This window comes from Rhamphochromis longiceps, linkage group LG4, assembly GCF_057381845.1.
Source record: "Rhamphochromis longiceps isolate RC_006_pf linkage group LG4, R_longiceps_female_GT1.1, whole genome shotgun sequence".
NCBI classification, from domain to species: domain Eukaryota; kingdom Metazoa; phylum Chordata; class Actinopteri; order Cichliformes; family Cichlidae; genus Rhamphochromis; species Rhamphochromis longiceps.
In genome coordinates, this window is record NC_140560.1 from 35,078,479 (window position 1) to 35,192,931 (window position 114,453).

At 42.6% G+C, this 114,453-nt stretch overlaps 4 protein-coding genes and 1 long non-coding RNA gene across 7 annotated transcripts; all 5 read left to right on the top strand.

Annotated features, from left to right (window-relative positions):
• The first annotated feature begins 10,387 nt into the window (after nucleotides 1-10,387).
• LOC146672202 (uncharacterized) lies at nucleotides 10,388-13,602 on the top strand. 2 transcript variants are annotated; one of them, XM_085404732.1, is made up of 3 exons: nucleotides 10,388-12,704; nucleotides 12,783-12,858; nucleotides 13,264-13,602. In XM_085404732.1, exon 1 carries the CDS (start codon nucleotides 10,395-10,397, stop codon nucleotides 12,489-12,491), a length of 2,097 nt encoding a protein of 698 aa, XP_085260858.1. In that variant the 5' UTR covers nucleotides 10,388-10,394; the 3' UTR covers nucleotides 12,492-12,704; nucleotides 12,783-12,858; nucleotides 13,264-13,602. The 2 variants fall into 2 exon arrangements, with proteins under 2 accessions (XP_085260858.1, XP_085260856.1); XM_085404730.1 differs by having other exon boundaries at nucleotides 10,388-12,858.
• A 4,645-nt stretch (nucleotides 13,603-18,247) lies between these two features.
• Nucleotides 18,248-19,591, top strand: LOC146672203 (uncharacterized). The gene is made up of 3 exons (XR_014911539.1): nucleotides 18,248-18,477; nucleotides 18,555-18,898; nucleotides 19,481-19,591. It is a non-coding gene; the product is annotated as an uncharacterized LOC146672203 (long non-coding RNA).
• A 16,655-nt stretch (nucleotides 19,592-36,246) lies between these two features.
• pirt (phosphoinositide interacting regulator of transient receptor potential channels) lies at nucleotides 36,247-38,305 on the top strand. 2 transcript variants are annotated; one of them, XM_085405303.1, is made up of 2 exons: nucleotides 36,247-36,803; nucleotides 37,294-38,305. In XM_085405303.1, exons 1-2 carry the CDS (start codon nucleotides 36,791-36,793, stop codon nucleotides 37,713-37,715), a joined length of 435 nt encoding a protein of 144 aa, XP_085261429.1. In that variant the 5' UTR covers nucleotides 36,247-36,790; the 3' UTR covers nucleotides 37,716-38,305. The 2 variants fall into 2 exon arrangements, with proteins under 2 accessions (XP_085261429.1, XP_085261430.1); XM_085405304.1 differs by lacking the exon at nucleotides 36,247-36,803 and adding an exon at nucleotides 36,810-37,026.
• Nucleotides 38,306-40,587: 2,282 nt separating this feature from the next.
• tmem238l (transmembrane protein 238 like) lies at nucleotides 40,588-43,692 on the top strand. The gene has a single exon (XM_085404734.1). The coding sequence runs from the start codon at nucleotides 40,685-40,687 to the stop codon at nucleotides 41,162-41,164; it is 480 nt and encodes a 159-aa protein (XP_085260860.1). The 5' UTR covers nucleotides 40,588-40,684; the 3' UTR covers nucleotides 41,165-43,692.
• Nucleotides 43,693-50,173: 6,481 nt separating this feature from the next.
• On the top strand, nucleotides 50,174-68,135 carry foxk2b (forkhead box K2b). The gene is made up of 9 exons (XM_085404733.1): nucleotides 50,174-50,652; nucleotides 60,554-60,748; nucleotides 61,840-61,993; nucleotides 63,030-63,176; nucleotides 63,273-63,466; nucleotides 63,560-63,762; nucleotides 63,872-64,117; nucleotides 65,809-66,009; nucleotides 66,654-68,135. Exons 1-9 carry the CDS (start codon nucleotides 50,372-50,374, stop codon nucleotides 66,854-66,856), a joined length of 1,824 nt encoding a protein of 607 aa, XP_085260859.1. The 5' UTR covers nucleotides 50,174-50,371; the 3' UTR covers nucleotides 66,857-68,135.
• The last annotated feature ends 46,318 nt before the right edge of the window (nucleotides 68,136-114,453 follow it).

The following is a 114,453-nucleotide window of genomic DNA, read 5'->3' on the forward strand; positions in this document are numbered from 1 at the left end:
ATCAAAGAGATATGATCGTTACTATCCCAACTGTCACCTCTATATTAATGCTATATTGTAAGATTGTATCAAAAATATTTGGCAGTGGTTCCACATGTAAAGCATAAATCTTCAAACTACAGAGTGGGAAACAAATGAAAGACTTTGTAAACCCCACTGCTGCTGTGTTTTGTTTTACAGGTTTTATTTCCTGTTACTTTTTTGTTGACTTGTCAGATACATTACCAGAAAATGACACTGCAAGCTCCACCATTCAACTCTGCTATCTTTTTTAATTCACTTTCTGTGGAGCAGCTCCTGGCTGTATACCTGATGATATCACATTTTTGAGTCCTCGCTCTGTGGCTTCTGGCTTTGGGAGAATCATTCACAATCGCATGTATTGATTTGAGTGTAAGAAATTCTTAAATACATGCCTCTCACTGGATTTATGGGTTGCCTGATAAAAGACTGTTGACCTTAACTGGTATGTACTGCAGTAAAAGAGAAACTGTGAAAAAGAGGAGCCTCTTGTGGGAATTGGTGTGATGTGAATTTTCAGCTGTCCTGCAAACCCCTACGAGAAAAATGCTTTAGAAAAAAATTCAGATGTTTTGATGGTAAATGGTAAAAAGATCGCCCCGTTAAGGTCAAACCTCTTTGTGTTCTCTCTATAAGTCTGGGGAGGCTTCAGAACAATTAAAATCTGGCGTGACAGTTCGGAGCAAGCTGCAACAGATTCAGGAGAAAAACAGTACACTCATGAATTATTCAAAACGATTGTCTTTCAAGCGTAAAAAAGTAAAGTCTGCCAAGAATCTTTTTCTACTGACAATGTTTGAGTCAATTACAAAACACAAGTGTGAACGTGCAGAAAGCAGTTGACAGATACAATCAGATATGTACAGTCTGAGAGTGTAACCGCATAATAAACTTGTTCAGCCAAACAATCGTTTTGGGTAAACAATGGTTTGTTTTGAGTCTTCAGACACAGACGAGCTGCTGTAATTATAATCCTGTTCCTTTTCTGAAATGAAGTGAGTAAAAAAAACAAAATCAATGGCTGTCTCAATAGAGAGATGAAAATGAAGGGAAAAAATCTATTGTATCGATGTAATCCGAGGCAGTAAGTGTTCCTCCGTTTGTTTGTCGGATAAGCGCTGAATGAAATCTTTAAAGCTCAAACAGCATGGTTGAAGTGAGACTTTCATCATCCGACAGAAATTTCATCAATAAATTGCATCAACCAAACGTCTAATGGAGCGACTCCTGGCCACAGTGGTCGGCAAACACGTTGACTGTGTTGTCATAATCTCTTCCAACAACGCTGAGATCTGCCGCACACTTTGATGCGCATCCAGATTTATCATGTGTTCATGAATTTATTGGAGCACTAAATGTAGCTCAGTCAGACAGCAGTCGATCTGGATAAGACTTCCTAAAACCCACAGCAGCCATCTGTCTCGGGAAACGTGCGATCCTTCTGAAATAACATTTTATAGATTTATGTCTTTATTGTGAAAAGAAAGGGTTTGCATAAAAACAGACAGACCAGGATAGTTATTTGGTACTAACAAAGACATTTTTGGGTCAATTTAAAGGTATTGAAAAATACAAGATGATGTAAGAAAACAATATATAAGTGCAACAAAGGCAACATTTGCATTCCCTTGTTCGGCTACGTTTGCCACCCTCAGACTGTAAATAAAAGATGAAAAAAGAGCCACTATGACATCACCAGGTTGGTGTTTGTTTTAAGACCATACCTGACCTGAGAAGCCAGTGGATATGGCTCAGTCATACAGTAGCAGCTTGACAGTGAGAAAGTAGGTCTATATCATGGTTTACTTTGCTTGGATGTAATTGTTTATGTTAATGGTACCATAATTTAATAAATGTAAGACACAATCCCAGATACTGAGTCACAGGTAAGGTGTTTACTGAAGTCATTGATCAACTTCATTGATCATTTTCTAGGAGGATTCTATACAAATGGGCTTCTTTTTGCAGCCAAAGATGCTTGCAAGTTTATGACACTTCTGCAATAGCTGCAAACATGTACTGCATACATGAATCAACCCTTTTCACTATTTGGTTGTTAAGTGATGACATATGAGCCCTGCATCCAGGTCAGAACTACTCTGTGTTTAATAAGGTTGTTTTGTTTTTAACATGTTTTCATGCGTTGTATCTTGTTCTGTTCTACAGGGTGGGCCATTTATATGGATACAGCGTAATAACATGGGAATGGTTGGTGATATTAAAGTCTTGTTTGTGGCACATTAGTCTATGTGAGGGGGCAAACTCCTCTAGATGGGTGGTGACCATGGTGGCCATTTAGAAGTCGGCCATCTTGGATACAACTTTTGTTTTTTCAGTAGTAAGAGGGCCATGTGACACATCAAACTTATTGGTAATGTCACAAGAAAAACAATGGTTTCATTTCCTCCTCACTATGAATTTATTTTTCTTTAGTCCGAACGTTATCCCGCATAACAAGAAATGCAAAAATAATCATACTCTCCTCAAACTGACACCATAATGGACCGAGGAGAGCGAGTGGTCTGACTTCATCTAACCCCGTGCCATCTACACCGTAATTAATGAAATCGCCTCACACAGACGCAAAAAGCCGGAGCAGCCCGTCATGCTGATTGCTTGTGAGATATTGCCAGTGGATGCAGCTCATGGTCACACCAACATGTGATTTTACATCACAGAAGATAATTTTAAGTGCATTATGTGAGGTGAACCTTTACCTTGAGAAAAGAATTTTAATACCCAGAAAAGTGTCTCTGAAGTACCGAGGAGTATCTTTGTGGAATTTTATTTTTTCCAAGCTCAGTGTCTTGCTCTGACTCATCCTCACTCTTATTTCTTGGTTTCAAATGACCAGTGTCTGCTATTGTAACCCAGATCATTGGTTGAGTATGGGATTTCTGATTATTTGTGGTCACTGAACGCACCACTGTGCCGTGCGCATAGCCACTCTCTAGTCCAGCTACAGAGTTTTTCCTTCCGTTCATCCGATGAGGCGCATGCTGCTCTCGTGCCCTCTACGAGCTGGAAATTCGGGTACAGTAGACATTTGAGTTGCTGTAAATAGTTTTAAAAACCTTTATATGTGAAGCTAATGATTTAATATGTTGTTAGGAAAAAGTCTTGTAGCGGTTACAAACGTGAAGCGGAGCTGAGTCCGACAGCATTCGCCATTACACGAACTCCTCTGGTGAGTTAGCGTGCAGCTCATGTTCGTATGAAATGTTTTGTGCCTTATTATATTGCAGCGAGGTATCAAATCTACCGCTGTCATGTTGTTAAGAAAGAGGCTAAATATTGTATAACGTGTGTTATTGGCTGACTGTTAGCAAGCTAGCCGTTAAGTGAGCCTAGCTAATGTCCTGAAATGGCGGCCGACACGAGGTCAGTTACAGTGTTATTATGTTATGCCTAAGAGAACAGCATTAATAAGCATTGTTAACAGCATTTATGTTCTGTTATATTTTTATTTTGACAAACCTGTATTATTATAATGGTAAGTCTGTTAAATAAGCCGTTAGTGACATGGACACTGAGTCAGTGGTACTGAGACTTATGAACATTTCAGTTAATTCTTCTGCACACTTGTGTGTAGGCTGGTTTGTTTGCCCTTTTGGTGCCCTGGATCCTACTGGATGAACTGCCTTGTGGAAGTCCTCATCTGATGACTCTGCCGAACCGTCCTGGCAAATAGATGGTCGTTGCTGCTTGCTGGATGCTATTATTGGATGCTACACCGTTCCAACAGAGCGGTAGGAACAATTCAAAGGGCCCCAACGATGCGCTTTATTTTTCCCTGAGCTCAGGTGATTTTCTTTTGGCCAAAGGACCTTAAAGGATACATATTTGTTTTTATTTATTTACCGTACTTTCTGGACCATAAGCCGCTACTTTTTCCCTAGGTTTTGAGCCATGAGGCTTATACAAAGGTGCGGCTATTCTGTGGATTTTTCTTCCACCACTAGGGGGACTCTAACCAGAATTAGAATAAAAAACAAGATAGATGAAAAATCAATGCAAAGAAGAATACACTACTTTTTCTTTAGCAGATAGAACACGCACAACAAATTACCAACTAATTATTTTCAAATCCTCGCCCCTTCATCATGGAAACCACACGAAGAAGTTCGTATGATGCAAGTTTTAAGTTGAAGGCCATCGATCTTGCTATCCAGGAGGGAAACCGCGCTGCTGCACGCAAGCTTAGCGTCAATGAGTCTATGGTGAGACGTTGGAGGCGGCAGCGGGAAGAGCTCATGCAATGCCAAAAGTCGAGAAAAGCTTTCAGAGGACATAAAAGCAGGTGGCCTGAACTTGAAAATGTCCTGGAGGAATGGGTGAACACACTGAGAGCAGGTGGCCGAGGTGTATCCACTGTACAGATCCGACTGAAAGCCAAAACAATCGCCCGCGAAATGAATATTAAAGATTTCAAAGGTGGGCCGTCATGGTGTTTCAGATTTATGAAACGTAAAAACCTGTCCGTCAGGGCACGGACCACTCTCTGTCAGCAACTCCCCCCTGACTATCAGGAAAAAGTTGAAAACTTCCACAAATTCGTTGAAAAAAAGATACAAGAAAACTCCATCGGACCAGACAACATAATCAATATGGATGAAGTACCTTTAACATTTGATCTGCCTCTGACCAGGACCGTTAACAAGACAGGTGCATCATCCGTGTTGTTGAAAACAACAGGCCATGAGAGGACGCACTTCACCTGCGTTCTGGCATGCACGGCATCCGGACAAAAACTTCCACCAATGGTGATTTTTAAGCACATAACTATGCCGAAAGAACAACTCCCGAAAGGCATAGTGGTCAAAGTTAACACCAAAGGGTGGATGATAGAAGGTCTAATGAAGGAATGGTTAACGGAGTGCTATGGGAAGCGCCCGGGAGGATTTTTTCACCGGAAAAAAGCACTGCTTGTTTTGGATAGCATGAGGGCCCACATCACAGATTCTGTGAAAGCAGCGATCAAGAAAACAAACTCCATTCCAGCTGTGATTCCTGGAGGTACAACAAAGTTTTTGCAGCCACTTGACATCAGTGTAAATCGGGCATTTAAAGCTGCACTACGGGTTGAGTGGGAGACTTGGATGACAAGCGGTGAAAAGTCATTCACAAAAACTGGCCGCATGCGAAAAGCATCCTTTTCTGATGTCTGTCAGTGGATCCTAACAGCGTGGAGTGCTGTGAAAGAATCCACCATCACCAATGGGTTCCGAAAGGCTGGACTGCTGCGCGAAGAGAGCGGCGCACCTTCAGAGCCAACTTCACCGGAGGATGACAGTGACACGGAGAGCGAGACTGATGGAGACAGATGTGATGAAGCGCTTCTGAGCCTGTTCAACTCCGACACTGAAGAAGACGACTTCATGGGTTTCAGCGAAGATGATTAAAGTGACATGTGGTTTCAAATACAGGAAAAATGGAGGTAAATAAATAGCGGTTATTTTCTCTTGGTTCTGTTACGTTTTAATCAGCAAAGTTGCTGCCGTGTTAAAAGGCATTGTTCGGAAAGAATCTGTTCAGGTACATACTTGTACATTTGCACTACAAGATTGTTCTGTACATGCAGTAAATATCTATTTTTTCATCATAGATATCTGCGGCTTATAGCTGGGTGCGGCTTGTATATCTTTTTTTTTTAAAATTTTTTAAAAATAGAGCGGATGCGGCTTATATACAGGTGCGCTCTATTGTCCAGAAAGTACGGTATTTTATTTTTCTTATGACACTGAGTGGAAAGACACTACAAAAAAAAGGGGTTTATTATTTAAAATTGTGTCTAATAAATGTGTTTATGTTAAGTAAGTGTGGTGTCCATTGTGTGCTGGAAGCCTTATTGTTCCTGTGGTGGAGCAGCTACTACCAATCTCCTTTACGAAACTAGCTTCTGACAGGATATAGATATTTGGGATACATTTGATTTCTTGTAACCTATTTTTAGAGAAACTGTGATTCTGGGTTAAACATCGGGGTGAAATTGATGACACTGACACCTAGTGAACTGCCCAAGGTCAACAGTCCTGATTTCCACGCATTAAAGGTTTGGCGTAAGTACAGATTGCGTTACAAGTGGCGAGCCAGCCAGGAGATTGGTGAAAAGTAGCACCTTGACTTTCCAGCTCACAACACCTACCTCTTTTCCTTGACCCTATTGTGTTGGACATGGATCTTTGCAGACGTTTTGATGTAGATGGCCAGTGCTCACTTTTTGTGACTGGCGTTGAAGGGATTTACACAGATGATGACATTGCTAGTGTTTTTTCAGTAAATGGTAAAGTTTCTCGGATAGTTCGAATTCCAGATGAATCAAACCAGCCAGAGGGTAGAGTCCTGATACAATATTTGTCCGATCAAGCCATTTCCAAGATCAACCCCCAGATCTTAGGCGACTTGCCGAGCCCCAAGGATCCTGCTATCGGTTGGTCTGTCAAAACCATTCGAGATGTTGCTCAGGAAGAGGTAGGCAAGGAGTTAGCTCGTAGATATTTAGAAGAACTGAAGGCTGTTGGAGATAGTGGTAAAGCAGGTTTCTTGAGTGTTATTCAGAGTGAGGTCAAAGAAGTTCGACATAACTCTGAGATTCCTGACACACGGCCACACACAGCTCAGGATGGTGACACATCCCTCCATGACATTGTAGCTAGTGATCATGATGAACCTAATCACTACACACAGACCCACAATGCACCTGATAGTGCTGTGGTGAACCCTGTTAATATCGACCGCAGTCTCCTTAACCCACCTCAGATTCAAAAAGTTGTCGTTGAGCACGTTATCAGAAATGACTCAACAGCCCCGTGGTCTACACAAACCAGACTGCGCACCTTTTCTGGCCGTGCTCCTAGGCCCAATGGTGAGGTAGACTATGAAACATGGCGCACACAAGTGGACCTTCTTGTCAGTGATTGCTCTCTTAGTGATGTGCAAAAGGTTAGGAATATACTTGAAAGTTTGCTAAGTCCAGCAGCCGATGTTGTTAAGTTGCTTGGTGTGAGCTCACCACCCAGGGCTTATGTTAGGCAGCTCGATTCCGCTTTCAGTGTTGTAGAGGACGGAGAAGAGTTATTTGCAACCTTTCTCAGCTCCAACCAGAATAGCGGAGAAAAGCCCTCAGCATATTTGAACAGACTCCATAGCCTCCTTACTCGAGCTATTTCTAGAGGGGGAGTCTCTGTCGAAAGTTTGAGCGAACACCTACTCAGACAGTTTATTAGAGGCTGCTGGGACCAGAGTCTCATTATAGCTCTCCAACTAGAAAACAAAAAGAACAGTCCACCAACATTCCCAGATCTACTCCTTATGTTGAGGACCGAGGAAGGTCGTAGATCTGCAAAGCTAGACAGGATGAAAAAACATCTGGGTGCTACAAAAGCAGCTGTACATGCCCACTCCATTTTTGATGTACCCTCCTATGATGATGAGCCCGTTCCAACACAGACTGCAAAGCAGAGCGAAGCATCTAAGCTTGAGAGGAGAATGGATGAGCTTTCAAAGCAGGTAGAGAAACTGAGTCAAAGGTCCAAGAATTCTCCTTTTGACAGTGAGCTTAGTGCAGCGTTAAAACAGAGGCAAGAAGAAACTGTTAAACTTGAAAGCAAAATAGATGAGTTGTCTAAACAACTCAGAGAGCTCACTCAGAACCAAAAATGTCCTAAAGAGAATAATAGTGGCAAAGACTTCCTTACGGCAAGAAATAGCAGTGCCAGGAGACCAGTTAAGGTTCCCTCTATGCCAAAAGCATGGTTCTGCTTTAGATGTGGTGAAGATAACCACATTGCCGCTCGATGCCCAAATGAACCCAACCAGGCACTAGTCCGCCAGAAGAATGCTGAGTTAAAGGAAAAGCAAGGAAGGTTCCAAGCCCAACAGGTTACTGAGCCTTTTGCTTTAAACTTGTAGCGGCTCCTGCTGTGGGACGTCCAGGAGCTGAGACCAGCATTAGTCCCGCCTCAAGTGACCAAAGAATTGATGTTCAGAGCAAAATAAAGACCCAGACAACGGTTCAAGATTTCAGTTCCCAATCCCGCTTGCCACCCGGTCTGATAGGTCCTCGTTGTTCAGCTTCTGTTTTGGTTGAGGGTGTGCAATGCAACTCTATCATGGATAGTGGTTCACAAGTCACTACAATCTCCGAATCATTTCACAAGGATAAGCTGGCACATCTCCCCATTCAGCCCATTCAAGCATTGCTTGAGATTGAGGGTGCAGGTGGACAGCACGTTCCCTACCTTGGTTATGTTGAGACCCACATCACTTTTCCTCACAACATTACAGGCAAAGAGGAAGAGTTGGTTGTTTTGGCTCTTGTTGTGCCTGAGTGCCATTTTAACAGCAGAATACCAGTTTTGATTGGTACCAATGCACTGTTAAGACTCCATGATAAGTTATCTGAACGTGACGGTCCAGATTTCCTTCACAGACTGTGTTCCAGAGATGTAGCACTGGTTCTCCAGCACTTGGCTAAACAAATGGATGATTGCCACATACACCCAGTGAGGTTGCATGGGAAAGTACCAGTCACCATCCCTGCCAACCACAAGTGCTGTTTAATGGGCGATGTTAGGCTGAGAAAGAACACTCCTAACGTAAGTTTCGTCCTTGAACCGAATGAACACGACAAGTTACCTGGTGGTTTATTTCTTGAAACTGCTTTGATAGACATCCCTTACAAAGCTAAGAGTAAGGTTCCAGTCGTCTTGCAGAACTTGAGTGGGCATAGTATTGTATTGCAACCAGGAAGTACAGTTGCCCAGGTATGTGTAGCCCAGCACATTTCACCCCTGGTGCCTGTTTCAAATGCTTCTTCTCATGACAAGTTTGATGGCGAGAAGCTTAAGTTTAATCTTTCCATCTCTGAAGAATGGAAAGAGCGCATCACCACCAAGCTCAAGTCTATTTCAGAAGTGTTTGCGGTTGATGATCTGTCTTATGGTCACACCACTGTGGTAAAACACCACATTCGGCTGAACGATGACACGCCGTTTAAGGAACGGTCGAGGCCCATCCATCCAAGTGACAGAGAAGCTGTCAAGCAACACCTCAAAGAACTGCTTAATGCAGGGGTTATTAGGGAGTCAGAGAGCCCCTACGCATCTCCAATAGTAGTTGTGCGTAAAAAGGATGGTTCAATCAGGTTGTGCGTTGATTACCGCAAGTTGAACGCACGGACCATTAGGGATGCTTATGCCCTCCCAAACATTGAGGAGACCTTCACGGCCTTTAGTGGTGCCAAGTGGTTCTCGGTCATGGACCTCAAATCAGGCTATTATCAGGTTGAGATGGCCGAGGAAGATAAAGCTAAAACTGCTTTTGTCTGTCCTCTTGGGTTTTATGAGTTTAATCGCCTGCCTCAGGGCGTTACAAATGCCCCAAGTACGTTTCAACGACTGATGGAGAAGTGTGTTGGGGATTTGAACTTGAGTGAGGTACTTGTGTTTTTGGATGATCTGATTGTGTTTTCAGACACCCTGGAGGAACATGAGGTGAGACTCATGAGGGTGCTGAACCGGTTGAGGGACTTTGGGTTGAAGCTGTCCCCAGAAAAATGTCATTTCTTTAGGCCCTCGGTGAAGTACCTTGGCCATGTGGTTGATGCCCAAGGAGTTCACACAGATCCTGATAAGATCTCAGCTTTGAAAACATGGCCTCGTCCTACAAACAAGAGAGAGTTAAAATGTTTCCTAGGCTTTGCCGGTTATTACCGGAGATTCATTGATGGATACTCAAAGATCGCAAAGCCTTTAAATAGTCTCACGGCTGGTTACTACTCACCCAAGAAGAGGGGTAAAGTGTATCTTGGAGAACATTTCAAACAACCATCAAACATTAACTTACCTTTTGGAGAGGAGTGGACACCTGAATGTGAAAATGCGTTTAAGACTTTGATTGAGAGACTGACATCGGCACCTGTCCTTGCTTTTGCCAACCCACAGCTACCATATGTCCTGCACACTGATGCCAGTCGTGAAGGCTTGGGTGCAGCGCTCTACCAAGAGCAGGACGGGAAGCTGAGAGCTGTGGCTTATGCAAGCAGAGGACTTTCCAAAAGTGAGAGAAACTATCCCACTCACAAGCTTGAATTTCTAGCTTTGAAGTGGGCAGTTTGTGAGAAGTTTAACAGCTACCTTTATGGCGCTAACTTCACCATTGTGACGGATAACAATCCTCTCACGTATGTACTGACATCTGCAAAGTTAGATGCTGCTGGTCATCGCTGGTTAGCTGCGCTGTCTACTTATCAGTTCACCGTTAAGTACAGGGCCCGTCATGCCAATCGCGATGCAGACGGGCTGTCCCGACGACCACAAGCTCCTCCTTTTGAAGATGAGGATTTCATCAAAGAAAGGTAGAGAGTTGATGACATGAAAAACCGTCTTCTAGAGGTGAGCAACGAGATGAGTCACGAGGTGGTATCTGCCTTATGTCAACGCCATCTTGTGGTGTCAAAGATCGAGCACTGTTCAAATCTAGAACAACCTTTGGCTGTAGAGTCTCTTGCTGTTGATCCCTCAACAGTTGCGGATGTATTTGGAGAAGACACATTACCATCTATGACAAGCTTTGACTGGTATAAAGCTCAGAGGGATGACCCGGTTGTCTCACGTGTCATTACCTTCGTTGAAAGAGCTCAAAAGCCCAGCTTCAGAGAAACAAACCTTGAAGTTCCTGATGTTAGGCTCCTTCTCAAGGAGTGGAGAAGACTCGAAATGAGAGATGGAGTATTGTACAGGAAATGGACAAATAGAGACAACACTGTATGGCAGTTAGTCCTACCTGAACAGTTCAGAGGGAAAGCGTTGCGTGGAGTGCATGATGAAGTTGGTCATCTTGGTTTTGAACGAGCACTGCATCTTGCCCGTTCCAGATTCTATTGGCCAATGATGACAAAGTCTGTAGAAGAGAAGTGCAGACAGTGTCCACGCTGTGTCAGGAGGAAAGCAGTGCCTCAGAAGGCAGCGCCTCTTGAAAATATTATAGCAACTTACCCGCTTGAACTCGTCTGTATGGACTATTTGTCAGTTGAGCCAGACAACAGAGACACCCGGAACATATTAGTTATCACTGACCATTTTACGAAGTTTGCTGTGGCAGTGCCAACTAAAGATCAGAAGTCCAGGACCATTGCAAAAGCTCTGTGGGAGAACTTCATAGTTCATTATGGGTTTCCCAGTCGTCTACTCAGTGATCAGGGTAGAGACTTTGAATCTCACACAATCAAAGAGCTATGTGCGTTGATAGGAGCAGACAAAATCCGCACTACACCTTATCATCCTCGCGGAAACCCGGTGGAAAGGTTTAACCGGACGCTTCTTGATATGTTGGGTACGTTGGAAGAGGAAGACAAATCTCACTGGAGGGACTTTGTTAAACCCTTAGTTCATGCGTATAACTGCACGAGGAACGACACAACTGGTTTCTCTCCTTATGAACTGATGTTTGGCAGACAACCCCGACTACCCATTGATTTAGTCTTAGGTATCCAACCTGAAAATGCCAACCATAAGTCTCATTCAGAGTATGTGAACAACCTTCGTCAACGTCTGGAGGAGAGCTACACCCTAGCTGCAAAAAACTCCCAGAAGATCGGAGAAAGGAATAAAGTTAGGTTTGACAAGAGGATTAGAGTGGCCAAGCTCTGTGCAGGTGACAGGGTTTTGGTTAGGAACATGAGTATCAGAGGTAAACACAAAATCTCAGACAGGTGGGAACAGAAAGTACATGTTGTGGTTAAACGAATCAATGATGGCCCTGTCTATGTTGTGGAACCCGAGTTGGGAGACGGACCAAAACGCACCTTACACAGGGATCTCCTTCTACCGTGTGGGTTCTTACCTGTGGAAGAAATGGCAGGGAGCAGATCTCATGGGCCCTCTAAAGGGAAGAAACCAAGGAACAAAGCCGAAAGAGAAGTACAATCTTCTGATAACCCTGATGGTCAGGAAGATGAGGTATACAGTGATGAGGACGAAGTGTATCCAGCTTTTGCGGTTCCAGAAATAATAACCAGAGGTCCTTTTATCCAGACTGAAAGGCAGGTTATCACACCTCAGCTGTCCACTGGGGATGTGCATTCTAGGTTGCCCCGTGCAGAGCCACAAGACGAGTCACACGCACGAGAAACACCCAGTCATGTTTCTGAACCTGAGCCTTTGTTACACTCAGAAAGCAATGAGGTGACCACATCTCCCATTCCATCTGATGAAGGTCCAGGTTGGGTTGTTATTGACATTCCTGAACAAACAGAACCTGTTGAAATGAATCAAGAAAGCAGCGACACTGCTGAGCAGAGTTCAGAGCCAGAGACAGTAGAGTTGCGGCGTTCTGGGAGAGAGAGACGCCAACCTCGTAAACTAACTTATGATGAGTTAGGTGAGCCTTTAATTTTGGCTCTCAGTTCCTTTTTGTCAGAGTTTCGCAATTGTATTCTCTCAGAGCACTTTCCTTCACACACCTGTTAAGTCAAGTGTGCATGCAGAGACTCATGCACTTTAGAGGGGGAGAGTGTAACCCAGATCATTGGTTGAGTATGGGATTTCTGATTATTTGTGGTCGCTGAACGCACCACTGTGCCGTGCGCATAGCCACTCTCTAGTCCAGCTACAGAGTTTTTCCTTCCGTTCATCCGATGAGGCGCATGCTGCTCTCGTGCCCTCTACGAGCTGGAAATTCGGGTACAGTAGACATTTGAGTTGCTGTAAATAGTTTTAAAAACCTTTATATGTGAAGCTAATGATTTAATATGTTGTTAGGAAAAAGTCTTGTAGCGGTTACAAACGTGAAGCGGAGCTGAGTCCGACAGCATTCGCCATTACACGAACTCCTCTGGTGAGTTAGCGTGCAGCTCATGTTCGTATGAAATGTTTTGTGCCTTATTATATTGCAGCGAGGTATCAAATCTACCGCTGTCATGTTGTTAAGAAAGAGGCTAAATATTGTATAACGTGTGTTATTGGCTGACTGTTAGCAAGCTAGCCGTTAAGTGAGCCTAGCTAATGTCCTGAAATGGCGGCCGACACGAGGTCAGTTACAGTGTTATTATGTTATGCCTAAGAGAACAGCATTAATAAGCATTGTTAACAGCATTTATGTTCTGTTATATTTTTATTTTGACAAACCTGTATTATTATAATGGTAAGTCTGTTAAATAAGCCGTTAGTGACATGGACACTGAGTCAGTGGTACTGAGACTTATGAACATTTCAGTTAATTCTTCTGCACACTTGTGTGTAGGCTGGTTTGTTTGCCCTTTTGGTGCCCTGGATCCTACTGGATGAACTGCCTTGTGGAAGTCCTCATCTGATGACTCTGCCGAACCGTCCTGGCAAATAGATGGTCGTTGCTGCTTGCTGGATGCTATTATTGGATGCTACACCGTTCCAACAGAGCGGTAGGAACAATTCAAAGGGCCCCAACGATGCGCTTTATTTTTCCCTGAGCTCAGGTGATTTTCTTTTGGCCAAAGGACCTTAAAGGATACATATTTGTTTTTATTTATTTATTTTATTTTTCTTATGACACTGAGTGGAAAGACACTACAAAAAAAAAGGGGGTTATTATTTAAAATTGTGTCTAATAAATGTGTTTATGTTAAGTAAGTGTGGTGTCCATTGTGTGCTGGAAGCCTTATTGTTCCTGTGGTGGAGCAGCTACTACCAATCTCCTTTACGAAACTAGCTTCTGACAGGATATAGATATTTGGGATACATTTGATTTCTTGTAACCTATTTTTAGAGAAACTGTGATTCTGGGTTAAACATCGGGGTGAAATTGATGACACTGACACCTAGTGAACTGCCCAAGGTCAACAGTCCTGATTTCCACGCATTAAAGGTTTGGCGTAAGTACAGATTGCGTTACACTATGTTCAGACCAGGCAAGCCAGTTATCACCTGCACTTCCCATCTCATGCTTTCCTACCAGCAGGCACCATTGTGAGTCACTGTTGTGAGTCACTGCTGTGAGACTCTCAAACCCACAGATGGACACACTCTAACTCAGCAGCCTTGGATTGAAGCTGGCGAGGGAAGTCCCGGTCCTGGATTAAGATCTGAGACGCCAGATTGAGATGGTCTCCAAGCTTGTTACAGTTCCCGGGATGTAATTGTGATATACGATGTCTCTTACTGACTGTCCTTGATGGTACAAGAAGGAAAGATCATTCAGGTCATTCAAATGTTTTGTTGGTAAACACACAGTAGTGGATGTTTATTTAACTACAATCTACTGTGCCAAAAAATAGACTAATATGCACGGATGAAAAATATGAAGCATGGTTTGTATTGCAAGTAAAATTCACATTTTTGTAAAAGGCATTCAAGCCTGTAGGTACACATTGCACATTTCTAAGTTTATATTGGCATATACTGTGTTGAATCATTTTCTAATTACCAAGCTACAGTAAATGTCTCTTGAAGCTGAAATTGCAGAATCCAAGCAGTGAGGAGGGAAACTTGCTAATTGCTGCTTATTTTCAGAGTCCTGAACTGTTTCCACCGACTAATCTAAAGTCTGAGAGGCCTTAGAGCTCCACGGGGAGTTTCTCCAGGTAACTCAGCGGGATGGCCATATCGACTTCTCAGCACACAACAGAATGCTCCCATTTATCTTGATTAAGCTCGAACATCTGTACGGCCTCGGCCATCAAAGTATCATTGAACATTAGCCTTGGTTAGCCTGCTCAGCATCCACACAAAATCTTGGGGTTCTAAAAAGGGGAAAAAGGGGACATAAAATACTAATCTATACGACTGCAGGATTGTCTCCATGCTCCTGATGGGCATGTGGATCAATATGATTGATTGGTCCCACTGCTCAGAGGGGAATTAGCATTTAAAAGGAACTTCAGCTGCACCTACTGGAGGGTTTCTCCATCAAAGGTGGGACATGACTAAGCTGTGACCTGTGATCTCTGTGCTTCGGGAGAAACTGTACCAAACACTATGCAGCTTTACAGCTCGGTTGCCGTGGAAACCTCTGCATTATGGATTACTGATTGTGAAATCTCAGCCATAAATACAGGCAGGGGTAGTGGCCTTTCTGCACTGCCTTTATCCCTTTGACCCCGGATAGATTGCTCTTATTTCCCGAGGTTCACGAAGCCAAGCCCTCTTGATATCTGAAAATTAGATGTCAGGCTCTCTCCTGTGAAGCAAGAGTCATAACTTTCTGTATATTGGTTTACTTGGTTTGAAACCTTTGCTGAATGCTTTCAACTCAGTTTCAGGGCTGACATCATTAGGGTTTTATTGCTTCCAAAGCGAGGATGACTTCCTGTAATAGACAGTGGTCGGCGACTTCAGAGTCTTCTTATAAGCTGGAGTTTCCCTCTTTTCCTCTCACTTTACTTGCGTCAGAGTGTGTTCAATTTCCACATTTTGTGTAAAATACTAAGAATAATAATTTTCATGCTGCCTGCATTTCTCTCGAGACAGCCTTATGAGTTCAGGGACAGCCTTGGTATTCACAAAAAGGGCATTCACACTCAAAAACCTGATGTGATTTTATTTGACATCTTGGAACATTTGATATTCACAGCACAGGTTCACCTGCTGGCTGCCATGCCCTTTAATTACAGAAACACAAACAGCCAGGTAGCATCACTGTTCCTCCTTTTCACATTTATTTTTTATATAATCAAGAATTTCCTTGACTTTAAAATCTCCTTAACAGTGGATGTCTGGCCACCCGAAACAGGGTTATAAACAGCTTATATAAAATGTCAGAGAAAACCCACAAAACTCTACAGGGTCCTTAAAAGAAAAACAACCATAAACCTTCATGTTTATGCTTTCAGACACTGCTGACACCTATTAATAGCTTACTGTCCAGATCCATCCTCACCGTCCTCAGTTTCTGTCTTCATGGCACTGGACATGGATGGTGCTTGTTCTCTGTCTGCTCCATCTACTCTGGCTGCTATTGTCTTCATCAGTTATTATGCTATAAATAGTTTTAACTACCTCCTGTATCATGCTAATTCTTCCATTCAACTTCTTCCACTCATCCAATTCAGGGTTGCAGGGGGCTGAAACACATCCCAGCTGAGACAGGGTGACGGGCATGGTCGACCCTGAAGAGGTCACCAGGCCGTCACGGGGTTAACACAGAGAAACAGACATCTTTTCACATTCACGTGCAGGTTATAAGACAACGTTTGAATTGAACGTTAAAGTACAAAGTGGTTTCAGGTCTTTTAGTTTTCCTCTGGGCACACAGAGGAAATGCAGCCAGAGCGGGATCAAACCCCTTTCTTGCCCGTGTCTGCTCTACTCCCTGGCCAACAGTAGCAAGGACAAGGACTAGCATTTGAAATGGGTTTCCAAATGGAAACTTTATGCGAAAATGCAATTTTCTGATGATACTGTGATAACATTTGGCATGCACGTCTTCACATACTGAGTGAAAATGCAGGGGAAAAGAATGACATCATTCCCTTGAACATTATCTTCTGTGGCAATAAACGTTTGTGCAGGAAAGTTACAACTGCTGAGGAGCTGGCTTTTGTCCTTTTATTAAAGTTTCTTAACGACACACTATCACTGAGGACAAAGCTGTGAAACACCCTTTTTTCTAAGTCTCAACCTAATTCAAACAAAACTGTGACCTCCATGAGAGTCTTGAGTGTGGCTGTTTTAAGCCCTTTCAACAGCAGGAATATGATTAATATATACTTGAACCTTCTTAAACACTTTTTAGGCGGTATATGTCAGCGGGGCCACCATATAGCCTGTATTAAAGGGTTATTCATCTTAAGTACACTACACAATCTTTTATATAATTGCTGGCCTGGAAGTGCATACAACACAGCTTTTATGTTTGGCAGTTGAGTGTAGGTGCCGGTCTTCCAAACAACACTTCTGATGCTCTTTGATGAAAGTTGTATGGATTCTGAATTGGATAAAAGTCTCAATTGAAACGTAGACACTGCTATTTTTAGAAGGAGAGTTTTATCATCCAGTGGCCTCCTGGGTACAAACAAATATGTTGAAATCAATCTGACCAACATCAAACATAGGACTAGAACAAGGATTTTGGTTTATTTTCAGCAATTTTAACAGTTTCTATGATTTGTTTTTATCAAAAACACTGCAAGCCCTTCCTCCGGTGCCTTTTTTCAAAGTCAAAACGAGACGAATGCATGACTCACCATGGACTCATTCTGAGATAACGTGTTAGAAAATATCAAATTATTCATGTCAAGTGTGAAAATCGCCCTTTGAGCGTATTCTTCTGGCCAGTGTGCTTCACCCACTGAGGCTCACAGTAATATGCAAAGCCACAGTGGCCTGTTAATTTCTCACCTGAAGCATCATATTCATGCGGACTCTCAGTATCAGTGCTGAAAGTGACCTGAGATCTTCAGGTCACGTCTTCTCTTTTAAAGAGGCTATTAGGAATGCCTGTTAATTGATAAACTTTGTCATCTGGTAACTATTTCTCTGCAGGTTTTATTAATCTATAAACCCAGTTCTGAAAATGAGATACTGTGCAAAATGTAAATCAAAAGAGAAAGAATGCAATGATTTGCTAATCCTATAAAGCCACATTTCCCTGACAACAGAACTCATAAGTTTATGAAGCTTCTATACCATTCCATGAAAATATTAGCTTTTCAATTCGATGCCAGAAACACACAAAAAAGTTTGAATGCGGCAAGAAAAAGTCATATTAGGAAAAAGGAACAGCTGGAGGAACATTTTGCAACTAATTATATAACTGGCAACAGCTCAGTAACATGATTGGGTACAAAAAGAGCACCTTAGAGAGGCGGAGTTTATCAGAAGATAGCAGAGTTTCACTAAACTGAAAAAACGGGATCTACAAACAATTTCAGAATAATGTTCGCCAATGAAAAATTGTCAGGACTTTGAATATCTCATCATCTACAGTACCAAATATCATCAATGATTCTGAAAATATGACGCATGACATAACTTTTCACCTTATCACATTCGTTTGAAAGCACATTTGCACCAAAGAGCAAACCCCGCCAGCCTCGTTGAGCTTTCCAAAGACACAAAATTCAATTTAATTTCACAAACTTGCATCAGCAGCTAAACAGTCGTCACCTTGTTTTTAGTGCATAAGAATCTTTGCTGGGACAAAGCATCAGCTAGCCAAACAACTTGTTTGTATGCCCAGACAGCGCTCTCTCTCTAATTGTCACAGTTGGACGGCCCTTTCCGGACGACCCTGCTTGTGTTTATGTTTTCTGTATATGTGTTTGCTTCTCCCTCCCTGGCCCTCGGGGTTGTTTACGGAAGTGCGCGCCGTGGGAGAGGCGTGTCCTGGCGACTGTCGTCATTGGGAGTCCCTCTTCGCTGTTGCCGGCCCACCTGCAGCTGATTACCTGACCAGTGGTTGATAATCATTCCTCCAGGCTAGAAAGGGGTATTTAACCTGGACTCACGGCGACAGTCGACGTGGGATTATTACTCCGAACTGGTATAGTCTGTGCGAGCAGTGTGAGTGTGTTATTCGGCTAGCGTGTGGCTAACGCTGGATTTTCCTTCTTCCTCCAGGAGGGGCGAGCGGAGAAGCGAGTTGGGGAGCACACACACTAAGGGAGTTACTACACGGAACGCACTGGGAGCAAGGGACGAGCACGATTGGAAAATTGCACTTTTGAATGGATTGTTGGACTTGTCTGTTTCACTGTAAATAAACGCACTGTGTTTCTGTGAGCAAGAACCGCGCCTGGGTCCCTCTTTTCCGTGACAGAATAATCCCACCACCATGGACCCAGCGGATTCTGCTTCACGCCAGCTGTCTATCCAAGCGGAGGTTTTGGAGCGACACGAGGAAATGCTGAAGCACGTTTCAAAGGAACAAACCGCGCTTCTGCAAGCCATGACAGAGCTTAAAGGTATGTTGATTTCCTCACCTAATACGGCTCCAACGCAGCCCGCCCCTTCGCTGGAAGCCGCGGCAGCCTGTCCGCTTCCTCCTTCACCTCCACCGCGGCAGCGGGAGTACTCACTCCCCGCACCCGAAAAATTTGACGGCGAGTTGGGGAGGAGCCGGGGTTTTTTGACGCAATGCTCTCTTGTGTTTAGACAGCAACCTTGTGCCTTTGCCTCTGATTCTGCTAAAATCGCTTATTTGGTGCAACTTATGACTGGGCGGGCGCTTCAATGGGCTCAGGCAGTTTTAAATACCCAGCCCTCTGTGTCATATGACGTCTTTCTCAGCAAGTTTCGCTGTGTGTTTGATAAAGGCGCTAGCTCGGATGCTGCAGGTCATCGCATGTTTTCTCTGAAGCAAGGTAGGAGGAGTGTTGCTGACTTTTCCGTGGAGTTCTGGATCCTGGCGGAGGAGTCGGGCTGGGAGGAGAAAGCACTGCGTGGAGCCTTCCTCAACAGCCTTAATGAGAATATTAAGCGTGAGTTAGCAACCAAGGAACTGCCTAAAGCTTTGTCTGCTCTAATCAATATGTGTATTAACTTAGACGACCACATGCGGGAGTTCGGCAGAAGAGCCGGGGATGGTCGGCGGCCTGCTGGGGGCACGGGTACATCTAGGGACCTTCCTACTCTGATGTGGAGAAGTGAGGAGGAGCAACACGGGGATGAAGAGCAACCCATGCAGCTCGGCGGAGCCAAGCTTTCCTCCTCTAGACTGGGGCGCAAACAACGGACTGGTGAGTGCTTTCTTTGTGGAAAAAGAGGACATTTTGTTGACTCCTGCCCAGACCGAGTAAAAGAGTCGGCCCGTCAGTAATTGTGGGGATACTGGCGGGCGCCACAACAAAAGTGTTCCCTCACCTCAGCTGCCCTGCTAAATTAATGTCTCACTCCCTCACTCACTCCTGCTGCGCACTCATTGACTCTGGTTCTGAACAAAATTTCCTAGACGAGGAGTTAGCCAACATCTTAGGCCTGCCCCTACTTCCCCTTCCAGAGGTCCTGAAGGTCTCAGCCTTAAATGGCGGCCATCTAGCCTCCGTCACACATCGCACTCAGGAGGTTACACTCATTATTTCAGGAAATCACTCTGAGAAAATCAGTTTGTTGGTATTCAAAGCCCCCCACACCCCACTGGTACTGGGATTTCCTTGGCTCCAACATCACAACCCCCAAATCGACTGGGCCAAAGGGTGTGTAACTGGCTGGAGCACGCGGTGTCATGAACAATGTTTACTTGCCGCTGTCCCGGACAATCCTGGGACCGCCTCTGCGAAAAGCTCCTCACCCCCCGACCTTTCCTTGGTGCCCGCCGACTACCACGACCTCGGCCAGGTATTCAGCAAAAGTAAGGCGTTGTCTTTGCCTCCACATCGGCCTTACGACTGTGGAATCGACCTACTCCCAGGCGCTCCCCTGCCAGCAAGTCTGCTCTACAGTCTGTCTAAACCGGAACGTGAGGCCATGGAATGCTACATAACGGAGTCTCTGGTCGCAGGTATTATTCGCCCATCTACTTCGCCTTTAGCAGCAGGATTCTTCTTTGTAAAGAAGAAAGATAAGAGCCTGCGTCCCTGCATTGACTTTCGAGGGCTGAACAAGATCACTGTTAGGAATAAATATCCACTCCCCCTGCTGGCCTCGGCATTCGAACTATTACAGGGGGCAGTCCTGTTCACCAAACTGGATCTTCGGAGTGCCTATCATCTGGTTCGCATCCGCAAGGGTGACGAGTGGAAGACGGCTTTCAACACCCACCTGGGGCACTTCGAATACTTAGTGATGCCCTTCGGTCTCACTAACGCCCCTGCGGTGTTCCAGGCCCTGATTAATGATGTGCTCAGGGACTTTATTAACCATTTTGTCTTCGTGTATCTGGATGACATTCTGATTTTTTCCAGGTCGCAGACTGAGCACATCAACCATGTACGTCTGGTTCTACGGCGCCTATTGGAGAACCGCCTTTTTGTGAAAGCGGAGAAATGTGAGTTCCATGTGGAAACTGTTTCTTTTCTGGGTTTCATTGTGGAACAGGGGCGTTTGCGAGCTGACCCGGCCAAAGTCAAAGCCGTAGTGGAATGGCCTATTCCCAAGACCCGCAAGGAGGTGCAGAGGTTCCTGGGCTTCGCCAATTTCTACCGCCGCTTTATCAGGGATTTCAGCAAGGTAGCCCTTCCTCTAACCAACCTAACTTCTCCTAAGTTGTCTTTCCAGTGGTCCTCCGCAGCCCAGCAAGCGTTTGATCGGCTCAAGCACCTGTTTTCCTCGGCTCCGGTCCTCGTCCAGGCGGACCTCGGCCGGCCTTTCGTCGTCGAGGTGGACGCGTCCGATTCGGGCGTGGGGGCGGTTCTCTCCCAACGGATCGACGGCAAGTTGCATCCCTGTGCGTTCTTCTCCCGCAGGTTGTCTCAGGCCGAGAGAAATTACGACGTGGGCGACCGGGAGTTGCTCGCCATCAAGTGGGCCCTTGAGGAATGGCGACATTGGCTGGAGGGCACTGAGCAGCCTTTCGTGGTGTGGACGGACCACAAAAATCTGGCGTATCTCCAGGCAGCCAAGCGCCTCAACGCCCGACAAGCCAGGTGGGCCTTATTTTTTACTCGTTTTCACTTCTCCATTACTTACAGGCCCGGTTCTAGGAACACTAAGCCAGACGCGTTGTCGCGCCAGTTCGCACCCGTGACCGATGAGGACGAGAAGGAAAAACCCATCCTGCCCCCCACCTGCATTGTGGGTGCACTAACATGGGAGATTGAAAAGGTGGTCAGGGACGCCCAGCGACAGGAGCCCGACCCTGGCACGGGCCCGAAAGGGAGACTATATGTTCCGGCCACAGCGCGTAGTCAGGTCATTCACTGGGCACATACTGCCAAGTTTTCGTGCCACCCAGGTAAAAATTGCACTGTCTCCTTTCTACGACGTTTGTTTTGGTGGCCCTCTCTTGTTCTCGATGTCCAGAACTATGTTGCGGCATGCCCGGTGTGCGCACGGAACAAAACCACCAACTCGCCTGCTTCTGGCCTCCTGCGACCGTTACCCACTCCAAAACGCCCATGGTCGCACATCGCCCTGGACTTCGTCACCGGCTTGCCTCCCTCTGCAGGTAACACCTCCATTCTAACCATTATTGACCGTTTTTCCAAGGCTGCCCACTTCATTGCTCTGCCCAAGCTCCCTTCTGCCTTGGAGACGGCCCAGTTACTGACGCAGCATGTGTTTCGGCTCCACGGCATACCCCAGGACATCGTTTCCGACCGTGGCCCTCAGTTCACCTCGCGGGTTTGGAAGGAGTTCTGTGCAGAATTGGGAGCTCAGGTCAGTTTGTCCTCCGGGTTCCACCCCCAAACTAATGGTCAGACCGAAAGGGCCAATCAGGAGCTGGAGGCCATGTTGCGTTGCGTCGCATCATCGAACCAAGCGACCTGGAGCGAGCAGTTGGCCTGGGTGGAGTATGCCCACAACGCCAGCACGTCATCAGCGACTGGACTCTCGCCCTTCGAGGCGTCGCTGGGGTATCAACCCCCTCTCCTCTCCATCTCTGAGGGAGAGCTGGCGGTTCCCTCGGTCCAGCACCACCTTAGGCGCTGTCGTCGGGTCTGGCGGGCCACGCGCGCAGCACTCCTGAGAACGGCCGAGCGGAACAAGGCATTGGCGGATCGCCGCCGCACTCCTGCTCTGGATTATCAGGTCGCCCAGCGGGTGTGGCTCTCCAGCAAGCACATCCCTCTTCGGACTGAGTCCAAGAAACTGGCCCCTCGGTCTCTTGGCCCCTTTGCCATCCAGGAGGTCCTGAACCCGGTGACGGTCCGGCTGGCCCTTCCGCCTGCTATGAAGGTACATAACGTCTTCCACGTTTCTCAGGTTAGGCCCGTCCGGACCAGCCCTTTGTGCCCGCCCCCTGGGCCCCCGCCACCCGCCCGGATTATCGACGGCGCCCCGGCGTATTCCATTACTCGCATAATGGATGCCCGGCGCCGCGGTAGGGGCTTTCAGTTTTTGGTGGATTGGGAGGGGTACGGTCCGGAAGAACGTTCTTGGGTGCCGCGGTCTGCCATTCTCGATCATCGCATGGTGAGAGAATTCCGCCGCCGGCATCCGGACAAGTTTGCCAGGTCGCCCGGAGGCTCCCATTAGAGGGGGGGGGTACTGTCACGGTTGGACGGCCCTTTCCGGACGACCCTGCTTGTGTTTATGTTTTCTGTATATGTGTTTGCTTCTCCCTCCCTGGCCCTCGGGGTTGTTTACGGAAGTGCGCGCCGTGGGAGAGGCGTGTCCTGGCAACTGTCGTCATTGGGAGTCCCTCTTCGCTGTTGCCGGCCCACCTGCAGCTGATTACCTGACCAGTGGTTGATAATCATTCCTCCAGGCTAGAAAGGGGTATTTAACCTGGACTCACGGCGACAGTCGACGTGGGATTATTACTCCGAACTGGTATAGTCTGTGCGAGCAGTGTGAGTGTGTTATTCGGCTAGCGTGTGGCTAACGCTGGATTTTCCTTCTTCCTCCAGGAGGGGCGAGCGGAGAAGCGAGTTGGGGAGCACACACACTAAGGGAGTTACTACACGGAACGCACTGGGAGCAAGGGACGAGCACGATTGGAAAATTGCACTTTTGAATGGATTGTTGGACTTGTCTGTTTCACTGTAAATAAACGCACTGTGTTTCTGTGAGCAAGAACCGCGCCTGGGTCCCTCTTTTCCGTGACACACACATACACATATATATACACATATATACATATATATATATATATATATATGACTGTAAATACTAAAGTAGAAAATTACACTAGGATTCCTTTTATGTGTAGACATTGTTACATTAATGACATCGTGGTTTTTATGGAGAGTCCAGAAAATGGCTGGTTTATCCAGTGTTATGATAATGATTGTGAATCCCTTTTGCCTTTGATGTACAACTATACCCATTTAAACCAGAGTACACAGAGCTGTATGGAATAGGAAATAAAGCTATGTAATATCAACATTGTAAGAGTCTGCATTATGGTCGTGGCGATTGCTTTGCCTTGCGACTGAAATCCAGCAACATTCATGAGAGATCAGGTGAGAATGCAGCCTATTCTTATTCCTGACATGTCATTCAAAGATGTTTTCGATAAGATCACCTTTATTAGTCCCACACGTGGGAAATTTGTTTTGTTACAGCAGAAAGTGGACAGTGCAAAGTTACATAGCAAAAATGAGAAAAACACTGGAATAGGATCAGATGATAAGAATAAGAGAGTACACAATAGAATAAAACATGAAAAGCAACTGTCTTCATTCACACACATAACGTGTCCTTTAGTGTCTCTGGCCTAGTGCACTGGAATGTGGAATTAGTGAGTCTAAATCCCCTAACTCGTCATCTGTCAACAAGCTGCTGCTGTGAGGAGGCGTGTTTTAACCCAAACTATGATCTTTTCCAAATCCTGACTAAGTGGCTAAACCAAGCCAGGTGAGTGAACAATGAAATCCAGTTTAATTCAATTCAATTTTATGTAGCACGAATTCACAACAACTGTCGCCTCAAGGTGCTTTACATTGCAAGGTAGAGACCCTGAAATATAAGAGAAAAAATTCGAGCAATCAGACCATCCCCTATGACAAAACACTTTCAGCAAGTGTAGAAAATGCCAACTTATGCATGTAAAGTAGAATCCATCTTGCTTTGCTTTCCTGCTTTGTGCTCGTAGCTAAAGCCACCGTCTAGTTTAGAGGAAATGGTGTTCAGGTTGTCAATAGATTCAGTAGATAGAGGGTTCTGTCATGTCCTGGGTTTCTGATCCTAGATTTTTAATTTTGACTTTCAAGATCTAATTATGACCTCTGCAAAGACTGTTATGTTTTTGGTGACGTCTCATTTTGTTTGTAAACACAATTGCATTAGTAACATTTAGGACATTGAACCCAGTGGGTGTTGAACTCAGGGCTGCCTTTGTCATCAATTCTGTTCATAATTTTTATGGACAGAATTCCCACTAAAACAGTTTTCAGTGAGAGAGTTAGATGGATTGGGGCAGCATCTGCCGTGACGCTGATGCTGTATTAGTCCGAGAGAGCTGAGCACAAAAGTGAAGCAGTCTATTTTTCGGTGGATCTACGTCACTACCCTACATATGCTAACGAGCTCTGAGCAGGGACTAAAGGTGAGATCGCTGATACAAGCGGCAGAAATGGGCTTTCTTTGAAGGTTGGCTGGGTGGCCTAGGTATGGGGAAAAATTAATATATATACAAAACACAATCCATTTCCCTGCAAATGCTCCCAAGCAGCTTAGCTGCCTTGGTTTAGTTTGTTTTCTCTGATTAGTTCTTGTTATTTAAATTGTTATTTGATTCTTAGTTTGCTAGTTCTTTACATTTTCATCTGTGTGTATCTCCTTAGTGTTTTTATTTATCCGTTCTTAGTTCTTCTTTTATCCCTCAGTGTTTCTCTTTCATCGCCTTTGTTAAGTTCCTTCATGTGGCTGAGTTTCCCTGATTTTGTATTACTTCTCACTTCCTGCTTCCTTTTGATCATCACTTTTCTTTTGTGCTTCACATTTACTTTTACTTCCCCCTCCTTGCTCATTGTCTTTGATTACTATCACCTGCGACTCGTTACCCAGCTGTGTTCACTTCCCCTTTAATTGCCCTCTAGTGTATAAATGGTGATGTCTTTCCTTTAGTCTTTGTCTCAGCATCTACTAATCTCCAATTGTGTGTTCACTGTAATCGCTGGCTTTTGTTTTGCCTGTTGCATTGTGAATTTTGTATTTTTGGACTGTTTCAACTGCCAGGTTAAAAGGTGTGTTTGGAGTTAACGATGGCCTGTTTCTGAGTCTGCCTTTGGGTCCTAATTACTTGGTTCATGACAGCTTAATTCAGTCACTTACATTGTAAATATATGTCTATTTAGCCTTGCAGCTTGCTTGCCTTTAAATCCCCTCAGACTGTGCCTTTGTTCCTATTTTGTGCTTTCTCTGCACCTCGATTTCTTAGTCTGACTTAATTTTGATCAGATTTAAGATCTGACTGAAGTTACAAGCTGAAGCTAGAAGATGATAGATGATAGTAAATAACCTCTAGCTGAAAGGGGGGGTTTCCAACAGTTTCCAAGGATGAAACGGTCGAGACTGTCTAATGACTGCCCACTTTACCCCATGATTGGACAGGGTATTCACTTATTGCAAATATCGATTTTTGATTTACAACACTTCATGCAGATCTGCTCTATTCTGGCATGAATAGCCTTAATTATGAGTTTGAGAGTGAGAGAGAAATTGAAAGAAATTGCACTTTTTTTTTCTTTCTTTCTTTTTTTTTTTCTCAAAAATGTGTCCACCTGCTCACTGAATGTGCCGTTGAAGGAATGACAGTATTTTCTTTCTAATATAGAACGTACCAAAATAATGAAAACCACTAAATAACAATCAATAGCCTCTCTGGAACAACAGTCAACCTAAATTTATCCTCTCCAATGACAAAGGGTCTTGCAAAAATCTTACGGGTATAATTACTGGCCCCTTTTAGGACCTTCCAGCATCTCCACCTTGAACTGAAACAGCTGTGAACCCAGAGACCACACGCAGTCAGATCAGCAGGCGCATGGCATGCTTTGTTCTTTCTCCAATTATCAGACTGAGAAAACAAATCTGTCAGAAATGATACGTGGCTGAGCTATTGATCTGTTTATACAGTCCACATCTTTTTCACTTTCCCACAGAATCTATTAGCACTGCTTGCCTTTCTCCATCTCATGCCACAGCAGGGGAGAACAGTGCAAGCCATTTACGTCATGAAGGTCCAAGGACCACTGGAGGCCAGATACCTATTCTCTAGCATGCAGGAATCAAATGTGTTATGGGCTCTATTTTCATTTGAGCTGTATGAATAAACTAGATGGCCATGACCATTAGGCTGCTCCTAAAGAAATGACACACAGAGTGAAGGTTGCATCACACCCTGATGGTGAACTCTAGTAAATAAAATGTTCCCCTATTTAATAGATGTTCACAGTTTCAAGGTGTATAGCAAACCTGTTAGTATGTGTTCCCTTTATTCTCTAGAATTTCTTAGTCGTTAAAGGTAACCTATTATGCTTATTTCCAGCTCCAAATGTGTACTATTAGGCTTTGCTTGATTCACAGCTCAAAACGCTGGGCTTCAGTGCTTTCCGAGCTGTTTTAGCCCCGTTCACTTTAAGCCAACTTTGGTCTGACTGACTCCCCTCATGAACAAAGGATGTGAACAGCAGGTGGGTGGTTGCATCTGTGCTTGCAGCCAAAGCTGTACACTCCCCTGAAGCATGAATCATGCTTCTTTTTTTTTCAATAAATACCATCAAAGTGACTCAAATGAAAAGTAGGGGTATGCTTGAAAAATCTCTGATTGTCCAACGTGCATTCTTGTGCAAGATAATGAACCCCAAGTTACACCCAAAGTGTGTGTGTGTGTGTGTGTGTGTGTGTGTGTGTGTGTGTGTGTGTGTGTGTGTGTGTGTGTGTGTGTGTGTGTGTCTGTCTGTCATATCTTTGTGGGGACCAAATGTTTGAAGTTTACTATACTTATGGGAACCAAAATCCTGGTCCCCATAAGTTTGAAGGCATTTTTGAGACTTAAAATGTGGTTTTGGTGTCAGGGTCACAATTGGGTTATAGTTAGGTATAAGGATGATGTCTCTTAGTTCTCTTTCATTAAAGCTTTAGTGCACGGTCCTAGGGGCCGACTGGATCATCCAAACTATCCCTTAAGTCTCCTGTTCAGCTGTTCTGCTCCTCTCCTCCCTCCCTCCCTCGTAGGTCATCTTTGGGGTTCCACTGTAGTCACTCCCATCTGACTAATTGGTCCACATGATAAGTTATTGTGAAGCTCTTAAAGTTTTGGGCTATCAGAAAGAGTGGTCTATGAAAAAAAAAAAAAATTCAAAATATATTCTATTATAACCCAAAAGGTAGACCGATCCCCCTACACCTCTGTGGAGAGGATTTAGCCTCCACAGAACAGTGTTTTGTGCTCTTGAATCAATTGTGAGATCATCCACTTGTTGTTAGTATTTACAACAATCCACACAATTTCATGTTAGTTGTGATTCACACTGCTTTCACACTTCTATAATACACATGCACCAGTGCAGGGAGATCTGTCTTACCTGTTTGGTACAATTATTTTGATATATTTTATAATATTATTCTAATATTCTTACTACAAAATGAATTATAAAAAAGAATACAAAAATAATAGAGCCTTGTTTAATTTTTTTGTGCAATTTAAGTGCAGTTTGTTGGCTTAGCAATACATCGCTGTTCTTCCTCAACTCTCGGCTGCCACTTTCTCTCATCCTAACACCGCCGATCTTTGACATACGGTGTGAAAAACTCTTCCAAGGTCTCTATTCCGTCTTTCCCTCCTCTTTCCTATCCACACCTCTTCATAAAAAAAGAAAAAACAGGGTTTCTTCCAAAAGTACTGTGTGAATGTGGGTTGTACTGTAGAGTGCTCTGAGAAATCAATAAGAGTGGAAAAGATAAGTAAAGGTATAAATGCAACCTGTTTGTAAAATACTTTATGGGTTCAGTCTATAAGTTAGCGTTTTATTAATGCCTGGCTGCATGTTGGGCTCCCTGAGTGCTACTGCGACAGTCAAACCACAAAGACAAACCTCATAAATGAAAAATTTGAGTAACAAGTCTTTAACTTCTTCAACAATCAAATTAAACCCAAAACAATCTGAGAAACAGTTACGCACTTCTGAATTAATCAAAATGGACAATAAAGTTTTCATAAGCATTTCTTATTTTACTCACTTCTATCAAATGTGAACAGTCTTGTTTATTCCTCCCATCTGGACCTCAAATGATGTGTTCGTGTGAAGAGGAAGGTGGACTGGTGCAGGCACAAACCAACCTGACATTTTATTCTAATATGTTTCAAGCAACAAACTCTGAGGCTGAAAAATGAAGCCAACGCCAAAGTATTAAACATCGCAGTTCTTCTAATGGCCACCTGGAGCTTGCTACAAAAGCGAGTAAATTCCCCCACACTCCCATGTTGAAATACCCAAATTTGGAACAGAAATAATCATGTTTGCAGACAGGTAGAATAAATTGTTTGGTTTTGATGTATCAACAGTTTTTCGGTGGGTGAATTTTCTACCAAAGCATCTAAGCTGGCTTGAAGTAAACATCGATAATTGCGCCCGTGGTGGAGGTAAACCTAACTAATTTGAGTCACTGACCTAGATCCCTTGACTGTTTGTGCTGTTGGTGCCTTTTGAAACCTTTCATTGACTGTCTGACAAAGAAATACAGTTTACTATTCAGATAATCCCAGTTTTGCTGCACAGAATTCGAGGCTCATGTTTGTATGTTACTTTCACAAAGCTACTAAGAAGTGCTATCTGTGCGTTGCATCCATACACGTTGATGGATGCAGCATGCTAATGAAGCTAATTAGTATTAGCACTCCAAGTACAGCAGCAGTCAATACTACAATGTTGAGGCTGCTGCAAATGGATAGCATCATGGCAGCAACATGCAGCTGGTTTAAGTCCCTGGCTGATGCTCGATAACAGATGCTGAAGCAGTATTTTTTTTCTTGATTACCTGCAAATAAGTAATATATGCATATATAAGTAGCAGTGGATAGCAGCATGTACTGACAATTTGTTGGTTTGGGAAAGAGTGGAATCCTTTACAAAGTAAATGCTTACATTTCCTCTTAATTCATTTATCATTACAGAGCACTGATATGTAGCATGGTGTTAGTGGCTGCTGTTTACCTTTCAGAAAAACAATGAATATCACATTTCCTCATGCATTTGCAAATGTGAAAGAGCCTTTATGCTACAGTTGCTTGTATGCCTCAACCTCTGGGATTACTCTACAAAAATCTGTAAATATGCAAAGCAGATTAATTAGTTTTCCAAGGTGACCTGTGCAAAGAAAAGGGCTCCATGTGTCAATAAATCAGTGATGTAGTACCTAAAATGTAATTTGTCTGCAGAGGAATGAATATCTGCACAGTTTTATTGATATTTGCTCTGGAGTTAACGAGGCTCTGTGCGTGGCTTCATTGGCCAAAAAGTATTTCTGTTTAATCCACAGCCTTAAAAAACCGCAAGGGTTGGAGTTGTTAGAGCATCTTAGTTCTGGTGGCTTTAACCGGGGGGCGTGCGCGCTGCACCTCAAAGTCCACAGTTCATTTGAATCCCATCCTAAAGCTCCTGCCAAACCAACAAACTCAGCATGCTGACTCAAGACGAAGCTTATTAGCTCTAATCCCTGGCAATGCTCTCTGTTTGTATTATCAAACAGGATTAGACTGATACCTGTATGTTGGTTTACCAGTATACTGGCTCAACTTTTAACTTTTCAACACTACTAAGTCACATAATCTGCCTGTGATATGAGAAGTCTCTCTTTGACCGCACGTCTTGGAAACCTGGAATTATATTTTGAAATTGCACGTAATTTTATTTTACATTTCAGTGTTATTTTAAAAAAAAACACAACAACAGTGGATCTAAAGGAAAAGCTGACATAAAGAGTCTCAACACCTCCAAGCAGGGAGACCAGGCATCACGCTTTATGTGGGACTGCACAGCGTTTGCATCCCTTGTTGATTGGACCACATACTGAGACAACGTTCCAGTTTAATTGGCTCTAGTTTTGAAACTGAACACTGCAAATCTAAGTCTGTCTTTTATCCAATGGCTAAGAAGAAAGCAGAGAAGGCTCTCGTCACGGGTCAAGTGTAGGTTAACCCATCTCGTCTTTTACTGCCTACACTGTACCCAATGGAAATCTTTACAAGGTCACCAGCTATGCAGACTACAGCGAAATATGATGAAAAATATCTCAAAGAAAACAAAATCCACAAGAACCAGGAAACTGCTCCGAACTGAGCAAAGCAGTTATTTTTCACACAGTGAGGGAATATGAAGTGACGTGACAGGACACGTGGGTCCCACGAAATACATGTGGCTGGAGAATAGATGGTCCAGTCTTGGGACGCGTCTTTGCTGAGCCCCACAGATTAGTGACAGTTGAAACATAACAGTTCAGTTCAGGTTTAACTTGGACAATGTTGTTGTTGTTGTTGTTGTTGTTGTTGTTGTTGTTGGTTGTTTGTTTGTTTTTCAGAAGGGTTTTTCATGCATTCATTAGAAAATGCTGCCAAAAGCCTGGAAAAAAAGCGTTTGATCATATTTTAGGGATAAAACAGTTGTTAAATAAGCTTCTAATTACAAGAAAAAAGCCCAAATTCAAACCTTAAGTTCATTGGATGTACATGTTTATTACAGAATTGGGGAATTCACCCTTTAGGGGATTCATACAACTTGTGATTTTAACTACAGGTTTGGCATTGTCCCATTCTTACCTCAGATCGTGTTTTATCGTTCACCTTAAACTCCATCGCTCTACGTTCTGCTCGGTCTTTTGGTGGCTGTTTCTCTTCATCTTATGTGTTCTTGGCGTATCCTTGACCTGCATCGGCGCCTCAGCACAGTCAACTGCAGCTCATGTCACCTTCGTAAGACCGGGCCACAGATTCTGAGCCAGTTAACCTTAGTAATGTTAGACCAATCGAGAGGATCATGAAGATTTGTGGTCTTAACATCAACTTCAGTGGGATTGCCATAGCATTAGTAGTAGTATTATTGTGAGTACTACATTTGCAAAAATCAGTTAAATTATGTGCAATAATACAGTGAAATTCAAGCCCAGCAAGTAATCAACTGTTAGAGATTAATCCTGATGTCTCAGAGGAAATATTTTTACTCTATCCAGCTGTAGTGTTTTGACATAAAGTACATTTAAGCTACGTCCACATGTACCCGGGTATTTTTGAAAATTTTTATTTTTTTCTGTGCGTTTGCACCTTTTCTCTACATGTAAACGGCGTTGTCGGTCACTGAAAACGGAGATTTTTAAAAACGCCTGCCAGGGTGGATATTTTCGAAAACTCAGTTTTTGCGTTTACGTGTGGACGAACTAAAAGGAGAAAACGCCGCGTCAAAGGTGTGCGCCTTTTTTGACGTCACACTGTGCGCCACGTTATTGTTTCGGTGAAATGACAAAATACTGTTACTGTTACTTGTACTCTCTGCAGTGTTTAAATGCTTACATATACACACAGTTACTGTCCCTCCACACATACGACTCGGTTCTGCTTCTATGCCCCATCTTTGTTTACTATTTTCCACGAGGCTTCTAGACTTCTGATTGGCCAACATTTCTACATGGTTAGGAATATATCGCCACCTGTTGCTTTGGCATGTTCCTAGCAGCGTTTTCCTTCATTTTTGCGTTTACGTGTAGACGGGATTATTTTTGGAAAATCTCAGTTTTCAAAAATACCCGTGTACGTGTGGACGTAGCCTTAAAATCACTCATGTGCATTGTTGTTGGGCTTCTTACAGGACTTGAGGTTTGGTTGCCTTGCAGGCCACCAGTGTTGGTCAAGTTACTTGAAAAAAGTAGTTAGTTACTAATTACTGATTACTTCTCCAAGAAAGCAATCCTGTTACTTTACTGATTACTTATTTTCAAAAGTAGTTAGTTACTTTATTATTTAGTTGCTTTTCAAAAACATGATACACAATCTGAATACGTAATAAAACAATAGACTTCTAGTTTTTCTGTATAATCCATCATATAAAATGTAATCAAATGCAAAAGTCTCTTTTTTTAAAACTTGTTTTATTGGTTTTAATCTTTTAACTTTATGCGCATTGCATCAGCAAAAATTAAATTAAATGCAACAGTCTGTAACCGGAATAAATGTGTTTAACATTTAAACCTATTTCTGACATATTCCAGTATATAAAATAAAATAATGTTATGTGTTTACACTCACTCTTTCAAATAGATGCAAGTGAAACACAGCAGAAAATAAATAAAATCAAAGATTCAGCAGCTCTGAGTCCTGTCGCGCTTAAATCTATTGTCACCTGTTCAGCAGGAGTGGGGCAGGTGGAGGTTTGCCCACAGCGGTCATGTCAGTGGGAGGATCCGGGGGTTTCCCTGTGAATGTCACATTCCCGTGGCAGCGCGCTCGGTGCTCAGATTTGAAGTTTATTTTTTTTGCTGTAGAAAGACGTTTCTTCCAACGCAGAGTGAACAGCTGACACTAAGTTTGATTCTGTAAAAAGTGACAAAAACATTAAAGTAATTTAAGTATGTCTGAGCTTTAAACGCTACATGGTCGTACTCTCTCCATCACTCCATATTATTCATTGTTGATCTGCACACGTCTGTCGCTGCCACGGACGCCGCGTGCTTGTACATCATCGCCATGAGACGCTCTCACAAACAAAATCACAGTCCAATAACGCAGTAACGCAGCGTGCTTACAGGAAAGTAACAGTAATCTAATTACTTTTTTTGCAATAGTAATCCCTTACTGTAATTGTTACTTTTTTGTAGTAACAAGTAACACATTCGTTTTAATGCGTTACTGTCCATCACTGGTGGCCACAAGAAGACCTTTATTGTGCCTTAAGATTTTTGATTCTGTGGAACTTTATGGGATGGGTGTATCTTTTGGGATATTCCCTAATTTGGAGTTTTGATGAAGTCGGTGGAGAGTGTCGCCTACTGTATTTGTCCAGTCTGAGTATGAAGGCCATATCCCGAAAGAATCCACTCCCATCAGGACCGAAATATTTCACCAACAGATAAAGGTCATCTTTGTACTGATTTCCAATTACCCTTCCTTTAACTGACCCAAACCAAGCATTTCTTTAAATGTATCTGCCAATCGTATATTCCTAAAGGTCTAATGTGTATTGGAATTTGTCCAGATCACTTAATGAATCATAATAAATCATTTCAAAGATGCTATAAATGCGGTGAGTCACCCTGTCTTACACAATCTTGCACAGCTACTCTTATTTAAATCAATTCCTTCACTCCATCATACAACAGTCATTGCTTTTCTGTCACATAATATCATTTCAGCGTGAAATATCAACAATGGGGGGAAAAACGGATGTATTTGCACAAAACCAGGATTTAGAAAGTTTATTTCTATAGTGTTTCTCACAGGGATGAAATCGATTCACAGTAAAACGCAGCGAAAACATGTTAAAATAGAATAAAATCATAATAGAAACAGTGATATAAATATATATAATAATCTCCGCAGAAGTCCTGCTTAAACAGGAAAGTTTTCAACTACTTTTTGAAGGACTCCACAGAGTCAGCTAAACGTAGATGAAGTGGCGTATGTTCCAGAGTTTTGGTGCCGCAGACTGAAAGGCTGTCAGCCCTGGTCTTTAATCTTGTACGAGGAAGAGCTAATAAATTTAAAACCTGCGAATGAAGACTGCAAGCAGCAGAGAGTTTATACAGCAGTTGAGATAAATAATCTGTCTGTGAAGGGCTCTGTAGGTAATTTAATTATTTAATCTATTATTATTATTTTTTACTTTCATTTAAAGGGAACTGCAGATGTAAAGAGCATAAACCAGGAGTAATGTAATGTCACGTACTGGAACATGGTGGATCTGCTGTGGAGGCCCAGTAGAGAAAGAATTTCAGTTTTTATTGTGAGCACCGGCGTTACTTTGTACAATGAGCTGACCCACGCTGCTTCACTTCTAAAGTTCATGGCTCAGCACACCAACATACCATTCCTGGCTTTGGATTGAAGGAGAAGGAGAAAAAAAATTCATAAATATTAAAGCTTGATTAAAATTTAGGACCTCTGACTCCTGCTGCTGTCTAACAAATGATTAACCCTAAAACACTGACTCAGTTGAGATGACTCAGTTGCACAAAGCAGATTGTATTATCAGCTTCTTATTCCTCTCTTTCTGTCAGCAAAAACTCACAGCTCCGAATGAGTAATGAGGATACAGTTTCTGTGTGTAACTGTGCGCCACCTTCTTCCTTTGGGCACGAGCATGTGGATCCTATGAAGCTGAAGGGAACAGAACCGCAGCTCCTCTTAATGTTTGTTCCACCCAGGAATAGCCAACATTAACCTGAGTGTCACACAGACGGGTGAGACAGGCTTCCTCATGCCGCCGGCAACTCAAGCACATGAAATCACAGAAAACAACCAATGATCAAGAAAAATTAACTTGATTAACATTATTATGTATCAAACTACCCATCAGATTTATTTATCTATAAACTGAAGGTCCCAGGAACGCTACTCTGGATCGTTACAGTTAGCCTGTAGCAACACGATGCTAGAAAAGCAAGCAAAACGATTGGTGTCCAGGACAGCTATTTAGCTCGGACATTTCTCAAACGTAGGGATCAGACGTCCACACTAAAACTTTATTCTGCAGTGCTTAGTATCAAACGCATTACAAGACCAGCTCTAAATCATTTGTATGTTTCTGTGTTCATCTCCCAATGCTAGCTCATTACAGCAAGAAGGAAAAGAGCCACCACGTCGTGGTTATGATCAGTTTACAGGTTAATTAGTGTCAGCATGTTGAATTCTCAGGGTGGCAGACCACTAAGTTAGGAACTGTGAAACAGACAACAATATTATACTGTAGCATATTAGTGCAGTCATCCAAACACATCAGGGCTGCACATCCTTGTAGCTTTATCAGGTAATCTTTTGACCCTTTTACATCCTCCAACCTTTTGGCTCGTGCACAAAACTTTGTGTTCAAAAAGACGTTCAAATGAGACACGGTTCTTTAACTTTTGTCTAAAATGATATATTAACTCAATCTCACATCACATCTAGTCTGCAGGCCTGCAGGTGGAAATGCCCTCAGATGACTGATCAAATGAATGAGATAAAGCCCATCTAAATGGGCCGTTTAAGAGAATTAGGCACGTCATGATCACAAGCACTACATGGAACGGGCAATTAATTCCTCATATGTCAGTGCAAAGTAAAAGAACAAACTAAGTTAATTAGTAAAACATTGAATTAGCTGATCAATTAACAGCTCGTACTGTTTAAAATTTCACTAAAAGTTAATGACACAGCAAGCCCGAAGTCCAATTCTAAGCCACATGGCAGCGCTGCCCTCTGCTGGATCATGCTGCTCATTGCAAGTATAGACAAGCTTCATGTATCAGCGCCACATGATGGTGCATTTTAAAGAGAGGACAGCAGTAATCTAATGAAACCAGGGAGTAGGTGCAGCCTTTGCTAAGTAGAAACAGCCCCGAAGAGCCGTCTTCATAGCTGAGGAGCTCTCCATCGAGCGTAATTGTGTTAATGTGTGAGCTCGTGTTCAGATCAATGGCCACATAGTGGCACTTGTCTTTCCAAAAGAGCGCACGAAGCGAAGCAGACACAAATGTAATATCAGGCCGGTTTAATGGAAGCAGCAGCATCAGATTGCAGCGACACCCCTCTGACGCTGTGGTCCCCTACACACCCGAGGTGCGAAATCTCAGAAGCTCAATAAGAAGACGACAAAGGAAAATCCCAAATTTGACCAAATTTCTAAACGATTTCCTTTACTTTCACAGGGTTAATTTTACTACACAGATCTCATGACCAGTGAACAACTTGCAGATAATTGCTCCAGGGTACTTAGAGATCAATACTGTACCAACATAACCGTCCGTATTGGAAAGCTTGCTGCATCAATCTGCCTATAACAGAGAGCCATTTCCTGCCCCTACTCTTCTTTGTATGGAAAGAGTTCAGGCTAGTAAGGCAGATATTTTCCTCTCATTGTCCTGTCCTGGAAAATTTGAGGCTTTTTTTTCTGAAAAAACAAAAAAAAAGGCTGTACTGGAGCTGTTTATTGAAGTTTTTGTGAAATCGTTTTAGAGCCCAATGGAGCCGTGAGTCTGAGTGGTTTGGGGGGAGTCTATGGATATCCTCTGGGGAAAGAAAGCCAAGCACCTCGCTCTGCATGTAATATCAGGACAAACCGCCTGCGATGGTAGAAGATGGTAAGGGGATGGTGGTCACAGGGTTCTCTTGAGTAGGTGGAGATAATGTAGGAGGGTGGGTAGATGTTTGCTAAATCTGTATGGCTGTATTTTACTGGGTTCTCTGGTCAGACGGTGGGCAGAGATTTTGTCGGCTTCTCCTTCAGGATTTGTGATTTTTCACTGTAACTTATTGTCAGTTCTTCAAAAATACAGACTAAGAGATTTGATCCAGAATTCGAAGGTAGGTGTTTGTTGACTTGTTTGCTCCTTTCCTGGGTGTGGACTCGTTTCCAGTGGGCAAAGAAGCTGTTTGTATTTTCTTTAGAATTTCTGATTGCAGCATAAACGTCCTCATTGTACTTTTGTGGATTTGTTGTGACACACAGAGTGTTTTGCTTATTGCAGTATCTTGTAAATGTTCTACAATATCCTTAGTAACGTTCGTGTATAGGAAAAAGACACATCCTCCCTTCCAGATTGATTTTTATTCCACATTGCTTCCATACAGTCAGCCAGGAAGTCATGCCAGGGAGCCCAGAGAACATCCCCCTGGGGGAGTGCACGCTGTCCCAGTCCAGGGACCAGCTCACGCCCCCGAGCCACACGGAGAGCACCGTGTTCAGCCTGTCCCGCACCGAGTCAGTTTGGACTACGGAGAATTCCCCCAAGAAGTCTGAAGTCTTTTGGTTCCCCATCCACCTCATGTCTACCGGGGGCAGCTTCCTGGCATGTGGCATCATCATCAGCGGCCTTTACTTCGCTGGCCACTGCCGGAAAGTCACCAACATCCTGGGACCAGCCCTGCTGTCCATTGGATTGATGGTTTTTGTGGTGGGCGTGGTCCTGATTCCTATTACCAAAGAGAACAGGAAGCGGTCGAAAATGAAGAAGCCCCTGAGTTATTACAGGCCTCCGGTGTTTAACCTGTGAGGGCTGTGATGTTTTTCAGCACAACTATGTTTGGATGTAATTTCAGGAGAAACGTGGAGAACACTCTGAACTGAGGTTAATATTTTCAGCTCTGTGGAAAATGATTAATAGAAGACTGTTTGACAACAATTATGTTTATCTCTCTGGATTGACGACACTATTGAAGTTTCTAGTGTGCATGATGTAATTTCATTAATAACAGCGGCTGTTGAAAATAGGATGAGAGCGCATGGACAGGAATGCGCTGCAGAAAATGCAATTATTTATACCTGCACAAACAATTTAGCAAGAAGATACAAGGCAGTAAAGTGTCCTTATGAATATTTGCAAAGAATAAAATAAAAATTATGCAAAGACTGACCGTGTCAGTCGAAGTCACGACATCTTCTTATTGTCACTTTGTGTTTTACTGTGTCCAGCTGCGTGTGGCTGTGAGTGTTTGTTGAAAGAACCACAAGGAAGGATGCTTTGAATCTAAATGTATTCATCCTTGAATTATGTAAAGAGTGATGATTTGACTGGTGTGACCTGAAAGCACATTTACATAAGATTTCAATATTAGGTAGCAGCCAATTTAAAGTAACCCCTTCACAGCCAGATTCCACTGTAATGTGCATTAAATATTAATTCCTTCTATCCACTGAAAATGCACTCTTTGGGCTAGCAGTGCAGATCATATTTAAAGTAACGATAATCAATATTTGTATATTTGCAAAGAATCGTATGACTGCTACAGAAAGGAATCACTCTTTGTAATGAATGAACAACGATTATCACCAAACTCCACGGTTCCCCTCGGCTCCCAGAAGCATTTTAGCCTCTTTAACTCCTTTGTTTGGTTTACTGTGTTGGTTCACCGACTGAGCTCTCATTTGTGATGACGGCAGGCAGCTTCAGAGGAAAAAGCTCCAAAGACCTGTGTGAACCCTTCCAGCGCAGCATTGTTCACCACAGAGAGTCAGACACAAGCTGAGCGAACACAATAAAGTGTTTTGCAGCCATGAGGCAGGTTTCTAACGAGAGCAAAGCCAGAGGTAATGGAAGAGGAAATATTAGATAGAGACACGTGTGCAAATATCTGGTAACTCACTCAAATTTGTTCAGAATTAAAGTATTTAATTTATATGTATCATTACATTAAATTCTAATGCCTGCTCAGCTTAAATATTTTTATTTAATATAACGACCACAGCAGATGTCAAATAATCAGAAGATGAAAATGTTAGAGAAACTCTGAATATTTAATTAGCAAAGACATTTAAGTTTGCAATCTTTGCTTTATTTAATCAGGATTATTTCTATTTCAATACCGATACTTCTACTCTGTGTGTTGAATTTGAAACAATGCAATATCTGTAATTATTGATCCAATGTTTTCATGTGTCAGTCTGCTTGTGAATTAATCTTTGAGCAATTATTTATACATTTTGTCATACAGGTTGCCAGGTAACACACAAGACCAGGAACATATACAACATATGACATCTAAAAATAAATGTTGAACTAAAGAAATACTGATTTACACAAGTTGAAGTTACTGCAGTAGTGATTACTGCACCTTCAGTCATCAACATAAATCAAGTCTAAATGTATAAAATAACAGTGAAGCAGTGAAGTGGTTATTGGTGTGTTGCTACAGGTTTATATTGAGATATATTTATTATATTTAAGATTTATAGACATTTAGAAATGATCCTCTGATGTAATCAGAGTTTTATTTGCAATAAAAAGATTATTACAATAATTTTTTAATCCAAAGTTCATGGTCTTCACATTTGCCTTGGATATAACAATACAAATCTTTTGGTTTTAGACAACAAAATAGCTTTTTGAATATTTCACCCTTTTATAGAAACAAACGGATTAATTCATGCTGAAAATAATCATTATTCACAGGCCAGTAGGATGCATTCATAATGTCAGAAGCACTGTATATGCAAAGTCTTTTCAATTAGTGCCGTTATAACTTGAACTTTAGTCTTTGAAGCTTGTTAAATTTTTTGATTATATTTTATTATTAATGCTTTTGACCTTTGTGTTGAGGAGTTGTTCATCCTTTATTTTTTAAATATAATGCAGAAGACTCCTGCAAGTTAAGTGCAAAGACTCAAATCAAATGTAATAGTTTAGCTGAAAATCAAAGGTGACAGTGTTTTAATCATTATTTCAGTTATGATGCTTTTACATTTTGATTTTTGTGAAGAAGCGGTTTCAGGTTTTTATTTATTTAGCTGTCGTTACTCAGTTACGACCACGTCTGTCAGTGTTCATGTAACTGCAGTGTTTGGGGCGCCACAAGTTCCACTACTCAAGTTCTGATCACAACACTACTTAACTTTAACTTGAATGAAAAAAACACCCGAAGAAGTTCTAATCCAACATCAGCACAACAAATAAATACACCTGCTTCTTCCTGATATTCACAACATACACGATGCATACATCTGTATAATTTGACAGCCAAATATTATGCTAAGGAGTCTTGTGAGTCCTGCATTATTTGCATTGCCCAGACCAGCCTGCGAGATTCTGGACTCTAACTACAATTTTGAATCCTTTATTAAATATCAATAAATATCAAAAACGAAACCTGCCTGCTGTATCTGCTTCCTCTGTCCCCTCACCACGTGGCAGATGTCTGCTCCACCTGGCTGAGCGCTTCCTCATAAGGGGTCTTTCTAATATTTCACAGCGCGCCTACAGTGAAAAGTTCCCTGAAATGACTGTTGTTGTTGTGAACTGGAGAATTCAGGATGTTTGACTTTTCAGTGTGAAAAACGAGCAAAAAGGAAGTGTGCATACGTGTGTGTTTGTTTTGTGTGTACACGGAATGCACCTGCGTGAACACATTGTTTATTTCTACTTTAAGGCGGGGCGTCTCTCTCCACAGGTGCGCAGCCTCGGCTCAGGTATAAAGGATGAAGCAGCTTGCCGTTATACAAGCTTGAAGCGGCTGTGATCTGTCTAGGATGGATGCGATCAAGTGCATCGGAAACTGCTTTCTTATGTTTCTCATCGCCGTCGTGTTTGACGTGCTCGGCGTGATCCTGCTTTTAATCGGGATCTTCGCCAACTTGCGCATCAACGGACTCTTTTATGGCGACTTCTTGATCTACACCGGCTCCCTGATCATTTTCATCAGCCTGGCCTGCTGGCTCATGTGGTACGTGGGCAACGTCCAGGTGTCGGTGGATGACGGCTGTAAGAAGAGGAACAGCATCGTGCAGCTGGCCAGGAAACTATCCGAGAGGTTAACCATGAAGCTGAAGGGAGGGGAGGAAAGCATGAAGTGCGTGGAGGATGAGGAGAGCAGCCATGGGGGATCCTCTCCACACAAAGCCAGCAGGGTGACGTGGGGCAGATCCACCGCCTACTCCAACGAAGGCTACGATACCTCATCGGACATCCCTGACGTGGAGAGCAAAATGGGCAAAAATGACACGACCTGATGTCATGATGAGTACCTCCATCTGGCCGCTTTATTGTGCCTCTTTCTGGAGCCTTCTGTACAGTATGCAGAGAAAGAGGGATGATACTACTGCAAGTTATATTTTCCAGGCTTCTCAGTCAAACCTAGATGGGCATTATGTCTGGACCTGTTCTGTCAAACATGTTTAAATAGGCTGTAAATCACAATGTTAGAAATACTGAGGCACAAGGCCCTTTATACTCTGTTCTTTCTCACTGAGCTTATACTTTGCTTTTCTGGTCTGCAATTTCATATTAATGACTTTGTACATTTCCTGGAAAGAATTCGCAACCATTTGCAGGGAAATAAGAAAGAGAGTTCACTCGAGGCATTCTCAGCGAATCAATTCAAAATGAATTGTGAGTCCTTTTCAGTCGCAGCACAGCGGGGCACTTTAACTTGAAAATGTGTTAAAGCAGAACTTTCTTTGTTCTTTCCAGAAAACTTTTAAAAGGAATGATTAGGAACGGTGGATCTATAGAAGATAAAACACGACCTGTTGTGCTGTAGCTGCTTCAGGCCCCAGAACCTCACTGGCCCCGGACTCTTTAGAGTCTTCCAACTAATAGTTTGCAGTAACTCTTTTTATGAATCACCTATTGTGACCCACTCTCTCCCATTTTGTTGAGGCTTTTATCTATTGGAGCTTATTTTCTGCTTGTGTTGCAAATTTAATATATAAAATTGTGCAATAAAAAGGAAAGAATTGGGGGAAACAGTGAGGACATCAGGGGCCCTGAGCAGACGGACAGCCTTGCAGCTAGAAATACAATTCTGGATGCTCAATGTTTATTTATTTATTTTTGCTTGTATAAAAAAATGAACATTAACATTCATTTTAACAATTGTTACAGATTTAGAGTCTACGAAAATCAGACTTTATATTATTTGTATTTTTTCTGTACCTGATTGTAGATTTAATATAAGCTGGATAAGCAGAGAATGCGCAGATATACCTCTGAGCCACAGCTACAATTACAAGGTGAAAGGACTGATTATTGATAGCCTTCCATTACTTCATTTTTTCCACTTTTCCACTGATAACTAGACACAGTAAAGATAGGTCATGTTTGCTGTTTGCTTTGCTGTCAGTTCAAAACAAACACTGGTCAGACTGGTTTGACTCAGCAGAACGGTGATGGCAAAGCAAAGCCAGACAAGGCATAACTTTACTTTATAGCATTTTCCATACGCAGATATGATATGGATTTGTTTGGGAGAGTACATTTCTGATTGTACGTTTATATTTATAGATATGTTTGGGAGCAGCAGCCTCTGTTTGATCCGGAGGTTCAAGTTCCACTGACGGCACACCTTATGCAAACGCGGCCTCTGCAGGGTTCAGTTGATCAAGCACTGAAATGGCTTCTGACAAACAGAGTCAGTGTGACTGACAGCTCAGCTCGCTTTAATCAGAGCCGCGGCGTTACAGTAAATAAAGCTGAATCCGTCTCCGCTGTGCACACTTCCTCTAACAGTAGAGAGGACAGCGAGTCAAAGCCGGAGACAAAAAGACAAATAGTGGCAGCATGACTGGTCAAACAAGGTACTCAGAGAAGTTTCCATTACGTGCATTTCCTCTTTGCGGCTGCACTTTATAATACGTGTCACTATTGTCGAGCTGCACGAACCGTGAAATATCAAATAGTTGGAAATGCTTTAATGCAGTGTATCCACCCTGCAGAGCTGCTCCCAAGACAAATACAAAAGGTAACTAGAGTATATCTCCAGGGATAAATCTCTAGTCAGTGAGACTGAAGCGACGAGGAGGCTCTGAGCGATCTGATAAAAGATGCGACGCCTCGAATCGCTTTGGTTTCATTAGCTGAACAGAAAGATCCGGGGTCCCTGAATAATTACTGAATGCTTATCACCGTGTAAACACAAGCTCGGTGGCAGCTGATTATGAAATATATGTGCATAAATCTGTCACACTGGTTTGAGACAATGGGTTGAGGTGTCGCAGTAATGACACGTGGAAGGTGCAAAACAAGTCAGCCCTTCAGAGGAATGAAGGCGTGCTGTGGGGTTTTAAAGATCTGTTAATGAGCAAAACCCGTTGTTTTGGTTTTTAGACCAGTTTTTCCACAAAGCTCTGCTATGAAAGAAATGTAGAGGTGTGCTGGATAAAAAAAAGAATGTTCCCCAAGACAGGAAGCACAGACTTTTCAGTCTCATCAGGCCTTCAGACAACGTCCATCTGCCCGTCTCATCCGGCCCGGCTATGGAGCCAAATAAGTGCAGCAGCACATTCCTGGCGCTGGCTTTGATTTTTGACATCGCCGGCCTGATCCTCTTCTTCATCGGGATCTTCGCCCCGTTGAGCTTCTGGGACTTTTTTGTGATATCTGGACCTTTGCTGATCTTCCTGAGTCTGATCTTCTGGATATTCTGGTACATGGGGGACCTGACTGTGTCTGAGGAGGAGCTCAACTTACCCAAACATGACATCCTGTAACTACAGTGTGAGTGAAACTGGACTGAGTCGTGTCTGGGTGAGCTTCTGATCACTTTCCAGCTGATCGCACGAGCAGGTCAAACTGAGCTGACTCTGTGGTTCTCTGGAACTCACTGAGGTTTTGTGCTTTACATCCAAATCCGGCAAAAACCAGGAGCACATCTGACTACTCCCATGACAGAAAGAAAACTCCACCATTTGTCTTCAGGCTAAAAACAAGTTTCCGGCGCACTGGACAGCAGCGATCCCCACACTTTGATGGAAATATATTTGACAGCACTTTCATGCATTTGAAAACTTGTGCCAAGTTGATGCATTGTGCCTTATTTATGTCACTGTTATATCTGTCTATATATTGTGAGTTTATATTTATATTTCAACCTGACTTTGCACATTCATGTAAGTCTTTGAAACTAGTAACTAAATATGCTCTGGGATGACTGACGTGTGATCTTTGTGTGGTAGCTCCTCAAACTGGCCAAACTGGCACTGTGGGTTTTGGGTTGGGGTTATTTTTAGTTAGATCCACCCAGTCTAAACGCTCTCACACAAAGAAATGTAAGTAGAGAGGTCAGAAACGTGTTCACTCGCGAAACAGCGGCACACCAGCAGCTCATTTAAAGTAGTTTACCTTAAAAAGAAACAAAAATGCGCAACCTGAATGCTGGATTCAGTTTACGCACCGTAACAGTCACTAAAGGGAGTGAAACGAATACTCTTTCTCCGCACCCAATTCTTCCCAGCCTTAATCAGCACTCAAGGCGCCATTAGCTCCCTCAGACATGCGAACTGTTATTAATGTGTCCATTTGGTTTCTGCCCCTGAGAGAGGAAATGGAGAAGAGGCGTAATGGGTCTCTCTCTCTTTGGAAAGAGATGGAAACCCCTCCTGCTCAGCTGCTCCTCTCCCCCCGAGGACACCACCTTCTCTATTATGCTAAAATCCCAAAGTTGCCTACATGGTATATGTTGTTGCAATCTTAATCACAGCCACACGTAACACAATCAATACTTGCACTTCCCATGTGACACGCTGTTTATGAGGGGGTAGAATGAGGCCATGAGACTCAAATTTCAATCCTGGGTGGTTAGCACAATATGGTAAAGCATACACCGCGTCAGAGAAGCGCCTGTGGTTTTAAAGAGCTTTGTCCAATATTTTCTAGCCATTAGTGGACGCCACTCTTCCTGGATTGTAGCGAAAACTGGCCTGACTGTCACTACGGAAAGTATGACGAGCATAAAGATCAGGAAGAATAAATTTGTCTTTCGTTTTTCTGCCGTGGTTTCTGCTAGGCGTCAATGAATCATTTTGAGTCCATAAATCATGAATTGTAACCTAATGTTTGAGAACTATCAATTACTGAAAATCTCTGTTGTGTATTAATGTATTATCAGATAAACATCAGCCCATTAGGAAGCTTTTTTTGATAAGCTGCACTCTTTGAATGTTGTTATTAAAAACAGATGAATGTCTGTGTTGGCGGTAGGCAGATAAATCTTTCTTTTGGCAGGCGATGAAGTGATCATAATGTGTTTATTATTTCTACTTCTCCAGCCTAACAGCTTAAAATGGCTGTTGGCTTCATGATGTCATCGTTTCAGCACCAGGGAAGGTGTATGTCTCCCCCCAGTGGTCAGTAAGGTTTATGTCCCTGGTTGGAATATTGTTGACACTACTGCAGAACGGAAAATCAGAATCAGAATCAGAATCAGAATACTTTATTGATCCCTGGGGGAAATTATTTTTTGTTACAGTGCTCCATTTTAAACCAACATTAAGACAAGACAGACAATACGCTAACTAAGAATAGTACAATATATACATATATATACATACATACATACATACATACATACATACATACATACATACATAAGTCACTTATAAATAAATATTTGGAAAAGAAACATGTGTAGTTGTAGCAGCAAACAGTGTGTTAAGTGGATGCGTTGTACAGGGAGATGGCCACAGGCAGGAATGATTTCCTGTGTCGTTCAGTGGTGCTTTTCGGTAATCTCAGTCTCTCACTGAACGAGCTCCTGTGACTGACCAACATGTCATGGAGTGGGTGGGAGGTGTTATCCAACATTGTCTTTATCTTGGACAGCATCCGCCTCTCCGACACCACCTTGAGGGAGTCCAGCTCCATCCCCACAACATTGCTGGCTTTACGGATCAGTTTATTAAGTCTGTTGGCATCTGCTGAAACCACATGACCTCGTTTTTGGAGAGAAAGTGACCCTGTATTTATTTAGATTCTACTTACAGTTGAGTGCAGTGAACTGGCCAAACTATTCTCTCTATTAAATCTGTGGAAATAATATTTGTGTTTATGAGGTGAAATACAGCCTATAAATAAAACTGTTTGAGTTATTACACTTAAAAGGTGGAAATTTACATTAACTATACTGTAAAATTACAGCTGATTATGTCTTTAATCAATATATAGTTAAATAAAAATAGTTTGTGTTTGCGTCATTGCATTTGTACAAAATTATCTCAGTAAAACCATTTTATAAAATTAATTTTACATCTGATTTTACTGTTACGTACACCCTGCTAGCTCTGGGTTGGACCCCATTTTTACTTTACTCTCTGGATTGCTTTGATTCTTCGTGGCATAGATTCAACCACCATCACACTGTTCCTGCAGATTTGACAGCTGCAATCTCTGATGTGAATCTCCCGTTCCATCGCATCCCTACAGCGCTCTGTTTCATCGAGATCTGGTGAGCATGGAGGCTGTTTGAGTACAGTGAACTCATCGTCATGTTCAAGAAACCAGTTTGACTTAAGCTTTGTGACCTGGTGTGTTGTCCTGCTGGAAGGAGCCATCAGCGTGGTTATGAAGTAAGTAAAGGGGCCCAAGATGTACCATGAAAATACCCCCGATGCATCACAACAACAACCACCTGAACAAATGACACAAGGCAGAATGGACCCATGCTGTCATGCTGTTTACGCCAAATTATGAACTTACTATTTAAATCTCACAGCTGAAATTGAGATTTACATTTTCCAGTACGCTTTTCTGTAAACTTTGGTGGTAACTAGTGATTATTTCAGTTACTGTTGAGCTTCATATCAGCTCAAAGCAGACATTTTCCTCAGACATCTGGCATCAGCAAGGCATTTTTCTCAAAGAACTGCCACTCATTGGATATTTCCACAAACCATTAAATATTCAACAGTTTCTAAACTACTCAGACCAGTCTGTCTGACACCATAAACCATGCCACGCCCTAACAAAGTGGCAGGTGCGTATGTATAACGTGTACACTGGAATAAACCAACAGGTGAGCCTTTATTTATTTTTGAGGTTTATTCAAAACGGTTGCTTTTCTTTGTTTTGGACATTTAAAAACAAGAAGGAATTGACCCTGAGTAACTTTCAGTCAAGGCAAATGCATTACCCTTCCAAGTGTACAAAAGCATAGTATTTTATGTGGATATCAATCTCCAACCTGTTGGAAATAACCAGTGAGAACCTCTAAAGTATATGTTTTCAACAAACCTCCCGTTCCTGTTTAAATATCTTTATATCTGTCCTGTACATTTTAGAATTTCACCAGAGCCATTTAGATGTTTCCAGAGGTATCGGTGTTTAAAACCAAATTAAAGCCATCCCCGTTTACTCTTTCATTTGTCTAGTTCCTGCATGGTCTAAATGGTCCTTTTTATTTATTTATTTTTATCTTTTTTATGTCTACTTAATCTTTACTATTATTTCATTTTATTTCTACTCCTTTTACCTCTTTTAAGCAAGCGGCAACAAAAAACTGCAGTTCCTCTTTTGGCCACGTGAGGCTGCTATAGCAGTGAGTCAGACCCCTCAGACTTCCATATTAAAATGTTCAGCTTTACAGCACAAATATGTTTACAGAATGATACAAAATACCTGTCCTTTATGGATAGGTTGCTCTTGATCAACACTATAAGGAAGATTATTTTTTATAACTCAAATGTGGATGATGAAGCTAAGCCTTGATGGTATTTTCCATAAATCTGTTACAAGTCACAATGACTACATCAGTTTTTATTTGGCCATTGTGTCTCTAGCAGTTTCTCTCCATGTCCAAACCTGAGTATAATTAAAGTTTTATATTTTTTTGAAATCTTCGTGAAGTTAGCCATCTGGGCACATGTAGCTGGTGCATCGTAATGTAAGGATGTTTGCACAACTGTGGAGTTCGAATGTGCATATGTGTCAGTTTGGGATAATGTGGGATACGGTAAGGTACTATAGATGTGTAAAGTTCTGTACAGTCTAGCAACTAGCTGTGAAATTAACAGAAATTCTCAGTTTTCTCCAATAGTCCAGAAGACAACACCTTCTTCCTGTTTTTACTTTTGTTACTCCTGTCCCAGACACATCTGGCCAATCAGCAGACTGAATACTCAAATGTGGTCTGCGGTGATGCATGTTGGTTCACTTGGAGTTCAATTCCATTTTTCTCTGTGTGAAAACAAACCACACCACAGGGGGGGAAAAGCTACAAATTAAAAAGAAATCATCGACTGATTTGGACCAGAGTAAACAAACTATAGGTGTGAAAACACCCAAAGGCTCAGTCACAAAAAACAGGAAGGCATGCAAACATCTACACGGGCCCTCTCACTCACAGTCCAGTGATGAAAATGATGTTAAACAGACCCTTGCATACTCACAGGTGTGACAGGTGTCCCCATGCTTGGCCCATTGACAGTCTGAAAGATGGATGTAGCCACTTGGATGTCACCCACTGGTTTGTGGAGGAACCCTGTTGTTGAGCACTTTTGCTGTTGCTGTGTTGGTGTTTTTGAAACTGGAAGTGAGGCGTGACAGCTGGATCTGATTCTGACTGACTGGAATTGAGTTAAAAAGCAGTTCTGACTCACTGCAGTCACAGACTGCTTTGAGACTGTTTAACATAATGCTGCTACTGATTTTCTTCTACAATTTTCTTTCTGAAAGACAGCGGGTCAGGTTGTAATTGTCTGGGGGCCGGTGCAGGACTTATTTTACGTAGCATTGGTGGCTGCAACTTTAGTGCTGCGATTCATACTGGTTTCAGTGTTGCTTTAGTTTTTTTTTTTCATTGATATATAACAAATCTATCAAACCTCATAAAGGGAGAAATTATGATGAGCATCCAGGCAAGAGGAAAAGATCACAGAGGAGATTCGTGGAGTGAAGGAGAGGGCTGATGTGACAGAGGAGGATGGTGTGAATAGGGTGAGATGGAGGCAGATGATCTGCTGTGAGAACCCCTAAAGAACACAGCCGAAAGAAGAGCAAGAACATAGAAGGTTTTAACGTACAAGTACAGATTACATTGCAAAATAAACAACAACAACAAAGGGAAAAAAAACATAATTGATGCAACTGATGTTGGCATTTGGTGCTATATTTCAATTTTTAAAAAAAATAGACAAAGCATTGGGAGAACGAAGGGTGGACCCAAGCGTACAGCACCACATAAGCCAACAGCTGTAATTTTGTCTCAAGCAACCCTCAAAGTGAACGACCCAAAGTTTACTTTAGCCTCTTGATGTTCTGTGATATGCCATCCGGGACTAAAGGCTATATTATCAAGTCCACAAAATAAAACTGAATCTTTATTACTGCATAAATGTGGATTTCCAAGCTTTTTCTCCTTCATTCTTGATCATCTGTTTGCTTAAACTGCTGCAGATTCCAGCATTTTCCTTTTGTTAAACTTTCCCAACACTCTGACCAACTGTGTATTCAAACCATTGATATGTTAACTAACCTTGGCTTTACCTCGTGGATGCACCCACAGGCTGTTAACACCTAATTATCACTTCGCACCCGATCAGATGTCTGACAGAGACATTGACTAGTCTCGTGCGCGCCTGTGCCAGCCACTGTTTACAAACAAGTGGCATGCAGATGGAGGGGTCATTCACCTGCAAACCGTTACAGCGCGGGGCTACAAAGCTGCAGCAAACCAAAATGAGGTCTGCCTGTCTGTGATGGCCGCCAGATGTGTGTACTGATTACAAAGCGTAACTATAATCACTTAAAAATATATCTAACCTCATATTACAAAGTAACAAGATGCTGCAAAGGAAGCGTTGCGCAAAACCAGGCGTGGATTCTGTAGTGGAGGAGGAAGAGAAACGGCGCATGGTGGCTTTGCGCTGATACCCCTCGCAGACCGTGCCGAGCTAAATCCTTCAAACTCCCACAATATAAGCGTCAGATTCTCGCCCTGGATCCTCGATTAATCGATTATATCGACGCACACTCGCAGATTATAGATCATCGGTAGAGGGGGTGATTGCTGCGACTGATTGCACGTGTAGACCCATCGATCCGCTCCTTTGCTCGTTTTTCGTCCCCCCGCAGCTTGCAGCTCTCCACCCAGCCATATGGGCCCCTCAACCGACCTTGAATCTGTCCTCGGATTAATTCTCGCGTGTGATTGGTCGGAGACGCGGAACCGCACCAGCTTCCCTGCTCGTGATTGGCTTTTAGCGCTGTCAGTAAAGCCATATCCTCCCCTTGCTCGATTTGGTAGCTAGCCTTTCTCTCGGCGGTGGGTCGGAGCCGCTGTCCCTGGCCTCGCATGTTCCCCTTTAGATTCCTGTTTTGAATTTGATGCCCCTCTTGTAGTTTTGCTTTATTTACACGCGCCTCTGAAGGACCACAGTCGGGCGTCCGTACTCCAGTGCTTTAGTTTCCCCCTGGTATTTTTGGCGTTTAGAGACTTTAACCCGAACATGGCTGTGGTGAGCGGATCGTCTGGGCCGGTTGCCCGGCTCGAGGGCCGTGAATTCGAATACATGATGAAAAAGCGCTCTGTGACCATCGGCCGGAACTCGTCGCAGGGCTCCGTGGACGTGAGCATGGGCCACTCCAGCTTCATCTCGCGGAGGCATCTGGAGATATTCACCGACGACAGCACCGGAGATTTTTACCTGAAATGTCTGGGTAAAAACGGGGTGTTTGTAGACGGAGTGTTCCTCAGACGGGGCGCCCCTCCTCTGCAGCTACCACGAATGTAAGTTACCCCTCTCAGTGAACATGTGGGCTCCCATCTGCAGCAGCCAGGCGGCTAAAGTTAACAACATTGGGTTTATGTAGGGTAGCAGTGGAGTCGACAGCACCACGTGTTTTAGCATGTTAGCAAGAACCCCGCATCCTGTTCCCAATGCCATTTTTCTTTGTTGACATTTTTGTTAGCAGCAGTGTTATTTAGCCGCCTGCCTAACTGCCACATTTCAGCCATAGTTAGCTAGTTAACCTAGTTAGCTAAAAATAATCAACTTAACTCGTAGCTACGGGGACGCTGTTGTTGACATTGAATGGTAGTGGTTTTTTCTCTTTCTGTCACGTGGGCACCCTTAAGCGAGAAATGCATTCTCGTGATACTGTAAACATCCGTCATTTCGGCCATGTCAACACGTTAGTTAGCGGTTAGCTGTAGCCTCCCTGTACTTGTGAATGGAGCTTCTGTTTGACCCCTAAACGTAAACAAACCTGGCGTCCCCGCCCTGTCTGCTCACAGCAGCTCAACCTGCAGGACCTTTGACCTCGGTCCGCACATATGGAGGTCATGACAGCTGTGTGTGCCATCCAACTGTTAAACACGATAATCACGTCTTTTCTGACATACATTGATGTCCTGAGAGGCTGGTTTCCGAGTTGCAGGTTGTAGCCTGCTTCTCGCCATTGTTTAACTATTAGGGGGCGATCGTGGCTCAAGAGTTGGGAGGTCGCCTTGTAATCGGAAGGTTGCCGGTTCGAGCCCCGGCTTGGACAGTCTCGGTCGTTGTGTCCTTGGGCAAGACACTTCACCCGTTGCCTACTGGTGGTGGTCAGAGGGCCCGGTGGCGCCTCTGTCAGTGCGCCCCAGGGTGGCTGTGGCTACAATGTAGCTTGCCATCACCAGTGTGTGAATGTGTGTGTGAATGGGTGGATGACTGGATATGTAAAGCGCTTTGGGGTCCTTAGGGACTAGTAAAGCGCTATATAAATACAGGCCATTTACCATTTATTAGGCTTGATGACGTTGTTTTCTTGTGAAATACTCTATCAGCCAGACCGGGGACAGGTCTGATTGGTACTTCAGTTTGGTTTCTTTGTTCCAGTAAATCCCTGTATGAATGTAGCCCATGTTGTTTATACAGACACACTTACAGGTAATATTTTTTAAGGCATTATTTTTTGGGGGTACTGATTTGGCATTTTCAGAACTGGTGAATTGGCTATGAATTATTAGTAATTATGGAAACTGATAACTGGTATAAGGACTCGATACACATTTCCAGTTAAACCACTCCTCAAAAAAAAATTATATAAAAGTAATATAGCAAGCTTAAAAATAATATTGCCTACAGTCTACTAATATAGAAATGGTAGGATAGGCTAGCCTCCAAATCATAGGTGGAGCCCAGCCTTCACCAAATGTTACTGCAGGAAAGTTCATTATTCTGGATTTCAGTGTAATGGGGAAGCTGTTCAAAAGGAGCGGGGTTGTGGAGCTGCATGGTCACATTGTGATGTTTATTGCAACTTCATTGATAACCGCTACCTTACCTTTAAACACAGCTCTGCTGAATGTGCTATTCTGGGCTCCGGGCTTTTTACCCCTGACATGTACTCATTCTGGCAGATTTGTAGGAGCTACACTGCTGACCAGCCCAGAGTGGGGACAACTGTCTGTTTTTTTTGTTTTTGTTTTTTTTTTTTTCCCTTTCTTTTTTTAAATGCCAAATATTGAAATATATATGCCAAAAACCAGCCGTAGCCAGGAAATAGCCATACCAGTAAATCAATGTTTTAAATGCTCAGTTATGGTTAAAAAAAAAAAAAGTCATTTATTGTTTAATTTAATTGGCCAGTTCCCAAAATGTGCTAGTTTTAACGATCATTCCTTCATTTGTACTGATTCGGTTTTCATAATGGTGTCACTTTATTTTGTCATGTGATTATTTACTTTATTTACATTTTTTTTTCTACTGATGAATGAAATCTAAAATATATATGAATTTTAGAAATGAAGTATTTGAAGACATCACCTCGAAACGTTTCTGATCTGTGAAGAGACCCAACAATTAAAATAAGTAATATTTTAATTACTATCCGAAACTCACCTTCAACATAAATATTTGTTGCTGGACACCCTTTTTAAAATTTCTATACAATAATATATGTAAATCTCTGAAACAATTTGGTAAACTTTGAAAAATATATGTAGAGTATTAATTTTTAATTTTAAAAATTGCAAGTTTGTGAAATGTCTTAAAAATGTGCTGTTTTTAGTGTATTGTATTCAACCCAGATTTTTCCAAACCTTACCTGTGCTGAATACCATCCATACTATAGTCAGTAAAAAACATAATTAGATAAAATTACAACCAAAACTAAAACAAATCAGTTTTAAACAATAAAAACTAGACTGAATTGAGTAAACCCAGTCTGGAAAGCAACTGAAACTAAAGCGAATTTAAAACAAAATGTCAAAATGAAATGATCAGAAAATACAAGACTAAAGAACTTTTAGTGTGATTTTATTTTGGGTGTAATTTCAGCCTTGTAAGAAGAAGAGAGGGAAAACAACGATACATATTTTTCCTTGAACAGAAAGTATTCAGTCAGCCTTTTGCGTGTGATTCGGTTTAAAGAAAGAAAAAAAAAACTCCTGGTTTCCATTTTGCCAAAGCAGTTATCTGGGATTTAAGCGTGCCAGAAAGTGTTTAGTTTATTCACTGCAGTGCCCGGCAATGTCGACAAGCCTGCAAACTTCTGCCAGCTCTGGTCAGACTTTGCACACTGCTCTCAGCTATTGTGCAATATCTCAATATGAAAACACGTTTTACACAACACGGACTTGTTTTGACTTTAAGCAATTTCCAAATTGTCCCTTTGCAGAAAAATCTTTTCTGCAGGCATGTGCTTGAAAGCTGAATACATTTCTGCACTGCTCTTTTTCGGCAGCATACAAATAGGGCTGCCACGATTTGTCGACTAGTCACGATTACGTCGACTATCAAAATCGTCGACGACTGATTTAATAGTCGACGCGTCGTTTGAAACTTTGTACGATCACAAAAGACGCAGGAATAAGTGGCAGGATTTAAGAGTGTAATAACGGACTGAAACAGAAGATGGCAGCATTGCATGTACAAGGATGTCAGCTACCGTTAAACCCCGAAGAAGAAGAAGAAGCAGCTGTGTCCCAGAATTCATAGCGCGGCCCAGCGCAGTTTCCAACAATGGCGGCAGCTAGTTAGTTTTAATATTACTCTTATTATTCTTTCTGGGTCACAAAATAAACGTTTAACATATTTTCAGGCGAGAATGTAGCTGTGTAAACCTCAAATATCGGCTCAGTTTATCAGGACACCACATATTTTCAAAAGCGCTCCGACGTTTTCGGAGACGTCTGTTACCCACTAGCTCGTTAGCGAGCCGGGGGCTAGGCTCACTAGCGCCGTGAGAACACCGGACTCCCCGCAAATCGTTTTCAAACCCACCGCCGTCTTTCGCTACTCAGGTTAAATATATATGAGTCACTTAGATAACTTAAAATGTTATTGTTTGGCTTTTTTTTTTTTAGTATTTTATTTGTTCCTGAGTAAATCAGTTTGTCTGAGATTAAAGTTATAGTTTTTACACAGCTGAATAAACGTCAAGCAGACAGCTGATTATCAGAAGTGTGAGATGCTCCAGAATATACTCCGGTGTCCTGTTATATTTTAGATAGCAAGGAGTTTATTAAACTTCACCGAAACAATCTGCAAATTTCATTAAAATTTAATAAACTATCATCTTGTCTTTATTTTTAGCTAGCACAGACCTTAAACACTTAAAGCTGTAAGCTAATGATAGTTATATAAGAGCAGATGCTGCTGGTGCAATAAGCTGTAGTTTTACGTCCAATGGATGATGATCTGATTAGTCGACTAATCGCAAAAATAATCGGTGACTAGTCGACTATCAAAATAATCGTTTGTGGCAGCCCTACATACAAACATCAGTGCATTCCCAAATGTAAAAGGCCTACAAGGATCAAGGAAGGAACAGCAGGGGTGTCAAATTCTCATATTGATCAGGCCAACTGTGAGCTTATAATCGCGGTTAATACGACTTCCATGAATGGAACACCACCCAGCTCGTGCTCACGTGTTTTAAAAGTAACCTTCATGTCACAGAAGACCCTTAAAAGAGCCTCGCTGCCCACGATAAGACGGGTGTAGCTGAGGAAGCAGATTGACAGCATGAGAGAACTCGTAGAGCCGCGGCTCAGGGGACAGGTCGGTTGTATTCCAGGGATTCCTTTTTGGTGATGTAAACGGAGTGAACAAAAAAGCAACAGCCTTCCCTTTCCCATCCTCCCTCCCCCTTCCCTGTCCTCTCCCACACCCCAAAATTCACTCCAAGTTGGTGCTCTTCCTGTCTTCTTTTGTTTACAGTCTCTTGTGCAGGCTGGGTGGGGGTGAACATCAAGCGAAAGTCTTCAGCGAAACCAGCTTTGTTTGTTGCCGTCCTCACAGCTTAGCAGCGTAGCAACTGAGCATTTGGAGTTGAAGCCTCATTATTCACACAGAGGAAAATGAGAAAAAAAGGCTTCTGTGATTGCATGTTAGAAGGGGGGTGTTGGATACCGTAAACAGCTTTCCCCTCTCTGAGCCTCATTCAGACTGTGAAAATGGATATTAGAGTAGCCGAGGTGATTAGCACTTGTTACTTTGTGTCTTGCAAACAATGTCATTTTGTTACCTCTGAAATTAGGCCACCTCTGATCATTTCAAACAACACAGAAATGTTTGATATTTTTCTAATCTGTTTATTTAGTCATGAGCAGAAATGACAGATTGATTCTGATTGGATGTTAACGTTTTTGTTCATTACCTAAAATTCTTCGGAACATATTTGAAACTTACCTGCTGGTCCTTAAAGTTTATGTCACTACTGTGTCTGTGACTGGCAGCAGTTTGTCTGGTAAATGTGACGATGTGTTAAATCCTCTCAGCATAGTGTTTGTGGCCTGCGTTCATCCTTTTTTGAAACTCTGTAATTTTACTTGTGGATCAAGAGTGAAGTAGCCCCTGTCATCACAGTCCATACCTTGTACAGCGTCTGGGTTCATTCAGTGCACTTCAGAATCTTAACTGCACGTCGCTGGAAGCTGATGATAAATGCGTCTGTCGAATGCTAATTGGTTGACATGTGGGCAGGAAGGGAATGGGAGGACTGTGGGGCGGAAGTTTCCGAGATCAAAAAATACAGAATGAAAAGCACAGACAGTGGCTGCAGTGAACATTTGAAATTCAGCTCTTTTATTTTTTTTATACAGTAGCTTCGCTCTTCTCCACGGCTGGCTGATGGACCAACAACAGCACAAGTACGAGAGGCCCACCGACTGGTTGTTCCACATACTTTGCTCGCTGCTTCCATCTCTGCAGGTACACGGCCCATCCCCCGACTGCTAACAGATAGCAAACGCAGTAACCCTGCTGAACTTAAATTCCTCGTAAGCCAACTTTCATCAGATTGGTTACCCTTAGCAAGCAAAAAATATGAACAGCAGGTAGGTGGGGGTTTCGATTCGGGCAGCCAGAGCTGTCATCATATTAGTGATAACCCTCACTAACATCATACAGAGCTAAAAGTAGGACAAAAGTTCATTTTTGGCTCCAACAAATAGTAAGCACATTGACATTGGCGGCAATTTCTGTTAGCATCCACAACTGGAGCAGTCTCAATGTATGACAGGGGGAAAAAAACATTAATGGTTCCATTAATGTATAAATGCTGTTATAGCGCCATGGAAACCTGTTGTTATGTGGTCAATGTTAGTGCTGTGGAACTAGGTCAAAGTTCAGAGTCCGGCTGGATTTACACTTCTGCGGGAAATCTGTCCCAACTTGTTGTTGTTACCAGGTCCTCGTAACCTTACATCACAACTGTTAAGTTATTGTTGCGTGGAAATTACAGCGTAGGGTTAAAAGGAGTTTCGGGCTACAACTTAGATTCCTTGCTGCTGCATAAATTATGTGACTGACAAACTTTCCCGACACGTGCCATGTACGCTAGCTGCGTGTTGCTAGTTTTTCTACTGCTACACTTTTAAAGTTGTGCACCGCGATTATTAACAACAAACACTGGTTGCTTGGTTAGAGGCTTCAAGACCTCCTTAACATGTTTGCTTAACTTCACCCCCCCAACTGGTCGCGGGAGATGACCGCCCCTCCCTGAGTCTCGCTGTGCCAGATGATTCTTCCTGTTAAACGGGAGTTTTGCCTTCCCACTGTCGCATAGTGCTTGCTCATAGGGAGTCATTTGATTGTTGGGGTTTTCTCTGTGTTATTGCAGGGTCTTTACCTTACAATATAACCCACTGAGCTGATGTTGTTGGAATTTTGTGCTGTAAATATCATCAAATTGAATTGAACTTTGGTCAAACAGTACCTTAAAAATACTCCCACTGTAAATTAAGACATTTGTTAAATTATCAAAATGGTTTCCTTCTATACTACTGCTACTTTCTGACCGTTGATTAACCAGCTGATTAATGGCCTACCTGTGCAGTATAGAAAGCAGAATAAGTATCATATATATTTCAAAATGCAGCAGTGTTCATTGACAGCAGGATGGTGTGCAGCGAAGACAAAGCAACCAAATTATTTTTAAGATTTTATGATTTACTGATATATTTAGATTTCATTGTTCCCACCCTGTCAGTTGCTACTCGCTGAAAGTGTCTGATGTTTATTTAAGGATCTTCTATATCTTTAACAGATCTACAGGGAAGGCACAACCCTTCCTGGAAAGGGTGCATGAATAATCAAAGCGTCCCCCCTCACCTCACCAGCCAGGCTCCAAAAAGTGTTTCAGTCTCCTCCTGTTAGCGACAAAGCTAATTTGAGATGTAGGTGTCGAGGATAGAGTTCTCTCAGCAGATGCCAGCTCAGTGAGGGCCTGGCAGAAAAAACCCTGCTGTGCCTGGCAGACTTCAGCTAAGTAAAATGTGTCCCTGCACGGTCTCCAGGGCGTCAGGCAGCCATTTAGAAGAGTTCTTTCTAATCAGACTGTGACTGCTGCGAGACCTCCTCCTCGACTCTTTCCCTTCATCTCCTCTCGTGTACGGCAGCCGTGAAGCTGCTGTCAAATCCAGAATCGTTTCATTAAAAACATCCACTTGAAATCTTAGTTTCTAAGATTTTTTTTTTTTTTTTGCACGAACTTGAGCGTCAGTCATAACTTCACGTTCATAGATTGGATTAATAGTAACTGCAAGGTTTTATATTTGTCTGTCTTTTCCTTGCTTAGGTGGTTGCATTGTTTTCAGTCAGAACGCAGCTTAATGGTGTATTTATTTCCTGACCGAGTGTTGGACCGCTTCCCATCCAGTGTGTTCTTAGTCTTACTTCCCTTATTTTCCAATTTCTGTGTCAGTGAAATTGTCTTTTCTTCTTCTTTCGTCCTTCATAGCTGCTACAAATCACAAATGAAAAATTTTCAATGCAGGTGTTAGGCAACAGCCAGCCGGTTGGTGAAACTGAGGTAATCCTGGGCCTCGGTGAGGCCTGCGGTTCATCCGCCGACTGAAACGGCTTGTTTTAGCTCCTCTTTTTAATCACTCGCTTGTGATTAAGCTGCCCCTCGAAAAAAGATTTGAACAGTGGGTGAGTGGGGCTTCTGTGCTCACAGAGCTGTCTGACAGGGAGCCGTTTGGGTCTCATTGGGATTTCTTGTACATATGTTGAGACTTGGTAATGTCCAGTTGGTGCATCTGGTCGCTTGAGTTCAGAACCAACTTTTAAGCATCAATAACAGAGTTGAGCAACACAGTGGCCTTACCTATAGAGATTTCCCTCATGTATCGAAGACGTGCCTATTAGGCGACTGGTGAGGCTGTTGGCCATTGATGTAAGTTAATGTATGGTTTAAATGTGACTTGTAATCTTAAGCACTAAATACATCTGAATACATTACTCTTGTTGCATTAACCAGGCAGGTGTGTGTTTGTGATGGGCTGAAATGAATTGGACAAAATTTAATACGTTATTATAAAAAATGGGATCTACTGCAGGTGCCACTCCTGAACTAGATAAAGACTGAATGAACCAACAGCAAGAGAGCCTAACTGTGATACCACAGTTTCAATAATAAAACTTCAGTCTTTTGTTGAACACTGAACGGTTTCCCAAAACGCCTGATTACTCCTCGGATGATGTTCAGCAGTATAGGGACGGATGTTGAAAAGATTGTATTGATGCCATGTCTTTATCAGTTCTGGATAACTGGTGTAACTGTTTGTATTTTTATTAGTTTTTTGAGGTGCGTAAAAGCCCCGCTGCCACGATCAAAGGAATTGGCAGCCTTTGATTCCCATGGACTGGACCATCAGCAAAAGCAACGTTGTTATTATATATGTATTTTTGTAATAATGAAAAGAGCAGCGACAACCTCGTTCACTAAGAGAAAAACGGAACATGTAGCAGATCTAACCTAGAATCGAAGAGACCACAGTCGATTGAACACTTCCTCATTTGACGATGCACCAACAACAATTTCTGCATTTCCTGCAGCGAGTTGGAAGGCAATCTGGGAAAATAAATGAAGGCTGCAAGGAAGCTGGATAAAACAGATGAGTGAATTAAGTCCCACACTGTTTGCATATTACATGTGGCTGATGTGACGGTCTTAAATAACTTCCTGAGCTATAACTGCTGGGATTTTAATTAATAATTACCCGTCCAATATTTAGTTTTGTTTTATGAAGCAGGCTTTCGTGTGTGCTGTGCAAACTGTGATTTTCATGATAGTCACTGTATGGCTGTATAAGGCGTATCCTCAGAGTTCTCGGAGGATCTCAGCCCATTCATTGTTGTCAACTCTCACACCCACAACTTCTTTTTTTTTCCCCCCCAGACAGTTTGAGGGTCAATGACATGCTCATTCCTTTCCTGTTCCAGCAGCACTCTATAACATTAGTCCCTCTTGTTCTTCATATGCAGTTTTGTATACGTTGTGTAACTGTTTATGTAAACCAACACTCAGTATTTCTGTTTATCCTGTAGTTTAAAATAAAAAATCTGAAAATGAGTAAACAGCTGTGAGATCCACAGCTGTTGGGATTTCTTTAGATCTCCTATATCCGCCAGTCTAAAATTCACAACCTCTGGACCACACCTGTCTGAATCTTTGAACTCCTGCTGCTGCATCATGTATACAATCACACACTCAGCTGTGCAGTCTGCCTGTACAAACCTTTGTGAAAGACGGGGTCACGCTAAAGAGTTTGCTGAATTTGAGTGTGGTACTGCAATAGGATGCTGCTGTTGCAACAAGTCTGTTAAATTTCTTCACTCTTAAATTTTTTCTCTTTGCAACAATAAAGCTCAGAGTTGATCGTGGAATGTCTGAGGACCAACGCAACTCCACCAGCACTCTGACTCTATAAGCGCAGAGCTCCAATCCTCCGCCGGCATCGGCACAAAAGCTGTGCTGGGAGCTTCATGGCTTCATGGCGTGTGGCTGTTCGTGCTGCATCAAAGTCATTGAGCAACAGATGAATTGTTAAATGACAAAGTTTCTTCATTTTTTTTTCCACTTATTTCTTACAATTTAAGGAATCGCATTGACAGATTTCTTTCATTTGCTACAGCAACATTTCCCAATCATGTTTGTAAAAGAATTTGAAAATATTGAAGACTTACTGTTGTAATTGTGCTTCTTCTTATGTTGTGATCTCTGCGATTCAATGTGCAGTTAAAACTTCTGTTCATTGACAGACGTTGCCGTGCTTTATGTGTAAATGAGTTTGAGCGCTGAATAATACCTCACAAACCTCTAAACCAAGAATGTCAGAGGTTCATGTCACCTGTGAATTACAGTTTTCATTGACAGCTGCTGAGTTTTTAAAATTCTGTGGGTTCCCTGTTTTGCAGGTGCACGTTCAGGTTCCCCAGCACAAACATCAAGATCGCATTTACGGCCCTGTCCAGCGGGAAGAAAGTGAAGCGAGAGGCGCCCGAGTCCCCCGTGAAGCCAGTGCAGCCCCAGATCTCCCCGCTGACCATCAACATTCCAGAAAACATTGCTCACCTAATGAGTCCTCTGCCATCGCCTACTGGCACCATTAGGTATTCATTACTGGAAATGATGTATTCAGCAGTAGATGTGGGATTGAAGTCTGAATTTATTTTTTTTTAAATGGCTTAAATATGCAAATTCTAATGTGCCTCACAGGTGAATGCTGGGTATTTAACCAGAGTGCATATTGCATAGATTTATGCAGGAGAGAGGCGTGTTAATAAGAGAACCCTGAATTTAAATGTGGGAGAATTCAAAAAAATGTGTTTTTAAAAAAAACTATGAGTTGACCCGACACAGGCAACGATGGAAAAGAGTTAAAACTGGGACAAACTCTCTTACGTGTAAACAAACTTGTATGTTTGTATGTACTAGAATTATTTTAATAAGCAAAAATCAATATTCAGTCAATTTAACTGAAGATTACATTAGTGGCTGATCCTGGATCAGTGCACAGGGTTATAGAACGCTCTCCCACGCTGCCTTAGTTTACCTTAAGGTGTCAGCTGACCTCGACATGTTCACTGTATATTGATCAGCTTAAGCTTAGTCCTCCAGCCACAGGGCTCAGAGAGGAAAGCGGATCCATCTCTCACACTCAGATCCTCTCAGCCAGATGGCTGCTTTCTTCTGACATGTACGCCATCTGTAAAATGTAAACATTAGTGTTCTGCTGTTAAGAAACAAACATTTAGACCGACGCTCGAGGCAGCAGGTGCTGTATATGCAGGGGTCGTGAGGCAGTGCATTTTTGTTTGGTGCACCCGCATCTCCAGAGCCAGACATGAAATATGCAAATCATCCTTTACATTAGGCCTGTTCGCCCCCTGGTTTTTCACACTGTTCACCAGATAATTAGACTTGATTAAGGTTTTAAAGCTGCGCTGCTTTAGGCCTGATTGTGGTGATTGCAGTGTTCCCGTGCGATCTGGGTGGTAGAGCGATTTGCATAGATGTCGTCGGAAAGCGTGTCACTGCAGCAAAGACTGCGGATGAGCAGAGCCAGCGAATGTAGTGACACCATTTCTGAAAAATACCAGGCGCTTATGTTGAGGTTTAATCCAAACATAATGTTGGCTGTTTATGCTTCAGCATAAAATCTCCTGGCAGCTGACTGTCCTCTTTTGTTTTGTTGCTGCAGTGCTGCTAATTCCTGCCCCTCCAGCCCTCGGGGTGCAGGCTCCTCAGGCTACAGGATGGGTGGTCGCATGGTCAGCTCTGCAGAACTGCAGCTCATAAACGACAACTCCCAGCCTGAGAACGATAAAGAGGCCTCTGGAGGGGACAGTCCCAAGGTGAGAATTCCCAGCCCGCTCCAAACTTCAGCCTTGGTCCAACATTTAATCACTTATTTCACTTTCCTGCGTCACACTTCACTTCAGACTATGTAACTCATTCCTTGCTAGATATCTTTTATGGATAACATGCAATAGGGCATGAATATGATTCTTGAAATATAAAATTATAATCCTTTAACTCAAAATGCAAATTATTATTGATGTTCACTGACTTGTGTATGTGTGATGTGTGGTGATTTATAGTGAAACAGCTTGAAACAACCTTTTTATTAACCTGATGGCATCTGAATGCCTCCTGGTTCGACCCTGAATTAGTATGCGAGTGTATAACCTGCGATGCACAGTTCGTGCTGGCCTGCAGGCTCTCTGCGGATGCCCCCACGGGATCAACCGTTAGACTTGAAGCCAACAACCAACTGTTGCATGCCTCTGAAAGCAGATGGTGAGAGTGATAAAGGCAGCTGCTGGCAGCCATTAACAGTCCTTCTACAGGTTCACCTATTAACACCTGATGAGTTTAACTTCTGACCAAAGATTCTCTTTTGGTCATCTCAGCTGCACTAAATGGTGACGAGCTTTTAATTTACAGCTTTTAAAGCCGCTGCTGTAAAAGAAGCAAACATGAATGTAAAGGTGGAAACTAAGATGAAGACGCTGTGACGGTCAGATTAATGAGATTGAAGCATTTGTCTCCTTTTCTCCTCCTTCTTCTTTTTCTTCTCCTCCTCCTCCTCCTCCCTCTCTCTCCTTCTCCTTGTCCTCCTCGGAGCTTTTGTCAAACATTACCAGCAGCTGAGGTTATTTTGCAGCCTGCAGCTGTCTCTAGTCTAGTTTCTTGCATACCTTCAGCATCGGAGCTGAAATCTATCACGACGCTCCGTCGCTGTGGGAAAAGTGACGCATGTCTGAATGACAGTCACTTTAGGAGAACCAGCAGTGTTATGTATTCATGTCTGTTGAAAGCTTGCTTCATGTGCGCTGCACAGGTAATTTGCTCTGGTGTCTAAATCTGCGTCCTGTCCCTTCCCCACAGGACGACTCCAAACCTCCGTACTCCTATGCACAGCTGATAGTCCAGGCCATAACGCTGGCTCCGGACAAGCAGCTCACACTAAATGGAATTTACAATCACATCACAAAGAACTATCCTTACTACAGGACGGCAGATAAGGGCTGGCAGGTGCGTTTCTTTGCCTCAGTGTACAGATTCCTCAGAGACGGTCACACACGTGACCTCAGTCATCAATAAGTAACTCGAGACTGTTCTCTGTTGCAGAACTCGATCCGTCACAATCTGTCTCTGAACCGTTATTTTATCAAAGTGGCACGGTCGCAGGAGGAGCCCGGCAAAGGTTCATTCTGGAGGATAGACCCGTCCTCGGAGGCCAAGCTCATCGAGCAGGCCTTCAGGAAACGAAGGCCGCGGGGCGTCCCCTGCTTCAGGACCCCACATGGACCCCTCTCTTCCAGGTTTGGCTGCATCCTCCCGTGACAAATTTAATGGTACATTTTAGCGGACGTGGTGTGATTTTTCTCATTCCAACAACTCCTTCTGACTCTCAGGAGTGCCCCGGCATCTCCCAATCACTCAGGGGTGCTCTCTGCGCACTCCAGCGGTGTCCAGACCCCTGACAGCCTTTCCCGAGAGGGCTCCCCAGTTCCCCTGGAGCTGGAGACTTCCTCTGCTCCCACCCCAGTGTCCACCACAGCAGTCCAGCCCAAACTGGCAGTGATCAAGGAAGCACGCTTTGCACAAAACACACCAGGTGTGAGACGACACTTTGCGCCACACATACTGACTGCGCGACTCTTTTCTGTTTCTTGTTCGATGTGTTAAAACTTCTGTGCACCTCGATTTTTTTTTTGCTGTGCCAGGCTCGCCTGTTAACAACCAGCCGGTACTCATAGCAGTCCAGCGTCAGTTACCTCAAACCATCAAGCCAGTGACTTACACCATGGCCTCCCCAGTGAGCACCAGCACCTCCCAGCCCACTGTCCAGACTGTCCACGTCCTGCAGCAGATCCCCGCAGGGTCGCTCAGCCCCGCCACTGTCATCGCCCAGCCAGCCACCATCATCAAGAGCGAGACGCAGGAGAATGGAGAGCACACAGAGGTCAAAGGTGAGCCAGCAGCTAGGGCATTAAATTCTCTACAAGGAGTGTTTTGGCTTTGAATTTTGTCAGAGTGAAATGTTTGGCTTCTAACCCTGCTTCAATTCTTCACCATATTACACAATATTACCTTAATCCAAGACTTGGGGATGGTTTCCCGAAGAGAGATTTTCCTTCTAACCATGTAAAATAAAGATTTCCTTCATCAGTATTAATAACTGTTGTTAATTTATTACTAATTTAAAGAAGATTTTGGCGAAATATTGACCTATAATGAAAAGATGAGCAGCGAAGGAGGTGCCAGACTTCAAACAAGACATGGGCGCCATTTTTACTAGCTTGTAGCATTCCTACAACAAGGGACACCCCACTGTGCTCTGTGGGCCCGAAGATGCCGAGGGTCACCGTGATTAGCCACATTGAATCTTTTTAACTAATTAATAGGCTGGATAATTTAGTGGCTTTGCTCTTAAACTTTTATTCTTCCACAACTCAGAAACAAAGTCATGATTAAAAATATGATGGACTAATATAAGCGACCAATATTTAGACGGTTCATGAAGTTGTGTTTAATTTGAGACCCTTTAATCTGCAGGGTTATCTCATTATCAACAGCTAAAGGCTCTGATTTCATGTTGATCCAGTTCCAGCAGTTTCTAACACGCGCTTTCATTTTTAGCTCATCCAGTCAAAGGATTGAGCTCATGTCATGGCAAAGTGTCCATCTGTTTGTTCATTTTGGCTAGTTGTGCAACACAGTCAGTCAATGACAAGAGAATCTAAAGTAAAGGAAGATTTGCATTAACCTGCGATGGAAGGAGGTAAAGTTTAAGTCTCTACACAGACTTGTACTGTGCAACAAAATGAGTAATCATAATAAAATGACATGAAATTAAAGGAGTTAGTAGCAGAACCAAGTTTAAAAGACTAACTCTTTCCACAGGAAGACATTTGAGCCCCGCTGTAGCCTTAATAACGAGTTTTGATACCTCAGTAGTTTCTGGGTTTTTCCATGGTTAGCTGCAGAGACCACCATCACTGACCTCTGATGCAAACACACTCGCGTTGTTCTATAAGCACGTCTGATATGTGACAAACTCAACTTCAAGGGTTACTCCCAGTCTGCTTCCAAGAGCTAAAGAGTTTAGCATCTCAACCAGAAGCTTGGAAATTCGACAATCTTGTATTTATTTTCTGTGACAATATTTCTTGAACCAGACTTCACGTCTTCCAAAGTTTCACTTGGTTAAAAGAAGCAGCTTTTAAAACAGTCATTCAGCTGCTGCTGCCATTCATGGTCGCAGTATTTTTGAATGCATCAACTTTCTAATCGGATCAAGTGATCCGATTAGAAAATTTCTCAAAAATGTGACAGTCTAATCTGAGATTCTGCCTTTTTTTTTTTAAACTTTGACAGTTGTTTGAAGTCACATGATCAAACGTGTCATGTTAAGAAAGGTTGGGGGGGGAAGCCCCAGGATTTGGCACAGCTTCATGAAAGTCACCTCGGTGTTGTTCTGAAAACATTTCGCTGTTTGCTGTACCCCAAACACCGAGCGCCTCAGCAGATCTGATCGCTTGCACTCGGTGTTTGTTTGGTGTCACACAACTGACTGAGCCCTGCTCATACCTCATTCTAACACTTGTGATGAGTTTCCACCACTAAAGCCGGTGTTTGTGTTTGTGTTCCTCATCCTCAGTCAAAGTAGAGACGGTTCCTACCATCACCTCTATAGGTCCCTCCAGTCGGATCATCCAGAGCTCCCAAGCAGCCACCCCCCTGCAGACTGTTACCATAGTTCAGCAGGCCCCCATGGGTCAACACCAGCTGCCTGTTAAGGCCATCACACAGAATGGCACCCATAGCATCACCACTGCCATCCAGGGACCCTCCAGCTCAGGTGAGACACAGGAACACTTAGCAGGGACATCAAGGCTGGTTCAAGTCGAGATGTTTTAGATGCTTAGATGGAACTGAGACATTATTGCTTTTACGTCTGGTGGTGTATGGGGTATGAAGCTTAGAAACAAGCATGCTCTCTTGTTGCTTTTGGTGTAATGTGCCAGAATAGCCACTGGACATTTAAGCAACTATTCTTTTCCTTCTGGATTTTGACATCTGGATGTTAGAGGACAAAATAAAAAAATAAACTAACGCTTATTTTACTGAAACCTGTTAAATCATCTTTATAAACACGACCACAGCATCTAGAGGGAGAGATCCCTAGTGAGGCCTCCAATCAGAATAAAGCATGCTACAGGGGAGGGGGAAGTGGGCTGGCTTTCACAAAGGCTAATAAATGAGAACTATTTTGAACAAACCACACAAATTGAAGTTAAACACGAGATCCAGCAGCAGCGTCGCCACAGAGAATTTTTCTGCCTCCTCTGGATCTGAAAAGGTTTTTGGTGTGCTCACTTGCGGCAGCTGATCCAAACCACACATCCCACAGGCCTTCTGCTTCTAGATGTTATTGAACCACAGCTCAACAGTGAAGTGTTTCCTCTTTTAACCCTCGTCTTCCTGCTTGTTTCCCCCAAACAGCCTCAGCTGTGGCAAGCCCCCTCCACTTGCTGGCGGCCCACGCCTCCGCCTCGGCCTCCCTCCCCACCAAGCGGCAGAACGGGGACCAGCCTGCCGAGCAGCCGGAAGCCAAGCGCAGCAAGTCTGAAGAAGAGCCTGCCCCGGCCGGCGCACCAGATTCAGTCTCGTCGGCAGCTAACGACCAAGGCAGCCAACCCAACTAGTTCGTTTCCACACGCAGCGCGCCACCACCACCACTCGCTCCCCCTCCTAATCCACAGTTTCTCTCTCTCTCTCTCGTCCTCGTTGTTAGTTTTGTTTCTCCTCCTCCTCCTACCACAGCCGCCCGAGGTGCCAAACGGAGAAGATTCTGTTCCTTTTCATTTTGGATAATCTTGTTTTACACCATCAAAGATTAACTAAAAAAAATTGTCTGCCCCTTTAAAGACTGGAATGTGGGTTGAGAAGAAAATATAGGAATGGGACAAAGGTGAACTTGTAGGTGTCCCACCCCCCTGAGCCCCTGAAACTGGAGAGTGACTGAAGCGAGACCACAGGAAGCCTTAACAACAATTAACACTTAAGAGCTGACCTTTGACCTCAAGTGATCCCACTAGGAGAGGCCCTGACTCGGCTCAGGCTGGATGCTGCCTTTCTGCCGCGTCTACCTCAGAGCGGATCGGAGACTCCGGCAGCCAACAGAGAACATCTCTCCCCACTGACCCGTCGGGAAGCGTGACGTGACCAACCAAGCGGCGAGCGCGATGAGCATTCAGTGGTTAGATTTAAAAAATGAATTTAAATTAGACTTTCAGAAAGGGATCAACTCGGAGCCAATATTCCTGAAACTCTGGCAGCTAGCCTCTCATGATACTGACCTTCCTTAATCGCAGCTGTACGTAGATATGCAGTATTTTGTTGTTCAAAATGTGGAGCGTAGGGTCTTTGTTTTTGTTTTGTTTTTTTTAAACTGTGTTTTCACTTATCTAGAAGAGAAATAATTTAATTAAAGGAAGCGTACAAAACGGTGAGGTCGGTGACATTTCGGTAACCAAGATAGAAATCTCACTTTCGGTTTTGTTCTTTTTTTTTTTTTTTTTTTTTTTTTTCCTGTTCAGTGAAACAGTAACTTTTTTTCATAAACTTTATTTCCCTCGTTCTGACATATCCGTATGAAATTGCTTCGTTACGCCTACATATTTTAATATGTGCACAGATAACCGATATAAGCATATGAAATCTCCTTGTGTAGTTCCAGATGTTGACCTTGCATGTGTCCGACAACAGATGTTGTTAAATGTAAATTGAAGAGGAAAAAAAAAGACTGCTTTGTCCCAACCAGACCTGCACTTAATTGAATGTTTGTGTTTTATTTTCCCTTTTGTTTTTTGTTTTCTGTTTCTCCTCACACCCGCCGCCGCCGCCTCCTCCTCCTCCTCCTCCTCCTGGTCCTTCCCGGCTGTGTTGACGTTGTGGTGTTGGCTAACCCCGCCCAACCCCCCCTTTTGCTTAATTAACTTTTGCTCTGTTCTGGTGAACCAGCGAGTCTTTTTCCTTTTTATTTTTTATTTTTATTTTTTTTCTTCCTGATTGTACATGTTTCAACCAACAGTAAAAGGAAACAAAAATTTTTGTTCTGCTTCAGTGGAGAAATGCTTTTTTTTTTTTTTTTTTTTTTTTTTTTAAATAAATTAATTTAACGTCCTTTTTTTTTCCCCCCCCTTATCTTTTGCTTCCGTGGTGCATCTATATAGTGTGTGTGGTTCTTTTCCCCTTTCAGTAAATGGTAAACAATGTGGTTATAGTTCCACTCCTCCACCAGGGGGCAGCATTGGAACATCTTTAAATATGTCAGCTGGTGAGAAAAGCATGTTTATCATGTTCTAACATATTAGTGCTCAGTTGGTGACCTCATAAGTCTTGAGCCACTCCTCCTTTTTTGTTGTTTTTATGTTAAGAAAACGGGGAAATAGGTTCTAACATCCATTGAAAAACAATATAAGACAAAAATCAAGTTGTTCATTTGACCAAATTAATTCTCCACAGCACCACAACTCTTTCAGACAGCTTCCTTGTAATTTAAGTACTCATAAGGAATAGCTCTCCAGGCTTCACTGACATTCAGCCTCTTTGGATGTCGGCTGCCTTTTGTTCCGTTCTAAGGATGATCCCACACTGCTTCAGTAATGGAGGTCCAGGCTCTGGAAGACAATCAATGACTGATGGCGTTCTTCTATGCTTTTGTTTTCCTTTTTTCTCTATCCAAGTACACTTTCACTGCATTTTCAGTGGGTTTGGGGTCATTGGGGCAGCTCTATTTTTAAGCCTAAAAATGTGGATGAAAGTCTGACAGATCTCTGGGTTCATAATTCCATCAGTTTTGACAAATCTCCAACACCACTGACTGAAATATAGTCCCAAACCATGACAGAGCCTCCATGGTTTACAGACAGCTGTCAGGAGAGCTAGAACAAACACTGACTTTTGCACCTCTCCTGACTTCATCATCTCTCTAGACCTATTAATTCTTCTTCAGTCTTCCACTTGTCCCGTTTCCTCAATTTTCTATCTTTAAGGACGTGCTATACACAGATGTCAGAGTATGCTGTTTGCTGTGGACTTCAGAAATCACATTGTTGGTGAAAATACTATTTTATGTCTATCAAACCCAAAAGATTTGGGGGGGATGTTGACTTTTGTCTCAATCCCTTAGTCCTTGAATGATTCATACATTACTGTTAAGTGGCTTAACAGGACAACTCCTGAAAATGATCAGGTACAAGGACTGGACTGAAGATGAGTGAAAAGTAGCCAAAGAAAATCTTTGAAAGATCTTCAGAAAGCCTGAAGAACTATTACGGAAGACCACTCAAAACAAAAAAATTAAAAGAAATTAGACGTTAGACTTCATTCGAAAACTGTTCCTTGGAAGCAAAATCTACAGAAACGAAAAAATCCATCAGAAAACGTTGGTTCAGGTTACTTTATTTGGGGGTATTTGGTTTACAGTATGTGTCTGAGCCATCCTCATATGCACATTTTCCAAATGAACAAACTGGTAAGGTTAGTATAACAGTGGAAAACCAAATTATGCACACAACATCGTATTAGAAAAGCTTTTACGTCACCAGAACTCTCTTATAAAGCAGTCTTCTGCACTCTAGGACTGAAATCCTCTGGAAGGAAACAACTGACACTTGTGCCAAAAAAGTGTTCAGGTAACCGCGGCCCAGCTACTGATGTTTTTGCCTCGTGTACAGAGATGTTGGGTCAGGCTGTGGCACACCAATCAAACCCTGATAAGAAACAGAAACTGCAAAACTGAATGCACCGTGACACTAAATGAGGTTCTGAAGGGTACTGTATTACAGAGAGCTAATAATATGATGTTGGTCAGAAATTAATACGGTATGCTTCACGTGTTTTAGCATGCAACCTTAACCTTATCAAAAAGTATTTGATAAGGTTAAAGTTATTTAAACCACTCCAACTTGAATTATACAGTGCCCAGTCTGGACAGTGGTATCCTTAAAATGCTTCAATAATTAAAGACCAAGATGGTTCTTTCAGCAAACACATGGCAACAGTGGAGAGGAAGAACGTCCTGGACAGAACTATTCTCAGAGAAAGACTTCCAACTACTGAAGACTGAAGGGATAACTCCAACCAGGATTTAAAATCTGGGACTCTTCACCGTTTGGTCTTAGAACTGAAGAAGCTTCTCAGATGAAACATCTTCAAGAAACTTAAAGATGTCCAGTCGCTTTTCTTTCCAAGCTCCTTAAAATACTGAAAACAGAAGATAAAAGTTACTGGAATACACTCGGGACAAGGAGAATAACTAAAGGATGGTTCAGTGTAACCTGAACTCTAAGCTTTAATCATGAAGGAAAGTTGGAGATGAACCAAAGAAAAGTATTTTTGTTGTAGGATGGTGGATGCTGTAGCCTTTTCCAAGATATAGGAGCCCGGATGGTAAAAAGATAAACAAAAGGGCAGGAGGGGGGGAGATTAAATCATGTTGCACAACCAAACAAAAATTTTGTGACAATATTTTGTCTAAGTTTCTGTTGCCAAGGATAAAATTTTATAACATAATTTAGTGCAGCTGAGTCAACCTTTGGGTTAGTTTGTTTCCAAACGATATTAAAAACTAGGGACTCAGTACACCTGATGTACAATACGTGACGTTTCCAAGAACAAAGACCACATTTGAGCCATCGCACACATACTGTAGGTGTTTTAGGTGAAACCGAATCACCGACCAAGGAATAAAAATTCCTGGTTTATTAGACTAAGAAGCAGCAGAGCTTATAAAACATCTGCTCGCTGATGGTTTGTTTCTGTGTCGATGTTGTTCTGACGCCCAGGCAGCGGTGAAACAATTATCCTGTCTGCGCCCTGCAGAGTTCCCACATTCCTCCTTTGTGATGAGGAGCTAAATTAAGCCGCTTTGTCGAAGGTGTTTCCTCACTTGGGCTGCCTTGTACTGTCTGGTGTAGACAATGCTGTGCAAAAACACTTTGTATCCTCCTCCACGGTGCCCTTAACTAAACTTAACTGTATTAGAGAGAAATTGGGTTTCTAGCAAGACACTGATGCAAATATTTGACCACAGTCACTCTGGGATTACATCAAAATAAAGACGGGTTTCTGAACAGGATATATGCACTTTTAAAGACACAAAAACACTGAACAAAGTTGAACACTTGAGGCTGGTTCCTAAATCAAGTCAATCCCCACAATGTGGTTTTGCTGTCATGTGACTGATAACCATCTAAGATTAAACAAATAATCAATTTTAGAGGTTTGACAATCGAAGTGATGATGTAGGGTCTGGTGAATAAAACCCTACAGACGCAGATGTAGAGACCAGTCGGTGACAGCACTATCAGCCCTACTGGCTGGCATTTGGTTCCTCGAAGTTGCTGCCTGTCATTCTCAAACAGGATCAAACACCAAAAGCATCCATACGACTGTTTTGGTCGTAGCAGATTGCCAGATTCAGATTCAGCAACATAATACAGTTGGTGGTTATATCATGTCAGATATGGCAGACAGCTCTCAAGCAATAGGTGCATAACATCATATGAGACGTTTTGAGCTTATTATCAGCTCATGTTATGATTTTTCAATAGCAGATTTGTTCAGGGGAAGTTATTGGTAGAAAAATCCTATCTGAATGCAAATGCTAGTTGGGTGTTTCATCAGCTAATACAAGCATACTAGCTTATGGGCAGAACTACTCATTTTAGCCAATAAATCAGTCATAGCCAACACATATTCAAATCTGTTGCTCAATCCACAAATGCATTTTCTTCACAGTTACAGCTACAGTTGCCTGGATCGTCACATCTGTCAATCGAAGCAGCCTAACTTTACACCTTACCAGCATTCAAAAGGATACACTCACACACTCTGCAACTCATAGAACCCAAAACGTTTTTTATACAAGACTGTAAACATGTTTTGGACCCTCAACAATAGTTTAGGTCTCTTTGCGTTAGCTTTGGTTTTAGCTCAGGATATTGCTGTTTGGCATAAGCGCTTCTCTCTTAGGATTTGTGACATAGTGTACATGCAACAGTGCAACATGAGAGTGCAGGACAGACTGACTGCAGGTCACTGTGTGTGTCATCAGTTATGTGGAGGTTGTATTTTTTAAATTTTTAATGTCCTTTTTTATGACTTGCTGGCTCTCTTTCATAAGGATGGAAATTTATAAGAATTTAACGATTCAGATTCCAGGAAGCAGTTCTCTATTCCCATTCCTGCTCTTTCACGGTGTCTTTTGTCGTGTCTCCCTCCCCTCAACCCGAACCGGTTGCAGATGGCCAGCCCTCCTTGAGCCTGGCTCCGCAGGAGGTTTCTTCCTGTTAAAGGGGAGTTTTTTGTTCCCACTGTCAACCATGCTTGCTCATAAGTGAGTCATCTGATTGTTGGGGTTTTCTTTACATTATTGAAGGGTCTTTATTTTACATATAAAGCGCCTTGAGGTGACTGTTACTGTGATTTGGCGCTGTATAAATAAAACTGGATTAATAAAAGCATCTCTGTGCAGTTTGACCTGTAAACAAACACATAAAGAAACAAAAACTCTGAACTCCGGAAGGTTTCAACTCCAGAAGACAATACGCATTACTTCTCAGACTTCAGAATAACAGAGTTATGTAACGACTGCAGCAGCTAACGAGTCTGCTGAGCTGATGATGAGGCTCTGACCTGTGGCTTCAGACAGGAAAAACTGTACAGCAGAGTCTCTGCGGAGCCCAAAGAGCCTGCTGGCAGACACCATGTGGAGAGTAAGAAACAGCAGCATTTAATACACTGGAAGGAGATGGCGGGTGGGGGAAGATTGGCATCATGAACACATTTGTGTTGCCTCCACTGCTGGCTGTGTAGGTGCGTCTCCATAGAAACCAGAGCTTGTTACGGCTGCCTGTATCGAGTGTTGATACTCTGGAAGCTGGAGGAGCTTAGAGAGATGATGAAGAGGGAACCATCTGCCCAAAAACAACCCAAACCACCAACACTCTGGATGGTTTGTCTCAATGAAAGTTGTTTTCCAAAGTATCACATGTAACACATCAGTTTCCTAAAGACATAACTGTTAACAGGCACTCAAACCTAAGGAGGTAAGGAGGACACTTCGTATTCTGAGAGAAAAAAAAACATTTTCCTGGTCTCTAATCCTCTGGTTGTATCTGGTTTCTAGCTTTTTAAAGCTGCTGTTTCCATAAGGACGTCTCCAGACAACAGTGGAGGATGCGAGGGCCAGCAGAAAGTGGATATGGCTCTTTCTAGCATGTCAACATAGGAAAAAGTATACGAAATCAGAAACAGACACGTCAAGAACTGACGCTCAGTCCTGGTTACACAAAAATCCCTTTCCACGTGGATTTCCTCTTGTGATCCTTCTATTTTAAGAAGCCAAATCTAATTATTTGGTAATTATTTCAATCCCTGTTTTGTCATCACAGAGAAAAACAAGCCTCTCAGTCAGCTGAACAGAATCAGTTTTTATCCACTGGGAGCTGTGGTTACTGAAACCAGAGCTTGCTCTGATTTACTCGTGCTGTTTCAGTTGTTACTTATCTCTGTGGTGTGTTGTTCTAAATTGAAGATAATTAACAACGAGGCACATGTTTTATTACTAATTTTTATAAAATTTACACTCTAATGTTCCAAATCATAGTTTATGTCCTCTTATCAGCCTCTTAAAATAAGTTCTTTGTGGACAATGCGTTTATTGTAATATCATTTAAGCTAATGAAGCTAAAACTTCACAGCAGAAATATTCAGCAAGAGTCACTTTTCCTATCATGTCATATTATTGCTGCTTATACAGAATTCTTTTGTTATAAACGTTAATTTAAGAGTTGTTTGATATGCTACCTGTCATATGCAGCAACAACATAAAGACAAAGCAGAAGAAAATGCAGTGTCTTTTGTAGCCACTTGACCTTGGCTCCCAACGTGAATTTGGGGAAGACTGATGTTAAACTTACATGGCAGTACCACTGAAATAAACATATTTACAGGCTGGTGCTAAAAATGGTTTAGAGTTGCCCAAATATACATGTATACCTGAGTATAATGATAGAGGTTTGCTGTGGATCTAATAAAACACCTGGCTGACCAGCTCTGCGCTAACCTATCACTGTAGCTAGCAGCACTCATTTTCTTTGTGCTAATAATTGATTAATTATGTAAAATAAATATTGTTTTACACCTTAAATAAGTTAGTTCTTTGATCACACAAGTCTACAAGCATTACCATTTAGAATGATTTTGCTATCAGTAACATTAACAGGGAACAAAGCTACAATTAGCAAGCTAGCTATAGCTTACATAGCGAATGTACCATTGTAGCATTAGCTACATGTTGCTGGTATCCTGAGCAGTTTTTATGGTAAGTTCCTCCCTGATTGATTAAATAAAACGAATTACTGAACAGCCATACATGCATACGTTACGATCATTATAGTAAGATGAGGTCTACTGTTTTGAAAGTGAGCTAACATTTTTGTAAAATAAATGCCACGAAGACTGCATTGGATGAAAACTGTGCTCAGTGCATCAACCATTTAATCATTAGTTACTTTTCCTCCTCACCCCCAAGTGGTCACAGCCCTCCCTGAGCCTGGTTCTGCTAGAGGTGTCTTTCCGTTAAAGGGGAGTTTTTCCTCCCCGCTGTCGCCAACTATTTGCTCATGGGGGTTCTCTGATTGTTGGGGTTTTCTCTGTATTACTGTAGGGTCTTTACCCTACAATGTAAAACACCCTGGAGTGACTTTGTTTGTTTGTTTGTTTGTTTGTTTTTGTTTTTTAATTGAATTGAGTTGAACGAAACGATTTCCGTGTTCTGTTGGGACCAAATTTTCAGCTGTCACAAAAAAGATGTGGAGAAACTGACTATTAAGGAATAAACACATTTAATTCAATCAAGACAATTTGTCCCTCACATCTTAATCAGAAAAAAATGACACAAACTAACTGCATGTGAACAAACAGCCAAGATTTAAGTGAGAAACTGAGCTCTTATTTATGCTCTTACTGACCACATGATGGCAGTGCAGAGCAAAGCATGCCAACTAGCACTCTTGGTCCACACACACACACACACACACACACACACACACACACACACACACACACACACACACACACACACACACACACACACACAACAAGTGCTGGACCAAACAGCAGTGGTCACAACACCGCACAGCAGAAGTGCCTCCTTTGGTGAATGTAATTTTTTTTTTCACTCTCTCAGCCTCTCAACTGCCCTGACATCTGATGGCTGATGCTGAGCAGCAGCCATTTCCGTAAGCAGTGAGTGAGGAGAATGGGGATAGAGGGATGAGAGCTTGATGGAGACAGAGTGGGAGAGTTAAAAAAAAACACAGTGAAAGGGAGCGAAAGAGAGAGATAGAGAGATGTGGGTGGTTTTGAGCAGAGAGGAAAGATGCTCTGCTCTGGAAGGCTGTGTGGGCGTTCGTTGCCGGCGAGGAGCTCGGGGATGAGCCGAGCCGCCTGTGACCCTCTGTGGAGATTTTAACCCCTGGATAACAGCTGCTCCGCACCTGGCCTGGACCAGATCCCAGAGCCCCAAACATGCAGGACTCCCACAAATCTCAGTGTTTTAAAAACCTCTTTCACAGCAACAGCAGGAGCAAATAGATGCTAAGAGCACTCAGAGGTATTTCACTGAGAAGCCTGACACACACAGTGCTCTGATGATGTTTACATGCAAATGAAATGCTAAATAATATCGCCATAATACATATGAGGTGCTTCGGCTTTGTGTCAGCTTCACGAGGACCATCCTTTTGCTTTTCTTTGACCTCATCTCTCTCTGTGCAGTGTTTTATCTCTCCATCTCTGGTGGATTGTGTACTGGGTGACCGTTCGCTCTGGGTGTCAGAGGCCCCGGATGAAGAGGTGCCTACAGATCATCGAGTGGTCTTGAAAGCATCACATGAGATCCTCTTGGATGCACATCAGAGGCAGCTCTTGTGGTGAATTTTATACCAGAACATTGCTTCGAAAAACAGATTGTTCCAGTTGTAAAGCAAGAACATAGAGACACTGAGCAAACTGTGTTGACTCTTCAGCCTTTTTTTAAATTATCAGTGCGTGTTACAAGGTGCATGTGTGCAAAATGTGTAGATGCACAAGTGTTCATGGCTTGTATCCTGTCATATAAATCATGTTTATATTAGAGAGTTGACAGAAGAAATGTGGTGATTGAAGCAACTCTTAAATCACCCAGTCTGAGAAATCTGAAAATCTTTGTGGAGACTTTTGTTCTATAATTTTAAAGATTGTATGTACATATTTTTAACTCATATTTTTGTCACTGAAATTGTGTTAAGGGAAGAAGCTTAAATAATTTGTTTCATACCTTTTGCGTTACTTTGTAACACAAGTCTGAGGTCATGGTTCTCAGCCCCGAATCGGGGAAGTGATCACTCATTTTTGTATCTCCTGCACAAACTAAAGTCAGCATTAAATAAATAAATGAATCAAATAAAAATCAGAATGTGCAATACCAGAGAGATGCTCCTCTTGTCATGAGGTTCATATGAGAGCTGGACCCAAAAGCAGATGCCATGCACTCACTGAGAACTATGTACAAGACTTTATTTACGAGGATAAGAAGAGTGAAGCAGAAGCTGGAGGTAACGGGACAGCTTATGAGGAGGGCTGTCCCGAGATAACCAGGGAGAAACAGTTACTGGCAGGTGAGTAAGGAGAATCTGACAAAGGTGCTGTTGGCTTACATGCAGGGCCAGGCTGAAGAGCTGTGGGGAGGGTTTCCGTGGGACAGGGGCAGTACAGGGGGAGGAATGGTTCCCTGAGTTGCCAAGAGCGTGAGGGCTGGCAGGATGACAGGCAGGTGAAGTGACTGGATGATGATTTCCTTAGTGAGAGCTGACGACGGAGGTGGAACGAGGAAACCAGCGCTGGAGGAAGTGAACAATAGCCGGTGAGTCCAGGGCGAGATGGTACGGAGACCTGTGCACGAGGAAGTGGAGTTAAATACGAAGACAGGACGAGGGAAGAGCGGAGCCTAGACGAGGCCCAGTTACCAAAGTAGGTGACTGAACAAACTGGCAATGAGTAGCTTAAATAGTCTTCCTGTAACTGACCACAGAGCGATCAGCAAAAACTCCTCAGCTGCTCCCACGGACCATGACACCTCTACGAGGAAGCGATTGGCGAAGGAGGGAAAGAAGAAACACTTCCAGGCTCAGTACGGGGGAGTTATCTGCCTCGGCTGATTGGCAGAAGAAGGGAAAGACAAAAGAGAACTGAATGACTTATACAAAGAAAATAATCTAGTGAAACAGTGACGTCACTCATCTGCAAGCATTTTAAACCCTGAGGTTTTTCATCTTGGTCAGGACCTTCTGATTATTTTGGAGCCAGAAGTGACCATATTTGGATAAGCCAATGAATTTTTCTGAAAATATAATTTTTCTTTCATTCATTCAGTAAATTTGTCTTGTCACAAGCTGAGCAGGTGTACTGTGGGTTGTTGTGTGGATGTGGTCTCAACTCAATAGTCACCACCAGCAGTGCATAACATGAGGAGTGTGCTTTTTCCATGCCGCCATTTGGGCTGCGTGTGCGTGTGGTGTATTTTATCTATATCTTTGACAAGCACACAAGCAGCAGTTTAGGGTCTTTGACTACAACACATGTTCAGCAAATCAAGATATCTTTTCCTTGTCTGGGTTCAGTTACCCTACAATCAGCAGCCAGGCTATAGGCGGTCACATGATGATGGTCATTAACTTGATGAGAGTGGAATATTTTATGTTACAAAAACACAGAGGCTGAAATGAAGGCGGCCACTGCAGCCAGTGCAGCAGCGTGCATGTATGATAGCTGAAGGTATCATACATGCACGTATTAGTATGGTGTTAAACAGCGCTATATCATTGTGCACTTAGTTTATATGATTTTACAAAAGTAAAATCAGGCCTGTTTTGAGCCAGGAGGGACAGCCGGTAAAAACTGTGAGTGTTAAAAGACGGGAAGACCTGAGTCTAATTACAACTGCATAATTTATTAAGTTAATGCGCCGGCTTGTTTAAATATGTGTTTAATGTTTAATGGCGTCATAAGTTATCGATCATTAAATAGCATACGTCAGACATAACCACAGGTTAGGTGTGCTGCATAAAATGCCATAGTTGCTCCATAACAGCTTCTTATAAAGTATGAATGAATAAAACAGCCTGTATTTGTATAGCGCTTTACTAGTACCTAAGGACTCCAAAGTGCTTTACACTACAGTCATCCACCCATTCACACACACACATTCACACACTGGTGATGGCAGCTACATTGTAGCCACAGCCACCCTGGGGCGCACTGACAGAGGCGAGGCTGCCGAACACTGGCGCCACCGGGCCCTCTGACCACCACCAGTAGGCAACAGGTGAAGTGTCTCGCCCAAGGACACAACGACCAAGACTGTCCAAGCCGGGGCTCGAACCGGCAACCTTCCGATTACAAGGCGAACTCCCAACTCTTGAGCCACGATCGCCTTGTGCTTGATCCGTCGTCTAGTAGTCGCAGTTCCAGCAGTGTTAGAGACGTAGCTGCAGATCTGAATACTTTGCAAATATAAAACATATTCGTAACTAACCCACCGCTCACCTGAACTCAGAAAACACTTCCCTCGTGAGTTTATAGGCTCGGTCACATGTTTCAGGGCACGCCGAATAAAATTTTTTTAGGGATTTTGACTAGCCAATAAGCATGTGGCTTCACAGTCGGATCCCTCCCTCCTTCGTTAAATCCAGTTTTAACCATCCAGGATGGCGACGCTCAGCTCGAGGCCTCTCAACACAAGCCAGTATGTGGTGTCAGCGTGGCTACGTCCATTTTTATACCGTTTGTGGTTAAACCTGGAATTACCTTGCTAAGCTCCTAATCCTGTCTGACCCACTTGAGTTCAACTTGGGCTCTGTGTGGCCCTGAAACTAGAACACGTTTGAAACCTGTGTTCGGGGGAAGGTCTGTTTTCTGCATGTCTCACCATCTACAGTACAATCCCCGAAAGCACATTAAAATATTTTCACAGGAGCTGTAAAGGATCACTCTGCTGCTGCGTTCAAAGGTCTCAATAGAGTTTATTTACTCAGACTTCAAGGAAGAATCTGCATCATAATAGCCGCTGCTGTGACCCGTGAACTGCTTGGTTTTATGATTATATTGGCCTGCCTAGTACACTTATCTCACGGTGGATTTGCTCTACATCTGCTGCCTCTTGATTTTCACTGATTGCAGAAATTTAGAAAGCCCGATGACCCCTCGTGTTCAGGAGACATTTTCATTGATTCACTGTTTATATTTAGAGGCCTGTGTGTGCTTCTTTAATTACCAAAGTGTGCAGAAAACATGATAACAGCAGCTTTGAATTACGCTGAATGTGTGAATGTCAGAGCATTTGGCTTTTGAAATCATCATGTTAATTGCCATCAGCAGTTAAATGTGTTGACAAGGAGCAACTGCTGGTGGAGACTGATTAAGGGAGGCAGACATTTATTTCGTAACACTGAACAGACGACAACACGAGATCTCATGTCTGCTTGGCCTGGTAACAAGATCCCCATGCACCAGAACACACTGAGGACTGTGCGACATTGGATATTAACCTCGGAGAGAGATGGTTCGCCTACAAAAAACCCCCGAAAACCCCAAATTTGCCTCCTCTGCCCCCTGGAAATGTTGTAGAGATCCACTCAGCCCTGTGTGGAGTTTATTTAACAGTCAAGTCATTAATTCAAGCTGCTGTGCAAGAAATACAGCAATGATTATTTTCATCTGCAGAGAGGTTCTTATTCTGTCTTCGGTTAGATGCAATGCTCCTGATATTTTATTTATCATCACAAAGGATATTCACAGTATCTACAAGCGCTGTCATTTGAAATCAAGTACAACTAGACGGGGACGCTATAATCTTTCCTTTATTGCCAAAAGTAGTTTCACAAAAACAGATAATGGCCTACTTTTTACACACACAAATATATAATCAGCCAATCACATGGCAGTGATTCGGTTTATTCACATTAATCTGCTGAAGTCCAAAGGAGAAAGGTGATTTCAAGGGGCTAAAAAAATATATTAAGATATCCAGTGAATAGAAGTTCTCTGTAAGGAAAAGCCTTGCAGATGTCAGAGGTGAACAGTGGGCAGTCAGAGGGCAACAGTAACTCAAATAACCACTCGTCAGAATAAGCAGAAGATCATCTCTGAATGCATAATGTGTTAAGAAGAGGAAAAAGGTCGTCTAGCCTGATGAATCTTAATTTCTGCTCTGATATTTAAACTGCAGGGTCAGAGTTTGATGTTCACAACATGAAAGCAGGGCTGGTAATCACACAACACTCCCCTGTTCACTGTGATTTACCTTCAGATTTGAGTGTTTAAATGATCTTAAAGAAACTCAAATCATATTAGTATGCACCAAAATCTATTTGTGTGCCTCTTTTAACTAAATACAAGCTAAAAGGTCCACTTAGAGTAATAGATTTTGAGTGCTGCACCAAACAAAATATTCCTATGCCACTAGTGCCAATTAAGAAGGAGAACATTTTAGGAGGAACTGTAGCGGATTGAAACATTTTAATGCATAAAGTCCAGAGCTTTAATAATTTTCCGAGCTGTTTTCTTCCTGCTTTTTAATTACAATCTTCACTAGTGCGACTCTGAAGGCTCTTGAAGATAATTTACCAAGGCCACGTGAGAGGCACTGCGCCGCCGGCTCTCTAACCTCCTAATTGGTCGGTGTCACTCTCTCACAGCACTCAACTCAAAGATTGAAAGCCTCCTTTTAGTTCCCAAGGAAACAACGAGGCCGCTTTTCACACTGCAGCAGGCTCTTTTTCAGCTCCCGCCAGCATAGAGTTGTGGGCTTCCACACAGCCAACACAGACAGACAGAATGTTTTTCAATCAGAGATTTTTCTTTGAGTCATTTAGCTTTTTTCACTGAGATGAATAAACTCCAAGTTCTTAGTAAACAATCTCATCCTGCACGTAAGACTTCCTGTTGCTGAATGATCACATCTCCCTCTACGTTTCCATTTTATAATACTTACTTCATGCTTGCTCGTTGCATCATGTCTCCAGGACTTTCTGATGGTGGCAGCTTTTGTAACCTGTTATGAATGTTATGAATAATGTGTTGTCATGAGGAAAATGCACCTGCACACCTGTGGCTGGCTGTGAACTCTGCAGATGTGCAGGCAAGTCACTGTAGCTGGAATTTAAAAACTTTAAGACAAGATCAAATCTTAGCCTTGGTTATGAAGAGTTTTCCTATTTAACCTGGGTGTGAGGAGAATGAAGCCATGTTTGGTTTAAGATAGGGTACCTAAGTTATTCTTCTACAAAAACAAATATCCAATTTCAATCTAAATATATGCAGATATATCAGAAAATTCAACATCATGTGCATTTTCATCCAAAACATACACAGATATTATCATTAGGTTTAATGGAGGTATTAATTCTACATTAAAGTAACCAGTAACCAGCAGCAGGATCCATATGAGCATCCCCCAAAGCAAAAGTTGTGCAAATTGTGATGGTTTTTCATTCAGTTATCTTCAAGAACTTGAAGCACTTACAATTTAACACCACACATGATTTTGTCTGCTTTTTTTAAATGAATGTGAGGAAGGTTACAGTGTCCTCATCATCTAATAATTTAAGCTCTTCACAGGGAACTTGAAAAGCAGCTGAATCCAGCGTGTGCTCTGTGATTTGGTTAGCTCTTTTAAACACAACCACTAAATAAAGAGGTTTCAAAGGTTTTTTGTTGGTGCAAAAAAGTATCTAAGATTACTTCAGTTATTTAATTAATTATCTAATTAATTCAGAGCCAAAGCTGATTAAATGACTAATGATTAAATGTAGGGTGGTGTATGAACATGGAGAATGAAAACAGATGAGTGAAGGTCACATGATCTGTCACTTCTCACAGCCGCTGTAGGTCAGGGTCGGAACGTAGATCAACACTTTCACATTTAGCTCTCTCCACCACAGCAGACCGGTGCTGCGTCTGCATCACTGCTGACACCACATCAGCCCATCTGTCAGTCTCTCAGTCCACTCTCCTCTGAGTCATCAACGAAACCCAGAGATACTTAAACGCGTCCACCTCAGGGCAGCAGCTGGGCATCCCTTTTAACCAAGAACCATGGCCTCGGACACTGACAAGCTAATTCTGAACTGCCCCTGTGTGAGCTGTAGGTTGAAGCCAAAAGAACCCCATCGCCTGAAAAAAATTACATTTTGCTGTTTCTTCAATTTCATGTTCTTTTATTTAACATTTTCTTTTTCTTTTGTATTCACTCGCTGTACCCACGTCCTCATTTTAGGTTTGACAGAGTTTTAGTAGATAAAGGTGAATGGCTTGGACAGGAATTGATTTGCAGTTTGGGGAAGGCCAAACACGGGGGCTGGCAGATCCCCGTGTACTAAATAAAAGCAAAGAGGTTAAAGAATTGAAAAGGAGAGGGAGGGTGGGGCACATAAACAAGAACGAACAGCTTGTAGAACTGGGGGAACATATATAGATGAGAACCTATACAGAAGGAGAGTGTTTGGAGGCGTGGTCCCGCTCCTGAAATTCAGATACTTTATCTCCAATAGTTTTAATTTGTCTTCTCTGGGATGTGTCACCAATAATGATGAGTCTGTCTACAGGCAGGAGGTAAAAAGCGTGGAGAGATAGTTCAGTGGTAACTGTATCTGCACACGCAGTTCAAAGTTTGCATGATCCGCTGCACGCAAATCTGTACGCTCGGAAACTAACTGTTCATTTCTTATATTTCCAATTTTCCTATTTATGCTGCATTTTAAATATGTTTCATGTAAATGCATGCACTGGAATGACAACACAAAGTATTTGTAACTCCTTTCTGCAAAATAAACAACACTGTATATCTCTTGCTTTGGATACTTAAGGATCTGTGGGACCAAAATCCAGATAGACAGAAACAATCGTATTGAAATGTGTAATTGAATTTTTAGAGTTTTATGTTCTGCCTATAACAGAACAGGTACTGTGACAGCAAAGCAACAGTTACGATTCTGAGATGATTAGAGATTTTTATTCTACAGGGTGGGCCATTTATATGGATACATTTTATTACAATGTATCCATATAAATGGCCCACCCTGTATTTTCAGGACTTACATGGCTGACCTGCTCATGTTCACATGCAGAGTACTTGAAGGTGACTTACATAACCACCTACAAGCCGTCATTTAACAGCAATAAACCCGTGAGGTCACAGCGACTGCTCGTAATGATTAGTGGACTCTCCGGAGAGGCTCCGATCAATACACTTCACTCTATTTTGTAATGATTGAATAAGACTGATTAAAAAGCACTGAATGTTTCCTTCAGAGTCTCAGGCCCCCTTTGTTGAGACCTGAACTAACTGGAGGTTTTCATCATGGTCTTTGTCACTTGAATGAAACCAACATTTATTTTCAGCTCTCAGTCTTGATTCAGTCTTCGTGTTACCATTATTAATCTGGATGAAAGGCACTATCAAATTAGTATCCATTTAATTGTGAAAAGGGGGAGTTTCTTTGCTTTTTTCATCCTACAGGCTAAATAATAATAATTTTCAAATGATGTTAGCGCAGCTGCAACCTCTTTATTAAAGAAGCAATCAATTTGTCTAGCAGAGAGCTTCTGTGACTTCAAATTTGTTTTTTAAAATGGCCAAAAGAGAAAACAGTTCCCGTAAAACCTGTAAAGTTAACCAGTATGTTTGTGAAGGTTCTCAGTCATCCAGGTCATCGTAGTCTAAAGAACTTAGAAAGAAAAGCGTCTGGACTTCTTTTAGTTTCCTTTAAGACGTTTCACCTCTCATCCAAGAAGCTTCTCAGTTCTACAAGCAGCTGGTGGAGAGTCCCAGATTTAAGCACTATGGGAGTCTCCCCAAGAGGACCCCTTTTTGATCCTCCACCTAATCACACGAGCTAAGTTGTGAAAATGGGTGTAGGTCACAATCAGCCAGGGTTTCGGGTGAACCCATTGTGAAGCCTAGCCCACTCTATCATGTGATTTCCTGAGGCCAAATAGCCCTGGATGTGAGTGGGCGTTAAGGCGTCTGGAAGGGGATCTCAAAACTGGATTATGGATGGCAGACAGTTGGTGTCCAGTTGGTAACCAGTGCAACCAGTGCTCCAACCACAATCGAACGAGACGTGAAAGATACAGCCCACAACTAAACAAAATGATAAGTGCATCAGTCTCTAGTCTGTATTTTGCAATTATTACTACAAAATGCAGACAAATTACTCGTAAGTATTTTGTACCAGATGATGGGTGGACACCATCTCTCATGTTTGGTGGAGGAAAGTAAAGGTTTTCGGTGCACTAGTGGTGATAAAGTAAAAGTGTGATGATTCTGATGTCGACTTCACTTTTTCACTGTTTTTTTTAGAATGAATATTTTGGAAAAACACAACAGATTCAGTGTGTATATATGTTACAAGTTTGGATTTGGTAAATTTGGAATTTTGTGTCATTTTTTTAACAACGCACTCGGGCTGTGATGGACGTTTGAGTGAAAAAGTGAGGGAAAAGGAAGATATGTTTTAGAGTGTGCCCTGCTGATACAAATAAGGATTATATGAGCAATGAGCATGTGAAGTGTTCATAGCTTTTCAGTGAATATTTGTATTCTTCCAGATGTTTTTACTTTACAGAAAGGATTATTTCCACCAGACTGTAAATGATTCCGTTAAATTGTGTCATTGTTTTCATTGTGTTTCCCTACGGTTCACTGGTATGGTCTCTGACCAAACTGGTTATACAATTTCTGGTCAGATCTCGAACGCATTCTGGCCTCATCTGGGCTCGCCACACCTCTGGCGCTGGCAAATGTTGTGTGGGCCCAAATACCAGAACACACTCGACATTGGGCCAATATGAGATGAACCTTGGCCTGAGCCGAGACAGCCTCACTCACCCAGTCAATGGTGTCGGTCAGGGTCAAACGCAGATCAAAGAGAACTGCAAAGAGTTGGTCACATTTAGGCTGAAAAATTGATACTATATATGTATAGAGTTACTTTGAATGGAGGAGATCACTTCAACAGCCTCTGGATACTAATTCATTCATTTTTGGCATCAGAGACTTACTGACATCAATTCAATGACGTCATGCTGAAGAAATTGGAAAGTGTTTAGGCTTTTGATGCCGTTTCATATTTGTTTGGTCTAATGTTTGAGCTTTTGTCCGTAGCAGCAGCTACACAGAATAAGCTACCTCCCTCATGGACATGGAAAGGGGATGCTTGCCTTTGTGCTTAGTTCCTTGATGTGAATCACCTGTTAATAAGTTCTGTTTTAAGAAAGCATATAAATACAGGCAGGGTTTGCTGGTCTGTTGTTTTTATTTCATTAAAAATAATGAGGTTAAAAGGATACGTTGGAAACACTAAGGAGGTACATAGCTCTCCACTCTCTGACAGATGTATAGGCCTAATAGCCTTAATCTGTAGTATGTAGTCTTACATGCAACACCCAAAGGCAAATGCCATTTATTTGATAAATGGTCTGATTTAGTCAGTACTTAACATCATGGACTCATACTTCCACAGTCACTGTGCTTAATCCATTAGTCTGTCAGTGCACCCCAGGGTGACTGTGGCTACAATGTAGCTTGCCATTGCCAGTGTGTGAATGTGTGTGTGAATGGGTGGATGACTGGATGTGTAAAGCGCTTTGGGGTCCGTAGGGGCTAGTAAAGCGCTATACAAATACAGGCCATTTACCGTTAGTCATCATGACATCTACCTTAGTTTGAAATCAAAAAGCAAATTGAAGGTCAAGCCAACCCAGGCTTTTGACAGTGGGCAGTGACAAGCTGGTAACCCTGGGACGCTGGTCACACGGAACCTCAGCCAACTGTTTACTGATCTATTTTTAGCCAACCTTGCGTACGCTCACATGCATATATATCGCTGTTAGATGCAAATTGCTGATGAAGTGTCCTACATTTCCCTCTCAGACATACATATTACAGCGTCTCCGAGCTGTGCTACGTGACTGATTCTGTGTCACTGCAAGAGGAGCAGCAGAGGAAACACCGACTGTCACATAAAAGAGTTGTGCAACACCTTTGTCTGAAACATTTCACATCCTGTATATGGGTTAATGTGTGACCTATTTTGAGCCTTGGCCACTAGAGGATAATTTGAGAACAGCTCCTGCAGCACTGGGCTCACACTGTCAAGACATAATTGGCACATTTTCATGAGGACATCATAGTAATATAATAGTGTTATTTACACTAATCCACACATATCTGTGCAAGTTGTTTTATCAACGAGGGCATAGTTACAATATTTGCAGCACTAGCTTAACTCCGTTACTAAGAATATAGCAAGTTCACAAAGTCTAAGCTCCTGTGTTGTGCCTGTCTGTAAATCTTTAGTTTCTTTAGCTGTTTATGCTCCAGCAGAGGAGGTCAAATCAAAGCTAATGGTACAACACAGCTAAGTGACCATGACAGCACCCCCCATTTTGGACTCGGCTCTTAAGCATCGCTGAAAAAGTTCATCACCAGTAGTTTGCATGCTAGACGCCAACTCTCAAACTATTCTCCAAGAATCAGAATCAGAATCAGAATCAGAAAGGGGTTTATTGCCAAATGTTGAGCAGGTTTACAACATTAGGAAATTGCTGCGGTGCTTCAGTGCAAACATGCTGTCATAAATAGCACTTAAATAGACATGGAAAAAAATAAAAGTAGGGATAAGAATTAAAAGTGCTACGTGGAAAGATATGTGCATGAGATATACATGAGATATATACATGAGAATAAGAATTAAGAGTGCTACGTTGAAAGATATATACATGAGTGCAGGTGGTGATCAGTGCAAACATGGAATGATGCAGTGAACACAGCGTAGGGTCATGTGTTAGTGGTGGGAACAGTCATACGGTTATTGTTCATGTGTCCAACAGCAGAGGGGAAGAAACTGTTCTTATGGCGAGAGGTTCTGGTGCGAATGGACCGGAGCCTCCTGCCTGAGGGGAGCAGGTCAAACAGACTGTGTCCAGGGTGAGAAGGGTCAGCTGAGATCCGAGCTGCACGCCGCAATGTCCTGGAGGTGTACAGGTCCTGCAGAGATGGGAGTCTGCAGCCAATCACCTTCTCAGCAGAGCGCACAACACGCTGCAGTCTCTGTTTGTCCCTGATAGTGGCTCCAGCGTACCACACGGTGATGGAGGAGGTGAGGATGGACTCGATGATTGCGGTGTAGAACTGCATCATCGTCCGTGTTGGCAGGTTGAATTTCTTCAGCTGCCTCAGGAAGTACATCCTCTGCTGGGCTTTCTTAATGACGGAGGTGATGGTGGGCTCCCACTTCAGGTCCTGGGTGATGGTGGTACCCAGGAAGCGGAATGAGTCCACAGAGGTGATGGGGGTGTCAGTCAGGATGATGGGGGGGAGTGGAGCTGTGTGCTTCCTGAAGTCCACAATAATCTCCACTGTCTTCTGGGCATTCAGCACCAGGTTGTTGTGGCTGCACCAGGACACCAGACGTTCAACCTCCCTCCTGTAGGCAGACTCGTCCCCGTCCGAGATGAGTCCAATAACGGTGGTGTCATCTGCAAACTTGATTAGCTTGACAGACTGGTGGGTGGAGGTGCAGCAGTTGGTGTACAGGGAGAAGAGCAGAGGAGAAAGAACACAGCCCTGAGGGGAGCCGGTGCTGATGGTCCGGGAGTCCGAGACATTCTTTCCCAGCCTCACATGCTGCTTCCTGTCCGTCAGGAAGTCAGTGATCCACCGGCAGATGGGATCAGGCACATTCATCTGGGAAAGCTTGTCTCGGAGATGGTCTGGAAGGATGGTGTTGAAGGCAGAGCTGAAGTCCACAAACAGGATCCTGGCGTAGGTTCCTGGGGAGTCCAGATGCTGCAGGATGAAGTGTAGGGCCATGTTGATGGCGTCGTCTACAGACCTGTTGGCTCTATATGCAAACTGCAGGGGGTCCAGGAGGGGGGCCGTGAGGGTCCTGAGATGGGAGAGAACTAGGCGCTCAAAAGACTTCATGACCACAGATGTCAGAGCCATGGGTCTGTAGTCATTTAGTCCAGTGATCCTAGGTTTCTTGGGGACAGGGATTATGGTGGAGGACTTGAAGCAGGCAGGCACATGACATGCCTGCAGTGAGGAGTTGAAAATGCCAGAAAACACTGGGGCCAGCTCGTTTGCACAGTGTCTGAGGGTGGCAGGAGACACACCGTCTGGGCCGGGAGCTTTCCGAGCATTCAGACTCTTAAACTGTTTCCTCACATCTGCTTCATGAATATGAAGAGTTGTGGTGGGAGGAGGTGGTGTGAAATCCTCTTTTGTGTGGGGTGAGGAGGGGGGTGTTGTAGGTGAACGGTTTGAAGGTGGTGATGGCTCTATGGAGGGGGGGGAGGTGGGGGAATTAGTGTCCAAAGTGTCTCTATTGTTGGGGCCGTTGGAGGTGTGAAGGCTGCCTGATGGCTCGTCAAAACGGCAGTAAAAGTCGTTAAGGGTGTTGGCTAAGAGCAAGTCATCAGTGGAGTGGGGGGTTTTAGGCTTGTAGTTTGTGATATTCCTAAAACCTTTCCACACAGAGGCCGAGTCATTCTCTGAGATCTGCTGCTGCATCTTCTCAGAGTGCTGATGTTTAGCAATGTCCACTTCTTTAGTGAACCTGTACTTGGCCTCTCTGTAGCAGTCCCTGTCTCCGCTTCTGAACGCCTTTCTCTTTTCCAGCCACAGCTTTTTGAGTTTAGGAGTAAACCAGGGTTTGTCATTGTTATAACTCACCCTGGTGCGTGATGGCACAATGCTGTCCTCACAGAAGTGGATATAGGAGGTGACAGTGTCCGTAAACTCGTCCAAGCTGGTAGAAGCAGCCTTCAATGTGTCCCAGTCTGTGGTCTCCAAACACGTGCGAAGCTCCTCCACAGCCTCGTTGCTCCACAGTTTTTTAGTCCTCACGACAGGTTTGGAGAGCTTCAGCCTCTGTCTGTACGCGGGGATTATGTGGATCATGACGTGGTCAGAAAGTCCGAGTGAAGCGCGGGGCACCGCGCGATAGGCCCCGCTGATCGTGCTGTAACAGTGGTCTAATGTCCTCTCCTCTCTGGTCGGGCATTTAATATACTGCTTATAAGAGACAGTGAATATGTGAACAATTCAAATTAATTCAATTCCATTTTCTCCGTATAACATTAAATCACAACAAGTTACTTCAAGGGCACTTTTTATTGTAATACAGAGAAAACCCCAGCATTCAGACGACCCCCTGCTGAGCAAGCACTTGGCTGACAGTGGGAGGACAAACCTTTTATAACAGGAAGAAACCTCAGGCAAAAACAGGCTGCTGGTGGCCTTTTTAATTCTGTTGGCTGCAGCGGTAAGGTACAACATTCTGTTTCCAGTTTGCACCAGCCTTTTGCAAGACAGCTCAGGGGGTAAATAGTGAGTTTTGGCAGAGAAGTTGGCATCTTTCATGCAAACCATGGGCAGTCACAAGGTTTTTGGTATCTACGTTGCAATCGATTTTTCAAAGCAAAAGACACTCACCACCCAGACAGGGAATACACATTTTTCCCTGGCAACTGGAGGCTGCTGGGGGTCATCAACCAGTCTGTATGTCAGTGTGGCTGAGGGCTAAGTTACCAGCTTTCTTAACCGCAATCTGTTTAGGAACTTAGCTTGATAGCCATCTCAAAGCTAGTTGATTTGTTCCAACAAGGGTGACTTGTTTTATATAAAATCCTAATAATTAAAGGAAAATTTGGTCAGTTTATTTTACAAATTTAAAGATTGTCCAACCAAAGATTCTAGTAAGAATCTGGGGTCCAAAATGTACAAATGAAGAAACTGTTTATTTTAAAAACACTAACCCACATCTGTGTTTGTCTGGCGTCCACGTTGGGCAACTTGTTGCATGTTTTGGCTCCATGTGCCAGGGGAAAGGTAAAGGTCTGACAAACCTGAACTTCATTACTTTCTTTGTCAGCCTTACACTGCAGAAGTGGTTTGTTACCTGTATGTGTAAAGCAGCAGAAAGAGAAGAAAACATTTTTAATGTTTATGACACAATGCAACTTTATTTGTCACCTCGTGCACACGGAGCAGCCAAACATCAAAATGCCCCAGAGTGAAATTCCTGTTTCTACCTTATTTACTAATTTATACTGTGGGCAGCTTTTTGCAGAATGAAGCACAGAAACATCTTTCAGTCAGTGATGAACTTCTTCTCATTCAAACTCGGCATTTATGTCTTTGGGGAACAAACTGATTAAAAGTGCATATTTATTGGAAATCGCATTAATTATCTTTAATACAAAACATAATTTATGGCTCTAGTTAACCACTGAATTAACATGTGAGGCATGTTTAATGTCACTGTACTAATAAATGACGCCAATACAATACTTACAAGTTTTTGTTTTGGGGGGAAAACTTTTGGGGACATTTGTCTTAATTTGCAGTACGGTTGCTGTTTGTTTTCTCCGTCCTGCGTGCGGTTTTCTGTCTTGATGACAATGACGGGGAAGAAGAAAACGCCCTTAGCAACAAGTGCAACATTACAGCGTACCTGCAATAAACACAACATAAACAAAAGGTAGAAAAATAGCTGGAATGCAGAAGGGCGGGTACTCAGTCAAGGAGTGTACTCTGCCCAGATTGATGGTGTGACACATGTGTGAGGCCCTGTTTCTGTGAACTGCATTCCTTGTGCAGGGAGGCCTCCAGGATAGGGGCTTGCTGCAGTATTCTTGTGCCTGCCTGTTTAATCACATTTACAGGGGGATACAAGCAGCGGATTGGGATCGGCAGGCTTCCTGGACCGAACTCGGAGCTCACATGGCAGGCCATGCTTGCTGCTGGCATCTTAACCACAAAGGCACGCCTCTTTTCTCCTAAATGCTGACTCAAACCAATGCTTAAACATGTCCATCACTGCTCCACCCACCTCCCGATGTCACTCCACCCCTCCCACAGTCCACTTCCTTGCAGGATTCCACTCCAAGTCTTTCCTCTAGCTTGTTCCCTACATTGAAAGTAGGTCACTGTTTGCTTTGTATTATTCAGCAACTGGAATGATTGTGCGGTGAGGGCTCTTGACTGTGATCTGGGTGACATGCAGCCAGCCAGTGGTGTGCAGGGCAAGCGAGAGAGATAGAAGGACCCAGCAAGCAATAACAACATACCCCAACTGATGAATATGTTTTGCAGTGGGAAGCAAAGTGAAACTTTCCCATCAGGTTTGTTTTCTCATGCTAAAACTGCAAGCTCAGTACGAGACCTCTCCACCCACATCAGGTTGTAAATTTCATGCCACTGAGGAAACAGATGGATCCTTAATGAGCAGTCGTGAGGAGGACGATGAATAAATAGTAGCTGAAGCTTTAAGCTGAAGAGCGGGGAGGTCACAGCGGCAGGGGTCACGAAATGTTTTAACGTTAAAGAGCATGTGAAACGAAGTGAGACCTCTGCAGAAATGCACACTCATGTGGACAGGATGAACTCGCGTCGAGTTCATTGCCTCCTCGCAACACGCCTGGCGCAGCTTGCAGTACATTCATAAAACCTGGCAGGAGTTTGGTCTGAGCGTGTGCAGGTACATGAGGCATATCTGTGCCCACTCGGTATGAAATATTGTCCGTTTTCTGGCACAAAATAAGCCCCGTCCGCAGAGGCTTTAGTCTCGGCTGGGATCCTACCTGGAATGCAGGACTGTTACATAACCAGGAGGACTTTGGATGCTCTGTGATTGATGTACTTTTGTGGCATGTTATTTAGGACTGGCTCCAGCAGTGACACGGAGAAAGCAAAAGCACACATTAAAAAAAATGACGAGCGGCACTGTAAAGCTCTGTGGTAATATTTTTATTTATATTGTCTCTGTATTTATATATATATGTGTGTGTGTGTATTATATATATATATATATATATATATAATATTCTGTAACTCTGTAACTTCTGTCGGTGCTGTGCTTTTTTGGAAATCGAATTTCCCAGAGGAACCCACCCGAGAGATTAATAAAGTTCTATCTAATCTAATCTAATCTAATCTAATCTAATATTAAGAAATCGTGTTATCGAGTGCTGAATCACTGCTGATCTCAGGCTTGGGGGTATGCAAAAATGACCCAGGTACAAAAGAGCAAAAGAGGAAAAGGTTTATGTGATTTCTTATCTGCTTGTTATGCAAAACATTTTTATTTGATGTCCGTCTTCCCTTGGAGCAGCACAGAGCTACCGCCTGCTGGTTCATTAAGCCCCTGACTGTAGTAATAACCATTCAGTTAGTAGCTCTTGGCTCAGGACAAGAATGGCTGGTGGATTTGGGAAACATGTTTGGTTTTCCATCATTTCTAACAAGATTAAAATAGTATTGGCATTTAAATACAATGTGGGCCATTTAAATGAATTCATAAAGGACCCAACTCATTAAAACAGTACATTCACAACACTGAAAACTAAAGAATTTAGCATCATCTTTTAGGATTTATAAAGCATCACTGGGTAAAAGTATGAACCTTACATCATATCCACAGTTTTCTCCAGGATCATAAAAATGCTCTCTTGGACCGGCCCCTTCTTCTTCGTCGTCTTTTTTAATGGTAGCCACAGATTATCTCTCTCTACCTCACCCTACCCCTAGCATCTTCCTCTGTCACACCCACCCTCTGCATGTCCTCCCTCACAACATCCATGAGTTTTCTCTGTGGTCTTTACCTTCTGCCTGTCGATTCTATATTCAACGTCCGCTGTCCAACATACCCACTATCTGCCCTCTGCACAGGTCTAAACCATTGCAGCAGTTAAAAAGCAACTTTAACTCCGGACTAAACTCTCCCTCTGATGTACTCATTTTTAATTGTGTCCATCCTGGTCCCTCCCAACTTCTTCTTAACACCTCCAGCCCTGTGTCCTGCCTTTTTCTTAGTGTCACCATCTTCACAGCACACATCATAGCAGGTCTCACGTCCATCTTGGAATACCACAATAGTACTTACAGTTTCTCTTCCTGTTTACGCCATGGTATAACAGTTTGAGCCCACCTTCAGTGCTGCTGGCCTTGCTTCCCTTCTACACTCATCTCCCACCTTCCTTCTATAAGCTATCGCTCTTCTTTAACGGATCATCCCTACATTTAAACTTCCGACTGTCACCTCCTGACCTCTACGTTTCCTTCTCTCTCACTGCCTCCTAACACACCTTCCCCCTCTCCCCTTCAGCCAACAGCAGCACCGTGTTGACCATCAGCACCGGAGGCGTTTGTTGTTAATACCTGAGCTCCGATCGATCAGATATTGAATTCTCGATTCTTGATTCTAATGTTTGACTTGGTAAAGAATTTACACTGGATGTCCTTCCTAATGTAACCCTTCCCATTTAGATGGCTTTAAAACTGGCACTAGGAGTGCAGGGGTCTGTCCCCCTCTACCCCCTTCTTATGCACTGCTGCTTTTCATGTGAATATTAGTGCACACGGCTGTACACGAGTCTCCTCAAAACCACGCTCAGTGTTTCCTTTACAGTTTTCTTCTGCACTGCGTAGCTCCTATTTATTTCTGATTAAATATTCTGATATTCCCCCTGACAGCTGGGAAAGGCTCCAGCACCACTGTTTCTGTGAAACATATAAGAGGAAGTGAATGGATTGATATAGTTTTAACATCTGCTCATTAAAAAAAATCGGTTAGTAAATAATAAAGTTTTTAAAATAGGTTTTATATATTTATTCATATTCAAATGATATCTAGAGCATTGTTATTCTTACAATGGCCAACATCACTGGATGAGATCATAATCAGGACCATAGGCTGAATGTAATGTAGAACAATAAAGTACTTGTACTTCTACATTACATTCAGCCTATGGTCCTGATTATGATCTCATCCAGTGATGTTGGCCATTGTAAGAATAACAATGCTCTAGAGCTCTATAATTAAAAGCTGTTATTTTCATCTGCATGATGTGGAGCTACTGTGGGACGGCCTAAACCAGGCTCACAGTATGCAGGGATATAGGATATACCAGGATATACCGACTCCACGAAGGGTATCAGCAGAGCTTTTCTGGGACGTAATGCCATGATTTTATGTCTTTGAGTTTGTTTCCTTGAGTCAAAGCATAAAAAAAAGCCAGCTGTCCGCATAATTCTAATAAATTCTCTTACTTTCTTTATTTCTTGATGCGGCTTGTTCCCATTTTCCTCAGGCTGAATAAATAACTGCCACTCATGCTGGCTCTCCTTGCATTCATGATGTACGCTGCCACAGTGTTGATGCCATTGATGAAAAGCCCAAATACGTCCCAGCACTGAGCCGTAGGTGTCAAATTGAACCGCTGACCAGAAAAAAGACAGCATATGAGCAGGAATAAATGATCTGTTATATTCTTGCTGCATTTCTGATCCTTTTTTCTTTTCCTTATTAACAGCTGGAGATTACTGATGTTTTTTGGAAATCTGTCACACTTCCTTCTTAGCCTGATAGAAACACTTCGAGTTTGTGGCTCCTGCATTCATCTTTGTAATTAATCTTAATCCATTAAACCTAAAAGTATGAGTATGAGTGTGACTTCCTGCAAGAACATTTATCTGGTATTTTCCTTAAGTGGTTTCTTAAATACGGGAATTCTTTGTTTGTGTTTTATGAATGATTATGAGGAAAAATGTCTAACCAAACTGGTCTGTATGTGTGGGTGAGATGACAGGTGTGTTATGTAAGAAAACCAGACAATGCCGTGATTTGTTAGAGTTGTTAGACTCCGCCATCCCACTTCGCATCCCTTTTATTTAACGCTATTAAAGTAGAAAATGAGGAGAATTTAAGTGTAAATTCTGGCTTTCAGCTTTGATCCCATACTTCAGGTTTCAGATTCTCATTGATGTCAGTACATGAGACTGCTGGTCAAATTTTTCACTCACAAAAATTAGATGAAATATTTTCAAATGAGCTGCCTCTGTGGCCGAAGTAACACGTCCGAAAAAGTGGACAATGGTAAAACAAGGAAGAGGAACAAATAACTTTGCTCTTTGTTTATCGTAAGTTATACTATGCAGTTAATCCTACTCACATTCCAGAACTGTCTGAATGTGTTTGTCACCTATTCAAACTCTGACTGCACAGCAAAACACTAAAGAATGAATTTATACTCAGTCCTTCAGAACTGCCTTAGCTATTCTTGCTATAGCTTCACCAAGGTGCCTCAAACATTCAAGATTTTAGTCTATGTTGACATGAAAACGTCACACAGTTGCTGCGCATCAATAACGCAATCTTTCTCTTCCATCACATTCCAAAGTTGCTGTACTGGTTTGAAATCCGGTGACAGCTGAAGCCATTTGAGGACGGTGAACTCATTGTCATGTTCAGGAAAACCGTTTGAGATTATTTTAACTTTGTGGCTTGGTGTGGTTAGGTACACAGTGGATGCAGTTGGCAACAATCCTGAGGGAGGTTGTGATGTTTAAACGATGGTCAGTTGGTCCTAAGGGGCCCAAAAGTGTGCCAAGAAAATATTGCCACACCTTTACACCACCAGCAGCCACCTGAACCAATACAAGCAGGTTGAACCCATGCTTTCATGTTGTGTGTGAAAAATCTGGATCCTAGCATCCACAGAAGAAACTGAGACTTACCAGATAAACCAATGTTTCAATCTTATGTTGCCTAATTTTGGTGAGGCCATGCCAACTGTTGCCTCAGTCTGCTGTGCTTAGTTGAAGTGGTACCTGGTGTGGTCTTCTGCGGCTGTATCTAATCCTCTTCAAGGTTCAGAGATGCTCTTCTGCATATCTTGGGTGAAATGATTGATTATTTGATACACTGTTTCCTTCCTATCGGCCAGTGTAGCCATCTTAGTGAGTTTGTCACTATATTTAGCGAGTTTTCAGACCCCCTTAGCGCCTTTTTTTCTAAAAAGCGACTAGCAACAAATCTGGCGACTTATTGGAGACTTATGATGACTTTTTGACATGAAAGCAAGTATTGCTCTTACTCTCAACAAGCAGCAGGTGCTGCCGTGGGCACCTCGCTCGTTCCAAAGCACTCACAGGCAGCAGATAGTCCTCACACAGCTGTCCCCCCCAGCTGCTATCAGAGTTCACCCCTATGCGTCCAAACTGCAAATGAATCGTGCATTAGCAAAGCCACTGCTCCCGCGCTGATTGTAATGCAGGGCGGGAGCAGCAATAAATGTATATTTTTCTTTGTCTAAAATAAATCAATGCACTAAAATACATCATTCTAATCATTGCAAACTTAGAAATCAGATGTCCTTGCAGAGCCTTAACTCCATCTTGTATATCCAATTTCGACTAAAGCCGTTCTGGTGAGGCTTGCTATGTCCATCTTGATTGTTAATGTAGTTTGTTAAAAACGTTATGGTTAAAAATAGTCTTCTTTCACTGTTACTTTTTGTGGATCACAAGTTTAAAACTACTTAAAAAGACACACAAAAAGTAACTCTGCCAGAGTGCCTATTTCGGGTCACCAATTATCCATTGTCCTGTGACCACTGGCATCAATGAGGCATGTCCTGCCAAGAACAGCCGCTCACTGGATAGTTTCTCTTCTTCTCTTTAAACCCTGAAGATGGTCACGTGGGAAAATCCCAGTAGATCAACAGTTTCTGAAATACTCTGCGCGCGTCTTGTTGAAATTCACTTTCTACCCCATTCTGATGCTCAATTTGAACTTATTTTTAGTGCCATAGCTGCTGATGGAAGCCATTTTAATTGTGCTCTAAGGGGTGACCTGTTTAGTTCTTAAGTTAAGTACATTTGTTTCAAATCTGTATAATTTTATATTGCAAATAATCACAGACGTACCAAACCAGCTCGCTAACCAGGGAACTAGCTAGCTAACCAGAGCTAGCTAGTTTGTTACAGCTAGTGTTAGCTTCACAGCTTCACACCCTCATATCCAAACTGAAATGCATGCATCTAAAAACATTGTTTAGTAATTAAGGTTGATTTGTAGGATGTGTAGATTGAAAAGGCTTTGTGCACTTTTTGGGTCCAAATGAGTTTAGTAGGAACGTGAGCGTTTTTTGTTTTGTTTTTGGTTGAGCTGGATTTTTGTCCATTAATAGAAACTGAATTGAGAGAAAAATGATTTTTAAAACTCATCAACTGATTTGGACCAGAGGAGATCAGCTTTAGGTATAGAAGTGTCATATCTTCTTGAACACCAAACACTTGTGATTTTCTGAGTGTTAAAGGGCTTTGATGTCAGCAAAAAATGGAAAATTTGCATCATTTCTTTATCTAAATGTTACAGCTTTGTTACCATTTAAAAAACATTTGTCACCGAGAAGAGAAAAAATTGGTGATATTCATTATACTTACGATAATGTTGGTATGATAACGTTAGAGCTTAAAACCTTTCCATTCAGCAGCAAAATTGAGCGCACCAGGCCAACATGGTTTCAGTGGGAAGATGCAGCCCACACAGCTGCCTGGTTGCTTCATTGGGTCTCTGTTGTCTGGCTCAGTGGTGGGTTTGTAAATGGTATTGTTATCTGCCTCATCCTCCACAGAGAACAACAGAAAATCAGCAATGTCTTGCAGAGCCAGAGATTGAAGACATTGTCTATTTAAAATAAGCTCTGTGCGGAGGTGATAAATATTCTCCTTTAGCGTAAAGACTGCTCGATTGAAACGCTTTCTTTTGTGAGGACGCTTTGTTTTTGTTTCCTTTCACACATAAGCAAGGTCTGTGGCAGTTCTGGATGATGTTTACACTTTCCTCCTTCCACAAAGTGATGAAAATTACCACATTTGAACCCCCTTGTCTCAGATGAAAATTGACCGAGGTAGCTGGTGAAATGTTATTCTTTAGCCCTGATCAGCCCAAACATGGGTGGAGAAAAACAACAGCATCCACACATTTTGACCGACAAACTGAACAATGCTGGTAGCAGAAAGCTTCATAATTCAAACTATGTCAGCTCCTTTTAAGATACTAGTATCATAACAAAGTAACAGTTCCTTACTTTGTCATAAGTGTGCCCACACACCACAACACAAGTGGTGGCTCCTTCCCTTTTCTGTCATGTACAGGAGCACTTGCTTGCCAGCACAGGGATGCACAGGAGCCCAATGTGTCCTACAGCAAGATTCAATTCATCTTGTAGAAGAAAACAAGATTTTAAAAAAATCCACAGTGAGTTTAAAAAATGCAATCTTCCTGTATTTCTCCAAAGAACTGAAAATGTGAGGAAACAGGAGGTTATGAGAAGAAACATTTTCTGCGTTACTCATAAACATTTTATCAGTTTGCTGCTGATGGCATCAGAACGAATGAGCAGATAAAGTTCCCATCTCACTGTTTAGTGTTTCTTCTTTAAATCAGTTATCATATATGCAGTAAAGACTTGTTAAGCAGCGATTAAGCCTGCGGGTGAGTCAGTAATGTTCAGCGTCTACCTGTTCTGTTGTTCCAGATACACCTTGTCATTTATTCATAGATGGAGACTGCTGAGACAAAGGGTCAAAGTAAGACTGGTGCGTAACCTGCACAAGCCATCTGCTGTGTGGCCTGAGCTTGGCCATTAAATAGATGCAAATCAGGACAGCATTACCCCGTACAACCCCAAAGCGCCGCTTTTATGCATGCTCACAAACTTACTAACCCCCTCCCTGCTTTGAGAGTCGAGGAGATAAAAGATCAGTTTGTACAGGCTGCAATGAATCATCGCTTATTCACAAAGCTACAGCAGATTTCATATTCATTTTTACTTAGAAAGCCTCCTTTTTAAAAATATAAAGACCGAAGTTTCATTACAAATTGCATAAAATATTGCAGTTTGTTAATTTAGTGCACACTGGCTACAGTTTAACCCGTTTGGGGAACCTTCAGTTGACTTGTCTCTGGGGGAAACAGCTAATTTGTAACCAGCGAGTGTCTGGCCAAACTTTTGGTTTCGGTCCAGCAGTTATCATGTCATGGTCCTGAGTCTGGTGACTTCATTAATATTATCTTATGTTTCAGTGTAATTGTTGGATATGTTTCTGGAGAATTTCTAGTTCTTAGGTTTTTGTTCCCATGCTTCCTCTGTGTCTCTCTACCTGCCGTGTGCTCCTTGTTTTATTTTGAAATTCCCTTTTCTGCATTCAGTCTCTCTTCTCATGTTTTCTCAGTGCCTGTCCAGGTCCCACATCTCCCGTGTTTTTCCTGTTTTACTTTGAAAGTCTGTGTCTTATGTCAGAGTATTCAGTTTTGTTTCCCTTGTCTCGTCCTGCCCAATTAGTCGCAGCTGTGTTTCCCTTCTGTATCCCGTTTCCTGATTACACCACCGTGTATTTTAGTCCCCTGCCATCTCCTCTGTTGACTCTCTTTGTGCTGTGTTTTCTCGCGGCATGTTCCGAGCCTGTGTTTCCTAGTGTCAATTTAGCTTAGGTTTCACGTTTGAGGTTTTGGTTTGTTTTGCGAGTTGTTTTTCCCGGCGAATAAAGCTGTGCCTGAAGTTAAGCTTCCATCTTGAATCCTGCACTTGGGTGCTTCTTCCTGCCTGCCGCGCAGCACTCGTCAAGACATATTGTTAATGAACACAGATGCATTTCCAAAAAAGTTTAATGAAAGATAAATTGTTGTCCGATAAAGACTGTACAAGGGTTTTCAGCACAGGTTGCTCCCCACGTGGACTGTTTACCTGCAACCAAAGCCTGCTTGAGAGTCAGCAGAAGATGGACTACATTCAAATGCCTGCAATTTTTTTTTTTTTTTTTTTTTACAGAGGTTAGATTGTGAATAGTTTTAATTGTTTTTCAAATAACAAATTAAGAGGGACATTGAGTTTTCATGAGAAACTGTTCCTCGTTATCCAAACAAACAGCCTGCTGCCTTGGGGTCACAGATCCCGTGAAGGTTGCTGGCTATGATATTTTTCAAACTACAAACCGACGCAAATTGAATTTTATGGAAGCACATTAGTTCTTGTATCTCTCGACCTCACGCGAACTTGGAAGTGACAGCAGACTGCAACACGACTTTATAGGAAAACCGACCTGGAGGTTGGTTTTATCTGTTGATTAATTCTTTTATCAGGTTTGGAATGCTGTTCACTCACATGCAACGACCAACTCCTCAGTTTGTTCACAACTGTGAGCCAGAGCGTCCTGCAGACCCTGTCGTATCAACACAGGCTGTCAACTGAGGATCATTAAACTCACTAGAAATATCTTATGATTAGATTCATGTCAAAAGAAGTTAATCTAACTATGAGCGAAATATTACAGTAATGCTGCCTTCAATGACCCGGACTTTTGCCCTCAAAATCTCTGCACCAGTCACATGATTTAAAAACTATGAATAATTACCTAATTTAGTGTTTTGTTTGCTGATTTATAGTATGCACAATGTGTACTTTATCCTAGTTTTGCATGTGCATATTTCTAATGGTACCAATCTTTCTTTTCTTGCATCTTTAGCAAATTCTGCTTTTTAAAGAGGAAATGGAAGCGCTTGATCATATTTAGAAATGTTCAGTGAAATAAACTTCATCTAAAAATACAATAACACTGGAGCAGAAAAACAAAATGTTTCAACAGGATTCGAAATGCTGCTCAGCTTTTAGCTTTCCACAAATCATCGGAAACCATAAAAGCTCCATTGAAAGAGAATGATAAAATACATTAGCAGCTTGTGGTGAGACATGTTTTATTTCAGACTTACACTCCTCCATTTGCTATTGAGGATCATCCTCCCACACTGTGCTCTGAATATTGTATTGGTCAGACATCTGAAAATGACCAAAATAGCAGTGTTATTAAAGTGCAGGTGGAGGTGGAGGAGCACAGAGGTTAAAGTGAGTGTTCACAGCTGCAGGCTGAAACTGCTGCTGCTGCTAATTCATCCCAGCGAGCAGAAGATGCAAGTAAAAACAAATAGCCAGAGTAAGTAAGCCATCATCTAATTAAAAGGTCACTGGTTCAAGTATAGCGTGCAAGTGTATATGTGAAACTAGGTCGTGTTAACCAGCAGATGTAAGAGCGACAGCGTAAACTCTCCTCCGATCCTTTGAACTCGCCACAGTCGATAGAGATGATGTTGCCTGGAAACAGAAACTGCTTATTCCTCACTTCTCCAAGATTTCACATGGTTATTGTAGCGACACCTCATCACAGACTCAGTCTGGAGGCTGATTCTGATGTTTGGAGGATACAGGCTGGGATAGAAAAAAGGTGCTGTTTGAACTTCCTTCTAAACATTTACATTAGGTCATTGAAGGAGTTGCTTTTTCTGTCTGAGTCACATGTTTCTTCCGTGGTTTTCTTCTTAATGAGGTGACATAAGTACGGGTTGCGGGAACAAGAACTAAGCCTTTATCATTTGCTGCCTATTTGTAGCTTTGGATCTAAACATAAAGACCCGCAGTCACTCTGTAGGGAAACTAAACATAACCAAATTATATCTGACAGCATATTTGAGTTTCTATTTGCTCCTATTTCTGTGGAACCGCAATGATCCAAAGTGCCCTCTGACACATTCAGGCGGCTCGTTAAGATTTCCAGGACACCGGGGGATTTACTTAGTAATCCCCCCATCAGCTGGTCAAAGCTAGCGGTCAACTATTTTGCTCTGCTGATACCACACAGCAGGCTCCTGCTCCAAAGCACCTCAGCAGGATTACAAACAGAGTGGATTACGAGTTATTGTAGTCAACTCCTTTAAACTCTGAACATCGTCCATTTCACCGGTGACCTGTGTAGTGTTACAGACAGGATCGTGCACACATCCACCTCTGTACATGGACCTTTCACCTACATGGCATACCATATGGAAATCCTATAACGCATGTACTGTAACGTTGTCACAATAAGACTTTGTTGCTGTGCTGTGCAGAGAATTGTTGCCACTACGCTGTTTTTTGTCAGAGTTCCTTCTGTAATCTCCATAAACGGCTTTTTACTGTTAAAGTGTATTAAAGTATTGGAGATTTGTATTTCTAAAAATACCAATCGTCATCTAAGCCCAGATCTCAGTCTGGATGTCCTCGTCCCAGTACCTTGAATTCAGCTTAGCTTTGCTGGACTGTGGCATGACGTTAGGATTTGTTGCTATTCACCTGTTGCAGGGACGCTTCTGAAGCTGAACGCTGGCCTGAAGTGAGGTGAAAAAACTCAAAGAAACAACAAATATTTTGTGATGACATTAAGCCAACATGCTGTAAATTCATGCTTCTAAATTCAGTTCAATTCAATTTATATAGCACCAAATCACAACAACAGTCACCTCAAGGTACTTTTTATTGTAAGGTAGAATACATACAGAGAAAAACCCAACAATCAAATGACCCCGTATGAGCAAGCACTTTGGCGACAGTGGGAAGGAAAAACTTCCTTTTAACAGGAAGAAACCTTCGGCAGAATCAGGCTCAGGGAGGGGCGGAGCCATCTGCTGCGACTGGTTGGGGTGAGAGAAGGAAGACGGGATAGAGACAAAAGAAATGCTGTGGAGGTTTCTACAATGGGACGCTTTGCTGCTGGTCTATTATAGAGCTACGTAAATTAAAAGCAGATTGTGAAAGCCACCTTTCACCGTCTTCTCTGCTTTTTAACTAAACTGACCTTGATTTATCTGTTACCTTCAGCTGGTACGCTGAACCTTTCGTCTGTTCACAAGTCAGAGTCATCAGAAACGCCTTTTTGTCCTCACAAAGGTCACGAGAAATTAATAGTGACAGCACTGTCCTGCAATCTTTGCAGTGTTATGGCCCGTTCACACTACAGTATAAACAGGATCGCACTCTCCTTGCAACTAGGAAAAAAAAATTGGTGATAGGCCAGTGACTGCATTGAGTTTTTCACCTCCTGACTAGCTGGTCACCCAGAGGATGAGTGTGCAACACACGGCATCTCTGGGGGCCCGCTTCTATCACAAGGTGATTGGTCAGGTGGTCTGGTGGGAGTCAACCTCTCTGTATATGTAGACAGCAAAAGATTTTGTCTATTTATCAGATTGCATGTAACTGCCAACTTGACCACACTCAGTTGACTCCATGTTTTTGACCATCTCAGCGCACCAAAGTCAGTTTGAGTACAGAAGCTGACTGCAGGTAGTCACAGACCTGGTCCGTGTTTTTGAAGCAACCATTCAAAGGCAACAAGCACACCATGTCAAGATATGCCATGTTTGTTTCTAACAGCTCTTTGGGAATCACTTTGTTGGTGCAAAAATCGTATTTTATGGCTGTCAAACTGTCTTATCGCTGGTATTTTTCATAAATTCAGCAAAACAAATGGGAACAAATTATGTTGTTTTCATGGTAACAAAGTTCCAAAAGATGCCATTTAAAACCAGTTCTTTGCACACACAACGCTTGTTCATGCCTTGAGCTGCTTTTTTATGCTTGCATGATTCATAAGTCATTTATCAAACATTCATCTGAAAATGGTAAAAGGGCTGGAAAACGGGTAGAAAGCAATCGTTGTCTGGTAAGACTGGCGCGTTACTGGTACAGACGTGCTTGTAAATGTTTTTGTATATTAAAACTTAAATTACAAACGGTGTAAATTCAAAGAGTTCAACGCATAAGATTCTGTGTTTCTGTTCTTCGTGACTTTCTATCGCACTCTTCCTCCAACTCAATGCGTGTTAGTTGTTAGCGCCATAACTGTAGCGACTGGATGAATCATCTAGCCCGAAGGCAGGCTGGAAAGTGTCCAAAGGGCTTCCGTGACAATACCAGACAGCCAGAGGACAAACACACATGCTCGTACACTCACACAACTCCTTCCCTCCCTCCTCTGCTCCTCTGCTCCAAAGCCAATGCTCTGCAGATGCTGGCCTGGCACCGCTCTGATCTCCAGAAGGCAGGAAGGGGATACAGCAGCTGCTGTGCCATACCGACACTGGTACACCAGAAACAACAGACCTAAAAGATGCGAAGCATGTTCATCCAGTCAGCTAAATGAGAGGGCGCATCGTTCACCACACTTCCTCTGATAAAATTCTCTTCTTAACCCGTTCACCCCAGACGAACTCAGATCCTCGTAGACACGAGTAAACATCCAATTATGAGAAGACACAGTTAAGACACTTGGCTCGTTTCCATATTAAAGCAGGACGGAAACTTCTTTCACCGTCCAGCCCAAGGAGGCCTTAAACTGAAGTTCTGCCAGTGGAAGGATGTCTGAGTGCAAGCAATCCGTTCACTGTTTATTTCCAACATTTAAGTTAACATTTAATAAGCCTCCTCTAAGTAAGAGCAGCTAAGAGTTGTAGCTACGGTGTAAACGTTAGCTCGGATCATGATTACGTAACCCGAGTTAATCGGTCCAATCAGAACCATAAAAGGCAAACGAAGCCACGTTCTGACGGATTATCGCCCTATGCAAGAAAAAAATCAATATTTGCAGCTTTCACTGCCAACGCAGGAAGTAGTGTGCAGACGAAACGGAGCGCGTGACAGTTGAAGGTGTGACCAACACTGGCACAAGTCCCGGGTGATATGAATTATTTCCTCAACTGCACGATGGCGATTTAGTCGTCTACTGTGAAATGAGAACTGAATAGATTTTAATATGCAGAAGACATAAAAAACTGGGAGTGTACCTTTAACCGCACAATACTCGAACCTGGAACTATTCTTTCCTGAAAAATGGTGCATTCCCTAGTGGGTGTAATTGAGGTCAGAGTATCAGGAAGCTGCAGAGTGAAATGCACCGGTTGAAGCTGCCATATCCCAGTCATTTTATTGTTCGACACAGAAGTGCAAATCCCTGGTGAGTGGCACAATGAGAGAGACACAGGGAGGAAATGGAAGACGCACAAAAATTAACAGTAGATCATGCACTGATTTGTACGGGTCTTAGACTGAAACCAGCAGTCGTAATTTGGAATGAAAACACGATTATGTTCTCTGCCGCCAACTCTGAAGCGTTAGCCGAGCCACATTTGTTCCTCCTGACAAGTCAAACCAGTTACATATTCACATTTCTGCACAGGCCTCTTTCAGTTAAACAACCAAAACTGATTAAATTTGCTTTTCTGTTCCTTCTGCAGTTATTTGTTCACCGCCGGGCCTCAGAAATAATACAAGTATAAATAGATGCCTGAATATAACCAGACATAACACTGCATTAAAAATAAATTTGCCGGATTTACTCCAGTTCGACCACAAGAACATTTGTGACGTCCGTTGCTGATAAGTCCTGAGGTGTTTGGCCTGGACTGCATTGCAGTTCATGCTAAAATTGTTGGATAGGGTTGAATTCAAGGCTCTGTGTCGGCAAACACACAACCGGATCTATTGTTTCTTCATTCCTCAGCGATTGCCTAAAGCGGTCTTAAAGTGTAAAAGGTAATTAGGATTAAAGGGTGAGTTTAGGCTGTGTTGGTGCACCGATAGCAAGAAGTGGGGGAAAAACGCTTGTTTAGAAAGCCACAAGTAATTCTTTGAAATCTAGTTGCACAATAGACTGGTTGTGAATCCAAATTGAAGTTCTAAGTTAAAACCAAAAATTGAGATCCACAAGGCCAAAGGAAGTCAAATGATTTGATCAAAAATAGATACATTTGTAAGCCTCATACGGATGTATTACATGGAAAGCAGCACATAAACACAGACGAAAGTAAAAGCTGAGGGTTAACTAAGGCTCACAAAACTCTAAGCAGCACTGTTGCAAGAAGACTTGCAGGGACTGGACCACCCCATATAAATGCTTAGTGCATCATGGAAAGTCCCCCAGCATTATGAGCCTATAGTTAACCAGACTTAACTATTAGCTTTATCAGAAATTATATAGTTTGAAGCCAGTAGAGACATTGTCTGTCTCCTGAATCCAAACTGGGAGTTGGTTCCTCAGGAGAGGAGCCTGATAGCTGAAGGATCTGCCTCCCATCTATTTGAGGAAGCTTGGGGAACAACTCAAACGCTGCAGTGTGAGGTCTTATGAAGACGCCTGAGAAATGGGGACCACCACGTCACGTGTTAAGTTGATTCCTAAACTTTAATCGAGCAATCGAGTGCTCTTCCTCATCTAAACTCAAAAGGCCAAAGTGTCATACACTGCAAATCTGCAGCTCAGATAATAGCTGCTGCTATCATCCATGTCACGCTGGTATTTTCTTGTTGCCATTACACGGACATTAATGTGACTGCAGATCTGGAGAAGCCCATGACAGTCAAATGAAGTTAATTGTATGGGATAATCACTTATTCTCTGATTGGGGTCCTTCTCTTTATGAGGGATGCTTCGCTTCAACGGCAATAACTTCACTCAGCTGATTATCAGAATAGGAGCAGACAGCAGCCGCTTAATGAGGCGCTCCGCTGGGTCCGGATTGTTTACGCTCCGTGTCATGGAAAAATGAGAGGGCTAGATTAAAATGGTGTGTTGTGCCGTGCGGACACTCGTTACCCATTTACTGCTTTCTGACTCACTCTCCGGCAAGAGGCATGAACGTGGAAGCACACTGGCACACAGGCCCACAATATCAACACAAGAGGTTTTCTGTTTAGAAGGCGAGACCGCAGCAGCCAGAGAGTAATGTAGAAAGAATGGAAAGGAAAAGATGGAGATGACGGAGACGCTAAAGAACAGAAGAGAACAAAGACAGGAGACAGAAACAAGAGGACATGCGGTTGGAAACGTGTCTGTCCACACTGACAGCGTGTGACTCCGTGCAGGGGAGTGTGTGACTGTGTGTGTGTGTTTCTTTATGTCTTTAATGTCTCCCTCTGCATGTGTGAGCAGGCTGCAAACATTGATTTTTTTTTAAACCTGCTACTACCCTCAGTCTGAGTCTGTCTTCTGTGTCACGTTAAACTCCAAACAGCATGAAATCAAACCAGCTGCCTCGTGTCCGTCATACTGAACAGAGAGGGATCAATGCGATCCTTCTGTTTAATCCTTGCAGGCACTGTTGTTTTGGCAAAATGTATCCCACGGGGAGGATTGGGTTGTCAGTGTGCTGTCACCTACCGAGTAACGCTTCCCCCATCCAGGCTTCCACACGGGAGGAAACACAGCGTGCCACGTGAAAGGGACAAGGTGGTGAGGACAGGATGCATCAACAGAATAAGATCATGATGAGTCAAAAAAGGAGGGGAGGGGAAAACAGGTGTGTTACAACTATCGTTTATTGCTCTTACTCACGGAGATTCAGACAGTAAGTGAGGATTACAAAATGAGCCACGAGAGTCAAATTTAAAAGATTTATTTTCTGCATCACTTTTTGTGGGCCAACAGATGCTTCTCATCTTTAGCATTTATTAGCGATCCCTCCCTGATCCTGGTTCTACCAGAGGTTTCTTCCTGTTGAAAGGGAGTTTTTCCTTCCCACTGTCATCAAATGTTTCCTCAGACAGGGGTCGTCTGATTGTCTGATTGATTGTTGGGATTTTATTTGTATTATTTTAGGGTCTTTACCTTACAATATAAAGCTCCTTGAGGCGACTGCTGTTCTGGCGCTACATAAATAAAATTAAATTCAAACGTCTGCAGGTTTGCTAGCCTAAGCTTATACTTTAGAGAAAATTAAAATGATTTGTATATAAAGATTATTTTAAGCAACACAATTTTCAAGTGCTAGAAATTACATGTGGGTATTTATTAGGAAATTTGACCATCCCTCCATCCAAATTTTGCATTTTATCTGGGTCGGGGTTCCAGTGGAAGTAGGCTAAGCAGAGATGCCCAGACCTTCCTCTCTCCAGCCACCTCTTCCATCAGCATCTGGTGGCACATTGAGGCATCTAATCTCTCCAGAGTGTCCTGGGACTACCCTGGAGCCTCGTCCCAGTCGGGCATACCAGGAACGCCTCACCAAGGAGGTGCCCAGGATCAGATACCCTAACCACCTCGACTGGCTCCGTTCAGCACGGAGGAGTAGCAGCTCTACGCTGAGCCCCTCCTGAATGACGAAGCTCTTCGCCCTATTTCTAAGGCTGAGCCCAGACACCCTTACCGAGGAACCGAATTTATGCAGCTAGTATCTGCAATCTCTGCTGATAGCCATAAGTTAGGCTAGGAGAATAGATGGACCGGTAAATCGAAAGCTTTGCTTTCATGTTCAGCTCCTTGTTCACCGCAACAGATGGGTAAAAGTCCACTGCACCTCTCTCTGTTAATCTCACGCACCCTGAGAATTAACGTCTCAAAGTCTGAGGCTCTTAATCTGCTGCAACAACCAGGGAGTTACTTTGACGTCACACCATGGCCCCAGCATGCATCCTCTGGCCTTCCCAACATCAGCTGTTTTTATTTATTTATTTATTTTTATTCTTTTTTGGGGGGGGGGGGATCCCCTTACTTTAGTGCAATGGTTCTCAAACTGTGGTGTAGACCCAAACATGAATATATTTTTTCTTTCTCGTCTTGAACTCTCTCTCTAACAGTGAACATTGTCCACCTGTGTCTTACGTCTATTCAGCAGCTCAACAGAAAACAAAACATTTTGATTTACATTTTTAAATGTTAATTAAATGATTATAATATGTATTAATTTAATTTGGAATACAAAAGTTTTGTGTTATAGTTCTGCCCGTAGTCTTATAGTTTCCTTGTAAACCTAATCTGTCTGCAAAATAAAGACACAAAAGCAAATCATTGCACCAAAGGACACTTTCTGTGTATCTCTGCTGGATGCCAGCGACTTTTGCCAAACAGCAGAATTTGACACCATGGGAATAAAAATGTGTTTCATATTCCTGGTTCCAACGTAATTTCTTTTTCCGTTGACCCTCAGGTTTTCCCGCGGGTTCCAGGTCATTTGCCACACCTTCCTTATCACCTCACTGAGTGTTTTGTCAGGTTGTGAGTCTTTCACACTGTGGTGTCCCAATTCTTGCCTATTTCCTGTATCTCTACACTTGAATTCTTTTATAAAAGTCACTTATTGGCATCTTTTTTATTTTTCCCACAGACCTAAATTCGTGGCCTCGTTTTGAGACTCCCAACATTTACTTTGGGATTAATAAAGAGGCAAACAGAGAGCCAAACAAGTGAAGCGTAACAGCTGAAATGAAGTTTCAGATCTCAGCATTCATTATCAAAATTGCCAAATTAGCCAAAGTTCTGTTTCCACAGCAGGGAAATTGAATTTCACACACTTTTTGAGACTTGCTCTCACCAAAGCTGCCAAATTCTCTGTCACTCTGCCGTCTCACAATTTAAAAAAAAAAAAAAAAAAATCACTTAATTGGTTATTTCTGTCATTTCCAAATGACAAAATATTCCTTCAACAACTTGTGTTTTTCAGTCTAATGATTTATTTATCTCCCCACATGTTAAACAGCTACACCTAAAAAACCCAAGGATCCCAGCAGGGCATCTATCCATGCATCGCTTTTCCCTCCTACCTCTATAAATGGACTCCCTGCACATTACGGGCTCCAGAAATGCACTGTAACTGTCAGCCACTTGTTTCACCTGCGGCCCTCTCGATGTGTGTGGGCAGCGAGCGGCGGGGGGGAGATGTGAGCGTTTAATGCAGTGTGTGGGATGTGGAGATGAACAACCCTGCACCTCGGCATCTCTCACCTGCCGGCAAGAGGAGATGATGAGCAGGTGGAGGGAGAGACGGCAGGAAATGCAGAGATATGGCTCTTGACTTTGTTGCAGCAGAAGCAGAGAACCAAACAACCCTCCAGAATGTGTCTGGCATAATTAACTTGATGTGTGCTGGACGTGCATTAGTTAGTGGTCCTTGAAACGAGCTAAATTAAGCTAAGCTGTTGTCTTAATTAATTATGTTCCATACAATTAATTATTAAACCCATGGAGGAGATCGTGAGTCATAAAGATTTTTTTCCCCTCTTTGGATTTAGGTTGCCAGGAAAAACACGACACTTAGCTCTCGTCACATGATTCAGCCATTTTCTGAATTGGAGTTTTGTTGAGCGCTTTCCACTGAAATTAGATCTTGTTAAAGTTTTCCTTGTTATTCCGTCCTCGATTCAAAGGAAGAGCTGTTCCTGCTCAAATACAACTAAACAGACGCATTTTGTTTGGGGGTTTTCCAGAACAGGGAAGCTCGCATCGGGTGTCTTCAATATGGGAATGTGGTTAATTTTAATACTTGGTGTGGGTTTCGGGGCGAAAATAACAGACGCATGTCAAAACAGAACATGGCTGAAGTGAGTTTGGTGCTTTAAAGGAGACGGATTCATGTTTTGTGAATGACGTATTGCAAATCACTCAGCAAATACTTGAATGCCCTGACAGGCTGTTGGGAATGGTTTTTAATCATTGTGGGCAAGCTGCTAAAGAGCAGCTTTGTAAAAAGTTAGTCAGCCTTTCCTTAAGCAAAAACATTTCTTAGTGCTCCAGCTGGTGAAGCATCTACGGATCATTATGTTTCCATGTTCGAGGACATTCGTTGCCCCAAGGAAGAACCTAAGGAGTAATAACAACTGGGCCAAGAGTGTCACATTCACTTCAGGTTATGTGCAACACAGAGTCAGTTTGATTCTGAACCATTACAGAAAAAATGTTCCAGTTAGTGTACAAGTGCTCACCTGAGCCAAAGTGAAAGACTCTTACTGCACTCCCCATAAAAAATATGGTGGTATTATTTCTTGTTAGATTATGTTTCTCATTTAAGGATAAGTCTACTGTGCAAAAGTCTTGAGATACCCCTCGTTTATTTTTATTTGGTTAGAAAATGACATACAAGTGCAGCGATTATTTGCTACGTGCAAAGATAAAAGGACATGTGTATAGTATACAAGGCAGAAACAGAGCTTGTACAAATGATCACCTCAATTCTGTCTGTCATAGTGTCCTGATGCCGTGTGCTTTTACTCCTGTTCTCTCATACCTGTGGTGTTGGGGGTTTCTTACAGGTGTGTTCATGGACTCCAATACCCGTTCTTCATCATCTCATCCAGCTTTAGCATTTAAGGACGGGTCTGCCTTCCATTCATCGCCAGATTTTGTTTTAGTGGCCCTAATCCCCTTCCATAGTTTCTTGATTACCACTCTTACACTGAGACCATTTCTGATGAAGCTTCAGTGAAGAGCAGATGAATCAACTGAAGGGTCAAATGCATCTTTGAGGTCCTGTGTCAGAAATTGTTGGACTTACATATTTTGTAAGGATATAACTTCCTGCAAAAAGCTTTTTAGGCTTGACGCTTTCTTTTATCCTCCATTTTTCCAGTTGTTTTTTAAGGCTACAGCACACACTGTACTGATATATCTCAAGTTTTTAGTCAAAAGCTCTTTGAGAGTCATTAGCTTTGGCTTTTCTGGTAGATTCAGCTAAAGAAAAGACAACAAATTATGTGTTTTTGTGACAGGCTGGTGGTAACAGTGCAATTTAAAATGGGTTCTTTGCAAAACTTGATTGTTATGTGTAGACACAACACTGGTTCATCCCTTGAGATGTTTTTTATGCCTGGAAAACTGTTGCTTAAGAATATTTTAAAAATGAAAACAAAGTCTGGCTCCTTGGAAACAAAAAATGCAGAAACAAGAAGCACTGTGACAGTGCAAGAGAGCTCACTCTCTGTGCAGTGTTACGTTTAAGGAAACCGTTTTGTCTTTTCTGTATATTCGTTTTGTTTTCTTCATTGCATTTACACATGCACATAAGACAAGGTTAGAATTACAGATTAGACAAATATTATGTAGTAGTAGGTAAAAGATGGATGAGTATATAATATTATACTGCATAATATTTCTTCTGAGCTATTGTGTTTACAGGCATAAAGAATGACATGTGAACGCTACAAAAACATAAGCTGGAGGTAAGGAGGAGTTAAGACTTTTGTACATCACTGTATAAAAGCAGCCTGAGGAGTTGGCCCACATGTGCTGAGTCTAATGTCACGGGATTAGTGAATGTAGTTTTTGTGAGATCTAAACACATTTCTTGGCATTTATACTCCTGTGTACTAATGCCAGCCTCAGCACATTTTTAGTAAGGAATAAAAATATGTGTGATTGATAACTTTTCTAAAATAATAACACTCTGCAGAAGCCTTCCTGCAGAGCCATCCATGCACTGAATCCTTTGATTCAATTCTGACCCCTTAACAGCATATTCAGCACCTCAGGCTGAGGTGAAAATGTAGCTATTTTGTAACCTTATCGCTCTTATGAACTTAATATAACACCACGGTGGGTAAAACGAACCACTGCAAACAGCTTCTCCGCTGCCTTGTTGATGACAGATTATGTGCAGGAAAGATTACACTTACAGGGCTGTAAGAGGTGGTTTACTGTCCCTGCACGAATCCTACACGTGAGAGGTTTATTGGTCAAAACAAGCCAAATAACAGTGAGAGTGGACAACGAGTCTGCCTTCACAAAAATATCCAACGTCTTATATCGAATTTTGTTATCTTTCTCTTAACAAGCTAGGCTGAGTCAGACCACTCACAGGTGGAAATTAATCATTTGTTTCAGCAGAAGAATATAAAATGAATTGGTTTAGTTTCCTACTCGGTGCAAATAAATATATTTTTGTGCTGGATGAATGACTATCCTCCAGACCCTGCTGATGGATGAGTGGTGGAGGGGTTGAAACATGCCAGAAGGAAAGATGGGAAATTTTATCCTAAATAGATAACCAGTTTTGGAGGGTGTGTTTGGTGTATGATGTTCAGATTGCCTGCCTGAACTAGCTCGCGGGCTTCGCTCCATTTGTGTATCCACCAGCACTAATTGACTTTCCACTGGCATTGTTTCAGTGAGCCTGGCATGTCATTTTAATACAGCACCGAGCTGTAACAGCTCTTTGTACACTACTCTGTGATATCTGGTTGGGGGGAGGTTGGTAGTTTTGGGGGTTTTCTTGCATTTTATAATTTGTTTGGTTGCAGAATACTTTTAATACAAGTAGACATTAAACAGAACAAAATGAACTTACCTACAGTCATGTTATAACGCACCACATGGAGCAAGATTTGATTTTGATTTTATTTTGATGTGATTAAATCAAATTCATTTGATTTAATCACATCAGCTGCTACATACTGGAATCACCTGCTCTTCATGGATGAGCTTCAACCTTAGAGGAGGTTTGCAGTCACTGAGTCAGCAGAGCATCCGTCACTTATATTCACTGTATGTCTCAGCACTCGGCCATCCCGCTCTGGAGCTTACGTGTTCTGTCACTTAGCTGAGGTGCTATGATTCCTAAATGCATCAACTTTGCAATATTAATGCTTGCATTTTATGCATTTTATGGAATATCTGTTAAGGAAGAAACGTTAGGAATGGACTTGTTGCAGCGTCAGCATCGTGTTACCGTGCACTCGAGTTCAGTGAGCTCTCTATTTTTCCCCATTCTCTCAGAGATGTTTGCAAAGGCAGGCTGCTAAATCTGCTCTTTATTGTAAACTCTATTTTGTTGTGAGAGAACATATTAGCTTTGATGATGAGTTAAGTTCTGAATGCTGCTGTTGTGTTTTTAAAGCTGTTCATAACTCCTACAGTTACGTGATTATTCAGCATACAGTAAGTGGACACCACGTGGTTATTGAGCATGTCATTTTAACAGCACTCAAATCTGCTCCAGTTGTTGTTTTTGGCTTTCGATCTGAGCTTTGAACCAGATTTGATCCCATTCGTGCATAAGAGCGTTAGATAGGTCTGAAAACACTGCTGGGTGATTGGGCTTGCAAGATGTCTGACGTTATCATTTTTTAAGAAACAAAAGCAAATTCATAGGAGAACAGTGATGTTATCAGAATTCAAGTCCAATATATATATTTGATCATTTCTGCAACACTTGTGGATTTAATGCAGGTAGGCTGCACTGCTCCCTCTTTGGATTCAAATTAGGACGGAAACTTGCACAATATACAACTTGTAAGGTTTTATCAGCTTTCCAAACATATCAGGTGATTATATGGAATTTCCAAAAGTATTTTCAAGGCAGATTTTCTGCAAACTCTTAGAAGCTTCCCTCCTGTCCTGTCTGAACAGCGTGTGCAGGGCGAGCCGTGTAGATTTGAACTCGGCACGCTGTTGCCATGAGCGAGGGATAACCGCCTGAGTCCGTGTAATTGCTTTGCTGAGCGTTATGTAACAGGAGTAGTTTTGTTGCAGATTCGGGATAATTTCAGCAGCAGCAGCAACAGCAGGCACAAAGCCTCCTCGCTGCTGGATTATTCAGTATATTTCATCCAGTGTATTCGCTTACGCTTCTCCTCGAGTTGTCCTGTTTCTCAGAAAGAGAAAAAAGGCGTGCCCAGTAGCATTTAATATTACATTTCTTACACTCACTTGTTACTTTTTCCAATTCATATTGTCAGGATGGACTAAAGTCAATCTCGTGGAATAATG

Coding starts and splice junctions, on each gene's coding strand:
- LOC146672202 (XM_085404730.1), top strand. CDS start 10,395: ATGAAAAACCGTCTTCTAGAGGTGAGCAACGAGATGAGTCACGAGGTG.
- tmem238l (XM_085404734.1), top strand. CDS start 40,685: ATGGATGCGATCAAGTGCATCGGAAACTGCTTTCTTATGTTTCTCATC.
- foxk2b (XM_085404733.1), top strand. CDS start 50,372: ATGGCTGTGGTGAGCGGATCGTCTGGGCCGGTTGCCCGGCTCGAGGGC. Junction 60,749..61,839: donor TCGCCTACTGGCACCATTAG/GTATTCATTACT, acceptor TTGTTGCTGCAG/TGCTGCTAATTCCTGCCCCT. Junction 63,467..63,559: donor CATGGACCCCTCTCTTCCAG/GTTTGGCTGCAT, acceptor TCTGACTCTCAG/GAGTGCCCCGGCATCTCCCA.